The sequence below is a fragment of the Hemitrygon akajei genome, chromosome 12, assembly GCF_048418815.1.
Source record: "Hemitrygon akajei chromosome 12, sHemAka1.3, whole genome shotgun sequence".
In the NCBI taxonomy this organism is placed as follows: Eukaryota; Metazoa; Chordata; class Chondrichthyes; order Myliobatiformes; family Dasyatidae; genus Hemitrygon; species Hemitrygon akajei.
In genome coordinates this window covers 78,615,789-78,759,967 of record NC_133135.1, presented here as the reverse complement: position 1 = coordinate 78,759,967, position 144,179 = coordinate 78,615,789, and the positions used below count along the sequence as shown (strand labels likewise).

The 144,179-nt window shown below is 43.8% G+C and overlaps 1 protein-coding gene across 2 annotated transcripts; it reads right to left on the bottom strand.

The window, feature by feature from the left end:
• Positions 1–89,879: 89,879 nt before the first annotated feature.
• Positions 89,880–122,649, bottom strand: LOC140736601 (flavin-containing monooxygenase 5-like). Of its 2 annotated transcripts, XM_073062421.1 has the most exons (9): positions 122,509–122,640; positions 114,964–115,152; positions 107,596–107,761; positions 105,065–105,207; positions 98,193–98,384; positions 97,162–97,166; positions 96,229–96,572; positions 93,999–94,071; positions 89,880–90,264 (listed from the first exon to the last, which is right to left on the bottom strand). In XM_073062421.1, exons 1-9 carry the CDS (start codon positions 122,638–122,640, stop codon positions 89,916–89,918), a joined length of 1,593 nt encoding a protein of 530 aa, XP_072918522.1. In that variant the 3' UTR covers positions 89,880–89,915. The 2 variants fall into 2 exon arrangements, with proteins under 2 accessions (XP_072918522.1, XP_072918523.1); XM_073062422.1 differs by lacking the exon at positions 97,162–97,166 and having other exon boundaries at positions 96,229–96,581; positions 98,197–98,384; positions 122,509–122,649.
• Positions 122,650–144,179: the final 21,530 nt, after the last annotated feature.

Below are 144,179 nucleotides of genomic sequence, written 5' to 3'. Positions count from 1 at the left end.
GAAACTCTTCGTTCTCTCGCTCTCGGGTTATACCACTGACTCATTTTGTCCTGGGAGTCTTTAAGGTTTTCTTTTGTCAAGGAATTTCAGAACATAGTCGATCACATTGACTTGAGCGGTCGGGCTAGAGCACTTTTCTTTCAGTAGGGTTAGAGGTCCCCTGGGCCTGTGACCGAAAACGAGCTCAAACGGACTGAACCCCAGTGAGCACTGGACTGTATCCCTTACAGCAAATAACAGAAGGGGTAAAGCCTCATCCCAGTCTCGAACGTTCTCCTGACAATAAGCTTTAAGCATGGTCTTTAGTGTCGCGTGGAACCTTTCCAACGCTCCTTGGGATTCCGGGTGGTACGCAGAGGCTAGAATTTGTTTGACCCCTAGCTGGGTCATCATCTGCCGAAATGCGCTAGACGTGAATGTACTCCCCTGATCCGATTGTATCTCCTTAGGCAGCCCCACTGTGGTAAAGAATTTAATGAGGGCCTTCACCACCACAGAGGTCCTAATATTACCCAGAGGCACAGCCTCTGGAAATCGTGTAGCGGCACACATCAGGGTGATGATATACTGCCGCCCACTCGCAGTTTTAGGTAAGGGTCCCACAAAATCTACAATGATTCGGGAGAACGGCTCCTCGCATGCGGGGATGGGTCGGAGGGGTGCCTTAGGGATAACTTGGTTCGGCTTACCCACCACTTGGCATGTATGACACCTTTTACAATACTCAGTAATATCTTTTCTCAGGTTTGGCCAATAGAACTCTCTGTGAACCCGATCCACTGTCTTGGTTATTCCCAAATGCCCACCTAAAGGTCCCTTATGAGCTAAGTTCAAAATTTCGTCCAGATACACTTTCGGAACTACTATCTGATGTACCACCGCACAGTCCTCATCGACCGGCACCGCGGGGGGCCACCATTTCCTCATCAACACACCCTCCTTCAGGTAGGAACCCTCGGGCTCTGCCTCAACCTCGGTCTCAGAAAGAACCGACTCTCTCAAGGCTATCAGCTCCTCGTCACCTTCCTGTTCCCGTACAAACTCTCTTCTTGCTAAGGGCAGGTCTACCTCCCCCCCTTTACTCTCTCCTCCCTCCCTACTTTCCGGTTTTCCTTCCTCTGACCCTCGCTGGTACAGAGTCGGTAGAAACGTCTCGGCCAAATCAAAACTGCTCAGATTTAAACTGCTCTCGGTCTCAGCTGCCTTTTTCGACATGCTGCGAGTGACCGCGTATGCGGGATAGATCTTAGGGTCTGAGGGAGGGGCCTCAACCCTCGCAGGCTGGGTGGTCAGCTTCACGGCTGCACCCATCTTCCCACCCGCTAGGTCGTTACCCAGAAGGACGTCCACGCCTTCCCCCGGCAACTCCGGCAGGACCCCCAGTTCACTGGTCCCGACACCAACTCGCAATCTAGAAGGAGCCGATGCAAAGGCACACTTCGGTCCATTTTCCTATGCCTCTCAGGGCTACCTCTCCCGTCTGAGGTCCGAACTCTAACACTTTACTGCTAATCAATGATAGCTCAGCCCCACTGTCTCTCCAGATCCGTACTGGAATTTGTGGGCCTCACTCCTCCACAGACACGGTTCCTTCGGAACTAAAGGTCTCACGCCCCCTCCTGTACTCCATCTACCGGGGGACCTCTCGTCGATTTTCTGATCGACGCAATACAGCGTATAGTGATAGCTGCTTTCCCTTTTTCTGGCTCTTTCCTCGGAGCGGTGCATTTAGATGCAATATGTCCCACCTTTCCACAATTAAAACGGGTCAAACCAGGAAATCTCCAGGTTTCCTGCCTGTTATCCTCACTTTTTCTGCTAGCTCCCTGCTGAGTTTCTCCCTTAGCCGGCGGGCTTTCCCTACCGTTCCCACGGTCTCTCGGGTAACTGCTTGTCGAGGAAAACTTTGTCTTGTGGGTTAGGGCATATTCATCTGCGAACCTAGCAAATTCTGAGATGGACTTATTCGGCCTCTCATTCAAATACATCCGAATCTCTTCCGGAACACAACCTTTAAATTCCTCAATCAAAAATAACTCCCTGAGACGCTCATAATCCTCGTCCACCTGTTCCGCGGTGCACCAACGGTCCAAGAGCACACCCTTCTCATGGGCTAGATCGGTATACATTTGATTCCACCCTTTCCTTAAATTTCTGAACTTTTGTCTATACGCCTCAGGTACCAATTCGTAAATCCGGAGAATGGCCTCCTTTACTTCGGCATAATTCTCCGCTTCTCCCTCCTCCATGGACAACGCCGCATATGCTCGTTGTGCCTTCTCTTTTAACACACTTTGTAACAACGCCACCCACTGCTCTTTGGGCCACTTCTGATTCACTGCCACCTTTTCAAAAAGCAAGAAATAACTATCAACATCCGACTCCTCGAACGGAGGTACTAACCTCAACGCCCGACTAACATCAAGCCACTCGGCTCGGTCTAGCCCTTGATCTCTTCGCTCTTGCCTTAACTTCTCCATCTCCAAGTCATGTTTCCTCTGTTTCTCTGCCCTCTCATACTCTCTCTCCCTCTCGGCTCTTTTCTTTTCTTTCTCGGCTCTCTCCCTCTCTTTTTCAGCTGCTTCCAGCTGCTTTAACTGAATGTCATGCTCTCTTTGCTTCACAGCTCGGTCCTGCTCCCTTTTCACCTCTAACCCCTTTAGCTGGAGCTAATAATCCCTTTTCACCTCTAACCCCTTTAGCTGGAGCTCATAATCCCGTTTCACCTCTAACCCCTTTAGCTGGAACGCCTGCTCCCTTTCTTTCTCTTTTTCAGCTGCTTCCAGCTGCTTTACTTTGATTTCATGTTCCAACCTTAATTTCCCCAACTCTAACTGATCCGTCCCACTCGCTAGTACCCTTTCAGGGATATTTTCCAAATCCTCAGCTGTAAACACCTTCTTCTCAATGTAATACTGAGTTATGGTCCTTCGCACTTCCCGCTTTTTCATTGACGACCTCAGCTCTGTGAGGCTTAACCCGTTCGCCAGATTTACCAAGTCTAATTTGGTGGCCGCCTCTAGCGCCCCCAGAGTCGGGTTTCGCATGAATTCCTCCACGTCCATCTTTGCTGGTTTCCCGTCTGGCAACCCGCGTACCAGATCCAAGTTTGACTTACAATCCCGATTCACTGGCCTCCCCATTTGGTGTCAAATCCTGAGACGAGAACCCCAATGTTGTTACGAACCCCGTAACTGGGTCACTTACCAGCAAAGATAGAGAGGTCCGCTGAAGTCTGATGGTACTATTTTTAAACGTTTTTATTTGTAAAGGGGCACAAAAGTAAGGTTAATACAAACATTCAGATAATATACATCGTCAATACTCAATCTAAAGCGCGGGTATAGTAATAATCATCAATAAGAAGTAGCTCTATCGTTTTGTCTGGGGGTAAAAATATTGTCGGATGGAAATATAAGTCTTTCAAGTTCATGCAGGCTTTTAGCCTTTTGGGGACCGCTGGGTTTCACTTGTTGGAGAGAGAGAGATTTTTGGTGAGAAAAGAAACTTGCCCAGTCTTTTGGACGCAAACCGTTGAATCGGGAACGTGGGTTCCCCGTTGTCAGTTCGAAGTCCTTTTCGGTGTTATCGGTCACCTGTTCCCCAGGCAAGGGGAAACTAACCACACGTGGCTTCCGAATAGCTTCCCGTTATCACGGGAGCGATTAGCGATAGTGTCTCCTTCTGGTGCGTCGCTAGGGGACTGCCTCCTGCAGCCCCTTTTTATCTTGACTTGCAGAGTTGTAGATGTCAATCAAGGTGGGGTGATACAATCCCCACCCCACATTGCCCGAGGGTGTACACGTAGCCCTGCTAGCTGGCACGTAGCATAGGGTCGCAATCCACAAAGGTGTCTCCAAGAAACAAAGGTCAAATCCGTTGCGTTGTCTTTCTGAGGATTCTGTCTCATTTCCTGGGTCCAAGACCCGAATTAATAGCGATGTTGCGATTCGCAGGAAGGAGGGGGCTGAGGTCATAACACCTCCCCTCTTAAAAGAACGTTTTTACCAGCGGTTAAAACGGAGTGGTGCAGAGTCTTACAGGATTTTAGAATCTAACACATTACAAAAGCTTTTCATTTAACTACAGAGCCATACAGTTATACATTTAATTCAGCATCTAAATAAACAATCCGCTAGCACATTATCAATCCCCTTAATGTGCTGTATCTTAATATCGAATTCTTGCAGCATCAGACTCCAGCTCAATAACCTCCTGTTTTTATTTATCATATTGGCCAGGAATACCAACGGGTTGTGATCGGTATAGACCACTAGGGGATTTTGTGCTGGACAAATGTACACTTCGAAATGTATCGCCAACACAAGTGCCAGCAATTCCTTTTCCACGGTAGAGTAATTCCTCTGGTGTACATTGAACTTCCGAGTGAAATATGCTACCGGGTGCTCCACTCCATTCCCTGCTTGCTGTAAGCGGACTGCTCCTGCAGCCTCATCACTGGCGTCCGTGGCCAAGGAGAAAGGAGCCAACAAATCGGGTGCTTTTAACACAGGGTGATGGCACAATATGGCTTTTAACTTTTCAAAGGTATTCTGACAAGAATGACTCCACTCAAATTTTTCCTCCTTCCGTAGGAGTTTTGTAAGGGGGAGCGCAATGTCCGCGAAATTTTTACAGAATTTCCGATAGTATCCCACCATGCCCAAAAACCTCCTCAGGGCCCTTTTCTTGTAGGGTACAGGGACCTCAGAAATAGCCCGGACCTTCGCCTGCACAGGAGCCAACTGCCCTTCTCCCACCACATACCCCAAATAGGTGATCGTGGCATGACCAAATTCACTCTTTGCGAGGTTTACTGTAAGGTGGGCTGCCGATATTTGGGTAAACAGATTTTCTACAGCCTCCAGGTGCTCCCCCCAGGTGTCATTGCAAACTACCACGTCGTCAAGATAAGCCTTGGTGTGCCTTAACCCCTTTATCACAGCGTCTATCATCCGCTGAAATGTCCCTGGTGCATTTTTCATCTCAAACGGCATAACGTTGCACTCATACAACCCGGACGGGTTGACAAAGGTGAGAAATCTCTCGAGCCCTGTCCGTTAAAGGAACGCACCAGTACCCCTTTAACAAGTCAATTTTTGTGATGTACCTCGCCTTCCCCTCTTGATCAATGCAATCATCCACCCGGGGGATAGGGTAAGCATCTGTCTGGGTGACCGCGTTGACCTTCCGGTAATAGGTACAGAATCTTATGGTACCGTCCGCTATTGGGACAACCACGCAAGGGGAAGCCCACGCGGAAGAGGATTCGCGGATTATCCCAGCAGCAAGCATATGTTCAATCTCGTTTTCTACTAGCTGGCTCTTTTCAGAATTCATCCGATAAGGGGCCTGTTTTATAGGTTGGGTTGAGGTAACTATCACATCGTTTCGGCCCACTACACCTTCGGGGAAAATCTGGACATAAGTCTGCATGCCGGTTAATGAGCTGTATTACCTGCTCCCGCTGTTCAGGCTTTAAGTGGCTAACTTTATCCGCAAGGCTTGCCAATACGATAGAGTTCTCCAATCTGGTGGGGACTATACCTATCTTTTCAAAGCGCTCTAGTCCCTCCTTACCATCCCCCTCTACCTCATCGGTTTTCATGGCCGCACCGACCACCGCGGGGGTGGTTTCATGGTATCTTTTCATCATGTTCACGTGAACTAACTGGGTCGGCTTTCGCCGGTCGGGGGTTTCAATCACGTAATTCAGCGAGTCTATTTTCTTCCGCACTGTATATGGTCCTTGAAACCTCGCCTGAAGTGGGTGGGTAACTACCGGGAATAGGACCAAAACCTGGTCGCCTACGTGAAACTCTCATTCTCTCGCTCTCGGGTTATACCACTGACTCATTTTGTCCTGGGAGTCTTTAAGGTTTTCTTTTGCCAAGGAATTTCAGAACATAGTCGATCACACTGACTTGAACGTTCGGGCTAGACCACTTTTCTTTCAGTAGCGTTAGAGTTTCCCTGGGCCTGTGACCGAAAACGAGCTCAAACGGACTGAACCCCAGTGAGCATTGGACCGTATCCCTTACGGCAAATAACAGAAGGGGTAAAGCCTCATCCCAGTCTCGAACGTTCTCCTGACAATACGTTTTAAGCACGGTCTTTAGTGTAGCGTGGAACCTTTCCAACGCTCCTTGGGATTCCGGGTGGTACGCAGAGGCTAGAATTTGTTTGAACCCTAGCTGGGTCATCATCTGCCGAAATGCGCTAGACGTGAATGTACTCCCCTGATCCGATTGTATCTCCTTAGGCAGCCCCACTGTGGTAAAGAATTTAATGAGGGCCTTCACCACCACAGAGGTCCTAATATTACCCAGAGGCACAGCCTCTGGAAATCGTGTAGCGGCACACATCAGGGTGATGATATACTGCCGCCCACTCGCAGTTTTAGGTAAGGGTCCCACAAAATCTACAATGATTCGGGAGAACGGCTCCTCGCATGCGGAGATGGGTCGGAGGGGTGCCTTAGGGATAACTTGGTTCGGCTTACCCACCACTTGGCATGTATGACACCTTTTACAATACTCAGTAATATCTTTTCTCAGGTTTGGCCAATAGAACTCTCTGTGAACCCGATCCACTGTCTTGGTTATTCCCAAATGCCCACCTAAAGGTCCCTTATGAGCTAAGTTCAAAATTTCGTCCAGATACACTTTCGGAACTACTATCTGATGTACCACCGCCCAGTCCTCATCGACCGGCACCGCGGGGGGCCTCCATTTCCTCATCAACACACCCTCCTTCAGGTAGGAACCCTCGGGCTCTGCCTCAACCTCGGTCTCAGAAAGAACCGACTCTCTCAAGACTATCAGCTCCTCGTCACCTTCCTGTTCCCGTACAAACTCTCTTCTTGCTAAGTGCAGGTCTACCTCCCCCCCTTTACTCTCTCCTCCCTCCCTACTCTCCGGTTTTCCTTCCTCTGACCCTCGCTGGTACAGAGTCGGTAGAAACGTCTCGGCCAAATCAAAACTGGCCAGATTTAAACTGCTCTCGGTCTCAGCTGCCTTTTTCGACATGCTGCGAGTGACCGCGTATGCGGGATAGATCTTAGGGTCTGAGGGAGGGGCCTCAACCCTCGCAGGCTGGGTGGTCAGCTTCACGGCTGCACCCATCTTCCCACCCGCTAGGTCGTTACCCAGAAGGACGTCCACGCCTTCCCCCGGCAACTCCGGCAGGACCCCCAGTTCACTGGTCCCGACACCAACTCGCAATCTAGAAGGAGCCGATGCAAAGGCACACTTCGGTCCATTTTCCTATGCCTCTCAGGGCTACCTCTCCCGTCTGAGGTCCGAACTCACTTTACTGCTAATCAATGATAGCTCAGCCCCACTGTCTCTCCAGATCCGTACTGGAATTTGTGGGCCTCCCTCCTCCACAGACACGGTTCCTTCGGAACTAAAGGTCTCACGCCCCCTCCTGTACTCCATCTACCGGGGGACCTCTCGTCGATTTTCTGATCGACGCAATACAGCCTATAGTGATAGCTGCTTTCCCTTTTTCTGGCTCTTTCCTCGGAGCGGTGCATTTAGATGCAATATGTCCCACCTTTCCACAATTAAAACGGGTCAAACCAGGAAATCTCCAGGTTTCCTGCCTGTTATCCTCACTTTTTCTGCTAGCTCCCTGCTGAGTTTCTCCCTTAGCCGGCGGGCTTTCCCTACCGTTCCCACGGTCTCTCGGGTAACTGTTTGTCGAGGAAAACTTTGACTTGTGGGTTAGGGCATATTCATCTGCGAACCTAGCAAATTCTGAGATGGACTTATTCGGCCTCTCATTCAAATACATCCGAATCTCTTCCGGAACACAACCTTTAAATTCCTCAATCAAAAATAACTCCCTGAGACGCTCATAATCCTCGTCCACCTGTTCCGCGGTGCACCAACGGTCCAAGAGCACACCCTTCTCATGGGCTAGTTCGGTATACATTTGATTCCACCCTTTCCTTAAATTTCTGAACTTTTGTCTATACGCCTCAGGTACCAATTCGTAAATCCGGAGAATGGCCTCCTTTACTTCGGCATAATTCTCCGCTTCTCCCTCCTCCATGGACAACGCCGCATATGCTCGTTGTGCCTTCTCTTTTAACACACTTTGTAACAACGCCACCCACTGCTCTTTGGGCCACTTCTGATTCACTGCCACCTTTTCAAAAAGCAAGAAATAACTATCAACATCCGACTCCTCGAACGGAGGTACTAACCTCAACGCCCGACTAACATCAAGCCACTCGGCTCGGTCTAGCCCTTGATCTCTTCGCTCTTGCCTTAACTTCTCCATCTCCAAGTCATGTTTCCTCTGTTTCTCTGCCCTCTCATACTCTCTCTCCCTCTCGGCTCTTTTCTTTTCTTTCTCGGCTCTCTCCCTCTCTTTTTCAGCTGCTTCCAGCTGCTTTAACTGAATGTCATGCTCTCTTTGCTTCACAGCTCGGTCCTGCTCCCTTTTCACCTCTAACCCCTTTAGCTGGAGCTAATAATCCCTTTTCACCTCTAACCCCTTTAGCTGGAGCTCATAATCCCGTTTCACCTCTAACCCCTTTAGCTGGAACGCCTGCTCCCTTTCTTTCTCTTTTTCAGCTGCTTCCAGCTGCTTTACTTTGATTTCATGTTCCATCCTTAATTTCTCCAACTCTAACTGATCCGTCCCACTCGCTAGTACCCTTTCAGGGATATTTTCCAAATCCTCAGCTGTAAACACCTTCTTCTCAATGTAATACTGAGTTATGGTCCTTCGCACTTCCCGCTTTTTCATTGACGACCTCAGCTCTGTGAGGCTTAACCCGTTCGCCAGATTTACCAAGTCTAATTTGGTGGCCGCCTCTAGCGCCCCCAGAGTCGGGTTTCGCATGAATTCCTCCACGTCCATCTTTGCTGGTTTCCCGTCTGGCAACCCGCGTACCAGATCCAAGTTTTGACTTACAATCCCGATTCACTGGCCTCCCCATTTGGTGTCAAATCCTGAGACGAGAACCCCAATGTTGTTACGAACCCCGTAACTGGGTCACTTACCAGCAAAGATAGAGAGGTCCGCTGAAGTCTGATGGTACTATTTTTAAACGTTTTTATTTGTAAAGGGGCACAAAAGTAAGGTTAATACAAACATTCAGATAATATACATCGTCAATACTCAATCTAAAGCGCGGGTATAGTAATAATCATCAATAAGAAGTAGCTCTATCGTTTTGTCTGGGGGTAAAAATATTGTCGGATGGAAATATAAGTCTTTCAAGTTCATGCAGGCTTTTAGCCTTTTGGGGACCGCTGGGTTTCACTTGTTGGAGAGAGAGAGATTTTTGGTGAGAAAAGAAACTTGCCCAGTCTTTTGGACGCAAACCGTTGAATCGGGAACGTGGGTTCCCCGTTGTCAGTTCGAAGTCCTTTTCGGTGTTATCGGTCACCTGTTCCCCAGGCAAGGGGAAACTAACCACACGTGGCTTCCGAATAGCTTCCCGTTATCACGGGAGCGATTAGCGATAGTGTCTCCTTCTGGTGCGTCGCTAGGGGACTGCCTCCTGCAGCCCCTTTTTATCTTGACTTGCAGAGTTGTAGATGTCAATCAAGGTGGGGTGATACAATCCCCACCCCACATTGCCCGAGGGTGTACACGTAGCCCTGCTAGCTGGCACGTAGCATAGGGTCGCAATCCACAAAGGTGTCTCCAAGAAACAAAGGTCAAATCCGTTGCGTTGTCTTTCTGAGGATTCTGTCTCATTTCCTGGGTCCAAGACCCGAATTAATAGCGATGTTGCGATTCGCAGGAAGGAGGGGGCTGAGGTCATAACACCTCCCCTCTTAAAAGAACGTTTTTACCAGCGGTTAAAACGGAGTGGTGCAGAGTCTTACAGGATTTTAGAATCTAACACATTACAAAAGCTTTTCATTTAACTACAGAGCCATACAGTTATACATTTAATTCAGCATCTAAATAAACAATCCGCTAGCACATTATCAATCCCCTTAATGTGCTGTATCTTAATATCGAATTCTTGCAGCATCAGACTCCAGCTCAATAACCTCCTGTTTTTATTTATCATATTGGCCAGGAATACCAACGGGTTGTGATCGGTATAGACCACTAGGGGATTTTGTGCTGGACAAATGTACACTTCGAAATGTATCGCCAACTCAAGTGCCAACAATTCCTTTTCCACGGTAGAGTAATTCCTCTGGTGTACATTGAACTTCCGAGTGAAATATGCTACCGGGTGCTCCACTCCATTCCCTGCTTGCTGTAAGCGGACTGCTCCTGCAGCCTCATCACTGGCGTCCGTGGCCAAGGAGAAAGGAGCCAACAAATCGGGTGCTTTTAACACAGGGTGATGGCACAATATGGCTTTTAACTTTTCAAAGGTATTCTGACAAGAATGACTCCACTCAAATTTTTCCTCCTTCCGTAGGAGTTTTGTAAGGGGGAGCGCAATGTCCGCGAAATTTTTACAGAATTTCCGATAGTATCCCACCATGCCCAAAAACCTCCTCAGGGCCCTTTTCTTGTAGGGTACAGGGACCTCAGAAATAGCCCGGACCTTCGCCTGCACAGGAGCCAACTGCCCTTCTCCCACCACATACCCCAAATAGGTGATCGTGGCATGACCAAATTCACTCTTTGCGAGGTTTACTGTAAGGTGGGCTGCCGATATTTGGGTAAACAGATTTTCTACAGCCTCCAGGTGCTCCCCCCAGGTGTCATTGCAAACTACCACGTCGTCAAGATAAGCCTTGGTGTGTCTTAACCCCTTTATCACAGCGTCTATCATCCGCTGAAATGTCCCTGGTGCATTTTTCATCTCAAACGGCATAACGTTGCACTCATACAACCCGGACGGGTTGACAAAGGTGAGAAATCTCTCGAGCCCTGTCCGTTAAAGGAACGCACCAGTACCCCTTTAACAAGTCAATTTTTGTGATGTACCTCGCCTTCCCCTCTTGATCAATGCAATCATCCACCCGGGGGATAGGGTAAGCATCTGTCTGGGTGACCGCGTTGACCTTCCGGTAATAGGTACAGAATCTTATGGTACCGTCCGCTATTGGGACAACCACGCAAGGGGAAGCCCACGCGGAAGAGGATTCGCGGATTATCCCAGCAGCAAGCATATGTTCAATCTCGTTTTCTACTAGCTGGCTCTTTTCAGAATTCATCCGATAAGGGGCCTGTTTTATAGGTTGGGTTGAGGTAACTATCACATCAAGTTTCGGCCCACTACACCTTCGGGGAACATCTGGACATAAGTCTGCATGCCGGTTAATGAGCTGTATTACCTGCACCCGCTGTTCAGGCTTTAAGTGGCTAACTTTATCCGCAAGGCTTGCCAATACGATAGAGTTCTCCAATCTGGTGGGGACTATACCTATCTTTTCAAAGCGCTCTGGTCCCTCCTTACCATCCCCCTCTACCTCATCGGTTTTCATGGCCGCACCGACCACCGCGGGGGTGGTTTCATGGTATCTTTTCATCATGTTCACGTGAACTAACTGGGTCGGCTTTCGCCGGTCGGGGGTTTCAATCACGTAATTCAGCGAGTCTATTTTCTTCCGCACTGTATATGGTCCTTGAAACCTCGCCTGAAGTGGGTAGGTAACTACCGGGAATAGGACCAAAACCTGGTCGCCTACGTGAAACTCTCATTCTCTCGCTCTCGGGTTATACCACTGACTCATTTTGTCCTGGGAGTCTTTAAGGTTTTCTTTTGCCAAGGAATTTCAGAACATAGTCGATCACACTGACTTGAACGTTCGGGCTAGACCACTTTTCTTTCAGTAGCGTTAGAGGTTCCCCGGGCCTGTGACCGAAAACGAGCTCAAACGGACTGAACCCCAGTGAGCATTGGACCGTATCCCTTACGGCAAATAACAGAAGGGGTAAAGCCTCATCCCAGTCTCGAACGTTCTCCTGACAATAAGTTTTAAGCATGGTCTTTAGTGTAGCGTGGAACCTTTCCAACGCTCCTTGGGATTCCGGGTGGTACGCAGAGGCTAGAATTTGTTTGACCCCTAGCTGGGTCATCATCTGCCGAAATGCGCTAGACGTGAATGTACTCCCCTGATCCGATTGTATCTCCTTAGGCAGCCCCACTGTGGTAAAGAATTTAATGAGGGCCTTTTTCTTTCTTTCTGAGGATTCTCTTTTATTTCTTGGGTCCACGACCCAAATTAATAGCGATCTTGCGATTCTCAGGAAGGAGGGGGCTGGGGTCATAACAATACTACAGTGAAAATTAAAAGTTCAAATAATGAAATGTACTGTAAGTTGAACTTTGTATGTTTATCTCTCAATGCATAATCTTGTGTATTTCAGAATATAAATTGTTTTGGAGTAGGCCCTCTAAAACTTGATTGTCAGTGTAAATTTTATTTCTGTATCTGCCTTAATGACTTCCTCTGTCAGCTCATTCTATACACTAACCACTCTCTAAGTGAAAATTACTTTACTCTTCAGGTCCCTTTTAAAATTTTCCTCTCTCACTTAAACCAATGCCCTCTCGGGTTTGATTTCCCAACCCTGGGAATGAGAATCTCTGCATAAATTACTATTTCCTTACCTAGTAATTTCTCATCCTTTACCTCCCATTGTTCTATTTTCTGGAGCACGCCTGACCACATGCTTCCCCTGTCCGTTTCTCTGCTGCCTGTTCTGATCTATGTAAACTCAGCACTGTACTACATTTGCTGTGTTTTTCCCGGCTGATAACACACAAATTGTCCCCAGCGTAGACATCAGTAATAGAATCAGCAGAGGCTGAGGGGAGATCTGATAGATGTTTATAAGGTTATGAGAGGCATAGATTTAGCAGACAAACAATGTCTTTTTCCATGGGTTGAAATATCTAATACAAAGGGGGCAATTTTAAAGGAGGTGTTGGGGATAAATTTTTTTACACAGAGGTGGGTGCCTGGAGTGTGCTTCCTGGGGTGGGGCGGGGTGGTGGTAGAGGTAGAAACAGAGTCTTTTAAGAGACACTTAGATAGGCACAAGGATGTGAGGAACATGAAAGGATACGGACATTGTGTAGGCAGAGGGGATTTGTTAGGTTGCCTATTTGATTACTAATTTACTTGGATTACAACACTGTGGGCTGCAGGGCCTGTTCCTGAGCTGTACTCTTCACTATTCTATGTAGAATCTGAGGGGAGTTGGTGGGAATGTGAAGAGAATAATCTCAGATTGTAGTTTGAGCTTTGGAGAGCTGAGCAGTCTGTATCCATGCTGTGTGACCCAATGGCAGCATGGTGTCTCATTGTGCACACAAGCTTGTGTCAGCTGCTAATTCTTATATTAAATTCCAAAGTCCAAATTCCTCCAACAGCTATCACCAGGCAACATTTATCAAGTCAGGTCACTTTTTATTGTCATTTCAACCATAACTGCTGGTACAGTACACAGTAAAAACGAGATATGGTTTTTCAGGACCATGGTGCTACATGAAACAGTAGAAAAACTACACTGAACTACCTAAAACAACACAAAAAAAACTATACTAGACTACAGACCTACTCAGGACTGCATAAAGTGCACAAAACAGTGTAGGCATTACAATAAATAATAAACAAGACATTAGGCACAGTAGAGGGCAGAAAGCTGGTGTCAGTCCAGGCTCTGGGTGTTGAAGAGTCTGATGGTTTGGGGGAGGAAACTGTTACATAGTCTGGTCGTGAGAGCCCGAATGCTTTGGTGCCTTTTCCCAGACAGCAGGAGGGAGAAGAGTTTGTATGAGGGGTGCGTGGGGTCCTTCGTAATGCTGTTTGCTTTGCGGATGCGGCATGTGGTGTAAATGTCTGTAATGGTGGGAAGAGAGACCCCGATGATCTTCTCAGCTGACCTCACTTCGTATCAACCCTCAGATCCTCAATCAAATGAAAATGGAGAAAGCTGATCACTGGTTGTTTTCTCATCTTGTAACTGCACAAGTGATACAGTAAACATTGGGGGAAAAAATGTGTGGGAGGCAACAGCACCTATAATTTATATTAGCAGAGCCAGTAGACTTCTGGTTTGCTTTGCCATGTTTGTATAGTTCTTATGCACAGACCTTGAGTTTTAATTTTATTTATTTATTTATCTAGAAATACTGTGCATAACAGGCATCTCCAGCCGCATCTCCCAACAACCCTCAGTTTACCCCAAGCCTAATCACAGAGCAATTCACAATGACCAATTAACCTGGTCTTTGGACTGTGGGAAGAAACTGCAGCACCTGGAGAAAATCCATGCATTTCATTGGGAGGACATATAAGCACCTTACAGAGGACAGGAACCGATCTGACCTTTGGCCTCAGCTCCCATTTTACTCTTTGAATCTCAGTATCCTTGATTTTCCTGTTAATCAATAAAATTAAATGCAGCTTTGAAAACACAGTTTGAGCCAACCTCTACAGTACTCTGAGTGGAAAATTCTGAAGATTCATTATTTGAGGAGAATAAATTTCCCTTCATCTTAGTCTTGAGTGGTGAACAATCTTTTTCCTGAGACTCTACCCTATTGTTCTAGACTTTGGACTAGGAGAAACATTCTTACAGCACCTATCCTGTCAAGAACTTTTAAAATTTTCCATGTTTCAACAAGACTCTCAATCTCTAAAACTTCAGAATGTTTTGGTCCATATCACTCACTGTTTCTTCATATCGTAACCTCACGGCAGGAGTCTTCATTAACCTTCACTACAGAGCCTGGCTATACAAATGAAGGAATTAAACTATATGTTTCTGACTCAAATTGGGTTGTGGGTATAACCTTACGAACCAGTTGGGTTCAGTTGGATCTGGCTAAGTTGTGATTTGAGAAATGAAAAAGAGAGAAAATGAGATGGGTACATGGAGAGAGGCAAACAATGTACATGAAAGAGGTGGAGAGATGGGCTGGGGGACAGGCAAGCAGAGAGAAGGCATTGGGTCAGACTGATCTTACACCTATACAAAACTTTATTTAACTGCACTGCCTCTAAGTTAGTACATGTAGTACTCCAGTTGTGGCCACATTTAAGTTCATAATGGTTAGGCAAAACAGCCTACTCTTATTTTCTATTTACCCCATGTGGTAAACTATGTATATCTGTCTGGACATGCCCCTCTGCTGACTGCTTCTGTGACTCCTCCCACAGACCCCTGTATAAAGGCGATTGGGGCACTGCTCCTCCCTTAGTCTTCGACATGTCATGCTCCCTTTTCACTGTTAATAAAAGCCTATCGTTCACTTTCAGTCTCCTAGAGTTATTGATGGTGCATCACCCCACAATAAGGACCAACATTTAATCTGCCAATTGAGTACAGCACTTGCAAAGACTAATCTGACCTTTGGCCTCAGCTCCCATTTTACTGTTTGAATCTCATTATCCTTCATTTCCCATTGATCAATAAAATTAATTGCAGCCTTGAAGACACTAAATGATGCAACCACTAGAGTTCCTCCATGCTAACTTTCTGCAATCCTAGCTGCACTGCACATTCTTTGTAACTGCAACACCATTATATATTATGCATTCACTTTTTTAAAAAATCACCTTGATGTAATTGCGTATGGCATAGTCCACCTGGGTGGTATGCACAACAAAAGCAACTCATTGTATCTTCACACATGTGACAGATCGTTTGTTATGTGCCATGTCTATGATGTGCGAGATCATGATCTTTCCATGACCGTGGTTGTTCTTGGAAAACTTTTCTACAGAAGTGGTGTGCTATTGTATTCTGGGCAGTGTTTATACAAGACAGGTGACCCCTACCATTATTAACATTCTTCAGCGATTGCCTGGCATCAGCACTTGTGATATGCACCAGCTTCTCATATAACCATCCATCACCTGCTCCCATAGCTTCACATGGCCCTGATCGGGGGGCTAAGCAGGTGCTACACCTTGCCCAAGGGTGACCTGCAGAGTAGTGGAAGGAAGGAGTGCCTGACACCTCCTTTGGTAGAGACGTATCTCGACCCAACACGCAACTTGTGGCAGTAATAAACCAATATTAATGATCTTGTAAAAGGATTTATCTGAACAATAACCTTTATCAAAATTAGAAATGGGATTTCTAGAAATCTAGAATAATGACAAAAAAGTGTCAGAAAGTCTCAGCAGCTCAGGCAACATCTGTGGAATGAGAAACAGTTAATTTGTCAGCTCTGGGATTCTTTGTCAGAACTGGGTATTTCACGAGTACACTTCTGACAAACAGCATAAAAGGACAGAGATAAATTTTCCATCAGTCATGTTTGATTCCTATTTGGTATGTACTAAGATGTGATTGTAAAACAAAATCAGAATCAGGCTTATTATCACTGTCTTACATAATGTAAAATCTATTCCATCAGTATGTGGACTTTGCAACGAGGGGGGAGAACATGTTGATCCTGGTTTACAGAGGCAGAGTCCCACCCCTACTTCGGATACTCAGACCACATCTCTGTTATGCTAATCCCAGCATACAGATCGCTCGTCAGGCTCTCCAGACCAGTTCAGAAGCAGGTGAAAACCTGGCCAGCAGGAGCCATCTCTGCTCTTCAAGACTGCTTTGAGCACACTGACTGGCACATGTTCAGGGAGGCTGCAACCGATGGCGACTCTAACAACTTAGAGGAGTACACGGCATCCGTGACCAGCTACATCAGCAAGTGCGTGGATGATGTTACTCTGTCCAAGGCCATCACTATACGCGCTAACCAGAAGCCATGGATGACCGCAGAGGTGCGTGCGCTGCTGGGGTCCCGCGACTCCGCCTTCAGAGCAGGCGACAAGGCAGCTCTAACAACAGCTTTTTTAATAGTTATCAGACCACTGGAAAATGATGCTGTAAATGTAGTAGTAGAGGACAAGGTGCAAAATACTTACTGCATCAGTCTTCACTGTCGAAGACACTAGCAATATGTCGGAAGTTCGAGAGTGTTGGCAGTTGCTATTACTGGGGAAAAGGTGCTTGGGAAGCTGAAAGGTGTGAAGGTGGTTGAGTTACCTGGACCAGATGGACTACAGTCAGGGTTCTGAAAGAGGTAGCTGAAGAGATCATGGAAGCATTAGTAATGATCTTTCAAGAATCAATAGATTCTGGCGGCATGGTTCAAGAGGACATGAAAATTGCAAATCTCACTCCGAGAAGGGAGAAAGGAAATTATAGGCCAATTAGCCTGACCTCAGTGTTTGGGAAGATGTTGGATTCAATTGTTAAAGATGAGATCTCAGGATACTTGAAATAGGCTAAAGTCAGCATTATTTCCTTAAGGGAAAATTTTGCCTCACAAATCTGTTGGAATTTGAGGAAATAACAAGCAGGATAGACAAAGGAGAATTGGTGTACTTCGATTTTCAGATGGCCTTTGACACATGAAGCTACTTAACAAGACATGAGCCCGTGGTATGAGAGGAAGGATACTAGCTTGGATAGAGCAGTGGCTGATTGGCAGGAGGCATAGCGTTGGAATAAAGGGAACTTTTTCTATTTAGCTTGTGGTGTACTGCAGGGGTAGGGGTTTGGATCACTCCTTTTTACATTATATGTTAATAACTTGGATTATGGAACTGATGACTTTGTGGCCATTTGTGGATGATATGAAGATTGGTGGAGAGGCAGGTAGTGATTAAGAAGCAGGGAGACTTAGATCAGGAGAATGGGCAAAGAAGTAGCAGATGGAATACAGTGTCAGGAGTGGATGATTATGCACTTTGGTAGAATGAATAAAAGTGTAGACTGTTTTCCAAACATGGAGAAAATTCAAAAACCTGAGGTGCAAAATGACTTGGGAGTCTTCGTGCAGGATTTCCTAGAGGTTAACTTGCAGACTGAGTTAGTGGTGAGGAAGGCAAATACAATGTTAGCGTTCATTTCAAGAGGACTAGAATAAAAAAAAAACAAGGATGTAATGCTAAGACTTTATAAGGCACCGGTGAGGCCTCACTTGGAGTGACACGAGTAGTTTTGGGCCCCTTATCTAAGAAAAGGTGTGCTAACATTGGTGAGGGTTCAGAGGAGGATCACTAGATCGATTCCAGGAATGAAAGGGTTATTGTATGAGAGTATTTGATGGCTCTTGTCATGTACTCATTGGAGTTTAGAAGGGTGGTTGGGGGGGGGGGGGGTTGAGGGGAGTAATCTCATTGAAGCATATCAAATGTTGAAAGGTCTAGATAGAGTGGATATGAAGAGGACATTTTCTATCGGCTGTATAGGATCAGAGAGAAGGTACAACCTCAGAATAGAGGGAGATTCCATTTAGAATGGAGATGAGGAGGAATTTCTTTAGCCAGAGAGTGGTGAATCTGTGGAATTCGTTGCCACAGGTGGCTGTGGAGGCCAAATCATTGGGTGTATTTAAGGCAGAGATAGACAGGTTCTTCATTAGCCAGTGTGTGAGAGGTGATGGGGAGAAGGCAGGAAAATGGATTAGAGAGAGAAAATGGATCAGCCATGATGAAAATGGCAGAGCAGAGCAGACTTTGCTCGGCTGAATGTCCTAATTCTGCACATACATCTTTTGTTCTTATTATTGAATTCTAAAAAAATTCCTACATACCATAGTTTGGAAGGTGGCCCATGTTAAGCCAAAGGACCTGGATATTCCTTTCTCAATAATGACTCAACACAGAAGTGTACTTCAAGATGTTACATCAAGCCACATTCTCTTGGTTCATTGCCCTGGTTTCTACATTTGGCTTCAGAAACTGGAAGTTGTTGTTACAAGAGCAGTGGCAGATGGAATACAGTGTAGGAAAGTGTATGGTCATCAATGCAAGAAGATCACTGCTGTGAGCTTAACACCCCAAGATACACAGCAGACCAAAAGGACAGGCAAGCGGGAAGAGTGGCTGTGGTGGCTTTATTGCTAACAATGAAATCAAATCCTTAGAAAGAGGTGACATCGGATCAGAGGATGTAGAATCCCTGTGGGTAGAGTTAAAGAAACTGCAAGGGTAAGAAGACCCTGTTGGGAGTTATATTCCCAACAGTAGCCAGGTTGTGGGGTACAAATTAATAAGGAAGACAGAAAAGACATTTAAAAAAGGACAATGTTATGATAGTCATAGTGGATTTCAATATGCAAGTAGATGTGGAAAAACAGGCTGGAACTGGATCGCAAGAAGGAATTTGTATAATGCCTATGAGATGGCTTTTTAGAGCAGCTTGTGGTTGAGCCCACTAAGGGAATGGCAATTCTTGACTGGATGCTGTGTAGTGAACCAGATTTGAATAGAGAATCCTTCAGAGGTAGTGATCATATTATGATAGAATTCACCCTGCAGAATTTATCTTAAACTTCCGGTTTAAGATGGCCCGGCTGAAGATGGGCGACAGCTTACTGGCAGTTCATAAAGCAAGAAATGCAATTAAATGCTTTATTAATAACACTTTTCTGTGGAAAAGTGTAATATGCAATCACCACACCGCAAATAACGAAAAGCTGAACAAAGGTGAAGCTGACTCCAGGGTCGAGGTGTAATGCAAAGTCAAAGCGAGGTAGAGGAGAAGTGATTGGAGTGAGGTGGAGACATGTTCAAGCCAGAGTTGGAGCAAGTGGAGCGGAGAAAAATTGAAGCAGAGGAGTTTCGGAGCACTTCCACCTAAATCGAGAGCGAGGTCTGATTGATTTAAGCGCTGGGCCGATTTGGAAAGGTCGGGGATGGGCCAGAATGTGGAGACAATAGACAATAGACAATAGGTGCAGAAGTAGGCCATTCGGTCCTTCGAGCCTGCACCACCATTTTGAGATCATGGCTGATCAATTACTACCAATACCCGGTTCCTGCCTTGTCCCCATATCCCTTGATTCCCCTATCCATAAGATACCTATCTAGCTCCTTCTTGAAAGCATCCAGAGAATTGGCCTCCACTACGTTCCGAGGCAGTGCATTCCAGACCCCCACAACTCTCTGGGAGAAGAAGTTTTTCCTTAACTCTGTCCTAAATGACCTACCCCTTATTCTCAAACCATGCCCTCTGGTACTGGACTCTCCCAGCATCTGGAACATATTTCCTGCCTCTATCTTGTCCAATCCCTTAATAATCTTATATGTTTCAATCAGATCCCCTCTCAATCTCCTTAATTCCAACGTGTACAAGCCCAGTCTCTCTAACCTCTCTGCGTAAGACAGTCCAGACATCCCAGGAATTAACCTTGTGAATCTACGCTGCACTTCCTCTACAGCCAGGATGTCCTTCCTTAACCCTGGAGACCAAAACTGTACACAATACTCCAGGTGTGGTCTCACCAGGGCTCTGTACAAATGCCAGAGGATTTCCTTGCTCTTGTACTCAATTCCCTTTGTAATAAAGGCAAACATTCCATTAGCCTTCTTCACTGCCTGCTGCACTTGCTCATTCACCTTCAGTGACTGATGAACAAGGACTCTGAGATCTCTTTGTATTTCTCCCTTACCCAACTCTACACCATTCATATAATAATCTGCCTTCCTGTTCTTACTCCCAAAGTGGATAACCTCACACTTATTCACATTAAACGCCATCTGCCAAGTATCTGCCCACTGACCCAGCCTATCCAAGTCACCCTGAATTCTCCTAACATCCTCATCACATGTCACACTGCCACCCAGCTTAGAATCATCAGCAAATTTGCTGAAGTTATTTTCTATGCCTTCATCCAAATCGTTAACGTAAATGGTAAACAGCTGTGGTCCCAATACCGAGCCCTGTGGCACCCCACTAGTCACCACCTGCCATTCCGAGAAACACCCATTCACCGCTACCCTTTGCTTTCTATCTGCCAAACAGTTTTCTATCCATGTCAATGCCTTCCCCCCGATGCCCTGAACTTTGATTTTACCCACCAATCTTCTATGTGGGACCTTATCAAATGCCTTCTGGAAATCGAGGTACACTATATCCACTGGATCTCCCCTGTCTAACTTCCTGGTTACATCCTCGAAACACTCCAAAAGATTAGTCAAGCATGATTTACCCTTGGTAAATCCATGCTGGCTCAGCCCAATCCTATCACTGCTATCTAGATATGCCACTATTTCATCCTTAATAATGGACTCTAGCATCTTTCCCACCACCGATGTCAGGCTGACAGGTCGATAGTTCTCTGTTTTCTCCCTCCCTCCTTTCGTAAAAAGTGGGATAACATTAGCCATTCTCCAATCCTCAGGAACTGATCCTGAATCTAGGGAACATTGGAAAATGATTACCAATGCATCCGCAATTTCCAGGGCCACCTCCTTTAGTACCCTAGGGTGCAGACCATCTGCACCTGGGGATTTGTCAGCCTTCAGTCCCATCAGTCTTCTCATCACCGTTTCCTTCCGAATGTCAATCTGTTTCATTTCCTCTGTTACCCTATGTCCTTGGCCCATCCATACATCTGGGAGATTGCTTGTGTCTTCCATAGTGAAAACAGATCTAAAGTACTCATCAAATTCTTCTGCCATTTCTCTGTTTCCCATAACAATTTCACCTAATTCATTCTTCAAGGGCCCAACATTGTACTTAACTATCTTCTTTCTCTTCACATACCTAACAAAGCTTTTGCTATCTTCCTTTATATTCCTGGCTAGCTTGCGTTCGTACCTCATTTTTTCTCCCCGTATTGTCTTTTTAGTTAAGTTCTGTTGTTCCTTAAAAACTTCCCAATCATCTGTCCTCCCACTCACCTTAGCTCTGTCATATTTCCTTTTTTTAATGCTATGCAGTCTCTGACTTCCTTTGTCAACCACTGTGGCCTCTTTCCCCCCTTTGAATCCTTCCTTCTCTGGGGGATGAACTGATTTTGCACCTTGTGCATTATTCCCAAGAATACCTGCCATTGCTGTTCCACTGTCTTTTCTGCTAGGCTATCCTTCCAGTCAACTTTGGCCAGCTCCTCCCTTACGGCTCCATAGTTTCCCCTGTTCATCTGCAACACTGACACCTCTGAGCTGCCCTTATCCTTCTCAAATTGCAGATAAAAACTTATCATGTTGTGATCACTACCTCCTAATGGCTCCTTTACTGTGAGATCGCTTATCAAATCCTGTTCATTACATAACACTAAATCCAGAATAGTCTTGTCCCTGGTCGGCTCTCGTACAAGCTGTTCCAAGAATGCATCCCGTAGGCACTCTACAAACTCCCTATCCTGTGGTCCAGCACCAACCTGATTCTCCCAGTTCACCTGCATGTTGAAATCCCCCATAACTACTGCAACATTACCTTTGCCACATGCCAATGTTAACTCCCTATTCAACTTGCACCCAATATCCATGCTACTGTTTGGAGGCCTGTAGACAACACCCATTTGGGTCCTTTTGCCCTTACTGTTCCTCAGTTCTATCCACACAGACTCTACTTCTCCTGACCCTATGTCCCCCCTTGCAAAGGACTGAATCTCATTCCTCACCAACAGGGCCACCCCACCCCCTCTGCCCACATTTCTGTCCCTATGATAGCATGTATACCCTTGTACATTCATTTCCCAGGTCTGATCTCCCTGCAGCCATGTCTCCGTTATCCCAACAACATCATAGTTACCCATTCGCACCTGGGCTTCAAGCTCATCCACCTTATTTCTGACACTTCGTGCATTCAGATATAGAATTTTTAGCCCATTTCTCCTCTCTCTGTTTGAATCTCTGCCTATCGTGCTTAACCCAGCTCCCCGAACTCTCATCGGGCTATACGCCCCTAGAATTTTGTTGTCCTTCCTAAATTTACTCATTCTTTCAACACAGTTAACTCCATGTTCCATCAGACCATCCCTCTGTACATGAGTCCTCCTTATCACTTGTTCCGCCCCACCTTCCTCTACTACACACTTAATATTCCGGAACCGTGTAGTCCACACCTGTCCTTTATTCTTCCTCTCACTATCCTCTCTCACATTCTGGATCCCCGCCCCCTGCAAATTTAGTTTAACCCCCCCCAAGAAGCACTAGCAAACTTCCCTGCAAGAATGTTAGTACCACTCCAGTTCAGGTGTAAACCGTCCCTTCGGAATGGATCCCACCTTCCCTGGAACAAAGCCCAATTATCTAAAAACCTGAAGCCCTCCCTCCTGCACCATCCTCTCAGCCACGTATCATACACAATCAATACCCGTTCCGGCCCTCTCCCCATATCCCTCGACCCCGCTATCTATAAGAGCTCTAACTAACTCTCTCTTGAAGGCATCCAGAGACTTGGCCTCCACTGCCTTCTGGGGCAGAGCATTCCACATATCCACCACTCTCCGGAGTCAACGGGGCCTGAGTCCTAGCGTGGGGAACAACCTGATGTTTGGATGATCTAAGTGCCAGACCAGATGGTTTAAAAAGGCAGAGTGTTGGGACTGGAGGCTAGGGTCAGGCTGGTTCTGCTTGCTGCTGCATGAAATTTACTCCACTCTCTACTGAGGCTGAGGCTGTGGGCCTGCTCTGGGTTTCATGTCCGCTGGCTTCGTGTCTACGGATTCATTTTCGTTCTCAAAGGCGTTGCTTGCTTTTATTGGTTGCACAATTTGTGTCTTTCTGCATTTTGGGTGCTTGTTGGTCTTTTTAAACTTGGGTTCTTTCAGATTTCTTGTTTTGTGGCTGCTTGTAAGGAGACAAATCTCAAGGTTGTATAACTTACACATACTTCAATAATGAATATATTTTGAACTTTGAAAGGGAGATCTAAATTAGATCACAGTTCAGCGAAGGAGACTACAGAGGCATGAGAGAGTAGCCAGCCAGTTTTTTGGAGGGGGATGCTAGCAGGGATGACCGTGGAACTGCAATGGCTCTGGTTTCTGTGAGTAATTTGGAATCAGGATTGGTTCATTGCAAAGAAGAAGTATTCTAATGGAAGGATGAGGCAACCATTGCTGACAAAGGAAGTCAAAGTGGGGCGTGAGACAATTGGGATGCTTTTAAAAACCAATAGAAAGCAACAAAATAGCCATAAGGGGAGAAAAGACCATAAGACATTGTGGTAAACTATGTGAATACCTGTCTGGACACGCCCCTCTGCTGACTGCTCCTGTGGCTCCTCCCACAGACCCCTGGATAAAGGCGATTGGAGGCACTGCTCCTCCCTCAGTCTTCGAAATGTCGTGGTCACGTTTGCAGCTAATAAAAGCCTATCTTTTGCCTCCCGTCTCCGAGATTTATTGATGGTGCATCAATTTTATTAGCTGCAATTTTAAACCATGGAGAGCATTTTACGACCGGACTGGTTTGACATTGATCCACAATCTCCCGAAGCAGCTATTGCCTTTAAAGTCTGGCTTGCATGCTTCCAATCATACTGCGAATAGATTCCCGTGACTGAGCCTGCCATCATGCACAAAGTTCTGCTTTCCAGGGTCAGTCCGCGGATATACTCCCTTATCAGAGACCTGCCGACCTTCCAAGGGGCACTGGACGCCCTCAAAAGACAGTACCTGCGGCCGGTGAACACAGTCTACGCAAGACATCGCTTAGCGACACGGTGGCAGTGGGTCAGAGAGTCGAGCGCTGAGTTTGTCTGGGCCCTACAGACACTTGTGCGGGCCTGTGACTGCAGGGGACTGACAGCGGAACAGCATGTGGAGCTCCTGGTACGAGACGCCTTCGTTACGGGGATCAGGTCAGTGTACGTACGCCAGCGGATGCTGGAAAGCGCCAATCTTACTTTACAGTCGGCGATCGTGCTGGCCGACACACTGGAGGCTGCTCTGCACAACGCTGACACTGTCCAGCCGCGCAATCTCCCGCCGGCCCCGTGGACGTTGCAGATCCCGCCACCTACCGGCGAATCGACCACAGCTGCTGCCACTCGCGAGTCCGTGAACTCCCCGCAATCCTCCATGAACTCCCCGCAACCCTCCGGCGAATCGACCACAGCTGCTGCCACTCGCGAGTCCGTGAACTCCCCGCAACCCTCCATGAACTCCCCCCAACCCTCCGGCGAATCGACCACAGCTGCTGCCACTCGCGAGTCCGTGAACTCCCCGCAACCCTCCATGAACTCCCCCCAACCCTCCGGCGAATCGACCACAGCTGCTGCCACTCGTGAGTCCGTGAACTCCCCGCAACCCTCCGGTGAATCGACCACAGCTGCTGCCACTCGCGAGTCCGTGAACTCCCCGCAACCCTCCATGAACTCCCCGCAACCCTCCGGCGAATTGACCACAGCTGCTGCCAGTCGCAGGTCCGCGCAGTGTTACTTCTGCGGACTCAAAAAGCACCCCCGAAATCGCTGCCCGGCCTGAAAAGCTACCTGCTCCAGCTGCGGAAAGAAGGGCCACTTCGCCAAGGCCTGTAAGTCCAAACCATGAGCAGGGTCGAGCAGCGCCGCGTGTGAGGCATGGGGGTCACCATCATGGTTGCCGCCATCTTGCCTGCCCGCCTTGTGCGAGGCATGGGGGCGGCCATCTTTGTCGGCGTCACCTCGCCCCGCCTCCGACCAACGGGTGCTTACCGGGCACCAAGACGGCGATTCAACTCTGGCCTCCGTAACCCTCGACCAAAGTGCCCCACACTGGCTTACAAGGTCAATGACGGACATCCTGGTGGAGGGGCACAGGACTAGCTGCCTGTTTGACACGGGCAGCACTGAGAGTTTTATTGACCCGGACACGGTGCAATGCTGCGGACTCGTGACACAGCCGGTAAGCCAGAGGGTCACCATGGCTTCTGGATCGCATTCCACAGACATCCGGGTGGGTTGTGTAGCAACATTGATGGTGCAGGGCACAGAATATCGGGACTTTGCGTTACTGGTCATGCCTCAACTGTGTGTGCCTGTGCTATTGGGGCTCGACTTCCAGAGCCACCTTGAAAGTGTGACAATGCAGCATGACGGGCCCCTCCCACCACTCACTGTCAGGAATCCTCAGTTTTGTGGAGCTTCGTCATATACCCCACTACTGACCACACACACACACCGAACCACACATCTAGGAGATCTAGGAGATCTAGGCCTCATATGGAGCCAGTGATCATTAATGGAGAATGTGTGGAGCAGGTTAAGACCTACAAGTATCTGGGAGTACAGTTAGACGAGAAGCTAGACTGGACTGCCAACACAGATGCCTTGTGCAGGAAGGCACAGAGTCGACTGTACTTCCTAAGAAGGTTGGCGTCATTCAATGTCTGTAGTGAGATGCTGAAGATGTTCTATAGGTCAGTTGTGGAGAGCGCCCTCTTCTTTGTGGTGGCGTGTTGGGGAGGAAGCATTAAGAAGAGGGACGCCTCACGTCTTAATAAGCTGGTAAGGAAGGCGGGCTCTGTCGTGGGCAAAGTACTGGAGAGTTTAACATCGGTAGCTGAGCGAAGGGCGCTGAGTAGGCTACGGTCAATTATGGATAACTCTGAACATCCTCTACATAGCACCATCCAGAGACAGAGAAGCAGTTTCAGCGACAGGTTACTATCGATGCAATGCTCCTCAGACAGGATGAAGAGGTCAATACTCCCCAATGCCATTAGGCTTTACAATTCTACCGCCAGGACTTAAGAACTTTTTAAAAGCTATTATTAATGCTTTTTGAGATAGTGATTTAGATGCATATCATATTTTTTACTGAGTTAAGTATTGTATGTAATTAGTTTTGCTACAAGTGTATGGGACATTGGAAAAAAGTTGAATTTCCCCATGGGGATGAATAAAGTATCTATCTATCTATCCCACCCAGCACCATGCTGACAGCTGCGCTACTGACACCACTTGCAGCCTCTCCACCCTCAAGATCCCTCCCCCACCGCTGTTAGCCAACCTGACCCCCGACTGTAAACCTGTGGCAACTAAAAGCAGGAGGTACAGCGCGGGGGACAGGGCCTTCATTCAGTCGGAGGTGCAGCGGCTGCTCAGGGAGAGGATCAGTGAGCTAAGCACAAGTCCTTGGAGGGCCCAGGTGGTCGTTGTTCGGACCGGGCAGAAAAATAGGATGGTCGTGGACTATAGCCAGACCATCAATAGGTTCACGCAGCTTGACGCATACCCCCTACCCCGCATCGCGGATATGGTCAATCAGATAGCTCACTACAAGGTGTACTCCACCATAGACCTGAAATCCGCTTACCATCGGCTCCCCATCCGCCCGGAGGACCGCCCCTACACCGCCTTCGAGGCGGGCGGCAGGCTCTATCACTTCCTGTGCATCCCCTTCGGTGTCACGAATGATGTCTCTGTTTTCCAGAGGGAAATGGACCGGATGGTGGACCAGTGCTAACTGAAGGCCACATTCCCATATTTGGATAACATCACCATCTGCGTCACAATTGGCAGGATCACGACACCAACCTCCAATGAATTTTCCAAGCGACCAAAGCTCTTAACCTCACCTGTAATAGAGACAAGTGTGTGTTTGGAACCACCTGACTTGCTATCCTTGGATATGTCGTGGAGAACGGGGTCATTGGCCCTGACCCCGACCGTATGTGCCCCCTATTGGAATTCCCTCTCCCCACCACCCGCAGAGCCCTCAAACAGTGCCTGGGCTTCTTTTCCTATTACGCCCAATGGGTCCCTCACTACGCAGACAAGGCCCACCCCCCGGTCAAGTTCACCGCATTTCCACTCTCAGCCGAGGCCTGCGCGGCCTTCAGCCGCATTAAAGGGACATTGCCAAAGCAACGATGCATGCGGTGGATGAGACCATTCCCTTCCAAGTAGAGAGTGATGCCTCTGATTTCGCATTGGCTGCTACCCTCAATCAGGCAGGAAGGCCAGTAGCATTCTTCTCTCATACCCCTCAGGGCCCTGAAATTCGGCACTCCGCGGTGGAGAAAGAAGCCCAGGCCATAGTGGGAGCTATTAGGCACTGGAGGCTCTATCTCACCGGCAAAAGGTTCACCTTGCTGACCGACCAGCGCTCAGTTGCGTTCATGTTCAGCAACCAACAGCGGGGCAAAATTAAAAATGATAAAATTTTGAGGTGGAGAATAGAACTCCCCACCTACAACTATGACATCCTGTACCGGCCTGGAAGGCTCAATGAGCCCCCTGATGCCCTATCACGGGGAGCATGTGCCAGCGCGCAGCTCGACCGGCTATACGCCCTCTAAGCAGATCTTTGCCACCTGGGGGTCACCCGACTCTACCATTTCGTGAAAGCCCAGAACCTGCCGTACTCCCTTGAGGAAATCAGGACGATGACCAGGGACTGTCAAGTCTGCGCTGAGTGCAAACCGCACTTCTACCGTCCTGAAAAGGCGCAACTTATCAAGGCCACCCGCCCCTTTGAGCAACTGAGTGTCGACTTTAAGGGCCTCCTTCCCTCCACCGACCGCAATGTCTACTTTCTCAACGTCATCGACGAGTACTCGTGGTTCCCCTTTGCCATCCCCTGCCCCGATACCACTGCCACGTACATCATAAAAGCCCTGCGCCAGCTCTTCACTCTGTTCGGATATCCCTGCTATATCCACAGTGATAGAGGGTCCTCCTTTATGAGTGACGAGCTGTGCCAGTACCTGCTGGCTAGGGGCATTGCTACTAGTAGGACCACGAGATATAATTCCCGGGGGGAATGGACAGGTGGAGAGGGAGAATGCCACAGTGTGGAAGGCCACACTCTTAGCCCTTAGGTCAAAGGGACTGCCGGTCTCTCGCTGGCAGGAGGTCCTCCCCGAGGCACTCCACTCCATCCGCTCCCTGTTATGCATGTCCACCAATGCCACCCCTCATGAGCGACTCTTTTCTTTTCCCAGTAAGTCTGCCACTGGGACCACCCTACCAGCCTGGCTGATGTCCCCAGGGCCAGTGCTGCTCCGGAAACATGTGAGGAGCAATAAATACTCCCCGATGGTCGAGAGGGTTCACCTACTACATGCGAACCCCCAGTACGCCTACGTGGTCTTACCTGATGGGTGGGAGGACACGGTCTCCGTCCGCGACCTGGCGCCTGCAGGAGCACCAGACCCCTACCCCGAACACTCCACGGTGACTATGAACCCCATACCCACCGATGTATATATATATATACCCACGAGACCCCGTGCACACTCCCCTCTCAGCCGAGGCCCACGCGCACACCAAGCCCTACGCAGACTCCTCACGACACTCCCATACCGGGCGCCAGGCACACGCATGAGGGATTACTGACGCCTAACGGGCTGGCGCCTCAAGTCAGGCCGGAGTCAGCACAACCACTGTCTCCGGTGCAATCGCCACCGGTGCTACGTAGATCACAGCAACAGACTCGGCCACCTGATAGACTTAACCTGTAAATATACTTGTGAGAAACTTCGCCCGTGGGGACTCTCTTTTAAAACAAAGGGAGGGGAGGTGAATGTGGTAAACTATGTGTATACCTGTCTGGACAGGCCCCTCTGCTGACTGCTCCTGTGGCTCCTCCCACAGACCCCTGTATAAAGGCAATTGGAGGCACTGCTCCTCCCTCAGTCTCCAAGATGTCCTGGTCATGTTTGCAGCTAATAAAAGCCTATCTTATGCCTCCAGTCTCCGAGAGTTATTGATGGTGCATCAGACATAGGAGCAGAATTAGGCCATTCAGCCCATCGAGTCTGCTCTGCCATTTCATCATGGCTGATCAATTTCCCTCAACTCCTTTGTTCTGCCTTCTCCCCGTAATCTTTCATGGCCTCACCAATCAAGAACCTATAAGCCTTCACCTTGAGTACATGCAATGATTTAGCCTGCACAGCTGCTTGTGGCACTGAATTCCACAGATTCACCTCTCTCTGGCTAAAGAAATCCCTCATCTCCATTCTAAATGGAAGTCCCTCTATTCTCAGGCTGTGCCATTTGGTTCTAGAGACCCCACAAAAAGAAACATCCTCTCCACTTCCACTCTATTAAGGCCTTTCAACATTTAAAAAGCAAACATGAGGAAATCTGCAGATGCTGGAAATTCAAGCAACACACACAAAATGCTGGTGGAACGCAGCAGGCCAGGCAGCATCTATAGGGAGAAGCAGTGTCGACGTTTCGGGCCGAGACCCTTCGTCAGGACTAACTGAAATCAAAGATAGTAAGAGGTTTGAAAGTAGGAGGGGGAGGGGGAAATCCGAAATGATAGGAGAAGACCGGAGGGGGTGGGATGAAGCTAAGAGCTGGAACGGTGATTGGCAAAAGTGATACAGAGCTGGAGAAGGGAAAGGATCATGGGACGGGAGGCCTTGGGAGAAAGAAAGGGGGAGGGGAGCACCAGAGGGAGATGGAGAACAGGCAGAGTGATGGGCATGCAAGTGAGAATAGGTTAAAGATAAGTGGGGAGATTGGAATCAGAACCTAGAGACAGCACTGGCTCAAAGGACTGAATGGCCTACTTTGTGAAATAAATAGACATGAAGTCAAGTCCTTCCAGATTTGTAAATCAAATTTTATTGGATAAAATCTAAATCCCAATTGTTCCCTATGTTTTATTTCTACTTTTACTCTTCAGAATAAATTTTGCCAATAATAACTTACATTAAACCTTAAAATCAAAGACAATCAAGAACCTCCCCAGCACCTTTACTTAATAACATTTTCCAATACTAGGACATTATTTGAATTTTGTATTTCAATTTAACTGATTGACATGGTCATCAAATAAATAAAAATGTCACAATTATTTTATATAGTTCAAAAGCAAACCTGTCCAACTATTCATAAAGTTGTTTTATACTCTATTTATAAGGCCTTTTAACATAAAATGTATAATTCAGAAACAGTTCAAAAATGCCAACATTTCTGCTGTACACTAGCCCCCTTCGACATTGTTTCAACCAGTCTCAATGTATTCCTTCCCACCTCTTCTATTCATATAGCTCCTCTTTTTTCACCCGTGCAGCCTCGAAGTGGAGATCAACAGTAATTGATTAGTAGAGTAGGAAATGCACCTTAACCATTTCTTTTACACAAACACCTTAACCATTCCATATTTGTGAAATGTTAGTCATAATAGCATACACACCTCAGAAGGTTGTGCATCTGCCCTGTTTCAGAGACAAAAACCTCAGCACCACTTAAATCTATCAGAATTAAAGAACAGGTGCAATGTCAAAGGCTAGCTTCTTCAACTGAGATTAAACATGAGTGGCAACATGAAATATGAAGGTAAGCTAGCCAATCATATAAAAGAGGATTCCAAAAGGATTTTCATATATGTAAAGAGTAAGAGAGGCACGACTGGACATTGAACTGTTGACAAATGAAATTGGAAAGGTAGTAATAGGGTACAAGGAAAGGATGGATGAACTGTATAGGCATTTAGCATTAGTCTTCACTGTGGCAGACACCACCAGCACGTTAGAACTTCGAGAGTATTCGGGAGCAGAAGTGAGTGTAGTTGCTCTTACTAAGGAGAAAGTGCTTGGAATGCTGAAAGGTCTGAAGATAGATAACTCACTTGGACCAGATGGACTAAACCCCAGGGATCTGAAAGAGGTAGCTGAAGTGATTGTGCAGGCATTATTAGTGAGCTTTCACGAATCACTAGATTCTGGAATGGTTCCATAGGACTGAAAATTTGCAAATGTCTTTCCACTCTTTAAGAAAGGATGGAAGCAAAAGACAGGAATTTATAGGCCAGATGTTAGAGTCCAATACTAATGATGAGGTTTCGGGGTACTTCAAGGCTTCTGATAAAATAGGCCCAAGTCAACGTGGTTTCCTTAAGGGGAATGCCTGACAAATTTGTTGCAGTTCTTTGAGGAAATAACAGACGGGATAGAAAAAGGAGAATTAGTGGAAGTTATTTGCTTAGATTTTCAGAAGGCCTTTAACAAAGTGCCACACACGAAGCTGCTATATGAGAGCCCGGGAAAGATACTAGCATTGCCTGACTGGTAGGAGGCAAAGAGTGAGAATAAATTGGGCCTTTTCTGATTGGTTGTTGGTGTCTAGAGCTGTTCCACAATGGTTGGTGTTGGGTCCGTTACATTTCACTTTATATGTTAATGATCTGGATGACAGAATCGATGCTTTCTGGTCAAGTTTGTAAATGATACAAATATAGGCAGAGGGGCAAGCAATGTTGAGGTAGCAGGTACTTTGAAAAAGACTTGAACATATTAGGAGAATGGACAAAGAGGTGGCAGATGGAATACAGTGTCAGGAAGTGTATGGTCATCCACATCGGTAGAAGGAGTAAAGGTATGGATGATGTTCCAAACGGGGAACAAATTCGGAAATCAGAAGTGCAAAGGACTTGGGAGTCCTTGTGCATATTCTTGCAAGTTAACTTGCAGGTTGAGTTGGTGGTAAGGAAGGCAAATGCAATGCTAGCATTTATTTCAAGAGAACTTGAATATAAAAGCAAGGATGCACTACTGAGCCTTTATGATGTCAGGCCTGCACAGGCAGGCACCTCCCAGTCTCCACCCAACTAATGAGTCAACAGCCATTCGTTTCCATCTCATCACCTGCAGCCTATTTAAACCCAACTCTCATCCACAGTCCTTGTTCACCCATTGAACCAGCCAGCCTCAATTAATTGCACCTGACCTTCAGGTACCTTGTTGTCCAGTCATGTTCAGTATCTGCTCTCTCTCGTTTTGTGGCCCCACATTATTGATACTTTGGAGTTTATTATTAAAGTTATCACTTACTGCTAAATCATCTCTGCTGCTCTGCTTTTGGGTCAAGCCTTCTCTACATTCCCTGAGAGGCTGAATGAGCCAATGATTGGCCCAGCAGAATTTGCTTGCCCGTAGGAAGTTGTTCATCAATGTGAGAACATGATCTAGAAGGTGCAGGAAACCATTGACCAATGAGGAATTCACTGCTGAGATGCACCATGTTTTCAACCAGTTGGGAAGTGGATCAGATACTTTGCCTGCATTGAGGGTCATACTCTGCATTGGATTACACTGTGGAATTCAGGATCTTCATGGCAGAGTGTATTGGAGTATAAAAGTTGAAATTGTTTGCTGTGTAACCAAAACTATGTAGTCAGCTTTGAAACTTGCTATTTGCTATGCATGTACCCAATTTAGTAGGAGAATGAAATCTTAAGAATGTAGAAGACAATGGTGTGTTAATGAGAGGTAGCTAAGAGATGTAGATTAGAACATGATTAAGTCAATGGGTAGAAACAATAGTGGCGGATGTACTTGTGATAGGCAACTATAGACCGATTGGATATGCTAATGCAACTAAACCAGGAGATTGCTATAAAAAATGCTGTGTCCAAGGATCGGTGGGCAATCAGCGACTAGCTCAATGACTGTCTCAGCTTCGATTTGCAAATTAAAGTTTAACCCTTCTTGAAGAATCTTCTGCATTTCCTGGTCGTTTGTGGAGCAAGAGAAACCATGACAAAATTGGCGATCGCGGCAGGACCGGAAAGAGACCGGTGAAAAGGAAACTGCAGATTGGGGACGCTTCCCAGTCCTCTAGGGACCCCCACAAGGCTAACAGAATTAAGGGTGCACCCAAACAAAAGGTAAACGCTTTTTGCGACAATTTGGACTAAGAATTCTGTTGGCTTTGGGGAGGTCTTGGAGTCTCAGAAGTGTGGAACTACTGCCGAAGTGTCTCTCCGGTCCAAAGAATCTGGCAGAATTGGGGGTTAACAGGAGGCTCGGAGGATTGATCAAGAACACTGCAGTGAGGGTAAGTACAAATAAGCTAATAAGAAGTTAAGAAAAATTCCACGTGGTGTTGATAAGTCCCTGTGGATACCGCTTCGTATGAAACGAAGGTCTGAATGGGCAGGGAAAGGGAAAATAGAGAAAATCCTCGTGGATACCGCCTTAAGAGATAAGGGTCTGAATAGACGAGGTGCAAAGAGAAAGATTCTGTGGATACCGCTCTGAATAGAGGTCTGTACGGGCAGAACAGAATAGGAAACAAGGACAGTCCAATATATGGTTTAAAGCACTGGTAGATAGACGATAGACTAGGCATAGAATTAGAGTGAATAATATTATCCAGTAAACGAACTGTGAATCTCTGAAATACCTTAAAAAGAGAGAACAACATGACAGGTAAAGGAATGGCAGTAGAGATTCTGAGCAAAAAAATCCCGGTAAATAAATATGAGATCACAAAAACTTCAGAAAAATGGGAAAAGAGAACCAAAAACCTGGTCACAAAATGGCCAAGAGAAGGAACGTTTGATGTAAGCTTGTGCAAAGAAATGGAGGCACTAATTAAAAATTACAAAGCAAAAGATAAATCTAAGAAAAGAGGGCAAAAAAGAGAACGAGAAATGGAAGTGCTAAAACTCTTCAGAACGGAGGGAGAAAGGCTGAGGAGGACAGGTAGAATATTGATTACAAGCGAGGATGACACTAAGGTGCTGGAGAAACAGCCTGTTAGAGAGAGAGGAGGGTACGGTGAGAAGCTGGCATCGTCTCCATACCCGGATGCGAAAGAAACAGAAAACCCCCTCCCTATAATGTGGAAGGAACACCTAAGCAGTGCCCCCTGCTGACGGGAACAGTGAACATGCAGGGAGAAGTACAAGTTTGGGATAATGAGGAGGAAAAAAAAACAATACGAGAAGGAAAAAGCGGCGATATGGAAGGAGATACAGGCAGAAAGGATAAAGATGGAACAGGTAAAGAGAGATATGGAAGAAGGGATTGAACGGATGAAATACTTGAGAGAGGATAAGGATTATGAGGAGTATCGGTTATACTATAGAAATAAACAGACTAGAAAAGAAAGTGGCTCATCAGGGCAGGAAGAGATGAGGCATTCAAGAAGAAGTGGAAAAAAGATAGGAGACGAGAGTCTTGGAGAAACACAAGAGAGAAGGGAATCAAGCACGAGTAAGGATCATGAGGAGTCCCTGCCACAGGTGTACAGACACGGACAGGAAGAAAGAGAAGGTGACTCATTGGAGGAGCAAGAGTTAAGTGGAGAGAGAGAGGATGTGAGAATTTGTGGGGAAGAGGTAGGAGGCAGAAGCCTAGAAGAGCAGAAGGAGGCGGTAGGGAAGCGACTTGCGGAAGTAGAGAGAGAGCTAGATAAGTTACTGAGAGGGGATTGCCAGAGGAGATGTGAAAAATACTCCAGGGGCCAACCAAGTATTGAATCAGGACAGAAAGGAAGGACTCCACAGGGAGACTGAGGGAAGAAGAGGACCCCGGAGACATTTGTGTGGGAGGCAGTAAAGACATACCCTGAGACAGATGGGGAGTCAGGCGAGGAGGAGAGCCAGGGTAGGTGGGAAGAAGGAGGAAGAATGATGCCGTTGTTAGTTAAAGGATCAGGACAAGTGCAGTATATCCCTTGGGGATCCCAGGACCTAGAAGGGCTGAAAAACACTCTGCCCAATCTACATGAAGGAGCAGGGAAATGGATTAGAGCCTTTGAAGAAGAAATGGCAGGACGATTATTGGCTATGGGAGATTTGAAGGCACTATTGATAAGGTTGATGGGAACCTCCAAATTTAACGAACTAATGGAAATGGCTGGCATAGTAAACTCGAACGACCCAAGAACTGATGGAGACGGGTTTGACAGAGTGAGGCAGAGGGTATGGTAGGCCCTCAGAAAGCTTTATCCACCCAAAGTGGACCCCAAAGCCTTAAAAGGGGATCCCCTGGGAGACACTGAAAACCCAGCAGCCTACGTAGAAAACCAGTTGAAAAGGTGGAGACTGGAGACTGAGCAAGAGGTGGAGAATAGCTTATTTATGACCTCACTGTTCCGACATAGCATTTTGGATGCAATGCCTCCACAAGTAAAATCCAAACTGGAGGAAGTGGTTGGGCTGACGTCAATGACCCCACAAGAATTTAGAGACCACATAGTCCATGCGGTTGAGAAATACCGGAAAGACAAACGAAGGTTGGCTGAGCAGCAGGAAGTGGTGCAAAGAAAGTTAATACAAATGCAGCTCGAAGAACTCAAAAAGAAGGAAAAAGAGAAAAGCAAAAAGATGCTGCCAGCAACCACTGGTTCGAGTACAGCCATCGAACTGGCTGAAGCACTGCTATATGGAGGAACCGATCATACTGTAAGACAAGGGCTGGAAAACCCCAAGCCAATAATCAACGTCTTTGGAGGAGCATTCCCACAAATGCCCTATCAGGAACAGACTAAATTCAAACAGCCCAGACAGGACTGGAAGTCCCAAGGAGGGGTACAGAGGAGCTATGGGCAGAGGGGACCAGTGAGGAAACAGGGCGAAAGAGAGTTAGAGGGATTGTGCTGAGGATGTAATCAGCCAGGTCACATGAGAAGAGACTGTCTGTTTACACCATGGCCTGTCACACACCAGCAGGAACCGATAAGAAGGGAACTAAAGTTTAGCCAAGGACCAGCCCCCACAGGCCCAAGCGGACCTGTGAACCCCTATGCGAGGTATTAGGGGTGCCCCGAGAACCTGAGTGGGAAGGGACGTTACCCAATGATAACAAGGGAGGCAGATGAGGAACCCATTGTTCAGGTTATGTTAGAAGGGCACCTGACACCAATGATGATAGATACTGGAGCCACGTACACTTGTATGCCACAGTATGCCCTTCACCTTCCCATGTCAGGAAAGTTTATTAAGACGGTAGGGTTCTCGGGGAAAACACAGTTGACACAGTGCACTGCTCCAGTGCAGTTGAGAATGGGAAATAAAGGAATTGTTTTGCCGGTGCTAGTATTTAAAGGAACTCCGATTAATTTGTTAGGCAGAGATGCCTTATTGAAACTGGAATTAAAATTAGAATGCACCAGAAATGTGCTGAGTGTGGAAAGAGCAGGGGCTCAATTGATAGTGCGAGAAGACAAGAAGGCTAATGTCTTTTGGATAGGAGACATTGCAGATCAGATTCAGGAAACCTGGGAAAAATGGAAAAAGGGCGTGCAGGCTATATTACCCAGGGCTGTAATGCCCAAATCTGAGCTACATTGTACAGTGATTTTTGACGAGACTCAGAACAGGGAGTTAGAGGAGAGATGGCACCTGGAGGCATGTACCCAACAGCACCTGGAAGGGGAGGCTGTGACAATTGGAAAGCAAGGGGCAGCTTTACAAGTTAAGTGGAACACCTTTTTAGAAAAACGGTACAGGATACCGGAGGCTGCGCCCCACGTAACACTGTTGGTAAACAAGGGATATCAGTCTAAAGACTTAGGACCTTTAGTTAAGAGTGCTGAAACTGTAACGGTGTGGAGGAAAATCACGCCAGAGGTGTGGATATCAGAAGACAACAATTGCATTAAAATAATAGTAAGTGTAGATATGGTAGGGACAGTGAGAGAGGTCGAAATAACCCCCCCAACCACACCTGCCTTTGCTGGGAAAGGAAAGAGGCCAGCAGAAAGATAAAAGGTTAGATGAGTTGCCGTCTATTCTGTGGTCACAGCATGACACGGACGTAGGGAAATTAAAAACAGCTAGTCCGGTGGAAATAAGGCTGAAAAGGGGAGCAATTCCACCCAGGAGACCACAATACCCTCTAAGACCAGAAGCAGAAGAGGGAATAGCATCCACAGTGCAGGGGTTGCTTGAAATAGGAGTGCTTAAAAGAACAAACAGTCCATGCAATACCCCGTTGCTGCCGGTCTTAAAAGCAGATAAAGCTAAGTGGAGATTGGTGCATGATTTGCGAGCGGTAAATGATGTGGTAGAGGACTGGCCAGCGGTAGTCCCCAACCCACACACGCTTTTGACTAATGTTCCACCAGAAGCAAGTTACTTTTTAGTGATTGATTTGTGTTCGGCTTTCTTCAGCATTCCTTTAGCCGACCAGTGTCAGTATCTGTTTGCATTTACTTACAGAGGTGCTCAGTATACCTATACCAGAATGGCGCAAGGATTTAAACATTCACCACACGTTTTTAATCAGGTGTTGAAGGCAGACCTAGAGGGCATGCCATTGGAAAGTACGTTGTTACGGTATGTGGATGACCTGTTGATTTGCTCCCACAGCGAGGAACAGTGTGAGCAGGACACTATAACTCTGTTAGAGAAACTGGCGCGCGGAGGACATAAAGTATCCAAAAAGAAACTGCAATTTTGCACGCAGCAAGTGGAATACTTTGGCAGGGTAATATCCAAGGGACTGAAGGCGATAGCACCAGATCAGATTGAGGCAATAACTAAGGCCCCCAAACCCCAGACTGTAGGGCAGATGATGACGTTTTTGGGAATGGCAGGGTACAGCTCAGATTGGATAGGAGAATATGCTGAGATTGTGGCACCTTTGAGAAAGATAATGAAAGGAGCAGGACATACCAATTTGAAGAACGGCTTACAGTGGAATGGAGAGGCAGAGATAGCTTTCAATACTATTAAGCAGGAATTGCAGTCAGCACCAGCATTAGCTTTGCCTGACTACGAGAAGGTTTTTCATTTGTATGTATCCAACCGACAGGAGGGTTATGTCACAGCGGTTCTAACACAAGAGACAGGCACAGGAAAAGCAAAGCAGCCGATAATATACTACAGTAGGAGACCAGGTGAGGTGGCTCAGGGGTATCCACCCTGTTATCAGGGATTGGCGGGGCTGTACTATGCATATGAAAAGGCATCATCTGTAACCCTGGGCTATCCTGTGACTCTGTACACACACCACAAAGTAGCAGAATTGCTGGAAAGAGGGAAATTTGTGCTGACGCCAGCCAGGATAGCAGCGTATCAGGTACTATTGACATTTCCAGACATAACTATACAGAGATGCACTACCAGTAATATAGCCGATTTTGTCCCTTTTTGTTATGAAGGAGAACCCCATGATTGTGTAGGGAAGACGATGGTATTTGCCAAATTGAGAGCAGATTTACGGTCAGAACCACTAGAGGATGCAGATAAAAAGGTTCTGTTCGTAGATGGCTCTTGTTATAGGATTATGATGGAAATCATGCAGGGTTCTCAGTAGTGCAGCAGGATCAGTCGAGCTATAAGATTATTAGGATGGAGTCCTGTCCCCTACCGTGTTCCGCCCAACTAGCGGAAATCAAAGCCCTGACAGCTGCGTGTGAAATGATGGAAAGTGAGAAAGTAGATATCTATACTGATTCGGTATATGCTCATGGAGTATGCCATTTGTTCGGGGCAGTGTGGAAACAGAGAGGTTTTAAAAAAGGCAGTGGAGATCCCATACAACATTGTCAGCAAATTCTAGACTTAATAAAAGCCATAATGAAACCTAAAGCATTGGCTATAGTAAAATGCCAGGCACACAAAAAGGGAAATGATGTAATAACAAAGGGAAATCAAGCTGCGGACGAGGCAGCCAGAAAAGAGTCTGGATGTACATCAGCTGTCATTGCCCCCCAGGTAAGCCTAACTCCAGAACCTGAGGTAGAGGACCTAATTGAAATACAAGGTAAGGCAACTTTGGCAGAACAGCCAATGTGATGAAGGGGGGCCAAGCAGAACCCGGGAGGCTTGTGGAGCATGGAAGACGGTTTGTTGGTAGCGCCCACCCCTCTACTGACGATTCTGATTTCAGAATCGCATGGGATTGACCATTGTGCAAGGGGGGAAGTGATAAAGAAAATAAAGAAGGATGGTTTTTGGTCACCTTATTTACAGGCTTCAGTGGACTTTGTCTTGTCACAGTGCGAGGTATGCGCACAGAATAATGTTCGGAAGGGAATTACAACCCCAATAGGTCACATTCCTGTACCTGAAGGACCATTTAAACATCTAGTGATCGATTACGTAGACATGATAAAGACAGTGAGAGGGAAAAGATACATGCTGGTAGTAATTGATCGATTTAGCAGATGGGTGGAGGCGGTACCTTCAAGAGATCAAGGGGCAAAGACAGTGGTAAAATTTCTGACAAATGAAGTGATCCCAAGGTTTGGAATACCTACAGAAGTTAGCTCAGACAATGGTTCAGCTTTTATCCAGAAAGTGGTCAAATTGGTACTACAAGCGCTGAGGATAAAGCAAAGATTTGGATGTGTATACCACCCTCAGTCGCAGGGCATGGTAGAGAGAATTAATGGAACCCTGAAAGCCAAACTGAACAAAATTTGTGCAGACACTAAACTTAATTGGGTCGATGCTTTACCGTTAGCATTGATGAGTTACCGCATGCAAACTAATCGAATGACATGCCTGACACCGCATGAGATGCTCACTGGGAGGCCCATGCCAGTGCCCCAGTGGAGAGGGCCGTATAAAGGACCTAGTTTGGAACAATTGGAAATAGAATTGAAACAATACATGCAGCAGCTAACTATGATACATAGGTCTATTTATGCACAGGAAAAACAGAAAGAGCCGGAGACCGTACAGGGGGAAGGACCGATCAATCCAGGAGACCAGGTTTACGTGCGAGTTTTTCGGAGAAAGTGGAACGAGCCGAGAAGGGAAGGACTCTTTACGGTGACCAAAGCATCACCCACCGCAGTTCAGGTAGAAGGACGCTCCACCTGGTACCATCTGAACCACTGCACGAGGGCAGTCCCGCAAGGGCAATCAGGTGAAGTGTTCGAGGTAAGTGATGCGGAAGAGCAGTTAGCGGGAGACAGACGGGGGAACAAGAAGCTGACATTGCACAGCAGGAGTTTGATCAATTAGTAAGGGAAATTTTTGATTTTGAGGACGGGCCTGAAGACCCTTAGGATGTGGTGGTGGATAGTAGGGCTTCTTCAGATAATGGGGATGAGCTGGGAATGACCAGTCGTGCCCCTGGGGACAAAGCACCCACAAACTCCAATGCAGACTTGGAAGCCATTAGTGTGGCAGATATGGAATGGGACTGTTAAGTCCCCACAGAACCTACAGAAAAGAAGTAAGAGGAGCACAACACTTACCTCCTCACCATGGTTACAGACACGTACTAATCAGTGGTATCAATGGGCAACTTACACGGCAGGAATGATGAAGAGACAGAATTGTTACCTGTGCTCAAGGGAAAGCCCCACTCAGCATGTAGTTCCCATGCCTTATAACTCCTCCACTTGCACGCGGTGGCGAAGAGAGTATAGGGAGCAATGTGAATGACAGTGTTCAGGTTCGATTAAGGCTTGCTTCCTGAAGCTTTGTGTTATAACAGATCTCTGCTATCAAAGCTGTATGAGAAACGCACCAATGTGCCCATATTGGTGTATGTTATATCAGGCTTCCTCGCAGTTTGATCAACGCAAGCTTGCCTCTGACTGCAACTACAGCAGACCATGGGCTGTAAACAAAAGGAGCAAGACACCTACACTGGAACAGTTTATAATGCAGTATAAGTTGAGCTATGGATGTTTTACGAGGAAAGGTGCTCATCCAGTGGGTCATTTCAGAGGTAGCTGCACTCAGATGTGGGATGTACCCCAGGCGAAAGACACATAGTAGGTTCCCCTCCACCCAAAGGTGCATTGGACGCACAGACCATCCCCTTAGCAGACACCTGGTGGCTGTGTGGTAAGGAAGGCGGTCTAAGATCCACGCTTCCCATCAATTGGGCAGGTACGTGTACACGTGTTATGCTACTTCAAGAAGTTATAGTATCCCCTGAAGTACACTTCAACACTGATATCTCTGAACAGCAGACACTATTGCGGAAAAGGAGAAAATATGAACCCGACTCAACGATCTGGATAGATAGTATAGGACAGCTGAGAGGTATACCTAACAAATTTAAGGCGAGAAATGAGATTGCTGCAGGCTTCGAAACATTTCTACCCTTGATAGGAACTATTAAGAATGTTGAATGGATAAATTATATATATTACAATCAGCAAAGATTCATCAACTACACCAATGATGTACTGGAGGCCTTGGGAGAACAGTTAGATGCAACTAGCAAAATGGCGTGGCAGAATAGACAAGCATTGGACTGGCTGTTGGCAGAAAAAGGAGGAGTTTGTGTGATGTTTGGAGAGAAGTGCTGTACTTTTATACCAAATAACACTAGTCCAGAAGGATCGTTTACTAAGGCAATGTATAAGTTGAAAAGTCTAAGAAAGGAAGTTAAACAGAATGCAGGGTCCGGACATCAGTTATTTGACTGGTTAGAAAGTAGACTCGGAGGATGGGGAGCATGGCTGACTAAAATAGCAATAACTGTCAGTATTGTATTGTTGAGCTGTGCGCTTGTGCCGTGCTGTTTTCTTCCTTGTCTCAAGTCTCTTGTAGTGCGTGCTGCAACCAAACAATTTCCGATGCTCGTGGCAATTACTGAAGCAAGCTTAGCGGAGAAAGAAACACCGAAAATGTATCGTTACAGCCTACAACACCTGCAGGATGAACAAGAGCAAAACGACAGTGTGGGAGTAGATTGTAAGGGCTTCTGAGTTTTTTTCCCTGTCTTAGGTACAAAGGGACAGGTTTTTGGCTCAGCGGCCCAGGGTAACAGGGAGTGAATACTTTGAGGTCTTGGCGCAGAAAATTATAGTTTAACCCAAGATTTGGGAATAAGTGCTTGAGTTTATTGGGGTTTTTGTGCGCGGACTCTTAGTCTTCTTTCTCTGTGTGAGACCCTACAAAGGGGGGATATGTTGGAGTATAAAAGTTGCATTGTTTGCTGTGTAACCAAGATTATGTAGTCAGCTTTGAGTTTGCTATTTGCTATGCATGTATAATGAGAATGAAATCTTAAGAATGTAGAAGATAATGGGGTGTTAATGAGAGGTAGCTAAGAGATGTAGATTAGAACATGATTAAGTCAATGGGTAGAAACAATAGTGGCGGATGTACTGTTGATACGCAACTGTAGACCGATTGGATATGCTAACGCAACTAAACCAGGAGATTGCTATAAAATATGCTATGTACAAAGATCGGTCGGTGGGCAATCAGCGACTAGCTCAATGACTGTCTCAGCTTTGATTTGCAAATTAAAGTTTAATACTTCTTGAAGAATCTTCTGCGTCTCCTGGTCGTTTGTGGGGCACGAGAAACCACGACAGCATTAGTCTTCATTGAAGTGTTGCGCCTACTGTGGCTCCTACTACATAAAATTTATGGCTGCCTTGATGTCTCTGATACCTATGATGCATCTCCATGCCACCGAGAGAATGGTGAATGTGGGCAAATGCCCATTAAAAATCAGTTCTTGAATGGAGCAAAACTATTGATGATACAAAGAACACTAAAATGTGAGCAGTGCCCAGAGTAAGTGGATAGACTGCAGAGTGCTGTGGAGAATGTTAACGAATGGTACTGTGGTGAACTACATATACCTGTCTGGACACGCCCCCCCCCCCCCCCCCCGCTGACTGTTCCTGTGGCTCCTCCCACAGACCCCTGTATAAAGGCAATTGGAGGCACTGCTCCTCCCTCAGACTCCAGGATGCTGTGTGGTGGGCTCTTGCTGCTGATGGTGCTTTCTTCGAGCTAATAAAAGCCTATCTCGACTCACGTCTCCGAGAGTTATTGATGGTGCATCAGGTACACTCTGAGTACTGGTGGCTTTATGAAGAGTCATTTCAAGAGGAAAATCATGAGCAGAAGTTAATTGCCCTGTATGTGAGTAGGAGGTCTTGTTCTACAGATCAATGAGGTTGAAAATCAGGCTGAAGATAAAAACTGGGCCTTGCATTTTTCATTAATGTCATTTGGGACACTTTAATCAAATTTTATTTCCCAGTTCTAACAAAGATCCTACAGCATATTTCGTAATGGAATTTCCCACTGACTCTAGGTATGCAGAAATATGAAATATTTTATTCCTCCCTGGGCTAAACTTTCTTTCAACTGTATATCACTGTTCTATTGAGCATTATGAGAAACATTTTACATCTCAATGCTTCGTTTGCTCGAATTTTAGTCTTATTCACTCTTAGTGTCTTGTAACCAATCTTCAAATTCTCAGACTCTTCACCATCTCTTTGATTTCCCTCACTTTTTTTAAAAGAAGCATATAGTATGCTTCATCAGGGACCTTACTTCCATCATAGGCTCAAAACTGGGTATGTTCACTGATATTTGCTCAATGTTGAGTTCTATTTGCAAATCTTCAGCAAACGAAACAGTCCTTGCCCACATGCAGCACAATCTCAATATTGCAGGTATGTGCATATAAGTGACAGATAAAACTTATATCAAGGAAATTCTAGTCAATGAGAGAGTCTAATCATTGGCCCATTCAATGGCATTATATCACTATTTCTCCTTTTTCATTATCCTGAGAGCCATGATTAACCAGGACTTCAACTGGACCAGCTACCAAATATTGTGGATACAAGAGCAAGTCAGAGACTATGCTATTTGCTATGCATGTATAATGAGAATGAAATCTCATTCTAAGAGATGTAGATTAGAACATGATTAAGTCAATGGGTAGAAACAATAGTGGCGGATGTACTGTTGATACGCAACTGTAGACCGATTGGATATGCTAATGCAACTAAACCAGGAGATTGCTATAAAAAATGCAATCTTTATTGGACTATGGCGAGTGACCCACTTCCTGATACCTCAAATTTATTCCACAAGCTTTTTCTGCAAGGTACATGTTAGGACTGTGATGGAAGATTTCCACAAGCCACGTTGATGCAGATCCAACTATTTTCATGCACTTCAACACAATCCATGATGAAGCAGCCTGTTTGATTGTCACACTATCGGAGACCGCCTCTGTCTGTAGATGGAGTAGCAGTAATTTTGTGCTGCTCTTAGTTTTCTCTCTCCCCCCCAGTTTAAAATTTGTATTTAAAATTTTTATTTGCTGATTCTTGAAGGGGAGAATCTTCGTTTATGTCTACGAGGAGTGGGAAGAATCTGCCTGAACCTAGTGACAAAGGTAATGGAAAAGGAAAGATGCCGAAGGAAAGATCTGATGAAATGCCATCATGGGCTGAAGATATCGTTCGGATACTGAATTTAATTCAAGATCAGAATAGATCAATTAAAGACCAACTGGAAAAGAATAATAATGAAATGAAGTCATTTCTGGGAAAACTTAAAGATGTAGAAACTCAAGTTATTGCACATGAAGAGGAACTGAAGTTAACTAAGCAAAGATTGTCTGAAACTACAACCTGTTTAGAAAGATATCAAAATAAAATTATAGACCTGGAAACTAGGTCTTGCTGAAAGAACATACAAATTGTTGGATTGCAAGAAGGAGCTGAAGATGGAGATTTAACGATTTACTTTGGTAAGCTTTTCCATACTCTATTTCCTACTATTTTATCACAGCTGCCTGCTATAGAAAGAGCACATGGAGCATTTACTTTGAAATTTAAGGATTCAAGTAGACCAAGATCCATTCTGGTTCATTTTCATCACTTTAAAATTAAAGATCAATTAATGCGACAGGCAAGAAAACAGAGAGTTTTTAGATTCAAGGAGTCTGAGCTCCGTTTTTATGAAGATTATCCGAAAGAAGTAATGGAACAAAGATCAAGATTTGCTTTGGTAATGAAACAAGCATATGATAAGAAACTGTTTCCCTCTTTGCATTACCCGACAAGAATTAAAGTTTTTCCTCCTAATTCCCCTCCTCACACATTCTTTGATCCAAAAGTTGCACTGGACTTTGTTCAGACTATACCTGCTGCCGCTAGTGATGCCGCTACTGAATGAACTATCTGAAGAGTTGTTTGATTATTTGTATATTATTCACATTTCGAAAAGAAGATATATGAAGGTTATTTGGATATTTCATTGAGAAATTAATAAAAGAAGACAAGAAGACTTGTTCATTATTGCATATTAATGGATTTTTTTGGAAAGAAGATTTATGGTTCAAGTTTGACTGTTTAAATGGCTATTCAGATATTTGACTGAGAAAAGAGGATAAAGGGATTTGTTCCTTTTATCTAATATTTGGTTTTTTTGTTGTTTCTTGTTTTTCTTTTTTTCTTTCTTTTCTTGCTTTTCTTCTTTTTTTTTTGTTTTAGGCAGTGACTACTGGGGTACCACAAGGCTCAGTGCTGAGACCCCAGTTGTTTACAATATATATTAATGATTTAGACGAGGGAATTAAATGCAGCATTTCCAAGTTTGCGGATGACACAAAGCTGGGCGGTAGTGTTGGCTGTGAGGAGGATGCTAAGAGGATGCAGGGTGACTTGGATAGGTTAGGTGAGTGGGCAAATTCATGGTAGATGCAATTTAATGTGGATAAATGTGAGGTTATCCACTTTGGTGGCATGAAAAGGAAAACAGATTATTATCTGAATGGTGGCTGATTAGAAAAAGGGGAGGTGCAACGAGACCTGGGTGTCATTGTACACCAGTCATTGAAAGTGGGCATGCAGGTTCAACAGACGGTGAAAAAGGCAAATGGTATGTTGGCATTCATAGCAAAAGGATTTGAGTACAGGAGCAGGGAGGTTCTACTGCAGTTGTACAAGGCCTTGGTGAGACCACACCTGGAGTATTGTGTGCAGTTTTGGTCCTGTAATCTGTGGAAAGACATTCTTGCCATAGAGGGAGGACAAAGAAGATTCACCAGATTGATTCCTGGGATGGCAGGGCTTTCATATGAAGAAAGATTGGATCGACTAGGCTTATACTCGCTGGAATTTAGAAGATTGAGGGGGGATCTTATTGAAAAGTATAAAATACTAAAGGGATTAGACAGGCTAGATGCAGGAAGATTGTTTCCAATGTTGGGGAAGTCCAGAACGAGGGGTCACAGTTTAAGGATAAAAGGGAAGCCTTTTAGGACCGAGATGAGGAGAAACTTCTTCACACAGAGAGTGGTGAGTCTGTGGAATTCTCTGCCACAGGAAACAGTTGAGGCCAGTTCATTGGCTATATTTAAGAGGGAGTTAGATATGGCCCTTATGGCTAAAGGGATCAGTGGGGTGTGGAGAGAAAGCAGGTACAGGGTTCTGAGTTGGATGACCAGCCATGATCATACTGAATGGCGGTGCAGGCTCGAAGGGCCGAACGGCCTACTCCTGCACCTATTTTCTATGTTTCTTAATTAACTAATTGGTAGTTTTCTCCTATTAATAGGGTTTCTTTTTATATATATTTGAATTTGGGAGGGTTTAATTACTTATGATATTATTAATTAATACTTTTGCAAATTTAGTTCGGTTAAATATGCTATTACCCTTTTTTCCTCTGTTTTATTATAGCGTCTTATAACCAAATTTAAAGTTTTTTTAGAGATTTAAGGTTAAACTTAAGATGGCGTTGGTTTTTCTCTCTAAGCGATTACCGTAGATTCCGGACTACAGAGCGCACCTGATTAAAAGCCGCTGGCTCTAATTTTAGAAATAAAATCAATTTTTTAATTGTAAAGGCCGCACCGGATTTTAGGCCGCACCGGATTTTCGGCCGCAGGTGTCCCACGTTGTAATATGAGATATTTACACAGAAAGATATTACACGTGAGGATTTTTTTAACTTTTAATTAAATCCATATGGTAACAAAAACAAATACATATTGCAAATGCTTTTTTTCGAACCGGGCCCGTAACGCGGCTACTTTTAAATATACGTTGCGTATACTTCTTTACTGAACAACATTCCAATATCTCCTAACGACTGGTAAAAAATATATATACTGCAGCCTACCAGGAAAAGTTATTGATCAGCTTTAACTTAAAAGCAGCGTTCGCTCAGATCCAAAGCCGCTCGCGTAATGCGCTCCCTCCCTCCGTCCCGTTTCATCGCAAACCGGCATTTTCCCACAAGACACCGCGAAACCGGGTGTGACGTCATAGCATCCCGCGATGTAGTACAGAAAACAAATATAGTTAAAACTCTTCTAACTTTAACTAGAAAATGAATTACTAAGCGAAAATATTATAAACTAAGTAACTGCCATAAGGCAGCACAATGCTTCGAGTGTTTTCCATGTTGATGAGGGTGAGTACAAATGACTGATTTACAATAATTTAATTGTGAAAGTGCGCTTGATTTATCGTACAATTTCATTGGACCTCTGTGAACTACTCATCAATTTTATTGGTCTACTGTTATGAGGCAAAATGTTTACGAGGCGGCATGAAAAAAAACCATGTATTAGCCGCTCTGGATTATAGGCCGCAAAGTTCAAAGCTGTTCAAAATGTGGGAAAAAAGTAGCGGCTTAAAATCCGGAATCTACGGTATATTATTTTGGGTCTTTTTTGTTTAATAGATGATGGAATGTAAATACTTTTCTTTGCTGAGACTTTACCATTTTTCTTGCAAGGTCATTTTATTTTTTTTTTGTGCTGGCTGGGGGGTGGGAGAGAGGAGACCAATAGAGCGGTCCTTGGCTTTGTATTCTATCTTAGTTTGCTTGCCTTTTTTTCGGGCTTTTGGGAGGGTGGGTGGGTTTAGAGTTAGGAGTTTTTTCCCATTGGGTGGTTCCAGAGCATGCATGTTTTCTACGTGGTTGTATTCTTCATCACCGCCATTTTTGATCATCCCATATTGGTATGTGTTCTGCACATGTATAAAGTAAATTAGAATAAAATTATAGTATGGCAGTTAAACGGATTAATGTGATAAGTTGGAATGTACATGGTCGGCATCATCCTATCAAACAAAAAAAGACTTTTAAAATTATTAATTGATTCCAACCTGATATAATTTTTGCTCAGGAGACACATATCAAAATAGGTTTTTTGGATGGTGGAATGACTTGCAGTTCCACTCTACTTCTCAGAGTAAAACTAAAGGTGTGTCTATCTTTATTAAATCCAATATATTTATTCAAGAGGATATTGAATTAGATTCTAATGGTAGATTTCTAATTGTTAAAGGAGTGATTTGTAATAGAAAAGTTGTTTTGGTCAATTTGTATGGTCCTAATTTAGATGATCCTTTTTTTAAAAAGGTATTTGCTTTATTGCCTGATTTAAATGAATATATGTTGATAATGGGCGGGGATTTTAACTGTTGTTTAAATCCTATGATTGACAAGAGCTCAGCTAATCAGCGACTTCCAAATCATTCCGCGTCACTCATTAATTCCTTCTTGATTGATTTTGGGCTGATTGAATTATGGAGGCATTTGCACCCCGATAATAGAGAATATTCCTTTTTTTTTTGCATGTCTATAAAAATATTCGAGGATTGATTATATTATAATTGATCCCCGCTTTTTGCCTAGTGTTAAAAACTGTGAATATGATGCTACTGCTATATCTGATCATGCGCCTCTGAGTCTGTCCTTTGAATTTGATGATGTCATTCTTACCTGTCCACTATGGCGCATGTCTCAGACTTTATTGCAAAACTCTGATTTTATCAGTTTTATTGAAAATCAGATAAAAGATTTTTTTCTTTTTAATGATATAGGGGGTACGTCCAAATTAATTACATGGAATACATTTAAAGCATTTTTACGTGGTCAGATTATTTCTTATTCAACTAAACTTAAAAAACAGACTAAAGTAGAATTAGATAAAATTTCAAAACAAATTAAAGATTTAGATAATATCTCTGCGACTTCCCCTAATATTGATTTATTTAAACAAAGGGTGGAACTTCAATCACAATATAACCTATTATTAACTCATCCAATTGAAGGCTATTTGCTTAAGTTAAAGAGCCAATTTTATATGTTTGGAGATAAAAATAACAACCTGCTTGCATCTCAATTAAAAATGGCTGGAGCCAAAAGGGAAATTTTGAAAATCCGTAGAAAGGATGGTACCCTGGCTTGGGAATATGAAGAAATTAATAAGATTTTTCATGATTTTTATACTGAACTTTATAAATCTCAATGTCCAGTAGATTCATCTGGAATGAATGCTTTTTTTAATGAAAGATTGCTTTTCTTAAAATTTCTGCTGAGGATCAAAAAACTCTTGATGCCCAAATTACTGAATCCTAAATTCATAAAGCCATTTTTTCAATGCAGTCTGGTAAAGCCTCTGGACTTAATGGTTATCCTGTAGAATTTTATAAAACATTTGGAAAACTACTTTCTCCATATATGTTGGAGATGTTCAAAGATTCTTTTGTGAAAGGTGATTTACCCTCTACTTTTTATGAGGATTCTATTTCTTTAATTCTTAAAAAGGATAAAGATCCTACTGATTGTGCCTCATACAGACCTATTTCATTATTGAATACTGATGCTAAGATTCTGTCAAAGATAATGGCCAATTGGTTGGAGAGTATTTTGGGTAAAATTATTTTTAAAGATCAAACAGGCTTTATAAAGGGTCGCTATTCTTTTTCAAATGTTCAGAGACTATTTAACATTATATATTCATCCTCTTTGAAAACTCCACAATGCGTTGTATCTTTGGAATCTGAAAAAGCGTTTGACCGAGTCAAATGGAAATATTTATTTAATGTTTTAGAAAAATTTGGTTTTGGTGCTAATTTTAATAATTGGATTAAAATGATATATGAAGCTCCTTTTGCTACTGTTGTCACCAACAACTGTAGGTCTCCTTTTTTTCAGCTATCACAGGGGACAAGACAAAGTTGTCCATTAAGTCCTTTGTTATTTAATTTAATATTAGAACCCCTTGCTATTGCTCTTCGTGAAGCAAAAAATATTCATGGGATTTTTGTGAATGAGACCATGCACAAGATCTCTTTTTATGCTGACGATTTATTGGTTTATATATCTAAGCCTGATAAATCTATTCCTGCTTTGCTAAAATTATTTAACGAATTTGGAGATTTTTCGGGATATAAAATAAATTTTAGTAAAAGTGAATTGCTTCCTTTAAATGAATCTGTCTCTATATTTGATAATATTCCCTTTAAAGTTACAGATTCTTTTAGATATTTAGGTGTTATAATTGCTAAAAAATATAAGGATCTTTATAAAGCCAATTTTGTTCCCTTAGTGGACTTTATGAAGTATTTATTTAGTAGATGGAGTCCACTTACATTTTCACTTGTTGGTCGTACTCATATAGTTAAAATGATGATTTTACCAAAATTTTTATACTTATTTCAGAATATCCCTGTTTTTTTGACTAAGAAGTTTTTTGGTAGGATTGATTCTATTATTCTATCTTTTACTTGGAATAATAAAAGACTAAGAATTAGTAAATGTCATTTACAAAAGTTGAAAAAGGATGGAGGTCTTGCTTTGCCTAATCTAAGAACGTATTACTGGGCTGTTAATTTGCGATACATGTCCTTTTGGTTATATTGGGTTGATAGGAATGATCGGCCAATTTGGGTAGACCTGGAACTGAGAGTTGTGAAACAGTTTTATTTAACCTCATTATTGGGAGTTGCTTTACCTGTACAATTAGTTAAAGTTGTTAATTTAAACCTATATCCTGTGATTAAGCACTCTTTACAAATTTGGCTCCAGTTCCGCAATTTTTTTAATCTTAAAAAATTTAAACTTTGTAGTTTAATTTATTGTAATTACTTTTTTAAATCTTCTTTGAGTGATCCAATTTTTTAACTTTGGAAAAATAAAGGTTTTAATTCTTTTTTGGATTTATTTAAAGAAGGCAGAGTGATGTCTTTTGAACAATTAGTAGATAGATAGATAGATAGATACTTTATTCATCCCCATGGGGAAATTCAACTTTTTTCCAATGTCCCATACACTTGTTGTAGCAAAACTAATTACATACAATACTTAACTCAGTAAAAAAAATGTGATATGCATCTAAATCACCATCTCAAAAAGCATTAATAATAGCTTTAAAAAGTTCTTAAGTCCTGGCGGTAGAATTGTAAAGCCTAATGGCATTGGGGAGTATTGACCTCTTCATCCTGTCTGAGGAGCATTGCATCGATAGTAACCTGTCGCTGAAACTGCTTCTCTGTCTCAGGATGGTGCTATGTAGAGGATGTTCAGAGTTATCCATAATTGACCGTAGCCTACTCAGCGCCCTTCGCTCAGCTACCGATGTTAAACTCTCCAGTACTTTGCCCACGACAGAGCCCGCCTTCCTTACCAGCTTATTAAGACGTGAGGCGTCCCTCTTCTTAATGCTTCCTCCCCAACACGCCACCACAAAGAAGAGGGCGCTCTCCACAACTGACCTATAGAACATCTTCAGCATCTCACTACAGACATTGAATGACGCCAACCTTCTTAGGAAGTACATTCGACTCTGTGCCTTCCTGCACAAAGCATCTGTGTTGGCAGTCCAGTCTAGCTTCACACTTTTTACAATACCTTCAAGTTAGGCACCTTTTACAAAAATATTTAAGTAATTTTCCTTACATATTGGAGGCTGACCTGTTAGATACTATTATGAGTATGAACCCTTCGATGAAGGGTTCTATTGGAAGAATTTATAATTTATTATTACAGTCCTTTATTTAAGATTAAACAGGATTGGGAAAAGGAACTCAATTTGACTTTTATATGGGAGGATTGGGTGTGGATTCTGAAGCTGGTTAACTCTTCTTCGATCTGTGCTACTCATTCACTGATTCAATTTAAAATTGTACATCATTACCATTTGATGAAGGAGAGGCTCTCTAAAACATTTCCCAATGTTGATAGTTATTGTGATAGATGTAAAACTGAGATAGCTACATTGACACGTATGTTCTGGTCATGCTCTATACTGGAACAGTTCCGGAGGTCAGTCTTTTTGACAGTTTCTAAAGCACTCAGAATTAACCTACAACCTAATAAATTGACTGTGCTTTTTGGAATAATTCCTCAAAATATCCATGGTATTTCTGTGTCTGACCAACATGTTATTGCATTTGTTAAATTGATAGCTAGGAGGGCCATTTTGTTGAAGTGGAAGGATGTATGAGCTCCTACTTTGTCACAATGATTCTCTCATGAAGCTATGTCTTAATTTGGAGAAAATTAGAAGTCGAACCTTTGAACCTTTATTTGATTTTGAGAAAAGATGGGGCTCATTTGCTCGCTATTATCATTTGAGCTCATTGATAGATCTTCTCCATGATCTAATTGTAAATTTTTTTGATATATTTTTCTTTCTTGCTGGCAGTTTGATGTTTATTTTTAGAAACTTTTTGTATGACGCATGGCTCCGGGGTTGTACCCCTAATGGTTTTTTTCCCCCACTTTTTTGCTTAGTAGGGTTTTGTTATTCACAAAATTTTCAATTTTCCTTGAGGCATTGTAAGTGTTGTTACTTTGATGTACTTGTGTTATTTTTGAATAATATAATAAAAAGATTTGAAAAGAAAAAGATTGTCACACTATCAACAATCCTAAACAGTAACTTTCTCCTCGGGTGTGCCCAGTGGCCATAGTGTACAACTGCACTGCAATTGCTATTGGTCCCACAGTAACTCCTAAACCCATGATGTCTCTCACCAAGAAGGATAAGGCCAACAGGACATTACCACCTTCAATTTCCCCTCCATACCCACCATCATGATTTTGAAATATGTCACCTCTCCGTCATTGTTGGATCCAAATCCTAGAACTCACTACCAAGTAGACTGAAATGTTTCAAGAAGGAAACTCATTACCAGGCTCTTAAGGGCAATTAGTAATAGGCACCCAGTTTCAGATAAATAAATAATATTGCTAATGACCGCTCCCTCCATTTTAATCAGATAAACCAAGGATTCTCCAAGCAGAAAATTTTAAAAAAAGTTTTGGAAACATGACTGACTTGAAAATGCAAATAAGAAGAATTCATAGTTATTAAACTTCACCCTTCCTCACACAAAAAAACTGATATACATAATTAAAGACAACTAAGACGTTCCTACATACCATCTTTTGGAAGTTGGCTAATGTTAATTCAAAAGACGGGTTGATACCTCTTTCTCAATAATGGCTCAACACAGAACTGTTCTTTAAGATGTTACATGGAGCCACATTCTCCAGGTTCACTGCCCTGGTTTGTGCTAAAGCATCTACATTTGGCTTCATAAATGGAAAATGTTAAGAGAATGTATAACTACAAGAGCAAGGCAGAGTAAGAAAATAACTAATAATACCATTAATACTTAATGGTCTTATTATAATACTAATACCATTAATATTATATTCTGTCTTCAAATTTGTAATACCGAAATGACCCACTTCACACTTATATGGGTTGAACTCCATCTGCCACTTCTCAGCCCAGTTTTGCATCCTACTGATGTCCTGCTGTAACCTCTGACAACCCACTAGATTACCCACAACAACCTCAACTTCTGTGACATCAGCAAATTATCAACCCACCCTTCTACTTCCTCATCTTCCTTAATATAGTTATTTAATTACCCTGTAGTTCAAATAGTTAAAATAACTAAATTACAATAAGATTGTTACATATTTGTGTGCAAACAAACATATTTAGATTACTTCATTCAATTATATTTTGTAAAAAGTAGAAAATCTATTGTAATTGATTATGTACTATTTATGGAGTTGACAATTTTGATGTCATGTCAACACAGAACATAGAAATCTACAGCACATTACAGGCTTTTTGGCCCACAATGTTGTGTCGACTATGTAACCTACTCTAGAAACTGCCTAGCATTTCCCTACCGCATAGTCCTCTATCTTTCTAAGCTCCATGTACCTATCTAAGAGAGTCTCTTAAGAGACCCTATTGTATCCACCTCGAACACCTCTTCTGGTAGTGCATTCCATGCACCCACCACTCCTTGTGTGAAAAACTTATCTCTGACATCCCTCTTGTACCTACTTCCAAACACCTTAAAACTATGCCCCCCTGTGTTAGCCATTCCAGCCCTGGGAAAAAGCCTCTGCCTATCCATCCACACAGTCAATGCCTCTCATCATCTTATACACCTCTATCAGGTCACTTCTCATCCTCTGTTGCTCCAAGGAGAAAAGGCCAAGTTCACTCAACCTATTCTTGTAAGGCATGCTCCCCAATCCAGCAACATCCTTGTAAATCTCCTCTGCACTCTCTCTCTATTACCCATATCCTTCCTGTAGTAAGGTGACCAAAACTGAACACAGTACTCCAAGTGGGGTTAACTAATGCCTTATATAGCTGTAACATTTCCTCATGACTCTTGAACTCAATCCCATGGTTGACAAAGGCCATCACACCATACACCTTCTTAACAACACTGTCAACCTGTGCAGCAGCTTTGAGTGTCCTATGGACCCCAAGATTTCACTAATCCTCCACACTGCCAAGAGTCTTACCATTAATGTTATATTCTGTCTTCAAATTTGACCTACCAAAATGAACCACTTCAAACTTACCTGAGTTGAACTCCATCTGCCACTTCTCAGCCCAGTTCCGCATCCTATTGATGTCCCACTGTAACCTCTGACAGCCCTCCACACTATCCACAACACCTCCAGCTTTTGTGTCATCAGCAAAATTACTAACCCACCCTTCTTCTTCCTCATCTTCCTTAATATTGACTAAGAAAATGCAGAATATATTAATGATGAATTGTCTTCATGAAAAGCCATTTGATTTGTGCATTGTCCTCTACAAGGATACCACAAGCAACAATTAAGGGCCATTATGTCTGGAATCTTGTCAAGCAGTAAGTAGTTTCAGTTTGTGGCCAAACTTAGTACTTTAAACCTGGAATCTTCTTGGCATCCACGAGATGGCACCAGCGACCAATGGCGACATCCTGCGGATGAGATGCAAATTAATGAGATGCAAACTTATTCTTCATCAATATGCATCTTCTCCTGAACTGCAATCTATTGCAGGCTGCAATTTTCATTTTGATTGTGTATTTTTGGGCTGATTGATCAATCTGGCGCCTTTGCTATCTCCTTGGGTACTCTACGAGATTGAGAGTGGGGTGTACGGCTATCATTTTCTAGTGGCGGAACATGAACCCACGGGCGGCTTCATTACTCCTCTCTGATGAAAGCATTGAGCAAGATTGAAATGAATGAGGGCGAGAGCGGAAGACAAATGGGTGTTCAGCACCTTCTGCCTATGTTTGACCTCTTGCTACTGCTGGAGGAAGGTGCAGGTTCAATCACCTCACCTCATGGTTGTGGTCCCCTTTTTCGGAGGACTCTGTGGTTTGTTGTTTAACATCCTCAGTACTGAATGCACTCCGCGGCTGTGGATTTGTCTCTGGAGGGCTCTGTGGTTTATGTTCCATGTGTTTCTTGTTACTCTTGTTTGCTATTTGCGTGAATTGATTGAGGCATTTTGGCTTTGCGCTGAGTCCTGCAGTCATTGACACAGCGCTAAACTGAACTGATTCGGTGCTGTCACATCTGGACCATTTTGGGAACTCTTGTGGTTTGATGTTTAATATTCTGTGTGGGATTTGCTCACTTTTTGCTGTTTGCGTGATTTGTTCTTTTTTCACATGCTGGGTGTTTGATCTCTTTGTTCCATGGTGTTTCTTTGTTTCATGGCAGTCTGCAGGAGGGTGAATCTCAGGATGTACTAATCTGTATACATACTTTGATAATAAATGTACTTTGAAACCTTGAAGCATAGGAGCAACTTGTTCCTCCAGCATTGTTGGAGATAAATAGAAAAGTAAGGCCAGCTATGCCATTGTCAAATCTTCTTTATTTAAAATAAACACAACGTGCATAAAACTAAATGTGCTTGAAAGGATTATAGTACCATACTTGTCAGACTACACCACAAGGATTATGTTACTTCCTGCAACATTCTTATTTTAATAATACAGGCAAACAGAAAGACCAGATTCTGAATTTTCAACCTCATACTTGAAAGACCAAATTGAAGTTGTCTTCAGCTTACTGATTTCAATCAATGAAAATGGTAAATCATGCCGTCCTGGAACTTTCTTGCTGTGTATCCTCATGAGCAAAAAAAACAGCAATTTCCTGCTCTTTAATTAAGAATCACCCAATAAATTAGAACAAAGGATGTGAAGCAATCATTAGGAACTGCTTCCTTCTCTGCTGCTTTTGAACATAGCTTCCTGCAAAGGTTGGAAATCCTCCAGGAATGCCTTGGAATCTTAGGAAATTAGGGATTCAACTCATTGGCAAGCAACCTCGGGAGAAAATAGTTGTTATTAAACTTGATTTGTATTTTTTCCATCTTTTGACCCAGCAGTTATTAAATATTAGAAATATAACAAAATGCTGTTAGACTGGATGTACTAGCTAGAAATGGGAACTCACATGAAGAAATTGGTAGGGCCACATCAAACCAGTTTTGTTAAGTAGAAATCCTGATTTCATGTGATAAATAAATAATTTCATTAAAATGCGAAGTTAATCAACTGGAGTTCTGTTTCACACAAGTTACAACTTGAATGTCACTTCCTCTATGTACAGTTTTTAACAGCCTCAGGTTATTGATCCCTATACAATCATGTTATGACGAGTTTGTCAGTTACTAGTTTTGTATGATGCTTAAGCCCAAGGCAAAGCTATGACTAAGCAGTTATGTATACTGATGAGATCTTTCCTACATTAGTAATATTTTGCAAAGAGGAATGGATTGAGAGTCACAGTTGCTTTCTGTCAAAACAAGTTTCTGTTGATAACTGATGTTTATATTCCATGTGAATTTCCACCCACGCCAATTGCTCCTTCCACCTTCTTGCTCCCTGAGCTCACACAACCATTAAAATCACTCTCCGGACTGCTAAAAGACAGCAGGTAAGCAAATTATCAAAATGCGTTATTAAACAAAATAACTTGTCTGGAGAGAGCATTTCATTTCTCTCTGTCAGCTTCCATACGGGCAAATTAAATCAAGCATGCTAATGTTGGATAGTTTAAGTGCACTTGCTCATGTGATCTAATTCTTATGGGGGGGAGGGGAAGTAAGCCTCATACCTTACAACTTGCATTTGAAAACAGTTTCTCTATAACTATCAAAGTCGGTGCTGGCAATATATGGGAGCATTTGTGGGCTGATTAAAAACTAATAGATACTCTACTAGATATACTGAACTATAATCACTGCAAACTGCATCCTGTAACTTCCCATTAAGGAATATACTTTTGAACTGTATAAAGGAATTAGCGATTATATGATCTCCTAAAGGATTTGGTAAACTTGAATCTTGAGAAATCAGGTACGGCCAGGGTGGCCATTCCTGGGGTGGATGCTGTGTCGAGGGTAGAGAATGAAAAATTAACCCATGCTTAGCTCTATTACTCTGTGTTGATTAAAGCGCTGAGCCAGATTAAAATGTTGAGGCCTGAGAGTGGAAAACAAACCGATATTTGATGCATCTCCCTCTCTTCTCACTATACCATCAGGATTTACACTGTCCATGTTTGGTGAGGTAGAGAGAGCAGTGGTAATTGGGGTGAAGGTAGAAACTGGTAGAGAGTGGCATCACGTCCAGCAGCCCAGCTCACACACAATCTTCACTTTCTCTTCAGCATCACTTCATCAAATTCCCAAAACTTTACTCAACACCACTATGAGAGTACTTTCACAGACTGTCACAGTTCAAGTCAGAGGCTGATACTAAATCTGGGCCTAGCCAGGGATTCTCTCATCTTAACATTGACTTTTAAAGCTGATCTGGTGTAGTGAAAAGATATACCAGTAATAGTTTAGAGAAGGAGTATTGTGAGCAGTTTTGGGCCCCTTATTTAAGAAAGGATGTGACATTGGAGAGAATCCAGAGGATGTTCACGAATGATTTTGGGAATAAAAAGCTTATCTGAAGAGCAACTGATGGCTCTGGGTCTATACTCACTTAGAAGGGGGGGGGGGAATCTCATTGAAACCTATTGAATGTTGAAAGGCCTGGATAGAGTGGATGTTTCCTTTAGTGGGGGAGTGTAGGACTAGAGGGAACAGCCTCAGAATAGAGGGAGCTCCATTTAGAATGGAGATGAAGAGGAATTTCTTTAGCCAGAGAGTGGTAAATCTGTGGAATTCATCACCACAGGCGGCTATGGAGGCCAGATCATTGGGTATACTTAGGGTGGAGGCTAAGAGCTTCTTGATTAGTCTGTGCTGAAAGGTTACAGGGAGTAGGCAGAAGAATGTGGTTGAGAGGAAAATGGATCGGCCATGATCAAATGGCAGACTCGATGGGCCAAATGGCTTAATTCTCCTCCTATGTCTTATGGTCTTATGATCGATGAATGAAAAAAGAACTGACTTTTAAAAGACGATTTAATTACAATTAAAACCAAGAAATTTATCCTGAACACATAGTTCTGATAGAGAGATGTAAATTATTAACAGACTTTATTAATGACTGGACTACATTCAATATGTTATAGAGATTTCCAAAATGAATAATAGATTAGATCTGGTAGTTGTTCAGATATTACGATTGAACAATGAATGCTGGCCTTGGCAGCATTACTCTCATCCTGACAATGGTTTTAAATTGCAGCACCATTACAGACAACACACACAAAGTACTGAAGGAACTTAGCAAGCCAGACAGCATTTATGGAAAGTAATACAGATGACGTTTTGGTGGGACTGGGAGAAAAAAAAAAGAAGCGGGGTAGAGATAAAAGGTGGGGGACAGACAAGGTGATAGGTGAAACAGGACAGGGAGGGGTGAAATAAAGAGCTGGGAAGTCGATTGTGAAAAAGATCCAGGGCTGGAGAAGGGAGAGTCTGATAGGAGAGGACAGAAGGTCATGGAAGAAAGAAAAGGGCGGAGGTGCACCAGAGGGAGACAATGGACAGGCAAAGAGATGAGGTGAGAGAGGGAAAAGGGAATGGGGAATGAGAAGAGGGGGGCATTACCAGAAGTTTGAGAAATAGATGTTCATGCCATCAGGTTGGAGGCTACCCAGATGGAATATAAGGTGTTGTTCCTCCAACTTGAGTGTGGCCTCATTGCGACAGTGGAGGAGGCCATGGATTGACATAGCAGAATGGGAATGGGAAGTGGAATTACAATGGGTGGCCACTGGGAGATCCCACCTTTTCTGGCAAACGGAGTGTAGGTGCTAGGCGAAGCAACCTCCCAATCTACATCAGGTCTCACCAATATACAGGAGGCCACACTGGGAGTACCAAACACAGTATATGACTCCAACAGACTCACAGGTGAAGTGTTGCCTCACCTGGCAGGACCGTTGGGGCCCTGAATGGTAGTGAGGGAGGAGGTGTAAGGGCAGGGTTAGCACTTACTCCTCGAACAGGACCCCACTAAGGAGCACCAGGCTTATTAACTTTGGGCATCTCCTATCCACTGCCACCAACCTCATAGTTCCCACACCCTACACCTCCTGTTTTTACCTCCTACCCAAGATACACAAACTTGCTTGTCCAGGTAGATGCATTGTTCAGCATTTTGCTGCTCCACTGAACTCAAATATCATACCTCAACTCTGTTTTATCCCCCCTAGTTCAGTCCCTCCCTACCTACATCCATAACACTTCACACACTCTGGATCTTTTCAATGATTTCCAATACCCTGACCTCCATCATCTTATTTTCACTATGGATGTCCAGTCCCTATAATCTCCATGCCCCATCAGGAAGGCCTCAAAGCTTTCCATTTCTGTCTGGACACCAGACCCAACCAGTCCCCTCCGCCCACCACTCTCCTCCGCCTAGCAGAACTTATTCTCACTCTTAATAATTTCTCCTTTGGCTCCTCCCACTTCCTTCAAACAAAAGGTGTAGCCAAGGGCACTCGCATGGGTCCCAGCTATTCCTGCCTGTTTGTCAGCTACGTGGAACAGTCTACGTTCTAAGCCTACACTGGTGATTGTCCTGCACTCTTCTTATGCTACATTAATGGTTGCATTGGTGCTACTTCCTGTACCTGTGCTGAACTCGTCAACTTCAACCACTTTGCATCCAACTTCCACCATGCCCTCAGATTTACCAGGTCCATTTCCGACACCTCCCTCCCCTTTCTCAATCTCTTTGTCTCAATCTCTGGAGACAGCTTATCTATTGGTATAAAATTAAAAACCCATAGACTCTCACAGTTATCTGGACTATACCTCCTGCCACACTGTTACTTGAAAAAATACCAATCCCTTCTCTCAATTCCTCGTCTCTGCCGCATCTGCTCCCAGAATGAGGCTTCATTCCAGAATGAAGATGTCCTCCTTCTTCAAAGAAAGGGGCTTCCCTTCCTCCACCAGCAACGCTGCCCTCAACCGCATCTCTTCCATTTCACACATGTCTGCTCTCACCCCCATCCTCCCACCACCCTACCAGGGATAGTGTTCCTCATCCTCACCTATCATCCCACCACCAAGCACATCAGGATTTCCCCCCAACTTTCTGCTTTCCGCAGGGGTCGGTCCCTACTCAACTCCCTTGTCCTTTTGCCCCTCCCCACTGATCTTTCTCCTGGCACTTATCCTTGCAAGCGGAACAAGTGCCATAGCTACCCCTACACTTCCTCCCTCACTACCATTCAGGACCCCAAACAGTCCTTCCAGGTGAGGCAGCTCTTCACCTGTGAGTCTGTTGGGGTCAAATATTGGTGAGACCTGACGTAGATTGGGAGACTGCTTCGCTGATCTCCTCCATCCGCCAGAGAAAGCGGGATCTCCCAGTGGCCGCCCATTTTAATTCCACTTCCCATTCCCATTCCGATATGTCCATCCATGGCCTCCTCTACTGTCGTGATGAGGCCACACTCAGGTTGGAGGAGCAACACCTTATACTCCATCTGGATAGCCTCCAACCTGATGGCATGAACATCAATTTCTCAAACTTTCGGTAATGCCCCCCCCCTTCACCATTCCCTATCACCCTTTTCCCTCTCTCACCTTATCACCTGACCTGCCCATCGCCTCCCTCTGGTGCTCCTCCCCCTTTTCTTTCTTCCATGGCCCTCTGTCCTTTTTTATTAGACTTCCCCCCCCCCCCACACTTCTCCAGCCCTGTATCTCTTTGACCAATCAATCTCCCAGTTCCTTACTTCACCTGTCCCCCTCCCGGTTTCACCTATCATCTCGTGTTTCTCTTTCCCCTCCTCTCCCCACCTTTTAGCTCTACCCCTCATCTTTTTTTCTCCAGCCCTGCTAATGGGTCTCGGCCCAAAACATTGACTGCACTCTTTTTCCATCGATGCTGCCTGGCCTGCTGATTTCCTCCAGCACTTTGTGTGCGTGTCTTGGATTGTCTTGGACACACAAAATGCTGGAGGAACTCTGTGGAAAAGAGTAAACAGTCGACGTTTCGGGCCGAGACTCTTCATCAAGACTGGAAAAAAAGATGAGAAGTTAGAGCAAGGAGGGGAGGGGTAGAAAGAGGCACAAGGCAGTTGGTGATAGGTGAAACTGGGAGAGGGGAGGGGTGAAGTAAAGAGCTGGGAAACCGATAGGTGAAAGGGAGAAAGGGCTGGAGAAGGGGGAATCTGATGGGAGAGGGCAGAAGGCCATGGAAGAAAGGGAAGGGGGAGGTGATGGGCAGGTAAGGAGATGAGGTGCAAGAGGGAAACAGAAATGGGAATGGTGAAGGGGGGGCAATTATCGGAATTTCAAGAAATTCATGTTCATGCCATTAGGTTGGAGGCTGACCAGATGGAATATAAGTTGTTGCTCATGCAACTTGAGTGTGGCCTCATCATGGCAGTAGAGGAGGCCACGGACTGGCATGTCGGAATGGGAACTAGAATCGAAGTGGGTAGCTACCGGGAGATTCCACTTTTCCTGTCGGACGGAGTGTAGCTGCTCAGCAAAGCGGTCTCCCAATCTACGTTGAGTCTCACCAATATACAGAAGGCCACAATGGGAGTACCAGATAAAATGATTGGGATGGTCCAAAGACTGGGGGCCCAGCAGATAGACTTGGAAACCCATACAAATTAATTTGTTCATTGTTACACTAAATTAGGAGACAGTCTCTTAGAAATTTTCAAATAATATTCAAGCATCATACAGGTCACTAAAACTCTTTATTCTTTCTCCACATCCTCCCATCACTCTCAAATCCTGATCTATATACACCAGAGCATTCCTATGTCAAAGAAGGAATGGATCAAGAACAAAATGAAAGACCACAGAAGTTAGTCCTAGTTTACCCAATGTTCAGGCATGCAGATTTTCCAGCTGGATTTAGTGAATCTGGTGCTGAACTGTTGACAAAGCTCCATAATAGGCTGTAGTGAGTCCAGGGGCTTCTTATTTGGTTCACAAATTCAGGATTTTCATCACTAGGACCCCATAAATATTGAGCATGCATGGGATTTCTTATTTTGTTGGCGATAATTCCCAACACTGGGTTTTTCCCAAAGTTTTTAGTGGATTTCATTTTTAACATAAGATCCTAGGAAATAAAAACAATAGGAGGCTGGCCTCCTACTTTGTTCAATAAGATCATTGTTGATACACTGCCCTAAGTGCATCTTCCCACCCTAATTTCCATTATGATGACCAAATATACATGGTGCATTTTAACCACCAATATAAGTGTATTTGTAGTCCTCTTTGCAGAGTTATCCAAAGGTTCATTATGTTATGGTTACAATGTTTTACCTAAGTTCTATGTGACCAATATTTTATCTTGAAATAATACTCTGTAATTTAGACTCTCCTAAGAGAGGTGTGGGCATCACATTATCTGTATAGTAATCCTTACAAAGTCTTACTGATTTCAATGTAGAACCTCTAACTCTTCTGTCTTTCTGTGGGAATATGTGCACTGGCTCTTCTCATAGGCAAACCCATTGTTACTTGTTGAATCCATGCTGGGTCACTTCTAACATCAAGTATATCTTTCCCAAGGAGCAGAGAGAGCAGAACCACATAGATTTCTCATGGAAAATCACATAAGATAATTTGGTTTCAGCAAAGTCCTGTCTAATTGCAGCAAAACTTACCCTTCTCATTCTTTCTAGCTGCACCTATACCTTACAGTCTCAAAACCCTGCCAATACTAACATTTACACAATTCTACTACATAAATTCTTGTTTTCCCATTCTTCTTCACATAGGTATCTTCCCTTACTACACAAAAATACAATTGCAGATGCTGTGGATCAAAGAATACGTACACAATGCTGGAAGAACTCAGCAAGTCAGGCAGCATCTGTGAGAAAAGAGTAGCCAATGTTTTGGGCCGAGACCCTTCATCAGGAATGGGGGGGGGGGGAAGAGAGGGCCAAAACCCAGTAATAGAGATAGGGGAGGGGGTAGGGCCTAGAGGCACCAGGTGGAAAACCAATCAGAGAAAAGATAAAGGGGGGAGGGGATAAGCATGAAAGAAGTGTAGAGATAAAGAAGCAGAAAGTTGAAAGGGGAGAGAGGCAGAGAGGGACCTGGGATAGGGGGGAGGGGGAAGGGATTACTGGAAATTGGAGAATTCAATGTTCATACCACCAGGCTGGAGGCTACCCAGACGGTAGATGAGGTGTTGTTTCTCCAACCTGAGTTTGGCCTCATCATGGCAGTAGAGGAGGCCATGTATGGACATATCTAGATGGGAATGAGAGGCAGAGTTGAAGTGGGTGGCAACCGGGTGGTCCTGTCTATTGTCACTGACATCTTCTGCAAACCCACTGACTCCCATAGCTACCTTGACTATACATCTTCCCACCCTGCCCAATGCAAAAATGCCATTCCCTATTCCCAGTTCCCCCGTCTCTGCCACATCTGCTCCCAGGATAAGTATTTCTGTTCCAGGACTTCTCAAATGTCCTCTTTCTTTCAGGATCGTGATTTCCCTTATGGTGTCATCAAAGATGCCCTCACCCACATCTCCTCCACTTCCCACACTTCAGCCCTTAACCCATCCACCTGTCACCACAACAGGGACAGGGTTCCCCTTGTCCTCACCTACCACCCCACCAGCCTCCGGATCCAACACATTATCCTCCGCAACTTCCGCCACCTTCAACAGGACCCCACCACCAAGCACATCTTTCCCTCCCTACCCCCCTCAGCTTTTCGCAGGGATCGTTCCCTCCGCGACTACCTGGTCCACACGTCCCTCCCCACAGAACTCCCACCTGGCACTTATCCCTGAAAGCGCAAATGTTACACCTGTCCCCACACCTCCCCCCTTACCACCATTCCGGGCCCCAGACAGTCCTTCCAGGTGAGGCAACACTTCACCTGCGAGTCTGCTGGAGTCGTCTATTGCATCCAGTGCTCCCGGTTTGGCGAGACCCAACGCAGATTGGGGGACCGCTTCGTTGAGCACCTCCGCTCCGTCCGTCACAATAGACAGGACCTCCCGTTTGCCACCCACTTCAACTCTGCCTCTCATTCCCATCTAGATATGTCCATACATGGCCTCCTCTACTGCCACAATGAGGCCAAACTCAGGTTGGAGGAGCAACACCTCATCTACCGTCTGGGTAGCCTCCAGCCTGGTGGTATGAACATTGAATTCTCCAATTTCTGGTAATTCCCTCCCCCTCCCCCTCCCCCTATCCCAGGTCCCTCTCTGCCTCTCTCATCTTTCAACTTCCTGCTTCTTTATCGCTACAGTTCTTTCATGCTTATCTCCTCCCCCCTTTTATCTTTCCTCTGATTGGTTTTCCACCTGGCGCCTCTAGGCCCTACCCCCTCCCCTATCTCTATTACTGGGCTTCAGTCCTCTCTTCCCCCCATTCCTGATGAAGGGTCTCGGCCCGAAACACTGGCTACTCTTTTCTCACAGATGCTGCCTGACCTGCTGAGTTCTTCCAGCATTGTGTACATATTCTTCCCTTACTACATCTGCCTATCACAAGCCATTTCACTGTATCTCAATAAATAAAACTAAAACATTTGATTCCTGTTTCTATCCTATATCATCATTCTCATCTCCAAAGGGATCCTATCACCAAACATACCTTTACGTCCCTCCCCTCTGCTTTCTGCAGGGATCGCTCCCTCCACGATTCCCTTGTCTATTTGTGTCCCCCCCCGCCCCCACTAATCTGCCTCCCAGCACTTATCCCTGCGAGCAGCCAAAAGTGCCACCCCTGGCAACTCATCTCCTCTGTCAACTCCATTCAGGGCCCCAATCAGTCCTCCCAGGTGAAGCAGCTCATCACCTGTGAATCTGCTGGGCTCGTCTATTCTATCTAATGCTCTCGATGCGGCTTCCCCTACATTGGCGAGATCTGTCGTAAATTGGAGGGGCCCTTTGTTCAGCACCTCCGTTTCATTGCTGGTCATTGAATACCCCACTGGGAAAAAAAATTCTTTTCCTGCTACTCTGTTTTATGTCCTTTAACCAATCCTCTATCAATGCCAATATATTACACCTGATCCTGTGAGCCCTTAGTTTGTGGAAACTTTTGTATGATGTCTTTTGAAAATCAAGTACAGATCTAAATTCTACAACTTTTTACATTATACATTTGAAGGCAATTTGAATTTGACTTTTATGGGATGATTAACAAGTCTGTCCCAAAACGCCTTTGTTGTTTTTTCTCTAACACCTACAGTGCTGCAGCGGTTAGCACAACATCGTTACAGCTTGCGGCTCCAGAATTCAGAGTTCAATTTTGACGTCACCTGTAAGACGTCTGTATTTCCTCCCCATGGAATGTGTAGGTTTTCTTTGGGTGCTCTGGTTTCCTCCCATGTAAAGACGTACTGATCAGTACATTAATTGATCATTGTAAATTGGCCCATATTGTTCTGGAAAGAAAAGCTTCATTTTGAGGGCAGATGCTGCAGAGATGAAGGAACTGAGAAAAGGGATTGGCATTTTTGCAAGTGATGGGTTGTGAAGTGGTATAGTCCAGATAGCAGTGAGAGTCAGTGGGTTAATTAAAAATATCGGTAGATAGACTGTCTCCAGAGATGGAGACAGGGAGGTCGCGAAAGGGAAGAGCAGTGTCAGAGCTTGTTAGGAATGTGATAACAAGAGTTGATAAGTTAGCCCCAGGGACTTGCTCCCATTGAATTCATGGCTGTTTTGAACCCTAGCTGATCTAGCCCTCATTTGCTGCATGTTCCTTGACAGCCCTACCCAAAAAAGGTCTTACATGACCAGTGGAAAAGCAAACCACTGCAGATGCTGGAAATCAGAGATATAAGTGGGAAATGCTGGCAATTACTGGTGGGCCAGACATAATTGTGAAGGGAGAGTGACAACTTAAATGTTTCAACTGGAGCTAGTGTCAGCTACGTCCGAGTGCTGGTCTGACACTTGCATGCTCTCTAGGTCTGACCAGTAATATATGACAATTTCTACATCCCTGGAGACTTCATGGAGCCACCTGCGTGTAGCCAAGAGCAAGATTTACATCAAAGAGATCACGATCCGATTCTACAAATGATTTTAGGCAAGTGCTCATAGGCACCCAACATCAAGGGCTGTCCGTGTGCCAGTTGAGAACGACAATGTTCAGGTCTCAGAGTGGGTGCTCTCGGAAAGATCCAAAGCATGGTTGATAGGAGGTTCAAGTCCTGTTGGGTTGAGCACTTCAGGTCAGCACTGAGGGAGTGCTGTGTGCTGCCATATTATGAGAGTGTTGCAGCCAGCGGAGTCACCTCCTAGACAAGATATATTGGAGTATAAAAGTATAAATTTACCAAAACTATGAACTTGCTATTTGCTATGCATGTATCCTAAGAATGTAGAAGACAATGGTGTGTTAATGAGCGGTAGCTACAGAAAGAGCTTGCTATTTGCTATGCATGTATCCTAAGACTGTAGAAGACAATGGTGTGTTAATGAGAGGTAGCTACAGAAAGAGCTTGCTATTTGCTATGCATGTATCCTAAAAATGTAGAAGACAATAATGAGAAGCAGCTAAGTGATGTAGGTTAGAACATGATTAAGTCAATTGATAGAAACAATAGGGACATGATATACGTGAGGTACGTGTAATACGCAACTATAGATCGATTACATATGCTAATGCAACTGAACCAGGAGATTGCTATAAAAAATGCTGTGTCCGGGGATCGGTGGGCAATCAGCGACTAGCTCAATGACTGTCTCAGTTTTGATTTGCAAATTAAAGTTTAACCCTTCTTGAAGAATCTTCTGCGTCTCTTGGTCATTTGTGAGGCACGAAAAACCACGACAAAATTGGCGACCGCGGCAGGACCGGATAGAGACCCACAGAAAGGAAACGGCAGATTGGGGACGCTTCCCAGTCCTCTAGGGACCCCCACAAGGCTAACAGAATTAAGGGTGCACCCAAACAAAAGGTAAGCGCTTTTTGCGACAATTTGGACTAAGAATTCTGTTGGCTTTGGGGAGGTCTTGGAGTCTCAGAAGTGTGGAACCACTGCCGAAGGGTCTCTCCGGTCCAAAGAATCTGGCAGAATTGGGGGTTAACAGAGGAGGCTCAGAGGATTGATCAAGAACACTGCAGTGAGGGTAAGTACAAATAAGTTAATAAGACGTTAAGAAAAAGTCCATGTGGTGTTGGTAAATCCCTGTGGGTACCGCTTCGTATGAAACGAAGGGCTGAACGGGCAGGGAAAGGAAAATAGACTAGGCGTAGAATTAGAGTAAGTTTAGTTAAGAAAAAGTCCACGTGGTGTTAGACTAGGACTAGGTGTTAGACTAGAGTAAATAATATTATCCAGTAAACAAACTGTGAATCTCTGAAATACCTTAAAAAGAGAGAATAACATGACAGGTAAAGGAACAGCAGTAGAGATTCTGAGCAAAAAATTCCCGTTAATTCAAAATAAGATCACAAAAACTTCAGAAAAATGGGAAAAAAGAACCAAAAACCTGGTCACAAAGTGGCCAAGAGAAGGAACGTTTGATGTAAGTTTGTGCGAAGAAATAGAGGGACTAATTAAAAATTACAAACCAAAAGATAAATCTAAGAAAAGAGGGCAAAAAAGAGAACGAGAAATGGAAGTGCTAAAGCTCTTCAGAATGGAGGGGGAAAGGCTGAGGAGGACAGGTAGAATATTGATTACAAGCGAGGAAGACACTAAGGTGCTGGAGAAACAGCCTGTTAGAGAGAGAGAAGGGTACGGTGAGAAGCTGGCTTCGGCTCCGTACCCGGATGCGAAAGAAACAGAAAAGCCCCCTCCCTATAATGAGGAAGGAACCCCTAAGCAGTGCCCCCTGCTGATGGGAACAGTAAACATGCAGGGAGAAGTCCAAGTTTGGGATAATGAGGAGGAGAAAAAACAATACCAGAAGGAAAAAGCGGCGATATGGAAGGAGATACAGGCAGAAAGGATAAAGATAGAACAGGTACAGAGAGATATGGGAGAAGAGATTGAACGGATGAAATACTCGAGAGAGGTAAAGGAGTATGAGGAGTATCGGTTATACTATAGAAATAAACAGACTAGAAAAGAAAGTAGCTCATCAGGACAGGAAGAAAGAGAAGGTGACTCATTGGAGGAGCAAGAGTTAAGTGGAAAGAGAGAGGATACGAGAATTTGTGGGGAAGAGGTAGGAGACATAACCCTAGAAGGACAGAAGGAGGCAGTAGGGGAATGACTTGCGGAAGTAGAGAGAGAGCTAGATAAGTTACTGAGAGGATTGCCAGGAGAGATGCGAAAAATACTCCAGGGGCCAACCAAGTATAGAATTAAGACAAAAAGAAAGGACTCCACAGGGAGACCAAGGGAAGAAGAGGACCCCGGAGACATTTCTGTGGGAGGCAGTAAAGACATACCCTGAGACAGATGGGGAGTCAGGTGAGGAGGAGAGCCAGGGCAGGTGGGAAGAAGGAGGAAGAATGATGCCGTTGTTAGTTAAAGGATCAGGACAAGTGCAGTATATCCCTTGGGGATCCCAGGACCTAGAAGGGCTGAAAAACACTCTGCCAAATTTACATGAAGGAGCAGGGAAATGGATTAGAGCCTTTGAAGAAGAAACAATGGGACGATTATTGGCTATGGGAGATTTGAAGGCACTGTTGATAAGGTTGATGGGAACCTCCAAATTTAACAAACTAATGGAAATGGCTGGCATAGTAAACTCGAACGACTCAAGAACTGATGGAGATGGGTTTGACAGAGTGAGGCAGAGGGTATGGCAGGCCCTCAGAAAGCTTTATCCACCCAAAGTGGACCCCAAAGCCTTAAAAGGGGATCCCCTGGGAGACACTGAAAACCCAGCAGCCTACGTAGAAAACCAGTTGAAAAGGTGGAGACTGGAGACTGAGCAAGAGGTGGAGAATAGCTTATTTATGACCTCACTGTTCCGACATAGCATTTTGGATGCAATGCCTCCACAAGTAAAATCCAAACTGGAGGAAGTGGTTGGGCTGACGTCAAAGACCCCACAAGAATTTAGAGACCACATAGTCCATGCGGTTGAAAAATACCGGAAAGGCAAACAAAGGTTGGCTGAGCAGCAGGAAGAGGTGCAAAGAAAGTTAATACAAATGCAGCTCGAAGAACTCAAAAAGAAGGAAAAAGAGAAAAACAAAAAGATGCTGCCAACAACCACCGGTTCGAGTACAGCCATCGAACTGGACAAAGCACTGCTATATGGAGGGAGCGATCATACTGTAAGACAAGGGTTGGAAAACCCCATGCCAATAATTGTCTTTGAGGGAGCATTCCCACAAATGCCCTATCAGGAACAGACTAAATTCAAACAGCCCAGACAGGACTGGAAGTCCCAAGGAGGGGGACAGAGGAGCTATGGACAAAGGGGACCAGTGAGAAAACAGTGGGAAAGAGGTAGAGAGATTGTACTGGGAATGTAATCAGCCAGGTCACATGAGAAGAGATTGTCCGTTTATACTATGGCCTGTCACACACCAGCAGGAACCGATAAGAAGGGAACTAAAGTTTAGCCAAGGACCAGCCCCCACAGGCCCAAGCGGACCTGTGAACCCCTATGCGAGGTATTAGGGGTGCCCCGAGAACTCGAGTGGGAAGGGACATTACCCAATGATAACAAGGGAGGCATATGAGGAACCCATTGTTCAGGTTATGTTAGAAGGGCAACTGATACCAATGTTGATAGATACTGGAGCCACGTACACTTGTGTACAGCCACAGTATGCCCTTCACCTTCCCATTTCAGGAAAGTTTATTAAGACGGTAGGGTTCTCGGGGAAAACACAGTTGGCACAGTGCATGGCTCCAGTGCGGTTGAGAATGGGAAACAAAGAAATTGTTTTGCCGGTGCTAGTATTTAAAGGAACTCCGATTAATTTGTTAGGCAGAGATGCCTTGTTGAAACTGGAATTAAAATTAGAATGCACCAGAAATGTGCTGAGTGTGGAAAGAGCAGGGGCTCAATTGATAGTGCGAGAAGACAAGAAGGCTAATGTCTTTTGGATAGGAGACATCGCAGATCAGATTCAGGAAACCTGGGAAAAATGGAAAAAGGGCATGCAGGCTATTTTACCCAGGGCTGTAATGCCCAAATCTGAGCTACATTATACAGTGATTTTTGACGATACTCAGAACAGGGAGTTAGAGGAGAAATGGCACCTGGAGGCATGTACCCAACAGCACCTGGAAGGGGAGGCTGTGATAATTGGAAAGCAAGGGGCAGCTTTACAAGTTAAGTGGAACACCTTTTTAGAAAAATGGTACAGGATACCGGAGGTTGCGCCCCATGTAAAGTTATTGGTAAATAAGGGATATCAGTCTAAAGACTTAGGACCTTTAGTTAAGAGTGCTGAAACCGTAACAGTGTGGAGGAAAATCACGCCAGAGGTGTGGATATCAGAAGACAACAATTGTATTAAGATAATGGTAAGTGTAGATATGGTAGGGACAGTGAGAGAGGTTGAAATAACTCCCCAACCACATGTGCCCTTGCTGGGAAAGGAAAGAGGCCAGCGGAAAGATAAAAGGTTAGATGAGTTGCCGTCTATTCTGTGGTCACAGCATGACACAGACGTAGGGAAAATAAAAACAGCTAGTCCGGTGGAAATAAGGCTGAAAAGGGGAGCAATTCCACCCAGGAGACCACAATACTCACTAAGACAAGAAACAGAAGAGGGAATAGCGTCGACAGTTCAGGGGTTGCTTGAAATAGGAGTGCTTGAAAGAACAAACAGTCCATGCAATACCCCGTTGTTGCCGGTCTTAAAAGCAGATAAAGCTAAGTGGAGATTGGTGCATGATTTGCGAGCGGTAAATGATGTGGTAGAGGACTGGCCAGCGGTAGTCCCCAACCCACACACGCTTTTGACTAATGTTCCACCAGAAGCAAGTTACTTTTTAGTGATTGATTTGTGTTCGGCTTTCTTCAGCATTCCTCTAGCCGACCAGTGTCAGTATCTGTTTGCATTTACTTACAGAGGTGCTCAGTATACCTATACCAGAATGGCGCAAGGATTTAAACATTCACCACACATTTTTAATCAGGTGTTGAAGGCAGACCTAGAGGGCATGCCATTGGAAAGTACATTGTTACAGTATGTGGATGACCTGTTGATTTGCTCCCACAGCGAGGAACAGTGTGAGCAGGACACTATAACTCTGTTAGAGAAGCTAGCGCGCGGAGGACATAAAGTATCCAAAAAGAAACTGCAATTTTGCACGCAGCAAGTGGAATACTTAGGCAGGGTAATATCCAAGGGAGTGAAGGCGATAGCACCAGATCAGATTGAGGCAATAACTAAGGCTCCCAAACCCCAGACTGTAGGGCAGATGATGACGTTTTTGGGAATGGCAGGGTACAGCTCAGATTGGATAGGAGAATATGCTGAGATTGTGGCACCTTTGAGAAAGATAATGAAAGAAGCAGGACATACAAATTTGAAGAACGGCTTACAGTGGAATGGAGAGGCGGAGATAGCTTTCAATACTATTAAGCAGGAATTGCAGTCAGCACCAGCATTAGCTTTGCCTGACTACGAGAAGGTTTTTTATTTGTATGTATCCAACCAACAGGAGGGTTATGTCACAGCAGTTCTAATACAAGATACAGGCACAGGAAAAGCAAAGCAGCCGATAGCATACTACAGTACGAGACTAGATGAGGTGGCTCAGGGATACCCACCCTGTTATCAGGGATTGGCGGCGCTGTACTATGCATATGAAAAGGCATCATCGGTAACCCTGGGCTATCCTGTGATTCTGTACACACACCACAAAGTAGCAGAATTACTAGAAAGAGGGAAATTTGTGCTGACGCCAGCCAGGATAGCAGCGTATCAGATGCTATTGACATTTCCTGACATAACTATACAGTGATGCACTACCAGTAATATAGCCGATTTTGTCCCTTTAGACTATGAAGGAGAACCCCATGATTGTGTAGGGAAGATGATGGCATTTGCCAAATTGAGAGCAGATTTACGGTCAGAACCACTAGAGGATATAGATAAAAAGGTTCTGTTCGTAGATGGATCTTGTTATAGGGATTATGATGGAAATCACGCAGGATTCTCAGTGGTGCAGCAGGATCAGTCGAGCTATAAGATTATTAGGATGGAGTCCTGCCCCCAACCGTGTTCCACCCAACTAGCAGAAATCAAAGCCCTGACAGCTGCGTGTGAAATGATGGAAGGTGAGAAAGTAGATATCTATACTGATTCAGCATATGCTCATGGAGTATGCCATTTGTTCGGGGCACTGTGGAAGCAGAGAGGTTTTAAAAAAGGTAATGGAGATCCCATACAACATTGTCAGCAAATTCTAGACTTAATAAAAGCCATAATGAAACCTAAAGCATTGGCTATAGTAAAATGCCAGGCACACAAAAAGGGAAATGATGTAATAACAAAGGGAAATCAAGCTGCGAACGAGGCAGCCAGAAAAGCGTCTGGGTGTACGTCAGCTGTCATTGCCCCCCAGGTAAGCCTAACTCCAGAACCTGAGGTAGAGGACCAAATTGAAATACAAGGTAAGGCAACTTTGGCAGAACAGACAATGTGGAGACGAAGGGGGGCCAAGCAGAACCCGGAAGGCTTGTGGAGCACGGAAGACAGTTTGTTGGTAGCGCCCACCCCTCTACTGACTATTGTGATTTCAGAAGCGCATGGGATGGACCATTGTGCAAGGGGGGAAGTGATAAGGAAAATAAAGAAGGATGGCTTTTGGTCACCTTATTTACAGGCTTCAGTGGACTTTGTCTTGTCACAGTGCGAGGTATGCGCACAGAATAATGTTCGGAAGGGAATTACAACCCCAATAGGTCACATTCCTGTACCTGAAGGACCATTTAAACATTTAGTGATCGATTATGTAGACATGATAAAGACAGTGAGAAGGAAAAGATACATGCTGGTAGTAATTGATTGATTTAGCAGATGGGTGGAGGCAGTACCTTCAAGAGATCAAGGGGCAAAGACAATGGTAAAATTCCTGACAAATGAAGTGATCCCAAGGTTTGGAATACCTACAGAAGTTAGCTCAGACAATGGTTCAGCTTTTATCCAGAAAGTGGTCAAACTGGTACTACAGGCGCTGAGGATAAAGCAAAGATTTGGATGTGTATACCACCCTCAGTCGCAGGGCATGGTAGGGAGAATTAATGGAACCCTGAAAGCCAAACTGAACAAAATTTGTGCAGACACTAAACTTAATTGGGTCGATGCTTTACCATTAGCATTGATGAGTTACCACATGCAAACTAATCGAGTGACATGCCTGACACAGCATGAGATGCAGGCTGGAAAGCTATCATACCTGTGATAGGGGTAAGCGAAAATGTTGAATGGATAAACTATATATACTATAATCAACAGAGATTCATCAACTACACCGATGATGCACTGGAGGCCTTAGGGCAACAGGTAGATGCAACTAGCAGGATGGCGTGGCAAAACAGATAGGTACTGGATTGGCTTTTGGCAGAAAAAGGGTGTGTGTGTGTAATGTTTGGAGAACAATGCTGCACTTTCATACCGAACAATACTAGCCTAGAAGGGTCTTTCACCAGAGCAATGAATAAGTTAAAGAATCTGCGGACGGAGGTCAAACAGAACGCAGGGTTTGGACATCAGTTCTTTGATTGGTTAGAAAGTAGACTCGGAGGATGGGGAGCATGGCTAACTAAAATGGCAATAACTGTCAGTATTATATTATTGAGCTGTGCGTTTGTGCTGTGCTGTTTTCTTCCTTGTCTCAAATCTCTTGTAGCGCGTCCTGCAACCAAACAATTTCCAATGCTCGTGGCAATTACTGAAGCAAGCTTAGTGGAGAAAGAAACACCGAAAATGTATCGTTACAGCCTACAACACCTGCAGGACGAGCAGGAGCAAAACGACGGTGTGGGAGTAGATTGTAAGGGCTGCTGAGTCTTTTTCCCTGTCTCAGATACATAGGGACAGGTTTTTGGCTCAGCGGCCCAGGGTAACAGGGAGAGAATACTTTGAGGTCTTGGCACAGAAAATTTTAGTTTAACCCGAGATTTGGGAATAAGTGCTTGAGTTTATTGGGGATTTTGTGTGCAAACTCTTGGTCTTTCTCTGTGTGAGACCCTCTGGGTCTCAAAGGGAGGATATATTGGAGTATAAAAGTATAAATTTACCAAAACTATGAACTTGCTATTTGCTATGCATGTATCTTAATAATGTAGAAGACAATGGTGTGTTAATGAGAGGTAGCTACAGAAAGAGCTTGCTATTTGCTATGCATGTATCCTAAAAATGTAGAAGACAATGGTGTGTTAATGAGAAGTAGCTAAGTGATGTAGATTAGAACATGATTAAGTCAATTGATAGAAACAATAGGGACATGATATACGTGAGGTACGTGTAATACGCAACTATAGATCGATTACATATGCTAATGCAACTGGACCAGGAGATTGTTATATAAAAAAATGCTGTGTCCGGGGATCGGTGGGCAATCAGCGACTAGCTCAATGACTGTCTCAGCTTTGATTTGCAAATTAAAGTTTAACCCTCCTTGAAGAATCTTCTGCGTCTCTTGGTCATTTGTGAGGCATGAAAAACCACGACAGATACAAAGCTGAAGCCTTTCGAGATAGTCCTTTGTGTACTAATGATCCCATGGCACGATTCAAAGGTGAGTAGGAGAGTTTTCTGTTCAGTACTCCAGCCAGTATCTAGTTCCAATATCTAACCCCCAGCACATAAACTGGTCATTTTTTTTCACTATCACTTGAGGGAAGTAGCTCTACTTAAATTGGTAGCCACATAGTTTACAATAGTACTACAAAATTAACTGCATATTAACAATATTTCTGCCACTGCCTGTAAAGAGTTTGTACTGTATGTTCTCCGCATGACTTCATAGGATTCCTCTGGGTACTCTGGTTTCCTCCCACAGTCTAAAGACGTACCTGTTGGTAGGTTAATTGGTTATTGTAAATTATCCTGTGATTAGGCTAGTGTTAAATCAGGGGTTGCTGGGCAGCATAGCTCGAAGTTACAGAAGGGCCTATTATGCTCTAGATCTCATTAAGTAAATTGAAAAAAAACATAGAACACTTTGTAAAGTCCTGGGGGCCAAGAATGGAATCATACAAATGCAAAAAACCCCCAAAAGGTAGGAAATAACCAACAGTTCAAGCAGCGTCTGTCGAGAAAGAAAAACTCAGTTAACATGAGAGCTTTCCGATATGAAGTAACATTGCTCATCAAAATCTTATTCTTATTTTTATGACATTTTGTTGCAGAAGAAAGTTATCTTTAGGTTTGTTTCAGTTCTTCTGCCCATTATCTTAAACTGGCAGCAACTTATTAAAGTTGTTCCTTGATGAAATGTTCTTTCAGAGCAACAGGTAAAGTAATAAGAAGATCAGATCAAATTGCTAGAATTTCCAAAATAATTCATAGAAATCAAAATGCTTTAAGCAAAAATATTACTAGTATTATTTATTATTAAAGTTATTTATAATCTGCATTGCTTTCATTATTTGGGCAACACAGTAGTACAGATAGTGGCATTGTTGCCTCACAGTTCATGGGCCCAGGCACAATCTTGACCTCCAGTGCTGTTTGTCTCCCTATGACTATGTGGGTTTTCTCTAAGTTCTCCAGTTTCCTCCCACTTCCCAAGTTGGGAGGTTATTTGGCCAATTACATTGCTCCAAATGAGTGGTAGAATCTGTGTGAGGGGATGGGAAGGTGCGATTAATGTCGGATTACAGTAAATAGGTGATTAAAACATAGAACAGCACAGCAATAGGTCCTCTGGCCCAGAACATTGTGCCGAACCAGCTAAAATCAAATCAGAAACACCCAAAATCAAATTCCTCCCATCTACACAGTGTACATACCCCTCCACCTTCCTCATACTCATGTGCCTATCTCAACATCTCCTAAAAGTCTCTAATGTATTTGCTTCTACCACCACAGTGCATTCCAGGCATCCACCACTCTCTGAGTAAAAAAAACTTACCCCTCACATCCCCTGTGAACCTACCCCCTCTCACCTTCAAAGCATGCCCTCTGGAACTAGACAATTCCACTCTGGGAAACAGATACTCCCTGTCCACTCTATCTGATGATAACATTGTTGGGTTACAAGAAAAGGTCGACTGAATGAATTGAAAAAAAAATCAAGATAATTGCAATTAATGTTTAATTTGCTACTATGTTCATATTACCATTCTTTGCCGAAAATGACAATAGAAATGTTTAAGCGTACTTAGTTTTGTATACTTAATGCTGCTGTTTCCAAATCTGAATTAAAATTCTACGGTGACTTCAAAATTTCAATTCAGCTCAGTAAATTCTGGCATTAAAATGATGAACTCAGTAAACAGCTGGATTATTGTAAAAGCACAACTGTGTCAATAATGTCCATAAGTAAAGAATCTGTTTCATTGTGATGTTATTAAGTGGTAGTGATTTGATTGTTCTTTGAAATGGCATAGGAAAGTGTTCAATTGTTTCAGCCAAGTAAGGCAGCATTTTCTGAGGGGATAGACAATAAGTTCCAGCCTGGACAATGGTGCTCATGTCACGTGACCAAGCAAATTTAATGAAGTTATTTTGTGTCAGTCTCTTGAATTTGGCCTACCATTCAAAAAAAATCATGACTGATCTTTTTCCTCAGCACCACTTTTCTGCATCAACTTTGTATTCTGTGATTCTTGAATGTTGTAAAGTATTTTCCTCCACCATCTCCTCAAGCAGTGCACTCTAGGTCAGGAAATTCTTCCTCAGATCCACTCTAAACCTCACCTTAAACCTACACTCTCTACCTTTAGACACCTCAGCATGTGGAAAAGTTTCTTATGATCTACCCTATCTTTGTATATCTCCATTTAGATCTGGGGTTCCCAGAGCTCTTTATGCCATGGACCAATACATTAAGCAAGGGGTCTGGAGACCCAGGTTGGGAACCCCTGATTTAGATACCCCCTTCCCTCCAATGTTACTCTGTGCTAAAGAAAATATTCCAGCCTTTCCAGTTTCTCCTAGTGGATGCCCTCTGCAGCCTTTTCAGTACAATTACATCTTTCTGTAGTGTGGCAACTGGAATCGTATATAATATTCCAGTGGTGGCCCTATCAATATGTTTTGAAATTGTATCATGACCATCTGCACTTCTATTCTATACCTTGGCTAATGGAGGCAACCATCCTATATCAATTCTTCACCTACTATCTACCTTCAGGGATCTTTGGACTTGTACACCAGGGTCTCTTCATTCCTCTATACTCGCTATGGTCATTCATGGTTTCTGTCCTATCCCTGTGTGATCCCCTCTCCCAAATGATCTCCCCCTTGAATATTACTCAACAACTGTACCTCTACAGCTTGGGCAGAGTGTTCCAGAAATTCAGCGCACTCAGGGTTAAGAAATTTCTTCTTATCTCTGTCCTAGCTAGTAACCCCTTATTTTTGAGGCCAGGACAAAATCAACTCCACATTTATCCTGTAAAAAAATTATGCTGCAGTGAGATTACCTCTCATTCTATTGTACTCAAGAAAGCAAAATTAAATATAAAATATAGATTTATATATTGTGAAAAGAAAAATAAAAAATAATGCACTGTGCTCTGAAAGGGATGCATAACTCTTAAATGCATTGGTAAAGATTTATAAGAATGTGACTTTCTAAGCTGTATAAACAGGAGCACTGGTTATGAAAGAAGAGCAGTAATTACATGCGACTGATGAGGCTGAAGATGGAAGACCGTGGCCAATGTTGTGAACTTCGAAAACAATATTGAAGTACCATGTTAAATGGCCTAACGTTCTTCATTTGTGAGACAAATAAAGATGGTGGAGCTCATTATATTGGAAATTAAAGATCTTCAAACTTACATGTATGTTGTATATAGAAAAGGCTGGAAACAATATTCAATTTCTTTGTCTTTGTGATTTTGATAAACCATGTCGCCTGTACAACATAATACCTTATTTGACTTTCATTCCACTTGTTCTGGATTTCATCAAATGATCCCGCACTGCTGTTCTCTAAATTGGACCATGTGTGACCCATTGATTCATACTGTTGCAGTATGAAAATTATCATTTAGCAAGACCATACCCAACATACAATTTAGAAGCAGTGTACATCTGAACGGTAGACACTGTCTGTTTATAAAACTTCAGCAGAATAGCTATATCAGGGAAAGAGAACTATTTATTTCAATAGATTGTATGCACACTCTTGTAATCACTCACTATTGCAGAGATATATAGCAATGCCGAAGCTGTGTACAAAAGGGTTATCAACTCATATGCTTTTTGTGAATTTATTCATTCATGGCTGGGGACCACTTAGCACCTATTGTCTATCCCTAATTCCCCCATCATGCTATTTCAGAGAGTAGTTAACAGCCAAATGTCTTGCAGACACAAACAGGCCAGAGTAAAATTAGCAATTTTCCTTTGCCAAAGGGCATTAATATCCAGTCATTTCATAATCGGTACCATTGATAAATGTTTTTTAATTTCAGATTTATTCAATTACCTTGACTATTGCAAACTACAACTTCCTTTAGTGGGATTCAACCTTTTGATCTTCAGGGCTATTGTCCAGATTTCTAAATGTTGTCAAGTAACTATCAACTATGGTAACATACCAGGAGTGCTATTTCTGAGTTAATTGAAAGCTTAGTTTGCAGTTTAATCAAGGGAATAAGATTATTGTATAAAATTGAATGCTCAAATAAAGAAGGCCAATACTTGTTCACATTTTTATAATAGTGTTATTAACTTTTTAAAACTTTGGAATGTTTTTGAATGAAACATTCTCCTTTGATGGCATTGGTACATTTGTACAGGGCCCTGGTGAGACCATACCTGGAGTATTGTGTACAGTTTTGGTCTCCAGGGTTAAGGAAGGACATCCTGGCTGTAGAGGAAGTGCAGCGTAGATTCACAAGGTTAATTCCTGGGATGTCCGGACTGTCTTACGCAGAGAGGTTAGAGAGACTGGGCTTGTACACACTGGAATTAAGGAGATTGAGAGGGGATCTGATTGCAACATATAAGATTATTAAGGGATTGGACAAGATAGAGGCAGGAAATACGTTCCAGATGCTGGGAGAGTCCAGTATCAGAGGGCATGGTTTGAGAATAAGGGGTAGGTCATTTAGGACAGAGTTAAGGAAAAACTTCTTCTCCCAGAGAGTTGTGGGGGTGTGGAATGCACTGCCTCGGAAGGTAGTGGAGGCCAATTCTCTGGATGCTTTCAAGAAGGAGCTAGATAGGTATCTTATGGATAGGGGAATCAAGGGATATGGGGACAAGGCAGGAACCAGGTATTGATAGTAGATGATCAGCCATGATCTCAGAATGGTGGTGCAGGCTTGAAGGGCCGAATGGTCTACTTCTGCACCTATTGTCTATTGTCTATTGTCAAAAGGGAAAAGGGATGGGTTGCATCTTAATAAGCGGGGGACCAGCATTCTGGCAGACAGGTTTGCCACTGCAACACGGATGTGTTTAAACTAAGTAGTGGGGGGTGGGGGGGGAGGGGATGAACTGGAAATATAAGAATGGAGTTAAAGGGAAAGTGAAAATAAGAAAAGTTAAAAAGGACAACAGAATCAATGGAGTAGAAAGCTCAAGAAGAGATCATACAGTATGGCCAAATGAAATAGGAATTGATATGAAAGGAGAGGGGAGTACCGAATGAAAAGTATTATATATGAATGTACGAAGTATAAGGAATAAAGTAGATGAGCTTGAGGCTTAGTTGGAAATTGGCAAGTACGATGTTGTGGGAATAACTGAGACATGGCTTCAAGCGGACAGGGCCTGGGAAATGAATATTCAAGGATATACATCTTATTGAAAGGACAGACTGACTGGCAGAGGGGGTGGGGTGGCTCTGTTGGTGATGAATGATATTCAGTCCCTTGTGAGGGGGTCATAGAATCTGGGGATGTAGAGTCAGTATGGATAGAACTGAGAAATTCTAAGGGTAGAAAGACCCTAATGGGAGTTATCTACAGGCCCCCAAACAGCAGTCTGGATGTAGGGTGTAAGTTGAATGAAGAGTTAAAATTGGCATGTCGCAAAGGTAATGATACTGTTGTCATGGAGGATTTCAACATGCAGGTAGACTGGGAGAATCAGAATGGTGCTGGACCCCAAGAAAGGGAGTTTGTGGAGTGCAAACAGCTTGTACTGGAGCCTACCAGGGAGAAGACAATTCTAGATTTAGTGTTGTGCAATGAACCGGATTTGATCAGGGACCTCGAGGTAAAGGAACCATTAGGAGGTAGTGACCATAATATGATATGTTTTAACCTACAATTTGAGAAGGAGAAGGGAAAATCAGATGTGTCAGTATTACAGTTGAACAAAGGGAACTGTGGAACTACGAGGGAGGAGCTGGCCGAAGTTCAATGGAACAATACCCTAGCAGGGAAGACAGTGGAACAAAAATGGCAGGTATTTCTGGGAATAATGCAGAAGGTGCAGGATCGGTTCATTCCAAAGAGGAAGAAAAATCCTAAGGGGAGTAAGGGGTGGCCATGGCTGACGAGGGAAGTAAAGGGCAGTATAAAAATAAAAGAGAAGTATAACATAGCAACGATGAGCGGGAAACCGGAGGACTGGGAAGCTTTTAAAGAGCAACAGAAGATAACAAAAAAGGCAATACGCCAAGAAAAAATGAGGTACGAAGGTAAACTAGCCAAGAATATAAAGGAGGATAGGAAAAGCTTCTTTAGGTATGTGAATAGCAAAAAAATAGTTAAGACCAAAATTGGGCCATTGAAGACAGAAACGGGTGAATTTATTATGGGGTACAAGGAAATGGCAGATGAGTTGAACAGGTACTTTGGATCTGTCTTCACTAGGGAAGACACAAACAATCTCCCAGATGTAATAGTGGCCAAAGGAACTAGGGTAAAGGATGAACTAAAGGAAATTTATATTAGGCAAGAAATGGTGTTGAACAGACTGTTGAATCTGAAGGCTGATAAGTCCCCGGGACCTGATGGTCTGCATCCCAGGGTACTTAAAGAGGTGGTTCTAGAAATTGTGGATGCATTGGTAATCATTTTCCAATGTTCTATAGATTCAGGAACAGTTCCTGCTGATTGGAGGGTGGCTAATGTTGTCCCACTTTTCAAGAAAGGAGGGAGAGAGAAAACAGGGAATTATAGACCGGTTAGCCTGACGTCAGTGGTGGGAAAGATGCTGGAGTCAATTATAAAAGAGGAAATTACGACACATTTGGATAGCAGTAGAAGGATCAGTCCGAGTCAGCATGGATTTATGAAGGGAAAATCATGCTTGACTAATCTTCTGGAGTTTTTTGAGGATGTAACTATGAAAATGGACAAGGGAGAGCCAGTGGATGTATTGTACCTGGACTTCCAGAAAGCTTTTGATAAAGTCCCACATAGGAGATTAGTGGGCAAAATTAGGGCACATGGTATTGGGGGCAGAGTACTGACATAGATTGAAAATTGGCTGGCTGACAGGAAACAAAGAGTAGTGATTAACGGGTCCCTTTCGGAATGGCAGGCTGTGACCAGTGGGGTACCACAACATTAGCAAATTTGCTGATGACACAAAGCTGGGTGGCAGTGTGAAATGTCAGGAGGATGTTATGAGAATGCAGGGTGACTTGGAGAGGTTGGGTGAGTGGGCAAATGTATGGCAGATGCAGTTTAATGTGGATAACTGTGAGGTTATCCACATTGGTGGTAAGAACAGGAAGGCAGATTACTATCTAAATGGAGTCAATTTAGGAAAAGGGGAAGTATAACGAGATCTAGGTGTTCTTGTACATCAGTTAATGAAAGCAAGCATGCAGGTACAGCAGGCAGTGAAGAAAGCTAATGGCATGCTAGCTTTTATAACAAGAGGAATTGAGTATAGGAGTAAAGAGGTCCTTCTGCAGCAGTACAGGGCCCTGGTGAGACCCTACCTGGAGTATTGTGTGCAGTTTTGGTCTCCAAATTTGAGGAAGGACATTCTTGCTATTGAGGGAGTGCAGCGTAGGTTCACAAGGTTAATTCCCAGAATGGCGGGACTGTCATATGTTGAAAGATTGGAGCGACTGGGCTTGTATAAACTGGAATTTAGAAGGATGAGAAGGGATCTGATTGAAACATATAAGATTATTAAGGGATTGGACACACTGGAGGCAGGAAGCACATTCCCGCTGAAGGGTGAGTCCAGAACTAGAGGCCACAGTTTAAGAATAAGGGGTAGACCATTTAGAACAGAGATGCGGAAAAACTTTTTCACCCAGAGAGTGGTGGATATGTGGAATGCTCTGCCCCAGAAGGCAGTGGAGGCCAAGTCTCTGGATGCATTCAAGAGAGAGTTAGATAGAGCTCTTATAGATAGCGGGGTCAAGGGATATGGGGAGAGGGCAGGAACGGGGTACTGATTGTGTATGATCAGCCATGATCACAATGAATGGCAGTGCTGGCTAGAAGGGCTGAATGGCCTACTCCTGCACCTACTGTCTATTGTCTATTGTCTATAAAAGGAATAATGTAGGTGAAAACAGTGTGTGATAAACTTGGGCAGCTCTTTCAGCATGGAAAATATGTAAATGTCTGGGCTGCACATGAGGGGTTTTGTTTTAGATAATGTCATTATCTAAGTTAAAACTTCCCTAAACAATGAGATGAACCTTAACCTTCATTTTCCTCATCACAGGCATTCTCCACACTTGTGGAATTGTGACTCCTGCACAGGAAAAATAGGGGGTAGTTTTGTAAATCTTCTGCCTTCATTTAGATAGCACCTTTAATGTTGCAAAACATCTCTAGGTACCACACAAGGTCTGAGATCAGACTATTTTGGTCTACTTTAGCAAAAAGGAACCACATTTAAATCCTTATAATCCTGACCACATAAGTGTAAAAAATAAATTCCTGCCACCACAAACAATTTGAGCAGGAAGCTATTGCCAGGAAGAATCAAATATTAAATAAGAACCAGGTCAGAAAAGTAGGTGCAAAAGATTTAATCTCACTATTTCAATTGTCTTAAAAAAAACTTATCTCAGTACTTAGAACATTAGCAATGTTTGCCATTCTTGAATCATAATACTGTGGCAACCCACTTCCCAGCGCACTCGAACCGGCTCACAAAGTGGCGCGCGACGGCATAGAGGCCGGTCCCAAAAAGGGCGCCAAGTCTGCTTCACCAGCCAGGGGAAAAGCCCGCGCGCGGGACGGAACTGTGTATACGTGCCCCCTACAGCATTCCCGCCCGGGGAGGGCGGGATCAGGAAGGCTTTAAAGCGAGGCCGCGAAGTTTGAATAAATCTCTTTTGCAACTGCAGCTCACCGACTGCGTGTCGTTATTTCAGCGCTGTGTGTAACACACTGCTACAATTGGTGACCCCGACAGCCCAAACGATATTTGGGCCGAAGATGAACGACGCCGCATCTGTTCATGCAGTTTCGTTAAAACTGCCAAGCTTCTGGACGTTGCGACCTCACCTGTGGTTCCAGCAAGCAGAAGCCCAATTCCACATTCGGCAGATAACCTCTGATGACACAGGTTACTACTACGTGGTGAGCTCCCTCGACCAGGAGACAGCCGCCCAGGTTGAGGAGTTCATACAGTCGCCCCCAGTGGACGGCAAATACACAGAATTTAAAGCCTTGCTCATAAGGACCTTCGGACTCTCACGGCGCGAGCGAGCTGCCCGCTTACTGCACCTGGATGGTTTGGGGGACAGGCCACCATCAGCTTTGATGAACGAATGCTGTCCCTGGCCAGAGGTCACAAGCCCTGCCTCATGTTTGAGCAGGCATTCCTGGAGCAGCTGCCCGAGGACATACGCCTGCTGCTGTCCGACGCGGATTTCAGCGACCCCCGGAAGGTGGCGGCCCAGGTGGACGTGCTGTGGAAAGCCAAGAAGGAGAGTGGGGCGTCCATCGCACAGATCACCAGGCCACGCTCCCAGCAGCAGACCAGACCAGGCCCAGCTGCAGAGCCCACTAACCCCAGAGGGAGGGGTGAGGAGCCCGACGAACAATGGTGCTTCTACCACCAGCGGTGGGGCGCAGAAGCCCAACCTGCAAGTTCTCGGGAAACGCCAGGGCCAGCTGCCGCTGATGGCTATGGCGGCTGGCCATCGGGATAGCCTCCTGTATGGCTGGGACAAGCAGTCAGGACGCCGCTTTTCGGTCGACACCAGAGCTGAGATCAGCGTCTTACCTCCGACGAGTTACGACACCCGCAACAGGGCACTGGGTCCCACCCTGAGGGCCGTGAACGGCAGCACAATAAGGACTTATGGCACCCGTCCGGTGCAGCTACGGTTCGGCTCCAGCCGGTTCACGTGGGACTTCACACTGGCCGCCGTAGTCCAGCCGCTCCTGGGTGCGGATTTTTTGCGGGCTCACAGCCTACTGGTTGACCTGCCCAGGAAGAGACTGGTCCACGCCGAGACTTTTCAAACGTTCTCCCTGGGTGAAGCCCAGTTGCCGGACCCCCACCTATACTCCATCATGCTGTCCGACAATGACTTCACCAGAGTCCTGACGGATTTCCCATCGGTTCTGGCACCACAGTTCACGGCAGCCATGCCCGGACACGGCGTACAGCACCACATTCCGACCCAGGGACCACCCCTCCACGCCCGTGCTCGAAGGCTTCCCCCAGACAAGCTCCGACTGGCGAAGGAGGAGTTCAAGAGGATGGAGGAATTGGGGATCATACGGCGGTCCAACAGCCCATGGGCCTCCCCCCTGCACATGGTGCCCAAAGCAACCGGGGGCTGGAGACCATGCGGCGACTACCTCAAGCTGAATGAGGCTACAACACCGGACCGCTACCCTGTGCTGCACATTCAGGACTTTGCAGCAAACCTGCACGGCGCACGGATCTTCTCCAAGGTAGACCTCGTCCAGGGATACCATCAAATCCCGATGCATCCGGACGACGTCCCCAAAACGGCACTCATCACCCCGTTCGGCCTTTTTGAGTTCCTCCGCATGCCGTTCAGCCTAAAGAATGCCGCACAGACGTTTCAGTGGTTAATGGATGCGGTGAGACGCGACCTGGACTTCGCTTTCATCTATTTGGACGACATCCTCATAGCCAGCAGCAGTCGTCAGGAGCATCTGTCCCACCTCCGTCAACTCTACGCCCGACTGAGTGAATACGGCCTGACAATCAACCCAGCCAAATGCCAGTTCGGGCTCTACACCATCGACTTCCTAGGCCACAGGATTACTAAAGACAGGGCAACCCCTCTGCCCGCTAAGGTAGACGCGGTCCGCCATTTCCCCCGACCCAACACAATCAAAGGCCTTCAGGAATTCGTGGGTATGGTAAATTTCTACCACCGCTTCCTCCCTTCAGCTGCCCGAATCATGTGCCCCCTGTTCGCCCTGATGTTGGGTAAGGGCAAGGACATTACCTGGGACGAGGAGTCCGCCGCCGCTTTCGTTAAAACCAAAGAAGCCTTGGCAAACGCCGCGATGCTAGTGCACCCCAGAATGGACGTCCCTACTGCCCTCACAGTGGACGCATCTAACACGGCAGTCCGTGGAGTGCTGGAACAACTCATCGAGGGTCGCTGGCAACCACTGGCGTTTTTCAGCAAACACCTACGACCACCGAGCTCAAATGCAGTGCTTTCGACCAGGAACTGTTGGCGCTATACCTGGCAATCCGGCATTTCAGGTACTTCTTGGAAGGTAGGCCCTTCACCGTGTTCACGGACCACAAACCGCTTACCTTTGCATTCACGAAGGTGTCCGATCCCTGGTCGTCCCGCCAGCAGCGACATCTGTCCAACATCTCCGAATACACGACGGATGTCTGACATGTCGCGGGAACGGACAATGTCGTGGCCTCTCCCGCCCTAACATCCAAGCCCTGTCCCAGGGGGTAGACTATGAAGCACTGGCGGAGGCGCAGCAGGCAGACGAGGAGATCCCTAGTTACAGGACTGCAGTCTCCGGTTTGCAGCTCCAGGACCTTCCCATAGGCCCAAGTGAGAGGACCCTACTCTGTGACATCACCACAGGCCAACCCCGCCCCGTCGTCCCGGCAACCTGGCGGCGGCGCGTTTTTGACTCCATTCACAACTTAGCGCACCCCTCCATCAGGACAACTGTCCAGATGGTAGCCAACAGGTTCGTTTGGCACGGACTCCGCAAGCAGGTCAGTGAATGGGCCAGAACATGCATGCACTGCAAAACAGCCAAGGTGCAGCGGTACACCAAAGCTCTGCCGTAGCAGTTCCACCCCACCCGCCGGCATTTTGACCATATTCATGTGGATATCGTGGGCCCCCTGCCAGTGTCGTGCAGAGCGCGGCACCTCCTCACTATCGTGGACCGGTTCACAAGATGGCCAGAGGCGGTCCCGCTCACCGACACCACCTCCGAATCTTGTGCCTGGGCACTGATTGCCACCTGGGTATCTCGCTTTGGTGTACCGGCCCACATTACCTCCAACAGAGTCGCCCAGTTCACCTCCAGCCTGTGGTCAGCTATGGCCAGCCTTTTGGGTACACAGCTGCACCACACAACTGCCTACCACCCACAGTTGAACGGACTGGTGGAGCGTTTCCACCGTTACCTGAAGTCGGCTCTCATGGCCCGCCTCAAAGGGCTTAACTGGGTGGACGAGCTTCCCTGGGTCCTGCTCGGAATCTGCACGGCGCCCAAAGAGGATCTGCACACCTCGTCGGCCGAGTTGGTGTACGGCGCACCCCTGGTCGTCCCAGGAGAGTTCATACCAGCCCCAAGGGGGCAAGAGGAAGAACCCGCAGCAGTCCTGGGCAGACTACGCGAGAGGCTCGGTAACCTGGCCCCCATACCCACTTCGCGGCATGGGCAGAACCCGACCTGTGTACCCAAAGACCTACAAAACCGTACGTTCGTTTTTGTACGACAGGGCGGACATCAGACACCGCTACAGCGGCCCTACGAGGGGCCGTTTACAGTGATCAGAAACAATGGGTCCATATTCATGCTAGGCATTGGGGGGAGAGAGGAGGTTTTCACAGTGGACCGACTCAAACCGGCCCATGTGGACGTGGCGCAGCCGGTTGAGATTCCGGCACCGCGGCGCAGAGGCAGACCTCCCAAACAGAGTCCGACCCAGACTGTGGACATTGGGGGGTGTATCGCCGGTTCTGGGGGGGGGGTTATGTGGCGACCCACTTCCCAGCGCACTCGAACCGGCTCACAAAATGGCGCGCGCCGGCATAGAGGCCGGTCCCAAAAAGGGCGCCAAGACTGCTTCACCAGCAAGGGGAAAAGCCCGCGCGCGGGACGGGACTGTGAATCCCGGGGAGGGTGGGATCAGGAAGGCTTTAAAGCGAGGCCGCGAAGTTTGAATAAATCTCTTTTGCAACTGCAGCTCACCGACTCCGTGTTGTTATTGCAGTGCTGCGTGTAGCCACACTGCCACAATACATCCATTTCACAATCCTTGTTGTTTGCCTAATCAGCTGCATCTGTGTACTTCTCTGGGTCAACATTTACAGATTGAATCACCCCCTAAATGTATGTAAACATGAGAACCGAAGCCAAATATGTTTATTCTGCAAGCATACAAACAGAATAGGTAGCCTGCATAAACTTCAGCTATCAATTTACCCCAATTATAAAAAATATTCTTAAGAATTTTCTGATAATTGAAAGTCTGAATATTATTAGGTAAATATCTCAGAATGTTCTCCACAACACACAAATAAATAGTAATATACTTGTACCCCCCTGGGTCGCCTCAGGCTCGCTCAGCTCATTCTCGTCTAGGGGGAGCAGCCTTCGGCCCCGCCAAACTGGGTAATCAGCTGGTGTGGATGCTGTGTGATGTCCCCGCCTCGCCCAAAACAACAGACAGTACACCATATGTGATTAAATGAGTACAATTTATAAAGGTTACTATAACTGTGATTAATAACGATACAGTATATATGAAGGAAAAAAAAATAAAGAAAAGGCGCCAAACTTATCAAAGTCCAAACCACTTTGTGCACAACCGTTGCAGCTCAATTACTGAAGTCTTCTGGCCACCATTCGATCCCCTCCGAACTCCTCGACTCGCAGCTCAGGACCACCCGAAGTGATCAACCAAGCACATCTATCTTCGTCTCCTCTCCTCGGGGTACCTCCTGACCTTAGACCCCCACTTGGGGTCCGTTCCTTGCCCAGTTTACAGCATCGCGTCCTCTCTCTTTCACCCCCTTGCGCCGATCTCCCCAAAAGCCCACCAACAATAGCTTACAGACTCAGAAGAAACAACAACATTAATCTCAATTGGTTTACAAAGGAATACAATTCTCATTATCAGTAAATTTTAACCCAAACAAGCTTCCAGCACTCTCTCGCAACAAAGAAGCATTCCTACTTTTAATAAAATCACAGGTAGATCCCTCCAAATACAACAGAAATTTCTAGGATAAAACTGAATTATTTGCCATTAGTTGAGTGAAGAATATTGGTCAGGGTGTGAGAAGAACTGATCGATCATGCCTCAGCCTTAAATTTGATAATTAAGCGTAGCCAACAATACCAAGCTGAGGATTTTGATACAAGATTACTAACTTCCACTTCTGGGGTAACGCACAACTTTTGTGAAGAAGTATTTTCCCATAGTCAGATGAGATCACACTTTTTCACCTCTTTCATTTCCAAATTGCAAACTCAAAATGGAGTGCAGATCCCTCAGTCATCCAAGTTAGCATTGTCTGAGCATTTTAAAATAACATTTGATTCATAGTGTTGGCGCGTGGCATCGGATAAGGCATCGGACCAATAACCTGAACGTCACTGGTTCGAGCCTCAGCTGAGGCAACTTGTTGTGAGCACTTAACAACATACTTAACAAAGCACTTCACAACACATTGCTCTGCGACATCACCGGTGCCAAGCTGCATGGGTCCTAATGCCCTTCCCTTGGACAACATCGGTGGCGTGGAGAGGGGAGGGCTTGCAGCTTAGGCAACTGCCGGTCTCCCATACAACCCTGCCCAGGCCTCCGCCCTGGAAACCTTACAAGGCGCAAGTTCATGGTCTTACGAGACTAACGGATGCCTATATGATTCACATTTACTTAAATGCCCAGCTATATACATACAGTTCCTGAATGATAAAAGGACATTTTTTAAATTAGTGATTATGAAAAAAAGGCACATTTTGCTCATAGAATGAGCAAAGACTGTTTCTTGGCAAGATGTTCCATTCAATATAAACAATAGAACCAAACCTCAGGTTTGTTTCATTCAAGGCACTTGAGTTCATTCAAAGTGTAATCAATAACATAATTAGTTACAATTAATTTGAAACGATTGGATGCGAAACAATCTCCATTGATATTTGGCTTGGCAACAGAAGCCGAGCTGAACTCCTCGTTGGACTTCTGACTAATAGAGAATTAGATAAACAGCACAGAGCGCCACCAGTACAGGCAAGAATTTCAGCAGGATTGGCCAAGAGGCATTTTGCTGACTACTACGAACCACGCGCGTTTTAGTGGGCTTGATGGTGCGGTGCCACTGTGTCAAGATGGTTTCTCGGGCTTTTGGCCATTTTCCAGGTCCCGTCAATCGAAACTGGAAAGATGTGCAGGGGCCAAGGAAAACTTGAAATGCCAGCTGTGGATCAGTGAGGAGGAGGTGCCTGATGTTGGGTTTTACACCGATCAGCTCAGCTATCTCATCCATGTAGGGTATGAAATCAACTTGAATGGTGTGCCTTTGGGAGCTGACGTATCTTTTGCATGGAAAGAGAAACAGAAGGGAATTAAAGTCAAAAACAATACAATGCAAATGGCTATAGTTAGAAAACAGAAAACTGCTGAAAATCATCAATGGATTAACAGCAACTGCGGAGAGAAACTGCATTACTGTTAGCAACCTTTCAGCCGAACCTCTCTGCTTCGTATGAAACTTCGTATGAAAATGTAACCCCACTTTTTAAAAAAGGAGGGAGAGAGAAACCGGGGAATTATAGACCGGTTAGTCTGACATCGGTGGTGGGGAAAATGCTAGAGTCGGTTATCAAAGATGTGATAACAGCACATTTGGAAAGAGGTGATATCATCGGACAAAGTCAGCATGGATTTGTGAAAGGAAAATCATGTCTGACGAATCTTATAGAATTTTTTGAAGATGTAACTGGTAGAGTGGATAGGGGAGAGCCAGTGGATGTGGTATATTTAGATTTTCAAAAGGCTTTTGACAAGGTCCCACACAGGAGATTATTGTGCAAACTTAAAGCACACGGTATTGGGGGTATGGTATTGATGTGGATAGAGAATTGGTTGGCAGACAGGAAGCAAAGAGTCGGAGTAAACGGGACCTTTTCAGAATGGCAGGCAGTGACTAGTGGGGTACCGCAAGGCTCAGTGCTGGGACCCCAGTTGTTTACAATATATATTAATGATTTAGACAAGGGAATTAAATGCAGCATCTCCAAGTTTGCGGATGACACGAAGCTGGGCGGGGGTGTTAGCTGTGAGGAGGATGCTAAGAGGATGCAGGGTGACTTGGATAGGTTAGGTGAGTGGGCAAATTCATGGCAGATGCAATTTAATGTGGATAAATGTGAGGTTATCCACTTTGGTTGCAAGAACAGGAAAACAGATTATTATCTGAATGGTGGCCGATTAGGAAAAGGGGAGATGCAACGAGACCTGGGTGTCATTGTACACCAGTCATTGAAAGTGGACATGCAGGTACAGCAGGTGGTGAAAAAGGCAAATGGTATGTTGGCATTCATAGCAAAACGATTTGAGTACAGGAGCAGGGAGGTTCTACTGCAGTTGTACAAGGCCTTGGTGAGACCGCACCTAGAATATTGTGTGCAGTTTTGGTCCCCTAATCTGAGGAAAGACATTCTTGCCATAGAGGGAGTACAGAGAAGGTTCACCAGATTGATTCCTGGGATGGCAGGACTTTCATATGAAGAAAGACTGGATCGAATAGGCTTATACTCACTGGAATTTAGAAGATTGAGGGGGGATCTTATTGAAATGTATAAAATTCTAAAGGGATTGGACAGGCTAGATGCAGGAAGATTGTTTCCAATGTTGGGGAAGTCCAGAACGAGGGGTCACAGTTTAAGGATAAAGGGGAAGCCTTTTAGGACCGAGATGAGGAAAAACTTCTTCACACAGAGAGTGGTGAATCTGTGGAATTCTCTGCCACAGGAAACAGTTGAGGCCGGTTCATTGGCTATATTTAAGAGGAAGTTAGATATGGCCCTTGTGGCTAAAGGGATCAGGGGGTATGGTGAGAAAGCAGGTACAGGGTTCTGAGTTGGATGATCAGCCATGATCATACTGAATGGCGGTGCAGGCTCGAAGGGCCGAATGGCTTACTCCTGCACCTATTTTCTATGTTTCTATGTTTCTAGCTCTTCAGTTTGGTGAAGAGCTAGAAGTTTCACCTACCAGAAGAGGTAGAAGTTTCCTTCTATAACGGGTTCAACTGCAATACTTAAGAGGCATTTGGATATGTACATGGAGGGTTATGGGGTGAATGTGAGAACTGGGACTTGCAGGGAGGACACTGTGATCACTATGGACTACTGGGCTAAAGTGTATATTTGTGAGCTGTATTACTCGAGGAATCTCTAGGTTCTGTTTAACCTTCTCTGTATTTTAAGTACTTTCTGCTTTACAAATCTGGTTTTGCCTTGAATTTACCAAAACCAACTCCCTGATAGGCAAAATTCTCACAATGGGGTGCTGTAACAGAGATAGCATCAGTTTCCACTGCAAAAGGCACCCTTGCTGCATGAGCTTTGACAGAGATTGAGAAGCAAGTGATGTTGCCATCATGTCTGAGACTATCCCCTGTTCTTATTCAATGTTCTCAGTGCAACTTCAGAATCAAATAAGAGAACCATATTTGTCTACTGGCTTAGGATTACACTCAATAATGCAGTTACCCAGCTGGAAGCTCGCATAGTAATCAATACAGTTGTTGACAGTGAGAACGAATTGACTCACTCACAACAAGTAGTCAGCCCCAGCATTATATGAACTTCATTGCGAGAACATTTTGGGGATATATAAACAGTGAAATAATGGTCAAAGTCTTATAGGTCACAGAAAGAGGGATAAAACAGTCTAGTAACAATTTACATTGAGGTCTCACCTGTAATAAAATAAAACACACTAAAAGAATTGGAAAGACAAGCTAGCTCGTTTTTACTCTCATATAAATCCTGCCTGTGATAGATGCCATTCGGAAGTAGCCTCTTTGACTCATATGTTCTGGTTTTGCCCTCTTTTGAAGAAATATTGGAAAGACATTTTTGAGATTATTTCAACAGCTTTGAATATTGATTTACATCCCCATCCTATTACTGCAATTTTTGGCTTACCAATGGTGGAACATAGTTGTCTATCCACTTCAGTTCGTCAGATGATTGCATTTGTCACATTAATGGCCAGAAGATCCATTTTATTGAATTGGAAAGAGATTAATCCTCTTACTACATTTCAATGGTTCTCCCAAACTATATCTTGTTCAAATTCAGAAAAAATCAGAAATGTCACTTTTGACGCTTCGGTTAAATTCGAAGAAACTTGGAGACCATTTATTCAACACTTTCATATGATGTAACTTGACCTTTTCCGAATCCTTTTTATTATCCTTAAATATTTGGATAGAGGAGCGGAGTTATTGACTGTATCCGATGCAATATAATAGCCCAGCTTTGTTTAGCTTAGTTTTGTTTAAATTAGTTTAAATTTTTTTTGATTTCTAATTTGGGGGTTTTTCTCGATATGTTTTTTTCTATCATGTTTAATACATCTAGAGTTTGGGAGGCTTAGTACACCTGGGTTATTTATAGCTTATACTCATATATATTGTTTACCAACTATGTATTCCCAATCTCTCTGTATTAATATTGTAACTATGCCTATGTATTTGAAAATTAATGAAAAGATTTAAAAAGAAAGAAAGAAAGAATTGGAAAATGGCTTTGCAGACAGGGAGCTAATAGGCCAGGCCCTGAGGTACAACTTAATCCTGATTTTAGAGGCTTATATTTACATTTGATTTTATATTAACAATTTATCTTGAAGTAGTGAAATTTTTGCTACATTATTTTAACCTTTCTTTGAAAAATGAAGAATATTGTGACAGGGTAGATTGAAGAGAGTTGGCAAAAGGTCATTTAGGGTCTCAGAGCAAGGAAACAGTGACCAACATGGTTAACTGAGCATTTACCCCATCTCTTTCTAAGCACTGCCTTTCACATACCTGTCCAAGGGGTTTTTGAATGCTGTCAATTTACCTACTTCAATTACTTTTTCTGGCAGTTCATTCCACTATACTGGCTACTCTCTGGGTGAAAATTATATGCCACAGTATTCCAGCTGAATAAAATAACCAATCTCTGTGCTGTCAATTTTGTACAATACTATGTAATACCATATATGGTGACATATATGTAACATTGATAATAAATTTATTTTGAACTTTTAATACCTTTTGGCCATTTGTTCTTTTTTCTCCAATATTTCTGCCATCATGCTGTTAGCACAGGGTAGTGTAGCTGAGCCTACAACACAAAATACAACATTAGAGAATGGGGTTTACCTCAGTGAATAACTTAAACGTAGTACAGCGCTAAATGTGGAAGGAATCTGTTGCCCTAAGTTCACTGATAATACAGAGCAGTCCTATGTACCACAAGTGACTGGCTGCTGACAGGATGGCTTTAGCAGCCAGCAAGGTCCTACAACACCCAGTTCACCCCCATTCCTGTGCAGCCACTAAGCTTGCAGGATGTCCAAACCACCACTGAATTACCTTGTCCTACTTCAATGCACTGTGTAATGATTTGGTTTGTGTCAATGATATGCCAAACAAGCTTTTCATTGTACCTCAGTACATATGACAATAATAAACCAATTCCAATTTCAACGTCACTGCTTGTGGTTGTGTTTCACCGTCCATAAAGTACAGAAAAATTAACATATTACAAAGTATTCAATAATTTTTACTAAATAACTCACAATTCTCTAAATAATTAAACACATAAATTACGTGAAATAAATCAGAAAAGAAAATTGATAGGCAATGTCCTGGCTGCCCAGATCAGAATCCTTCGTTCAATCCCTTTGTCTACTAAATTTTGCCTTGCCTTCTCAAATGTGTAACAGTTCATAATTGGACTCAAACAAGGGGAGAAATAATTTCCCCAACACAGAGAGCTGTACGTTCAGAGAGAAAAAAAATTAAAGATGATGGTTTCCTTATTATCATAGCAACCACAACCACATCTATTAATCTGAGAGGTCATCTGAGGAACTGCTCATTAATCAAATCAGGGCTACGATCATTGACAAAGTCATGAACTGTGTCATTTTATGGCAGCTGTACAGCACAAGGCATAAAGAATTACTGTAAATTACAATAAAATAAATAAGCCAGCTGTGCAAAAGAGGATTAGTGAGGTGGTGTTCAGGGTCTGATTAGAAATCTGATATCGGAGAGAAAGAAACAGTTTCTAAAATGTTGAGCGTGGGTCTTCAAGCTCCTGTATCTCTTCCCTGATGATAGAAATGAGAAGAGGGCCTGTCCCAGATGTTCAGGATCCATAATGTTGGAGGTTGCTTTCTAGAGGCACCACCTTTTGAAGATGTCCTTGATGGTAGGGTGATTTGGAGCTGCTGGAGTCTACAACCTCTTTTGATTCTGTGTATCGAAGCCTCCATACAAGGGTGTGATGCAATCATTCACAATATGCTCCACTGTACATTTGTAGAAATTTGTTAGGAGTCTTTGGTGGTATAACAAATCTCCTCATACTCGTAATGAAGTATAAACGCTGACGTGCCATCTTTGTGACTGCATCAGTATGGTGGGCCCAGGACAGATCCTCTGTAATGTCGATGCTCACCTTTTCCACCACTGATCCCACAGTAAGAATCGTGTGCTCCCGTGACTTCTTCCTCCTGAAGAGACAACCAATTCCTTGGTAATGCTGATGTTGAGGGCAAGATTGTTGTTGCGACTCTAACCAGACCATCTGTCTTGCTCCTGCGTGCCTCCTCATCACTATCTGAGATTCTGGAACAAGTGGTGCTCTTGATGAATTTATAGGTGCATTTAAGTCGCACCTAGCCATACAGCCCCGAGGGTAGAGCAAGTAGAACTGTCAGAAAGGAGGAGATATTATTACTGATCTGCACTGCCTGTGGTCACCTGGTGAAGAAGTTGCAGTACATAAGCCCAAGGTTTTGAAGCCAGTTGAATTGTATTGATGGAATGATGGTATCAAATGCCAAGCTGTAGTTAATAAACATCAGCCTTAATGCAGGTATTGTTGTTGTCCAGGTGGTCCGAGGCTGAGTGGACAAACAGTGAGATTGCATTTACAGCAGACCTTTCGTAGTGATAGGCAAATTGCATTGCGTTCAGATCCTTGCTCGGTCAGCAGTTAATTTTAGCCATGACCAACCTCTTAAAGCGTATTATCACGGTGGATGTGAGCGCTACTGGTTCATAGTCATTGAGGCAGCTTACCCTGCTCTTCTTGGGCACTGTATGACTGATGCCCTTTTGAAGTAGATGGAAACTTTTGAGTGCAGCAATAAAATATCCCCATAACTATATCATCTCAACAACCAATGGAAAATATGTATATTGCATATTATCAATGAAAAATGCATACAATGCTTGTTACTGATATTTTCAAAAAATGCCTGCATACCTTTAAGCACCCTTGTGGCCCAACGAGCCTGTATTTCAGATACTGGTATAATGGATCCAAATGTCTGGATAAGACCAATGATGGCTAGAGTCGGCTGCTCCAGCTGAGGTGGAAAGACATTCTTATAAAGAAGGGCATGGTTTCTGTTAACTTTGATGACAGACTCATTCAGAAATGGGAAAGCAAAACTGTATCCTGTTGCAAAAATAACAGCATCAATATCTTCCACTGTACCATCTTCAAAGATGGCTGCTGATTCAGTGAACTGCTTCACATTAGGTTTCACAAGAACACGTCCGGATAAAATGCGATTTGGCAAATCATCATTAACTGCTGGATGTTGGCTGTATAAACTGAAAAAAAAAGAGAGAACATCCCATCTGCACTGATTTTAGGGCATTAATGTTAATCTTTCAGAATTGACACAGATGGTTGATACAATAAAATCAGCATGAGATAATCAAAAGCAAAAGGACTTTATTATTGGACTATATTGGGAAGGCGAGTCCTTTCATAGGATTCTCCCAATTGGTGAAAACTAGTAGCGGATAGAGCATAGGGATAATGCAACAGTGACAGAAGTGTGGAAGTTGATATACGATAGACTGGAGATGCTGTTAGACTATACACTCTAATAGATGATCAGAAGTGGAGAATAACCATTTTGGGCAATGAATGCAAAATTCAAGTGCTGCATTGATCTGGTAAAAGAGAAAACCCTTACAAAATAAAAGCATATAAATAAGTAACTACGTCCACAACTACCTGTATGGAAAGTAAGTTGAGCCTGATCAGAATCAAGGGAAAGGTGATGCTAAGATGTGCAGTAGTGAAGTAGATAGGAAAAAAAGGAAAAGTAGCTTGGGTGCCATGGCATAGAAATTGAACACATGTGTGAGTACTGGCTTGGTCTTTGCTCCATGTTCCAATGACCCTTGCTTCTGGACGACATTCGGGATCTGGGTTAGTCTGCTCCGGTATAGAACAAATATACACCAGAAAATTGGGAAATTAGGTAGGGAAGAATAAGTAAGATGAAAGCAATTGTCACAATGAGCCGGTCACTGAAAAATAGCAAACTTCTGCCCACTCACAGTTAAAAATAAAAGCTTATCATTACAACCTACAGCAATTTTATGAACCAAACTCAAATGGTGCAGATGCCAAAAACTCTGAAATAAAATAGAAAATGCCTAGCAGCTTCGGCAGCAAATGTGGAGAAAGAAACAAGAGTTAAACTCAAACACAAGAAAATCTGCAGACGCTGGAAATCAAAGTGACACACACAAAGTGCCAACGGTACTCAGCAGGCCAGGCAGCATCTATGGAAAAGAGCAAACTATTAACATTTTGGGCCAAAACGTCAGGTCTCATCTTTCAGGTCAATGATTGGTTATCAGTTCATGGGAATTCCTTCTGCTGGAGACAACCAGTTCAAGGGAGCACAACTTAAAAGCAATATTAGACTATTAAAGAGAAAACCCAGAGGTTTGTTCAAGGGTTGAACCATCTGCTATAAAATGGAGCAGAAGACAGATTAATTTGAGATTGACTGACATTTGGCCAGAAAAAGATATAAAAGTACACAGAGCTGATTTGAAGTATCTACTCCTCAGCTTTTTTTCTTCAGTCCTGCCAAAGGGTTTTAGTCTGAAACGTCGACTGTACATTTCCTCCAGCGTTTTGTGTGTGTTACTTGAAATATTATCTCTTGTTTCTCGCTCTTCACAGATGCTGGCTGATACTGTGATTATGTCCAACATTTTCTGTTTTATTTGCAATTCTATAGCCTTTGAAGCATTCCCAAATGTTTCACATGAGAATGAACAAATAAAGTGTGACATTAAAGCACATTTAAATAGGACGAGGACAAAGTGAGGTTTCTAAGAGCAGTTTAAAGCAAAATGAAGATGAATCTGCATCACAAAGTTTAGCCCCATGAGCAGAAAGCTGCCCGGTATTACAGACCTGTGGGTAGATTGCAAACCATAGTTTGCATGATCGAATCGATTGTTTAGCTTTCTCTGCATTAGTGAGGCAGTTAAAGGTGAAAAAAGCAGGCTATAAATGCGACGGTTATACATCATGTCCATAGGGTATCCTCTTTCAGCCACACGATTAATTACCCAGGTACCCCTTCTTGTACTCAGAAACACCTGCAAGACATTTGAGAAAGTAAAAGATAGCAAATTGTAAAATTTTGCAACTTGGACAAACGTCAAGATATACTATCAAAAATGCATTTATTTTTCCCTCCAGAGAAAGCTATGTGCTTTTGATTCTGGAGGATGATGGGGAAGAATATGGCAAAGGTAATGTCGCAGTAGTTATGGGGGATTTCAACATGCAGGTGAACTGGGAGAATCAGGTTGGTGCTGGACCCCAGGATAGGGAGTTTGTAGAGTGCCTATGGGATGCATTCTTGGAACAGCTTGTACGAGAGCCGACCAGGGACAAGGCTATTCTGGATTTAGTGTTATGTAATGAACAGGATTTGATAAGCGATCTTGAAGTAAAGGAGCCATTAGGAGGTAGTGATCATAATATGATGTTTTTATCTGCAATTTGAGAAGGATAAGGGCAGCTCGGAGGTGTCAGTGTTGCAGTTGAACAAAGGAGACTATGGAGCCATGAGGGAGGAGCTGGCCAAAGTTAACTGGACGGATATCCTAGCAGAAAAGACAGTGGAACAGCAATGGCAGGTATTCTTGGGAATAATGCACAAGGTGCAAAATCAGTTCATCCCCCGGAGAAGGAAGGATTCAAAGGGGGGAAAGGGGCCACAGTGGTTGACAAAGGAAGTCAGAGATTGCATAGCATTAAAAAAAAAAGGAAGTATGACAGAGCTAAGGTGAGTGGGAGGACAGATGATTGGGAAATTTTTAAGGAACAACAGAACTTAACTAAAAAGGCAATACGGGGAGAAAAAATGAGATACGAACGCAAGCTAGCCAGGAATATAAAGGAGAATAGCAAAAGCTTTTTTAGGTATGTGAAGAGAAAGAAGATAGTTAAGAACAATGTTGGGTCCTTGAAGAATGAATTGGGTGAAATTGTTATGGGAAACAGAGAAATGTCAGAAGAATTTAATAAGTACTTTAAATCTGTCTTCACTAAGGAAGACACAAGCAATCTCCCAGATGTATGGATGGGCCAAGGACATAGGGTAACAGAGGAAATGAAACAGATTGAGATTAGGAAGGAAACGGTGATGAGTAGACTGATGGGACTGAAGGCTGACAAATCCCCAGGTCCAGATGGTCTGCATCCTAGGGTACTAATGGAGGTGGCCCTGGAAATTGCGGATGCATTGGTAATCATTTTCCAATGTTCCTTCGATTCAGGATCAGTTCCTGAGGATTGGAGAATGGCTAATGTTATCCAACTTTTTAAGAAAGGAGGGAGGGAGAAAACAGAGAACTATCAACCTGTCAGCCTAACATCAGTAGTGGGGAAGATGCTAGAGTCCATTATTAAAGATGAAATAGTGGCATATCTAGATAGCAGTGATAGGATTGGGCCAAGCCAGCATGGATTTACCAAGGGTAAATCATGCTTGACTAATCTATTGGAGTTTTTCGAGGATGTAACCAGGAAGTTAGACGGGGGAGATCCAGTGGATGTAGTGTACCTCGATTTTCAGAAGGCATTTGATAAGGTCCCACATAGGAGATTGGTGGGTAAAATCAAAGCTCATGGTATTGGGGGGAAGACATTGACATGGATAGAAAACTGGTTGGCAGATAGAAAGCAAAGGGTAGCGGTGAACGGGTGTTTCTCGGAATGGCAGGTGGTGACTAGTTGGATGCCACAGGGTTCGGTATTGGGACCACAGCTGTTTACAATTTACGTCAACGATTTAGATGAAGGCATTGAGAATAACATCAGCAAGTTTGCTGATGATACTAAGCTGGGTGGCAGTGTGACATGTGATGAGGATGTTAGGAGAATTCAGGGTGACTTGGATAGGCTGGGTGAGTGGGCAGATACTTGGCAGATGACATTTAATGTGAATAAGTGTGAGGTTATCCACTTTGGGAGTAAGAACAGGAAGGCAGATTATTATCTGAACAGTGTAGAGTTAGGTAAGGGAGAAATACAAAGAGATCTAGGAGTCCTTGTTCATCAGTCACTGAAGGTGAATGAGCAAGTGCAGCAGGCAGTGAAGAAGGCTAATGGAATGTTGGCCTTTATTACAAAGGGAATTGAGTACAAGAGCAAGGAAATCCTCTTGCATTTGTACAGGGCCCTGATGAGACCACACCTGGAGTATTGTGTACAGTTTTGGTCTCCAAGGTTAAGGATGGACATCCTGGCTGTAGAGGAAGTGCAGCGTAGATTCACAAGGTTAATTCCTGGGATGTCCGGACTGTCTTACGCAGAGAGGTTAGAGAGACTGGGCTTGTACACGCTGGAATTATGGAGATTGAGAGGGGATCTGATTGCAACATATAAGATTATTAAGGGATTGGACAAGATAGAGGCAGGAAATATGTTCCAGATGCTGGGAGAGTCCAGTACCAGAGGGCATGGTTTGAGAATAAGGGGTAGGTCATTTAGGACAGAGTTAAGGAAAAACTTCTTCTCCCAGAGAGTTGTGGGGGTCTGGAATGCTCTGCCTCAGAAGGAAGTGGAGGCCAATTCTCTGGATGCTTTCAAGAAGGAGCTAGATAGGTATCTTATGGATAGGGGAATCAAGGGATATGGGGACATGGCAGGAACCGGGTATTGATAGTAGATGATCAGCCATGATCTCAAAATGGCGGTGCAGGCTCGAAGGGCTGAATGGTCTACTTCTGCACCTATTGTCTATTGTCTCTATTGTCTATTGATTGCATTAGGGGTTTCCACTTCTAGTCAATAGTCAAAGACAAGAAAATCTGCAGATGCTGCAAATCCAAGCAACACACACAAAATGCTGAAGGAACTCAGCAGGTCAGGCAGCATCTATGGAAAAGAGTAAACAGGTTGGAGGCTACCCAGCTAGAATATAAAGTGTTGCTCCTCCCTGATGGAATATAGGTGTTGAACATTGATTTCTCTAACTTCCATTAATGCACCCCTCCCCTTCTTGCCCCATCCCTTATTTATTTGTTTGTTTGTTTATTTATTATTTTTCCCTTTTTTTCTCTCTCTGCCCCTCTCACTATCACTCCTTGCCTGCTCTCCATCTCCCTCTGGTGCTCCCCTCCCCCTTTCTTTCTCCCTAGGCCTCCCGTCCCATGATCCTCTCCCTTCTCCAGTTGTGTATCCCTTTTTCCAATTAACTTCTCAGCTCTTAGCTTTATCGCTCCCCCTCCTGTCTTCTCCTATCATTTCAGATCTCCCCCTCCCACTTTCAAATCTCTTACTATTTCTCCTTTCAGTTAGTTCTGACGAAGGGTCTTGGCCCGAAACGTCGACTGAACTTCTTCCTATAGATGCTGCCTGGCCTGCTGCGTTCCACCAGCATTTTGTGTGTGTTGCTGGAATATAGGTGTTGTTTATATTCTCTCTGGGTAGCCTCCAACCAGGTGGCATGAACATTGGTTTCTCAAACTTCTGGTATTTGCGTCCCTCTCTTTACCATTCCTATTCCCGTTTCCTTCTCTCACCTCATCTCCTTACCTGCTCATCACCTCCCTCTTCCTTTTCTTCAATGGTCTTGTATCTTCTCCTATCAGACTCCCCCTTCTCCAGTCCTTTATCTCTTTCACCTATCAGCTTCCCAGCTCTTTACTTCACCCCTCCCCTCTCCCAGTTTCACCTGTCACCTACACCCCTGTACTTCTTTCTCCCCTCCCCCTACCCCTTCGTTCTAACTTCTCATCTTTCTTTCCAGTCCTGACGAAGGGTCTCGGCCCAAAATGTTGGTTGTTTACTCTTTTTCACAGATGCTGCCTGGACTGCTAATTAATAGTCAGTTCCTTTAGCCTAAGAAAATGTGTAAACATCACATAGAGAAAATAATTAGTCCTTGAAATGCAGAAGGAAGAATTTCTAGGTAAGGTATTTAAATTGGCTTTATTAAAGGTGTTATAAGTGTAAAGGGGGTTTCTTCTTTTTCTTTGTTACTGCGTATGTTAATCAAAATGGCATCTTTGTTTTGTTAAAAGTAGGAATGCTTTGTTGCGAGAGAGTGCTGGAAGATTGTTTGGGTTAAAATTTACTGATAACGAGAATTGTATTCCTTTGTAAACCAATTGGGATTAATGTTGTTCTTTCTTCTGAGTCTGTAAGCTATTGTTGGCGGGCTTTTGGGGAGATTGGCGCGAGGGGGTGAGAGAGAGAGGACGCAATGCTGTAAACTGGGCGAGGAACGGACCCCAAGCGGGGGTCTGAGGCCAGGAGGTACCCCGAGGAGAGGCGACAAAGATAGATGTGCTTGGTTGACTACTTCAGGTGGTCCTGAGCTGCGAGTCGAGGAGTTCGGAGGGGATCGAATGGTGGCCAGAAGACTTCAGTAATTGAGCTCCAACGGTTGTGCACGAAGTGGTTTGGACTTTGATAAGTTTGGCGCCTTTTCTTTATTGTTTTTCCTTCATATATACTGTATCGTTATTAATCACTTAGTTATAGTAACCTTTATAAATTGTACTCATTTAATCACATATGGGGTACTGTCTATTTTTGGGCGAGGCGGGGACATCACACAGCATCCACACCAGCTGATTACCCAGTTTGGCGGGGCCGAAGGCTGCTCCCCCTAGACGAGAACGAGCTGAGCGAGCCTGAGGCGACCCGGGGGGGGGGGGGGTGCATAAACATAAATTGAGCAAAGAATTCAGAAGAAATTCTTTTATCCAGCTGGTGGCTAGAATGTGTAATTTGCTACTGTTGGAATAGTTGAGACAAACAGCATGAAGCACATTGGGAGAAAGAAAGGAATAGAAGGACATGTTGATAGGGTTAAATGAGGAGTTTGAAGGAGGATTGTGCTGTGGGTAATATAGGAGTATAGCAACAAAAGGACTAACTCCCCCTTTATTTCTGGCATTACAAGGTCGACAACATCCCCTGTTCTCCCTGTGCTCCAAATCTAACAACATTTCTGATTAATGCAGATCTAGCCACCTTAGATTTTAAGTTTTAAATTGCTTTATTATTGTCACATGTACTAAGACAGTGATAAGATTTGTTTTGCAAGCCATCAATGCAAATTATGCCAACATATCAGTACACTGTGTTTAAACAAGGCAAAACCAATAACAGGTTGCAGAGTAATCTGGTTGCAAAGAAAATGCTGTGTAGTAAATGATAAGGTGCAAGGCCATAATGAGTTCAAGAGTCCATCTTATCATGCACGGTTCTATTCTGGTCACACAAATAACCAACGAGAGGAGCATTAGCTGTCATTATGGAGTCACAGAGTTATAGACTATGAAAACAGGCTCTTCAGCACAGCTCTGCCAAGCTGAGTTCATCCCACTTCCCCACATTTGGCCCACATCCCTCAAGTATTTCTTATCCATATACCCATGTAAGCATCTGTTCAATGTTGTAATTGTACCCACCTCTACTACTTTGTCTGGCAGCTCTTTCCATTTACTCACCATTCTCTGTGTGAAAGTGCTACCTCTCATACCTCCTTTTAAAACTCCCCCCTCACCGTAAACCTATACCTTCTAGTTTTAGACTCCCCTACCTTGGAAAAAGACTGAGCATTCGCCTATCTATACCCCTGATAATACTGTGTACAGTGGATTCCAGTTAATTTGGAAACATCAGGACCAGTACATTGTAGCCCAATTAAACGGCTGCTCCAATTAGCTGAAGCTACATGGAAATAGTTAAAAAGGTATAAATAAAGGCAAATTGAGCAATAAATTATGTATTTAAGTGAGTACAGAATGAATCAGAACACTACCAATACTACCACCATACTATAAAACTGTATTAGTTCCTAATACTAATTGACAGAGGAACTCATCTGTCTTGCTTTCTTTTTATCCATGGAAAAAAATCAGCAGATGTAATGGACTGCCTTAATACGATGTTGTTGATGATAGCATCCACCAAGTCTTCATTTTAATTGTCACATTCAAGGTAATTCTTCATAGTGCCTTACTTGTTGAAGTAGAGAGATTGTTTCATGTTCTATCCTGGCCATTTGTGGCACTGCCAAACCTGAATGCTTGAAACCGCAGTGAGCAAAGCAGTTCTGAATGGTTTTATTGCTTACTTCGTACCAACTATCAGTGACAAAAACCAGTACATCTTGAAAACAAACAGACACAACTGACGCTATTTCAAAACTGTTCGCTCTAAGCATGGTGTAGTGTCTAACAGCAATGCAAGTGCATGTGACTGACACTAGTTAGAAACTGTTCGGTAACAGCATCCTGCCACAATTAAATGGCTTAGTGTCCCAAATAAATGAGGGGATTATTTTTCTAGTAGTGTTTGTTCTTTAAGAGTTGTCCCAAATAAGAGACTGCCCCAATTAGCTGGTGGCCCAATTAACCAGAATCCATTGTACCTCTCGAAAAGCTCACCCCTCAGTACCCGATACGTAAGAGAGATAATTCTTTATAATTCAATATAAAAGGATGAGTTAATTTAAGTTTATAATGACTTTTAAAGAAATTAGTAGCAAAGAGGGGAACTTTTTCTGCTGGTGGGGAATGTTTAGTTAGGTCATTATGAAGAGAAGCTAAAATACTTCACCCAGAGAATGATAAAAAAAAACTTCTCTTGAAAAGGGCACTAAACGCTTGTTCAATTAATAAATCTTAAATTTGAGACTAGACTGGATTTTAATGTACAGTGACATAAAGGGATACATATGGATGGAACAATGATATATCTCACAGAACACAGACCAGGTTTAGATATTTTTGTCTGTGCTGCTCCTCACCTGTTTCGCACGTTGACTGATTTCCACTGCAAGGTCGCCCCCAGTGCTCCCAGTTCCAATTATTACCACTCTTTTCCCTTCAAATTTTAAGGGTTCTTTATAATCTTTACTATGCATGTATTGACCCTTGAACTTTTCTATGCCTGGGGAAAATCAGGAGAGACAATGTTAGAGCATTTGCTTGGTGAGTATACTCGGTAATTATAGTAAATATACATTACACAGTAAGCTAAGTAAATTTCATATTTACGCTTGTGCAGTAAATTGTCATCAAAATTTCAGTACAGGAGGTGGTTATTTACTCATTGACTCTGGCTGTTTTCTCAAGTCTATTTTCCTACAGCTTTACATTTTCTCAAATCCCTGGTCAAGTTCCACCAATTGGGCTCAACAAGCACAAACTCCATAAATATATTTTGTAAAGAACATGCTAAATATGTCCACGCTGTCCAATCCCACTTGAAAAGTACTGTTCTTTTTCTCACACTTTTCTGTCTGAATTGGGTGGGATTACAACTAGAGGTCATGGGTCAAGGGTGAAAGGTGAAAATTTTAAGGGAAACAAAAAGAGACACTTCTTCATTCAGAGGGTTATGAAAGTGTGGAATGAGCTGCCAGCGCAAGTGATGCATGCAAGCTCAATTTCAACATTTAAGAGAAGTTTGGACAGGTACCTGGATGGTAGGGGTACGGAGGGCTATGGGCCCGGTGCCAGTTGACAGGAGTAGGCTGCTTAAATGGTTTGGCACGGCCTAGATGGGCTGTAGGGCCTGTTTCTGTGCTGTACTTTTCTATGACTCCGTAACTCTAAACATGTCATACATGTTAAATATTTTCTTTCTCCCCTATCAAATTGTTTAAGATTTCCCAACACTTAAAATATTCTCTAATTTTCGAAACCTTTCCTGTTAACACTTAGACTGATAGTCATTTTTTCCCCTCATTTCTACTGATCTCCTCGATTTGCTTTTCTTTCTGCTTGCTGTACTTCCACTGTATTGTGAACTCTCATTTTATGATAAATCTTTCAATTGGATTTTATTTTTAGTCTCATGTCTTTATCCCTCACACCTGCAATGCCATTTATATTTGGCAAGCCAGATTAAAGCTGCATCCTAATGTTCCTTTAATGTTTCTTTACTAATGTCGCCACCTAGAAAAAAAGTGTCACTGTATCTCCAGTCACTGAATCCTTCTCCATTTTACTAATTTTTAAAAAAAACTTAGAAGTGTACCAAAAATAGCACACATTGAAAATTTGTTGCTTAATCCATACTTTGAGATAATTAAGTTGTAAATTCCTGCTAAAGTCAGGATTTGAATAATGAAAATCATTGTTTTAAATTGAATTCAGAAAATATTTGAGAGCTCCTGGGGCTTCCAGATCTCCATGCCAAATCAAGATAAATAGAGAAAATGTGCAGCAAAGATATAGGACCTCTGTTGAAGTTGCAGTTGGTGGATGGAGTGGTGAGATGGTTAGGAAAGAGGAAAGAACAGCACCCAGGTCTATTTTCACAAATACACACACACACACACACACACACACACACACACACACACACACACACACACACACACACACACACACACACACACACACACACACACAGTTTGCTCTTAATGAAAACATTTAGTGATTTATATATTTGCTCTCTCAGAACCCTTTGACCCACAACTTCATTTATATTCTTTTCTTCCCATGTAAAACATGGCCTCTTAATTTTTTCTTACCAAAAATAATATCTTGCAGTTGTCTATTTTAAAACTATTTTCTAATTACACATCCGTTGTACATGCAACAAATTACCCAAAGAAGAAATATTTAACCAGTCATCATCCAAGCTGACCATTCCTCCTCGTATGATCTCATCTAAAAATTTTGAAATTGTTATGGAGTCCGGTTTCACAATTTATATTAAAAATAGGTTTCAGCTGGTGGTGTCAGCTCTCATCTTCGAAGGAACTCGCTTCCCAGTTCCTGCCACTTTGGAAATTACACATTCCTCCTGCTCTGTGTTCTACCAAGGACCTAACAAGCTACTTCACAACTTGTCTCCCAACTCTGAATGTACTGACTTTATCAAAAGTTTTGGTTAGTATCACATTGCTCTTTGGGTGACATTGCTGACCATAGACTAGTAGCAGGGTGACATAAAAAAAACATTAATTATAATATTTGCAATGCAGAAGCTGCTTTATGAAACACTGTGCAAACGGAAATACTTTCACTAATTTCTTACACTGTATGTTCAGCTTAATTCCCTCAACCTGTGCTTTAACTGATGAATTGTGGTGAACTACATATACCTGTCTGGACACGCCCCCCCCCCGCTGACTGCTCCTGTGGCTCCTCCCACGGAACCCGGTAAAAAGGCGATTGGAGCCTGAGCCCTGCCTCTCAGTCTCCAGGATGCAGTGTGGTGGTCAATTGCTGCTTATTCTTTCTTCCAGTCAATAAAAGCCGATATCTCGCCTCACGTCTCAGAGAGTTATTGATGGTGCATCATGAATATACTCATTTTGCTCACCAGGAAATGTATCCAGAGGTAAATGATGGTCAGCATGATGACCGATACAGACCAAAATAGCATCAAAGGTAGTCGTTTCCAAATTTCCTTCAGTATCACTCGTCACTACATCCCACTGTCCAGTGGTAGAGAAATCTGTCCGCTGTGTAATACTGCAGACATTGGTCTAGAGGAAATGCAAAGGGAAGTGGTTAGACAGTGATTGTGAAGGGAGTTTTCAAAGACAGCATTAAGATGCAAGTAAGTAAGAATTGCCACGTCATTAAGTTAAATAATAAATATTCCTCTTCCAGTTTTCTGCATTTTCAATGACCCAAAGAAAGCATTGCTACTTTAATAATTCTCTTGTTTAGGCTGACCAGCTCTTTGTATTTGACTCTCACACTACATCTTTTTTGCTGGATACCTGTTTGAGTTAGAAAGTTAATCAGACAACGAAAGTAATTACATTTAAAATAGGTCTATTCACTTCCCCAATTTGACCTCACTGGAAGGAGACTATTAATATTATACATGAGTCTCATGCATCGGAAATACAAAAACAATGATTTGGGCTTCACCTAGTCCAAACTAGCTTCCTAGACAAGTTTGCATTTGTAAAGATGTAGCCATCGCAGGTTTCCTTTTGACGACAATCTCCAAAAGGCACCAATGTCTGACTAGTTTCAAAGGCTAGTAAGAGTAGAATGTGCCTAATAATCATTTTTCACAATTGTCTCCACTGCTCAGTAACACCCTTGTTTTCCAGCTGAGCCCAATAATGTGTTTGGGTACTCGCTGAATTACATTGCAGAATCTTGTGCAACTGTGGAGCGTAAAAGGGGAAAAACTCTTGGTGAGTAAGGGAATTAGGTTAATGGGAAAGGAAAGCTATGTTTGTACTTAGAAACAAAGCATTGTGTTTAGTCAAGAATGCACAGCAGTGCCTCCACTTCTTTTGGAGACTGAGGCAAGTGAGGCTTCCCACCCTCATTCTAACCACATTGTAATGGAGCATCATTGAGAACATCCTGGCTGGCTGTATTACTGAATGGGTTGGGAATTGTGAGGCTTCTGACTGCAAGTCACTGTAATGGATCGTGAGGACTTGAGAGAGTCAGAGAGTCATCAGGCTCTCTCTTCCATCCCCTCCCCCACCCCCAGGACGTGTAACAGAAGTGCTGTGTTCGCAGTGCCCTCAACATTGTCTACCATCCGTCTCTCAATCTCTTTGACCTCATACCCTCAGGCAGAAGGTACTGCAGTATAAGAACAAGGGCTGTTAGGCTTCTTACCCCAGACTGTGAAATTTCTGAACACCCTATTTATGACAGCACCCATAGCATTATACTATTATATATTTATCTATATGTCATACATGCACTTTCTTCAACTTAAACTTCTACAGAATATTTTTTAAACACTTAATACTATTGTGTAAATATCATTTTATGTGTGGTTGTGATATATGCACTGTCTTTTGCACCTTACTACCTGGGAATATTGTTTCGCTTACCTGTATACATGGGCATGGTTGAATGACAATGAACTTGAACTTCAACATTCAGATAGCTGATTAACTGACTCCCTGCTGAGCACCCTGGATTTCTCCCTAGCATCAAGAGTGCTACTGGAATCAGCACTAAAAGTGGTATCTCCCAATAACAGTAATAATGATAATAATCCAAAATAGTGGTCCGTTCTATTATTTCTATTTTTGCAGCATTCAATGCTTTATAGCATGCTGAAGAATTTAAGATTGCTATCCTCATCTTAGATCCTTCCAGGTCCTTTCCTTGCTTGGCTCCGTTATTTTTTTGAAGCTTAGTTCCTTCAACAAGATTCTTACTAGTTTTTTTCCCAGCATACAGAAGGAAAAGGGAGTGAGAAAGGCTATAATAAGCACAAAGTAGACGGCGGAGGTCAGTTAGAATAAAGAGTGTTGGGCAAGTAGAACAAAGTGCAGAATATAGACCCAGAAGTTATTTTAAGTTCATGAAGATCTGAAAAGGGGAGTTTACCTCATTCAGCCTGGTAGTGGCAGTGATGTGGAGGCATTGGTGATTATTTCTATATTAGATGTGTTGAGAAATGTCTAATATAAGCAATGTTATAAAGTAAACTTACTCTAATTTTGAGGAAATTATATTGCAAGCTCCCAACAGCATGAAGTTCAATAGTCAGATTCATCATGATAATGGCTGGAATGGTAAAAATGTATGGACCCAATTAATATTGAATAGCTTATAGGAAATGTTCAGAGGTGAGAGAACATACCAAATTCCATAAAATTATGTCATTATTTTCTGGATTTCAATTCTCCAGCATGTCTTGGAAGGCAACAAAGGGAGCCTGAATTGGTGAGGTGATACAACAAGCATGTCGTTTCCATCTGGTTATAGATAGCATCAAACAGAGTCACCAGGTCATAGGAGCACAACACAGAAACAGGAGCACACAAGGGGATCATGCTACTTGCATCTAGCTGAGAAGCACTACCTGTGGAGGATTCAGTTGTTGCTTTAAACTACAAGTGAAGATCTGACTGGAATTTACTCTGCTGGATCACCACTGCCTGTTGCTTCAGTGACAAAGGCTGATTCCAGACACCACTGGGGCAGCTGTACCAAAATACATTAATCACTCGACGTAGTGGTGGCTACATCAGAAATATCGCCAAGTTTGATTATACAATATGTAATTCACTGGCGTATACTGAGCTATTGGGACAGTATTTTGAACCAAATGAAACAGTGAGTGCCAATTTTGCTGAGCTCATCAGGTCTAAAGGAATCCAGTTTGCTTTGGAGTTTGACTGTTCCAGCTGACCATCAGAAGTGAGCTTTCCTGAGATTGTCAAAGTGATGCAGGAACATTTAGAAACAATACAACACAAAACACTGGGGGAACTCAGCAGGCCAGGCAGCATCATGGAAAAGAGTAAACAGTCGATGTTTTGGGCTAAGACCCTTCATCAGGACTGGATGAAGAGTCTCGGCCTGAAACATCAACTGTTTACTCTTTTCCATAGGCGCTGTCTGGCCTGCTGAGTTCCCCTGGAATTTTGTATCTGTTGCCTAGATTTCCAGCGTCTGTTGATTTTCTTAGTTTTGACATTTAGAACCAAAGCCGTTGTTGATTGTAGAAGATTTTAGGTTTCATAAGTGGAATCAAAAAGAAAGGGAGTCCACTTCAGCATATGTGGCTGAATTGCAAAGATCGTCTGAGCATTGTCAGTTCAGTAATGGGCTTAATGATAGTTTGTGGAATCTTAAAAGAAAGCATTCAAAAACAGCTTCTAACTGAAACACAGCTTACGTCGAAATGAGCAGTGGAAATCGCTGTTTCAATGGACACTGCAGACAGAGACACAGTCAGGAACAAAAGTGAGCATAGGACAAGCGACTATAAACAGAAACCAGCCTGGCCAATCAAATTGTGCCACCGTTGTGGCAGGGGCACCCATGAACCAAAGAAATGCAGATTTAAAGACAGAACATAGAAAATATAACAAAGTAGGACAAATACAAAGAGTTTATTGGGCAGACAACAGAAGGAATGTCCAGGGAAGAGAAAAAGCTAAAAAGTCAAGTTGCAGTTTCAAAAAGAGCACTAATCTGTATGCTGTTGACAAAAAAAAATCTGATAATGATGAAAGTGACACAGGATTGTGCAGTCTTGAGATTTACAATGTGAAAATTAATAATAGAAAGCATGGAAACAGGCCATTTTGGCCCTTCTAGTCCGTGCCAAATGCTTACTCTCACCTAGTCCCACCGACCTGCACTCAGCCCATAACCTTCCATTCCTTTCCTGTCCATATGCCTACCCAATTTTACTTTAAATGACAATACCGAACCTGCCTCTACCACTTCTACTGGAAGCTCGTTCCACACAGCTACCACTCTCTGAGTAAAGAAGTTCCCCCTCGTGTTACCCTTAAACTTTTGCCCCCTAACTCTCAACTCATGTCCTCTTGTTTGAATCTCCCCTACTCTCAATGGAAAAAGCCTATCCACGTCAACTCTATCTATCCCCCTCATAATTTTAAATACCTCTATCAAGTCCCCCCTTAACCTTCTACGCTCCAAAGAATAAAGACCTAACTTGGTCAACCTTTCCCTGTAACTTAGGTGCTGAAACTGAGGTAACATTCTAGTAAATTTTCTCTGTACTCTCTCTGCCAACTGAAAGCAAATTAAGGAAGGTACTGGATGATGCCACAGCTCTCTCCATGCTGTATGCTATGAGCCATTGTCCAAAGGAGGACAAACAGGCATTGGTGCCAACCTCTGTGTGCCTCCAGTTGGAAAGCATATTGGATCAAAGAAGGACAATGCTGCTCAGAGGAACTGTGGAAGTGATGAAGGCACAGGTCCAACAACACAGTTTTTCTATGCAACATAACTGAGAAAGCTTCTGATATGTTAATCAGGCAGATACTTGTGAAATGTGGCTTGGTGTTACGTATTGGAGTATAAAGTTGCATTGTTTGCTGTGTAACCAAAACTATGTAGTCAGCTTTGTATTTGCTATTTGCTATGTATGTATCCAATTTAGTAGGAGAATGAAATCTCTGTTTTGTCTCTGTACTATTGAACACATCAGTGACTTAAGAATGTAGCCAAATAAGAAGATAATGGTGTGTTAATGAGAGGCTAGCTAAGAGATAACTGTGGCCAGGGATGAGGTAACACGTGGCCCAAAAAGTAGATTAGAACATGATTAAGTTAATGGGTAGAAAGAATAGTGGAAAGTCGGGAGCTGATGTACTGGTGATACGCAACTGTTGACCGATTGGATATGCTAATGCAACTAGACCAGGAGATTGCTATAAAAAATGCTATGTACAAAGATCGGTCGGTGGGCAATCAGCGACTAGCTCAATGACTGTCTCAGCTTTAGATAGATAGATAGATAGATAGATACTTTATTCATCCCCATGGATTAATTTGCAAATTAAAGTTTAACACTTCTTGAAGAATCTTCTGTGTCTCCTGGTCGTTTGTGGGGCACAAGAAACCACGACATACGCTGGGAGTTCAAAGAGCTTCAGAAAAGTTGCAAGCACTCAGCTTTTGTGAGTATAAAGATCCAGAATCTACTCTGTGTGCATTAAAGTTATTGCATGAACTTCAAATGGGAGACAAAAAGCTGCTTGTAAAAGTAGATGCATAGACCAAAAGTCCAGCTGGATGAATGGAAGGCCGAAAAGAAAGGAGTCAATAGAAATATGATAACAGAGGTTTTGTCAGAGGATGTTGTGGATGAGGAAATGGACAGGAGAGATCAGGTCATAAAGGGAGCAATAGAACAGTTAATAAGAAAATACCCCAGTGAAACTAAATGGACCTTCCTAAGATCAAGGTGCACAATCTAGAATGAGAAAAACAAGGTGACGAGAAAGGGAAAGGCGTGAGAGGGAGTGGCGTGAAAGAGAATAGGAACATGAGAAAGAAAAAGAAAGGGATTAAAATAATTCCAGAGAGGGAAAAGGAGAAGAAAGTTGTGCAGAGTTGTCAGAAATATTTCCTAAAATATCAGAATCTTGCAACCACCAGAATCTGAGGCTACGTCCACACTACACCGGATAAATCCATAACTGAAACTTTTTCTCTTCATTTTGATCCGCCGTCCACACTAAAACAGTGTTTTCATCCCCCGAAAACGGAGATTTTCTGAAACGCTCTCCAGAGTGTGTAATTTTGAAAACGCCGGATTGGCAGGAGCAGTGTGGACGGGGTAACCGGAGAAATCTAAAAATGCTGTCATGATGTGCCGGAGCAGATGCTAGTGGCAGTGCGCCATTTCATTGTTTTCTTGAATGCAACCTAACAATTTCAGAACAGACGGCAACGAGACTGAAGCCAGAAGAGTTAGAAATGTACTCACCAAATACTTTGACCCATAACTTACTGAATAAATAAGTATACTCAGTTTGCCCTGTTTTCTGTCCTTGCTTGTATGAAGATGGTTTACCTATTTATGCAAGTACTTCTCTGACAATAGATGTGTAACAGCCTAATGTAACATTGTATGGAAATACAAGATAACACTGATGCAGACATGTTTTATACATTTAACAAGGGGCTTTATTAATGCGACAGAGTTAGTGAGTTTTTCAATGTTCGTCGTCAGCCGGGTCATACTGTCCGTGAACTCCCTGTCGGTTGCCTCCATACGCTCCAGTATTTGTTTTCTTTAACTTTTAAGTCCTCCTGCGCGAGAGCCAACAGCTGTCCGTCGTGTAAGTTTTTCTAGTCTGTAACTGAACAAATGCGCACCAAGACTTTCACAGCGAGATTCGACACCAAACATGTTGCTTCTTTTTGGTAGATGTGTCCTGTGCATGCGCAATAGGAGGAGATTCGCTGAAATATCCGTTTTAATGTGGACAGAGATATTTTCAAAAACACTTAGTGTGGACGCCTATTGTTCTTACGCGAAACCAGCGTTTTCAAAATTATCCGGTTTAGTGTGGACGTAGCCTAAGATTGCTTTCACAGCCACAAGTCTCATCTACCAAGCAGAGTGATCCCTGTTTCAGGAAAGACATTATTCTGCAAGAGTAAGAAATCCTCCACAGTGATAAAATATTTAGGCCTGAATGGGACAATTTAAAATTTACTATGCTGTGGATGTCTCTGTATAGTAGTTGTATTACATAGTACACAGTGTATACATAAGAACATAAGAGATAGGAGCAGGAGTAGGCCAATCGGCCCCTCAAGCCTGCTCCGCCATTCAACAAGATCATGGCTGATCCAATCTTAACTCTAGTTTTCACCGAATCCCACAAGGCAACAGTGCCAACTAACAGGGCACCATGCCGCCCATTTTATTTTATTATTCATCCCGCCCAAACCCATGTGATCACCCGGGGAAAAAAAACCGAGTTGCCAATTGAGGAGAAAAAATCTGGAAAATTCCTCTCCGACCCATCCAGGCTATCGAAAACTGGTCCAGGAGATCACATGGCTGATCTAAACCTAGCCTCATGTCCACTTACCTGCTCGCTCACCGTATCCCCTAATGCCATTTTTATCCAGCAAAATGTATATGTATATAATTAAGATGCGTTCTTTATTGAGTTGGAGTTTATACCTAAACAGGAAGGAGCGTTGTATAGTATTGTTGTATTTCAATACACACACACACACACACACACACACACACACACACACACACACACACACACACACACACACACACACACACACACACACACATGTTAATTGCATATGTCAACATGCTACCACGTGACACCTTGCTAAAAGTAAAGATGAAGCTAGACCTGCTTTCCCGGTCTCCCAGGTTTCCTTTGAATTAATTTAAGATTTTGATAATAGACAACAGATAACTTTCCTCAAAAATAGATGTAAATCTTACCGCAAATTGTATATACTTCCTCAGATTGAAATGTGTAGCATAAAGGACCAAATACTCCTTAACTTTGGAGTGATGCATATAGTTTGAACAATCGTCAGGAAATGGAAAGTCACTGTAGCACATCATCTCTTTAGAGGTATTGCTGATCAGCGACTTATAGATGCTAGCTCTCCCATCCGTCACTTTTTCCTGAATAAAGTTAAAAAGAATACATTTATTAGCAAGTTAATACAAAATTACTAGTGTGATTCACCCCACCCTCAAATCAGTTCTCCAGAAAATCGGTTGCTTTGTTTTGAGAATGAAAGTTTTATGCACATTTTCCTTGTACCTCTGTCTCAAAGGTACGGCAACCAAGACTGCAATTTCCCCAAGTCACAATAATCAGACTGTTCATGGTGTGACCTATAATCACAGTGTGGCTTGGATTTTGCTTGGCTTTAGTTCACTTGCAGACTGTTGGCAAATCCAAACACAAAAGGTGTCAAAATTGCTGACAGATTCCTGTGGACAAAACCAATCGTCACACTCAGTTGTTGGTCTTAAGTACAGAATCCTGCTGTGTACCACAAACAGACTGCAATTGCCCAGTATTTAAAATCTGCTCATTGATCGTACAACATGCACAGGATCCATAAGCCCAGTGCATTAATGGAAATTTCACAGCAGAAATCATGAAAGCTAAATAAATAAAAGGAATCCAGCTATTTTCTCAATTCGTTTTTGTTCTTTAAGAGTTGTCTCAAATAACTGGCTGCCTCAATTAACCAATAGCCCAATTAACCGGAATTCACTGTATTTTCAAAGGCATCTATCCAATGTCAATTATTCTTTCTCTTGGAGGAAAGAAAATCATTTGTTATTTTTCTCCTTATCGTTTGGTAGCCACAGCTTAAGTTTTGCTAGTTGTTCGTGTTACATAAATACAACAATTCGGAATTCTAATTTCAAGGAATGTGGAGGGAAGAAGATCTTAATAACGTTCATGTTTCCCACTTTAACTTCTGACTCTGGATCCACAACAAGAAGAGAATGCGACTTGACGTAAACATTTCAGTTTTGCTTCTGGATACATTGAGCATCTTCCTGTACTTACTGTAGCCAATAAGTGGCCGCGAGGTACATGCTCATGGTCTTCTAGTGCTGTAGACCATCCACATCAAGGTTCGACATGTTGTGAGTTCAGAGATGCTCTTCGGAACACCACTGTTGAAAACCATGGTTATTTGAGTTGCAGTCACCTTTGTGTCAGCTTGAACCAGTCTGGCCATTTTCCTCTGACTTCTTTGCAGATCAGCTATTTGCATTAATGAGCAGGTATACAGGTGTACCTAATACAGTGGCCACTGAGTGTATATTTCCAATACTTTTAAATGCAGAACAGGTGTGCATAATTTGTGAAATATTTAGCAAACTGTGCTTCAGTGTGCAGGACACCACCAAAGTACAGTTAACAGAGATCATCCTCCACTGCCTACATACTATGTCCTCTTTGTGCTCCCATTGCAAAACCAAGATTCTCAGTCCCATTCTGAATGGAATGCTATTGGATCCCTCAATGTAAATATTCATCCTAAATTGTCAAACCCGAACAATGAGAATTCCATAGTTTTGGATCATTGTCACAATTGTACCTCTGACACGTGACAGTGTTACACAGTCCTGGTGTTGTATTCCCTCTTCACAATGAAGCTTCATTGTGAGAGCTGGATAGAGAAGTGGGGAGTCAAGTTCGAGAATTACTCAGATATAAAGTTAAAAAATCAAACCCATGGCCAATCCAAACCAATTTGAAAACTGTAGGAATTTGCAGAAAAGCAGTAAATGTGTTGTTGTGCTAAACGAACTTTGTTCTGGGGCACAGAACAGAAGCTAACCATCTTCATTCAAGATGGCACCAGCGAACGATGATCCCTTGGGCAACATCTTTCAGATAGGTAATCCCTTCAATTATCTCACTTTCTCTGCGATTGTTCTTTTGGTCTTGATTGTGTTACAGAAGCTATTGGAGCCTGCGACATGCAGTTTGGAATTCGATCGAATGTTCTAACGCTCTTGCTGTCCAGAGAGGACCGAGGGCACAAGCTGCATCGTGGAAAAGATGAGAAATGGGGCGCGGGGGGGGGGGGGGGAAGAGGCCATGATTAACTCCATTTCAAAGTGCTGAGGAAGATTGAAGCACCGAAGCGAAGGAGGTCGGCTGTCACTCTTCACAGAGGCCATGGGGTCGACAGCGGCTGGCAGCCTGATCGGCAGCTTTCAAACCCGGCGCGGCAGTCGCTCCTCACAGAAGGACTGAGTTCGTGCAGCTGCTCTCCTCAATGCTGACAGGAAGGTGTTTCCAAAAATCTGAGATCTCTGTGATTATTAGACTGTACTTTATATTGCTGTCCTTCAGTTTTTGGTGTGTTCTTTCTTGTTGCTGGCTGGCAGATGGGGGATATGTTACTTTCTGTGCAAGGGAGGGGTTGGGCTTTTGATGCTAGTGTCACTATTCTCTCCTGTGAGGGAGGAGGTTGGGTTTTTTTAAAAAAAAATTTTAATTAGTTTTTTAAAACATTTTACAAAATTAAAAACCCCAAATCCCAATGAGGAGCATTAATACAGTGCAAGATTAAGCATACAATAACAATATACTACAAAGGAAGAGAATTTAACAAAAAAGCACCTAAATTAAAGACAAGTGAGCTTAGTGTCCTCCCCAAGCCCCACACCACAAGAAAAAAACAACAACAACTCCAGACCAACCACCACACAGTATAAAGAGTATAAGTCCGGACAATCAAACTCCCAGACTGTGAATACACTTAGCAACAGAGGATAATAATGCCTACTACCAGAAAAAAAAAAGGGAGCTGAAAGCAAAAAACCCTAGTCAAGAGGAAGGTTATGAAAGTACTCGATAAAAGGCCCCCAGATCTTATGGAACTTTAGATCCGAATTAAGAACTGAATAATGAATTTTTTCGAGGTCCAAGCAGGCCATAATGTCGTTAAGCCATTGCGCATGAGTGGGCGGGGCAACATCTCTCCATCTAAGGAGGATCAAGCGTCTTGTCAGGAGAGAGGCAAAGGATAATATTCGGCATTTGGTCGGACCCAGACATAAATCTGTCTCGCCCCAAAAACCGAACAGAGCAATTAAGGGGTTAGGTTCTAGGTGCTGATTCAGAATACCCGATAATGTAGTGAAGACATCTTTCCAGAATTTCTCCAAGCTAGGACAGAACCAGTACATATGGATGAGAGAGGCCACGCCCCTCTTGCATTTATCACAGAGCGGACTAATGCCAGGGTAGAATCGAGATAGTTTAGATTTAGACATATGGGCTCTATGAACAATCTTAAACTGTAAAAGGCAATGGCGAGCACAAAGAGAGGTTGAGTTAACTGATTTGAGAACTGAGTCCCAGCTCTCCTCGGATAAGGAGATATTTGAATCCTGCTCCCAGGCCATTTTAATTTTATCCACAGGGGCCCGTCGTAAGGCTGCTAGTTAATCTCGGATAATTGATATTAAACCTTTACCTAGTGGATTAATGGAAAGAAATAGGTCCATAGCATTTTTCGCAGGCATTTCAGGAAAGTTAGGAATTAAAGGAGCAGTAAAGTGTCGGATTTGGAGAGATCTGAAAAAGTGAGCGTTAGGCAGGTTGAACTTAACAGAGAGCTGCTGAAAAGAAACGAAGCGATTATCAATGAAGAGATCTTCAAAATGTCTAATGCCCTTCCTGTACCAAACATGGAATGCTGAATCGTACGTAGTAGGTTAAAAAAAGGTGATTATGTGCGACAGGGCTAGAAACGGAAAACCCCTGGAAACCATAGCATTTCCTGAACTGAGCCCATATACGCAAAGTGTGTCTAACCAGAGGATTAGCTATTGATCTGGGCAGACTGCTAGGGAGTGCAGAGCCAAGAAGTGCAGATATAGATAATTCTTTAGTGGAGCTCAACTCCATTGCCACCCAGTTAGGGCACTCGGGTTGACCGTGGAAGAAAGACCAGAAGGCAGCACAATGTATATTAGCTGCCCAGTAATATAAGCGAAAGTTAGGTAAAGCCATGCTACCCTCTGTTTTAGATTTTTGGAGGTGGATTTTATTAATTCTAGAGCGCTTATTCTGCCACAGATATGACAAAATAATAGAGTCTAAGGAATCAAAAAAAGATTTAGGAATAAAAATTGGGATAGATTGAAATAAGTATAAAAATTTGGGGAGAACATCCATTTTAACAACATTAATACGACCTACCAAGGACATAGATAGAGGTGACCATTGTACCAGACTCTGTTTTATAGCATATGAAACACAAAGTTTTCACAAAAGAGATCTTTAAACTTCCTTGTGACTGTAATTCCAAGATAAGTAAATTGATTATGGACTACTTTAAAAGAGGGATCACAAAATATTAGTTCTTGTGCTTCTTTATTAATTGGGAAAAGTTCACACTTATGTAAGTTGAGTTTATAGCCAGAGATCTGGCTAAACTGGTCAAGAAGTGAAAACATTAGAGGTAAGGATGTAGACGGATTTGAGAGAAAGAGTAATAAGTCATCAGCATAGAGAGAAACTTTATGCTCAACACCCCCTCTCCAAATCCCGGTCAATTCAGGACAATTTCGAAATGCTATCGCCAGAGGTTCTATAGCCAAATCAAAGAGAAAGGGACTTAAGGGGCATCCCTGACGGGTGCCATGTTTGAGATTAAATACTTGGGATTTCTGAAAATTAGTTAGAACAGAAGCAGTAGGACACAGGTACAGCAATTGGATCCAAGAGATGAAACTTTGGCCGAGGTCAAATTTTTCTAAGACTGCAAAAAGATAGTTCCACTCTATACGATCAAATGCTTTCTCCGCATCAAGGGAGATAACACATTCAGGAGTCCCAGTTGGAACTGAGTATAAAATATTAAATAGACGCCGAATGTTAAAAAAAGGGAGACGGTTTTTAATAAAGCCTGTTTGGTCATCAGAGATAATGGAGGGAATAACGGTTTCTAATCTATGAGCCAAAACTTTAGCTAAGATCTTTACATCAACATTGAGCAAAGGAATTGGCCTATACGAGGAACACTCTGTTGGGTCTTTGCCCTTTTTTAATAGAAGAATAATAGATGCCTCATTGAAAGAGGGTGGCAATTTGCCGTAATTAAACGAGTCAGATAATACTGAAAGTAACTGAGGAGAAAGAAGTGAAGAGAATGATTTATAAAATTCCACAGGGAACCCATCAGGTCCAGGAGATTTCCCTGAGGACAGTGCAGAAATTGCAAAAGATATTTCTTCTGGTGATATAGGTGCATTGAGTTTGGCTTTGAAATCAGATGAAAGTGAGGGGATATTCAGATTCTGTAAAAAATGATCCACAGAGATATTGTCATTCAGAGATTCAGAGGAATAAAGCCGAGAATAAAAAATTTTAAATGCGTCATTAATTTCTAAATGATCCGATGTAAAGTCTCTGTTCTCCTTCCGGATCTTTGTAATATGTTGTTTGGCTTTGGAACGCCTCAGCTGATTGGCTAGGAATTTACCAGACTTATCCCCATGAATGTAAAAGCGACTCTTGCTTTCGAGAAGTTGGCGTTCGACAGGTTGAGTGGACAGAAGGTTAAATTTAGTTTGGAGTTCAACGCGCTTCTTGTATAATTCAGGGTTCTTAGTTTGGGCATATATTTGATCCAAATCTTTAATCTGGTTAATGAGGTCTGCTCGATCTGCATGGGATCTTCTATTGAGATTTGCTGTGTAAGAGATTATTTGACCCCTCAGATATGCTTTGGTTGGGGGTTTGATGTTACTGTCACTTTCGTTTTGTGAGGGAGGGGTTTGATGTTACAGCTGCCGTTTTCCATGTGGGTGATCTGTTAGTTTATGTGCAAGGAAGGGGGTGGGGGGTTTTGGGGTCTGCGAGTTTTGTTTTTTTCGTTTTCATGTTGGAGGAGGGAGATTGAGGTTTTTTGTCCTTCAACAACCCCCATGGTTTTTCTGTACTTTGTGGCGATCTGGAGAAGATAAATATCAGAGTTATGTTGTACATGCATACTTTGACAATAAAATGAGCCTTCAAATGAATGATTCGAAGTTGAGAAAGTACCGAGTTAGTTTGGTAAAACATGACTTAAACTGAACTCACAATTTCAACCTCAGCGCAAGTCATCAAGGTCCCTTGGGACTGGATAGCTGAGCACCAAGTTAATATACATAAAAATAATATTTTTGTGGAGTTACACCCATTTTAAATTGATCTCAGTGAAAGCAGGAGATTTTTTTTAAGTGCAAATGTTGGATAGTGGAATAAAAACAGGTGTGCAAAAACTCAGGCCAGGCAGCATCTGTGGAAAGAGCAATACAGTTAACATTTCAGGTCTGGGATCCTTCAACAGAACAAACTTTGTGGAAACTCACTTTCTTCCACAGGATTACTCAATAACAAGTAGGTTTCATTGGTGTCTAGGGCAGTGGTCCCCAACCACCGGGCCGCAAAGCATGTACTACCGGGCCGCGAGGAAACGATGTGATTAGGCGATATGAAACGATATGAGTCAGCTGCACCTTTTCTCATTGCCTGTCACGCCCACTGTTGAACTTGAACGCATGCGAGGTCATTACCCATGCGAAGTCATCAGTCGCCTAAACGCAGTGACACCCTCGCGCCAGGGATCACTGGTTAGCCTCAGGTAACCAGCTGGCGAGAAGTGCCGTTGATACTGGCCTGGAGCCTGGACTGATGGGCGCTGCCTCTAAACCTGTTTGGTACACCAAACACTCGTGGGGAACCCGGTGCTAAAATATTCGCTGACGACCTAATTCGGGCTCGGGGTTTCGTAAGAGGCAGAGCAGCTACCTCGCTGTGATCTACTGAAAATCATCCCTCGAGCCAAACTTTCATTAGCCAATAGATTCTACCTACCTACAAGGGGGCTGGGCCGCGCCCTGTCACACCCCTCGCTCGGTCGGTTGCTCTCTCTGGACTGCGTCTGCCACGGCCCCAGTACGGGGACCTCCGGCCCTTACCTTGTCCTCTCACTGGTGTGTTGCAATGATTTTATATGTTCATACGAGGAAAATATGTGCTGTGTGTTTAATATCCAAACGTTACTTAAAATGTTACGATGCTATTGACTTAAAAGTGAGTTATAATTAGCTTATCACTATGTTCATGCGATGAAAACATGCACTGTGTGTTTAGTATTAAATTCGTTAGATAAACCCTTTTAGAAACGAAATTGAGTGTATTAGCCACTTATAACTGACATAGTAGTTGACTTATCACCTATATTCTGGTCGTTATTAACACCCCCCATCGGCCGGTCCGCAAGAATATTGTCAATATTAACTGGTCCGCGGTGCAATAAAGGTTGGTGACCCCAGGTCTAGGGGTTCATGCTGTTACCATGTCTGATTAGGTCTCCCAGGCCTGAAACATTATCTGTTTTTCTTTTCACATATGCTGTCTGATCTGTTGAGTATTTTCTCTTTTTATTGGCAAGGGACGGCATGGAAACACCAAAAAACTAATAAAACACCCAAACATACCTGAAAGTTCCAGAGCCCTCCAATGTCGTTGCTTTTTTCAAAGCATACAGGCTCCAAGCCTTCATCCAAACAGCATTTTATACACGCTAGCCCACTGGCTCCAGCCCCAATGATAGCGACTCGCTTGGCCATCTTCACCTAACAAAGGAAACAGCCAGTAGCTTGACTTCATTTTACAAAGTAAGAATAGATCTGGAAACCATATTTATCATGTTCCCCAAATATTTACAGCTATACTTTAGAGCACAGCCACACTATATTTGGGGCAGCATGGCAGTGTAGTGGTTAGCACAATGCTTCACAGTGCCAGCTACCTGGGTTCAATTCCCACCGCTGCCCGTAAGGAGTTTGTATGTCCTCCTCGTGACCGTGTGGCTTTCCTCCAGCTGCTCCGGTTTCCAAAGACGTACTGGCTGGCAGGTAAATTGTCCTGTGATTCGGTTAGGATTAAATGGGGGATTGCTGGGTGATGCTGGTTGAAGCCTAATCTGTGCTGCATCTCAATAAATAAATATTACACAGCACAGCATGAACTCTTTTTAGGGTCGTTACACCAAGCTAATGGAAATGTTGGGCTCTTTTAGGTTTAAATTTTTGTTGAGTATTGTCTATGGTTGTTAAGTAATAATAATGGATAAAATGTGGGGGGTTCCTGTTACAACATGGTACACATTCTGCGTAACAACACTAACCACCCCCCACCTCACCATATGGAGCAAAATCTCGGTTAAGTCCGCACAATGGCATTAGCTGTTCCCAATCAGAATGTCTGTCAGAAATGTGTCTAATTATCACCTTTTTTTAAAATCATCGGACAAGAAAGCATATCCTTCAGAAACACAAAGCCATCCAGGATAACAACACACACAAAATGCTGGTGGAACACAGCAGGCCAGGCAGCATCTATAGGGAGAAGCGCTGTCGACGTTTCGGGCCGAGACCCTTCATCATGACAGGATGACAGCTCTGGAAGTTGTGACCCAACCTTTGCTCTGACTGCGAGATCCAGCAGATCATGTTTACTAAGCCTCTAACCCTGGTCTTTCCCCATACCAGAAAAAAAAAGCATTTAAATTTGTTTTTCTGTTCTTATTCTAAATGCCTGTTTAACATGCTGTTTTAAACAATGCACTGCAATAGCCCTTCATATGACAATAAAATCCAGTCATCTTTATTTTTCTTTGTTCTATTCATTGACAATACATGCGCAATCTTAACTGTGAGATTCTATTTCCATAATGTTAAATCAGACTTTAGATCCAAGTTCCCTTGAAGATTGAGATTAACATAGGATTAGTGACAGTGGATGACTGATGATCAGTAAAGAATCGATGGGCCAAAGGGCTCGTCTCTATGCCAACCTGGAGCAATCCCATTCCTCCAGTTATTTACTGGAACACTAACTGTCCACACCCCCCCCCCCACCCCATAGATGCTGTTTGACGAGCTGAGTTCTTCCAGTGTTTCATATATTGGTGCTCGAGTATCATTGGGGTCATAAACTGGAAACACAATAATATTCTAAGCAACAGCTGTTCATTCAGTGAAACAAAACATATTCCAAAGTGAAGGCATCAAAGCTATAATGTTAAACTTCTTCAGTAAAAGCAAACCTCTGCATGGGTGGCATCATTTTCCTCTGATGAAGATGGACATTTAGAATTCAGCTGAGCATAGCAATCTGGTTTACTGGCAGAAAGTCTCCATTGTGGTCTGGGCAAATAAATTTAGGATTCAACCTCCACTTAATCAAGAAAATTGACTTTACTTGCTTTACTAGACACTTTAGAATAGTTTTAGTGTTAGGCAACACTAGGTATGAAATTTAATAGGTGTGTGAGAGTAGGCTCCCAGTTCTGTCAATCACTGTGTTTTTAAATTTAAAATAAGAATCTAAGCCGTTATTTAAAAAAATCTCCCAATTGCTCTTCTTACTGGGTGAAATTTCAGCAATATTTTAGTTCTTTCGTATAATCAAACTTATTTATTTATAATTATAGGGAAAAAATGGCTCTCTGGTGGGAATTGAAGTTGATGTAACAAAGTTTAGCTTTGTGTATTCATTCTTAATAATGGCAAGTAAATAAAACATGGTTAACGCAACTGATGCAGACTTTTCTTTTGGAATTTGCATAAATAGTACGGTAGAATCTTCAGATTAGTTTATACTTCAGATTGCAATGAAAATTCTTGCTTGTGTGAAGCTTCTTAATTCCTTGCAGTTTTCCCTGGAAGTGAAAATTATGCCGAATCTATTGCAATTATTTCATCTTATTTATCTCTGAGAGATTGTAACTGACAAAAAAAATCTTCTGTGTCCACTGTTAATAATTGCTGGAATCCCACAATATTAAATAGTTCAACACGTTCAGTGTAAAACATTGAAGTACACTTAGCTTGATGGTCTATCAATATGTAATTTTCTCCCATTTATTTTATATATAGTTGGAGGGAGCACAAATTCTTAAACGTGTTACCATCAGAGGCACTTCCTGACAGATAGGCAGAGTGAGCTTATAATTACCCTGCTCTGCTGCCAAGTATTAACTTACATTGAGTCACTGTGCCACCAGCCGTGATGTCCACAGAGTAGGAAGGTCATGATGTTAATCATCACAGCCTGTAACTAATGCACTCTCTCAATCACATGTGGCTGAAGATACATTTGGCACAGGAGGAATGCCATCTAACTGACCCATCTCCATGCTGGCTGGTAAACTGTTGGAGGGAATCAATGAATCTGACAGATATTTGGATGAATGTCAAGTGCAGTGAGGATTTTAGAACTGGCAAATATTTTGGTGACAAGAAGGACGGGGTGTCCAGTGTTTGAAGGGTGCAATAAAGACAGGACTGGCAGCACATATTGGAGTCGGTTTGTGAAGAGCTGAGGAAGTGAAACAAGAGGGAACTGGCCCAGAGGAGTTCAGCTGAGATCAGCCGTGATCATATTGATTGATGGGGCTGACAGGCTTGAGGGGCCAGGTAGCTTAACCTATCTCCTAGTGTTTTTGTGCAGTCCGGCAGTGGGTAGGAAAGGGTGAAGCAGTCAGGCTTGAAATCAGAGTAAAGTCGAGATTGCAGGTTAGTGTGAACCATGGTGAAGGAGCCAGGTTGAAGATGCTATTACCTTACAGACCTCCCAGCTGTTGTATTCCAATGATCAAGCTATCCTGGAATGTTCAACAACAGACAACCCCAAGCCAACCCGATCCAAGCTCCAAACTATGTTCCGGAGGGAAAGGTGTAAGGAGAGTGAAGTTATCCCATGTGCTTCATAGCTGGAAATTTCATTGGATGCACAAGTGTGCCTCACATTGGGAAATGTCTGTTCATATTTTTTTCAAGTGACACACTATAATCCTGGAAATGGACATCACTGTGTGTTGGTCAGAAGCAAAAAACAGCAATGACACTGATATACAACTGGATGTACCTGAATCATAATCAGAATCAGGTTTAATATTGTTGGCATATGTTGTGAAATTTGTTGTTTTCCAGCAGCAGTACAGAGCAATACATAATAAAAACCCTATACATTACAATAAGATATATATATATATAAATTAAATAAGTTAGGCAGAAAAGAGAGCAAAAATAGTGAGAAAGTGTTCAAAGGTTGGTTCAGAAATCTGATGGTGGAGGGGAAGAAACTGTTCCTAAAGCATTGAGTATGTGTCTTCAGGCTCTTGTACCTTCTCCCTGATGGTAGCAATGAGAAGAGGGCATGTCCTGGGTGATGTGAATCCATAACGATGGATGCTGCCTTTTTGAGGCATCGCCTTTTGAAGATTTTATTTATTTAGCGATACAGTGTGGAGTTGGCCCTTCTGGTCCTTTGAGCAACGCTGCCCCGATTTAACCCTAACCCAATCACAGGACAATTTGCAAATGACCAATTAACTGACCCGGTATGTCTTTGGATGGTGGGAGGCCACTGGAGCACTGGGGGGAAACACATGCATTGCATGCAGAGGACATACAGTCTCCTTACAGAGGATGCTGGGATTGAACTCCAAGCTCCCACACCCCAAGCTGTAAATGCATCATGCTAACCACTATGCCCACATGGTGGCCTCTATGTCCTCACTGTTGTGGAGGCTAGGGCCCGTGATGGAGCTGCCTGTGTTTGCAACCTTCTGCAGTTTTTTTTTGATTATGTGCAGTGGTCCCTGGATACCAGATGGTGATACAACCATTTATCTCCATTGTACACATGTAGAAACTTTTCTGGAGTCTTTGGTGACACAGCAAATCTCCTCAAACTCCTAATTTTCATGCCTTCTTTGTATTTGCATCAATAGATTAGGCTCAAGATAGACCTTCAGAAATGTTGGCACCCAGGAACTTGAAACTGCTCACCCTTTCCATTGCTGATCCCTCAATGAGGACCGGTGTGTGTTCCCTTGACGGCTCCTTCCTATAGTCCACAAACATTTCCTTGGTCTTACCGATGTTGAGTGTGAGGCTGTTGTTGCAACATCATTCAACCAGCTGATCTATGTCGAGCTGTGGGTTAAGCTGCCATCTTTTGAGGTGTGCTGGTGTTGATGGCCAGCAAGGAGGGGACGCTTCTTCTGATCTGCACTAACTGTGGTCTCCTGGTGAAGAAGTCAAGGATCCAGTTCCAGAGGGAGGTACAGAGGTCCAGGTTTTGAAGCGTGTTGACTAGTACTGAGGGCATAATGGTGTTGAATGCTGAGCTGTAATCAATAAATAGCAGCCTGACATAGGTATTGCTACGGTCCAGATGATGCAAGGCTGAGTGAAGCGCCAGTGAGAATACATCCACTGTAGATCTACCGCAGTGATGGGCAAATTGCAGTGGGTCCAGGTCCTTGCTTAGGCAGGAGTTGATTCTAGCCATGACCAACATTTCAAAGCACCTGATCACCATAGATGTGAGTGCTGCTGGGCAATTGTCATTGGGGCAGCTCACCCTGCTCTCCTTGGGCACTGGTATGATTGTTGCCCTTTTGAAACAGGTGGTGGGAACCTCCAACTGCAGCAGTGAGAGGCAGAAGATGCCCTTCAACTTTTCTGCCAGTAGGCTGGCACAGATTTTGAGTGCCTACAAGTTTTCACCTGCTTGAAAGATGTCCTGACGTTAGCCTCTGAGACAGAGGTCTCAGCGTGGCCAGATGCTGCAGGGATTTGCACAGTTTAGTTTTATTCTCTCCTTCAAAGCATGCACAAAAGGCATTGAGCTCATCTGGAAGTGAAGCATCACAGAATTTCATGCTGTTGGGTTTTGCCTTGTCGTAAGTAATGGTCTGCAAATGCTGCCAGAGCTGGCATGCATCCAATTCAGTCTCTAACTTCAATGGGAATTGTTTTACCTCTCTTAAAATAGCCTTCATATGGTGTACCTGGACCTCTTGTAGAGTTCTAGATCACTGGTCTTGATCACCACAGGTCTAGACCTCAGCAACTGCAAATCTGCTGTTTTTTTTTACTGAATTGAATTTAATTGACTTTATTACTTACGCCTTTCATATACATGTAGTAAAAATCTTTACATTGCGTCTCTGTCTAAATGAGCAATGTGCGATTTATAGTAATTTATGATAAATATTATGTACAACAGGATAGTCAATATAACAGAAATACAGTTGCTGTGGTACCATTTTCTGGATGGTAGTAGCTGGTTGGGTGACTCAGGTCCCCAATGATCCTTAAGGCTCTTTCTACACGCCTGTCTTTGTGCGTGTCCTGAATCCATGGCTTTTGGTTTGGGTATGTCCGGTATGTTCTCGGAGGCACGCACACATCCCCACAGGTTCTGATGAAGTTGCTGATAACTGTGGCGTAATCACTCAGAATCCAAGATGAATCACTGAATATTGTCTGGTCCTCTGAGTCGAAGCAGCCCTGCAATCGCTACTTTGCTTCCCTTCATCACTAGTGCTGTGGTCTTTAGCATCAGCCTGGAAGCCAAGAGTAGAAGTACAGCCAGATAATCGGACTTGCCAATGTACAGGCATGTGATAGCACGGTAACTGCTCCTGATTGTGATAAAACAGTATTCAAGTGTGTTGGCTCCTCTGGTTCTACAGGTGATAAGTTGGTGGTAGTTATTCAGAGACTTCTTCAAGTCGACCTGGTTGAAGTCCTCTGCAGCGACAGGGAAGGCATCAGGGTACACTGTTTCATGGCTGCTGATCACGGTGCTCAGCTCATCCACTGCAGGCCTGATGTTGGCCAGGGTGGAATATACACTGCTACCAGGATGACAGCAGAAAACTCACTCGGCAGATAAAATGAATGACACTTGGCAGCTAGAGGTTCCAGGTCTGGTAAGCAGGACTGAGATAGCACTGGGTCTGTACACCACAATGAGTTAAACATGAAGCACACTCCACCCTCTCTACCTTTAAGAGTCTCTCCAATCTGTGAGTGCAGTGAATGGTGAAGCCCTCGGGCTGCAGCACTGCGTCTGAAACAGTAGGAGTAAGCCATGTTTCCATGAGGCAAAGTACACAGCGGTCCCTGATGCCACTCAGTTCCTGCAATCGTGCTCTGAAGTCTTCAGTTTTAATTTCCAGAGCACGTACATTCATCAGCAAAATGCAAGGGGATGTGGGTCTTAATCCTCTGTGTGTCAATCTTACTTGCAGCCCAGTACGTTTCCTGCATTTCCTTTCTCTTAAAGGGAAACAGCACTCGTGACCTGAGTCGACAGTCCAGGATCCATCAATTTTGAGGATTAACAGATTTTTTAAACAGTTGCTAACTGATGTACCCAAGGCTGTGAGTGTGAATTTTGTAACACCAACGGTTCTAAACAAAAGCCCTTATCTGCACTCATTGTCATATAGATATCACATTGTATATCATCTTTCATTTGTTTTACTGATGATAGGATACCAAGGATAATTAAAGTCACTAACGGTTATTTTTAAGTTGAAGATATGATCAATACATGTATTCACCATCCAACAAAGTGATTAAATCAGTAAAAGAGAGATACTTATGTGGAAGTTGAATCCAAAAGAATAATGGGTAACAAATTCAAATAAGAGAAAATTTGCAGATGCTGGAAATCCATGCAACATACACAAAATGCTGGAGGAACTCAGCAGGCCAGGCAGCAGCGACAGTCTGGAGAAAAAAAGATGAGGGGTAGAGTTAAAAGGTGGGGGAGAGGAGGGAGAAACACGAGGTGATAGGTGACACTGGGAAGGGGTGGGGTGAAGTAAAGAGCTGGGAAGTTGATTGATGAAAGAGATACAGGGCGGGAGAAGTGGGAGTCTGATAGGACAGGACTGAAGGCCATGGAAAGAAAGGGGGGAGGAGAGATGGACAGGCAGGGAGATAAGGTGAGAGAGGGAAAAGGGGATGAGGAATAGTGGGGGGGGGGGGAGATGGTGCCATTACTGGAAATTGAAGAAATTGATGTTCATGCCATCAGGTTCGATTGCTTATAAAATACATAATCCTGAAGCTTCAAACGTTGAAACTACAGGTATTCACAAATGAAATCTTAACATAATACACTTGCTGCAGGGAAGATTTAGCTCCATTCTTCACAAGTAGTAGAATGACCTAAAAGATGCGGATTTTTTCCTGTGGTGTTAGATAATTATCCACAAGAAATCAGAGTGTGTGAATGCGGTCCAGTCTATCACACATACCAGCCGCCCCTCCACTGACTCAGACTACACCACCCACTCCCTCAGGAAAGCGGCTGACATGACTGAGGATCCCGGCCATTCTCTCTTGTCCCCTCTCCCGTCAGGCAGAAGGTACACAACCTTGAGATCGCCTGCCATCAAACTCAAGGGCAGCTTCTATTTCATTCTTATTAGATTCTTAAAAAATACTAAAAGAACTTGATCGCCTAATCTGCCTCGTGGCGGCACTTCCTTTGTACTTTATTTGTCGACCTGCAGTCTCTCTGTAACTATCACGATATTGTTCTCCTATTACTAACTGGATGTCGTGGTCTGTCGGCGTCGCTCACAGCGGTTTATCGCTGTCTTGGTACACGTGACAGTAATAAAACTATCCAATGGTTTTTTGATTTACTACTTTCAGGAGTTTTGTGGCAGATATCACTTTCTCCTTCTTGTTTTCACTGTCCAGTTTCACTTCCTCATTCTCTTGCAAAGCTTTAATCTCAGGCCAGTTTCTGCAGTTGGATCGCTTGCTGCGAAGAGTGCAAGTCCAATCCCAACACTGACCGAATGACCAGAGTTTGTCCGGTCCCAGTAGGTGGACACGGTCTGGACTGGTTCAGCCCCATTCGGTAGCCAGTCTGATCTGTGTCTGATCCTAGAATCAAATAACGTCCTAACAGTCCCTTCTGCCGAAGTTGCTCGGGCCAACCGTGATGCCTTCTTGACATCCTGAGCTAGTTTCCTTGATCTGTATTTAGCCCACATCTCTCCGAGTCTTTCCTGTCCACATGGCTGATCCTATCTGATGGCCAAGATTTGGATGGGTCAGCCCCGGGCGGGTGTGGGGGTCTTGGTCCAATGTGGTCTCCTCTGGACATCGGGAGTCTGACCAGCCTCGGACCTTGACTTGAATCACTTGTCAATCGGAGACGGTAGCAGGTTGCCGAGTCTCCGCTCCTGGTGGGACAACAGCTCACGACCTGAACTCTCCGAACGGCTGATCTGAACTAGTCCCACTTAACCTGCATCTGACCCCACATCCCGCTGATCCTTTCCTACCCATGACCTATCCAAATGTCTTTTAAATGTCTGATTCCCTCTAATAGCCAGATTTTGGCCATTAGGACATTGACTGCTCATTTCAACGGATGCTGCCCGACCTGCTGAGTTCATCCAGCTTGTTTGTACGTGTTGATTTGACCACAGCATCTGCAGTGTACTTTGTGTTTAGGCCATTAGGTCAACCTCGGCAGGTGTGGAGATCATCGTCTGGGGAATCGGGAATCTGACCAGGTTAAGACTGGACTGCCTCGGACCCCAACTTAATCATCGGTTAGTCAGAGGTACGGAGTCACCAGCTCTTGAGCAGGACAACAGCCCACGGCCTGGACTTCTCCGGCAGAATGAATGAAATTCAAATAGACCAGAGCAGCAGGAAACACTTCTTACACTTCTTCCAAGACCGGGGGGGCGGGGGGGGGGGTGCGAGGCACACCTTCAGTTATGGGTAATAAGAAACAAAAACTCTGTAATTCTGTAATATGCTGTATTAGTTAAATTTCACCTTGGTGAAAATTCCCAGAAGGATGGGGGTGTTATGAGTGATGAATAGATCTGATGGACAATGGGGTGCAGAGTTACCCATTCTCCCCCCCCAGAACTACGAACCATTACTGTTGCTATGCTGCTCATGAGAGAGAGAGAGATGGAAAACATGCAAGAACATCTGCTACAGATAAGAGAGGGGAGAGAGACTGTTGATTTACTGTATTATGACTTCTGCAAGGGTTATTTATATTCTAATATTTTTGCTCATTAACATTCCTCAGTGGACTGCAGGAGTGGGCTGGTTTGATGGACCCAGTCATTCAAAATTGATTGATAGCTGACACCCCGTTAGTGGAGATAAAAAGACAGGTCTGGAGAGACACCCTTCAGACACACCAGTGGACCCTGACTGAGGGTTGTGAACCCACAAGGGAGGTGGGGGCATCGGAGACCGAACCAGGAGATCAGTCAGTTAAACTCACAGTGTTACAGCAGGGCCGGTGGGGGCTTGTGTGTGTGTCCACTCATGCCAGAGTGACGAGTCCACCACAGAAGAACGGTCTAGCTGAATGACAGAGGGGTCATAATTGAATGGCCACAACGACATGACAGATCAAGAAAGGAGTAAAAGGTTTGCCTGCCGCAACAGTTGCTGTTACATCTCGCTCACTCTCTCTCTCTCTCCAACGATTACAACACAACAACCATAACTACCTCAGCACGAATGAACTGAACTGAACTTTATACTTTTCTATGACAATTCATTTACCCCTAGACATCGATAGAGCTTGTTTATTATTGCTTATTATTATTCCTACACTTTTAGGTTTATTATTGCTAACTTGTGTTATATATATATTTTCATTATCGGTATTGTTTTGCCTATTTTACTAATAAACACCTTTGAATACAGTACCATCAGACTCCAATGGATTCTTCTTTCTCTGCTGGTCAGACACCCAGTTACGGGGTATATAACAAATTGGGGGCTCGTCTGGGATTTGTGTAAGAAATTGTGGTGGGGGGCGCAGTGAATCGGGATAAAAGTCCCTTATCTGATCTGGTTGTGTGGATAACCAGATGGCACACCAGCAGAGATGGAAATAGACAAATTTTTAAAAGATCCGACTTCGGGGGCATTGGAGGATGCCAGGAAGGTGGAATTGGTGAGTGTTGCGAAACGATTAAATCTTTCGGCGGTGAAATCGTTGATGAGAAAGTTGGATATACAGAGAGCAATAGCTATGCATTATGTTACCGAGGGTGTGTTCACGCCGGATGTATTGGACCTGTTCCCTGAGAGGAAACCAGCCGAGGGAGAGGTTCAGCTACAGATAGAAAAATTAAGATTGGCTGAGGAGAAGGAGAAAAGGGAGCATGAGCTCCGGATAAAGGAGATGGAGGCTGAAAGGAAGAGAGAGGAGGCTGAAAGGGAGAAGGAAGAGGCTGCAAGGCAGAAGGAAGAAGCTGATAAGCAGAGGGAGGAAAGGGAGAAAGAGAGGCAGCATGAGCTGGAAATAGAGAAATTAAGGGTACAGCAGGGAAGAGACCGGGCAGCAGACCCAAATGAGGGGTTCAAGATTGGTTGGGAGATCCAGTTGGTACCTCCATTCGAGGAGATGGATGTCGATAAGTTCTTCCTTCATTTTGAGAAAGTGGCTGTGAATCAGAACTGGCCTAAGGGGAAATGGGCTGTTCTGTTGCAGAGCGTACTTAGGGGGAAGGCTCAGCAAGCGTATTCGGCATTGTCCATGGATGAGTCTAGGGATTATAAGGAAGTAAAAAGGGCTGTATTGAGGAGTTACGAGTTCATGCCAGAGGCATACCGGCTGAAGTTCCAGAACTGGAGAAAGCTATGGAACCACACATATTTAGAGTTTGCCCGTGAGATGCAAATGTATTGTGAGCATTGGTGAGCCTCAAAAGGGGTTGTTGGAGATTATGATAAACTGTTACAGTTAATACTGATAGAGCAGTTCAAAGGTTGTATCCCTGAGAGTATGAAGACGTACTTGGATAAGAAGGAGACGGAGACTCTGTCTGCGACTGCCAAGTTAGCAGACGAGTACGCCTTAACCCACAAGTCAAAGTTTTCCTCAAATAAGAGCTACCAGAAAGGCAGTAGGGACGATAGAGAAAGTCCACCATCTAAGGCAGAGAATAAGCTGGGAGCTAGTGGAGAAGGTAAGGAGGAGGAAAAACAGGCTGGCAGGAAGGTTCCTAGCTTTACGTGTTATAATTGTGGGAAAGCTGGTCATATAGCTGGCCATATATGCTTTGCTCCAAAGAAGGAGACTGGAAAAGGGAAAACAGAAATCCCTACTGGTTGCATTGAGTCGGTCAGCAGATCGATGAGGAAGGCAAAGGTAGATAGAGCACAAGAGGGGCGTGAGAAGTTTATCTTGGAAGGGACAGTGTCTGTGAAGGAGGGTGAAACCCCAGTTCCAGTGCGGATCTGGAGGGATACTGGGGCTGATCAGTCATTGATTCTAAAGAAGGTGCTGGATTTTGGTCCGGAGACTGAGACTGGGGAGGTTGTGTTAAGAGGTATCGGGAAAGGGACCGAGGCCGTACCTTTGCACAGGATGTTTCTGAAATGTGATCTGGTATCTGGACCAGTCGAAATAGGGGTGCAGTCGAAACTACCGATGGACGGCGTGGACATACTACTTGGTAACGATCTGGCAGGTGGTGACGTGTATTCAGCAGTGAAGCTAACAAGTAAGCCTGTAAGTGCTGAGGACCCGCCTATAGATTCCAAGATTTATCCCGCATGCGCAATCACTCGCAGCATGTTTAGAAAGGCGGCTGAGAAAGGAGACAGTTTAAATGAGTCCAGTGTTGATTTAGCAGAGACATTTTTGCTGACATTGTATAAAAAGGGGTTACCGGATGCGAAGGAAAAGGATAATGGATCTAAGGAGAGTAAAAGAGAGGAGGTAGATCTATCATTAGCAAGGAGGGACTTTATAAAAGAACAGAGTCGGGATGAGGAGTTTGTGGTGTTGAAAGAATCAGCTCTTTCTGAAGTAGAGATTGATAAAGAACCAGAGGGATACTATCTGAAGGAGGGAGTGTTACTGAAGAAGTGGAGGCCGACCATGGTGCCAGTCAATGAGGACTGGGCAGTGGTACACCAGATGGTGGTTCCGAAGGTCTATCGGGACGAAATTTTGGACTTGGCTCACAAGGGACCTCTAGGTGGACATTTGGGAGTAAGGAAGACAGTAGATAGGGTTATGAAAGATTTTTACTGGCCAAGTATGAGGAAGGATATTGTTGACTATTGTAAAAGGTGCCATGCTTGTCAGGTGGTAGGAAAGCCAAATCAGGTTATCCCGAAGGCACCTCTCAGATTGATACCCGCGTTTGGGGAGCCTTTTTCCCGCATCATCGTGGATTTTGTGGGTCCTTTGCTCAGAACTGCGAGTGGGCGGCAGTACGTCATGACCCTGATGTGTGCTGCTACTCGATTCCCGGAGGCTGTGCCCCTGGGGAACATTAGGGCTCCTGCGGTGGTAAAGGCACTCATTAAATTTTTCACTTTGGTAGGGTTACCTAGAGAAATACAGTCAGATCAGGGGAGTACCTTTACGTCCCGTGCATTTCAGCAAATGTTGACACAGATGGGAGTTAAACAAATTCTAGCCTCTGTATACCACCCGGAATCTCAAAGAGCATTGGAAAGATTCCACGCAACTTTAAAGACCATGATTAAAACTTACTGTCAGGAAAACACTCGAGACTGGGATGATGCATTACCACTTCCGTTATTTGCAATGAGGGACACGGTTCAGGAATCTCTGGGGTTCAGTCCATTTGAACTCATTTTTGGTCACAGGCCCAGAGGACCTTTAACCTTACTCAAAGAAAAATGGTCTAGTCCGAATGTGCAAGTCAATGTGATTGACTATGTTTTGAGGTTCCGTGAAAGTCTCCATAAGGTTTGCGAGTTGGCAAAGCAAAATCTTAAAGACTCCCAGACTAAAATGAAACAATGGTATGATAAACGAGCCCGAGAACAAGAATTTCAAGTGGGCAAGAAGGTTTTGGTCCTGTTCTCTGTAGTTACCAACCCCCTACAGGCAAGATTTCAGGGGCCGTACAAAGTGATTAAGAAAATAGATTCACTGAATTATGTGATTGAAACACCTGATAGACGAAAGCCGAGCCAGTTGGTTCATGTTAACATGCTCAAAGGTTATCATGACGCGACCCCCACGGTGGTCGGTGTTGTCGCGAAGACCGATGAGGCAGAAAGGATTGATAAGGAGGGGCCTGAGCGTTTTGAAAAGATAAGCATAGTACCCACCCGACTAGAGAACTCTGTTATTTTAGCCAATTTTGCCGATAAAGTCAGTCATTTAGACCCTGAACAAAGAGAGCAGCTGACACAGCTAATTAACCGGCATGCAGGTTTATGCCCAGATGTTCCCAGGAGATGCAAAGTAACAGAGCATGATGTTATTGTTACCTCGGTCCAGCCGATTAAACAATCCCCTTATCGGATGAATTTGGAAAAGAGCAAGCTAGTGGAAAAAGAAATTGAGCATATGCTAGCTGCTGGTATTATTCGTGAATCTTCCTCTGCATGGTCATCTCCATGTGTGGTTGTAATGAAGCCGGACGGTAGTATAAGATTCTGTACAGATTACAGAAAGGTGAATGCCATCACACAAACAGATGCTTATCCTATCCCTAGGGTGGAGGATTGTATTGATAAAATGGGTATAGCGAGATACATCACTAAGATTGACCTGCTAAAGGGATACTGGTGTGTTCCTTTAACTGACAGGGCTCGAGAAATTTCAGCCTTTGTCACCCCATCCAGGTTCTACGAATACAATGTCTTGCCGTTTGGAATGAAAAATGCTCCAGGGACATTTCAGAGGATGATTGACGCCATGATTAAAGGGTTAACAAACACAAAGGCTTATATTGACGATGTAGTAGTTTGGAGTGACACTTGGGATGAGCACATTGAGGCTGTAGAAAAACTGTTTAAAAGAATGTCTGCAACCCATCTCACAGTGAACCTCGCAAAGAGTGAATTTGGTCATGCCACGATCACATACCTGGGGTATGTGGTAGGACAGGGGCAGTTGGCTTCTGTGCAGGTTAAAGTACAGGCTATTTCCGAGGTTCCTGCCCCAACAAATAAGAGGGCACTGAGAAGGTTTTTGGGCAAGGTGGGGTACTATCGAAAATTTTGTAAGAACTTTGCAGATATTGCCCTCCCACTTACAAAACTCCTACGGAAGGAGGAAAAATTTGAGTGAGCAGTCCTTGTCAGAAAGCTTTTGAGAGGTTGAAAACCATACTGTGCCATCACCCTGTGCTAAAAGCACCTGACCTTTTGAAACCCTTCTCCCTGGCAACTGATGCAAGTGATGAGGCTGCAGGGGCAGTCCTATTGCAGAAAGTATTGGAGTATAAAGTTGCATTGTTTGCTGTGTAACCAAAACTATGTAGTCAGCTTTGTGTTTGCTATTTGCTATGTATGTATCCAATTTAGTAGGAGAATGAAATCTCTGTTTTGTCTCTGTACTATTGAACACATCAGTAACTTAAGAATGTAGCCAAATAAGAAGATAATGGTGTGTTAATGAGAGGCTAGCTAAGAGATAACTGTGGCCAGGGATGAGGTAACACGTGGCCCAAAAAGTAGATTAGAACATGATTAAGTTAATGGGTAGAAACAATAGTGGGAAGTCGGGAGCTGATGTACTGGTGATACGCAACTGTTGACCGATTGGATATGCTAATGCAACTAAACCAGGAGATTGCTATAAAAAATGCTATGTACAAGGATCGAGGGGGGGGGGGGCAATCAGCGACTAGCTCACTGACTGTCTCAGCTTTGATTTGCAAATTAAAGTTTAACACTTCTTGAAGAATCTTCTGCGTCTCCTGGTTGTTTGTGGGGCACAAGAAACCACGACAGAAATTGGCGTAGTCGGCAGGATCGGAAAGAGACCCGCGGAAAAGAAACGGCAGATTGGGGACGCTTCCCAGTCCTCTAGGGAACCCCACAAGGCTAACAGAATTAAGGGTGCACCCAAACAAAAGGTAAGCACTTTTTGCCACAATTTGGACTAAGAATTCTGTTGGTTTTGGGGAGGTCTTGGAGTCTCAGAAGTGTGGAACCACTGCCGAAGGGTTTCTCCAGTCCAAAGAATCTGGCAGAATTGGGGGTTAACAGGAGGCTCAGAGGATTGATCAAGAACACTGCAGTGAGGGTAAGTACAAATAAGCTAATAAGAAGTTAAGTGAAGAAAAATTCCACGTGGTGTTGGTAAGTCCCTGTGGATACCGCTTTGTATGAAACGAAGGTCTGAACGGGCAGGGAAAGGAAAAGTAGAGAAAATCCCTGTGGATACTGCTTCGTATGAAACGAAGGTCTGAACGGGCAGGGAAAGGAAAAATAGAGAAAATTCTCGTGGATACCGCCTTAAGAGATAAGGGTCTGAATAGACAAGGTGCAAAGAGAAAGTTCTGTGGATCCCGCTCTAAGTAGAGGTCTGTACAGGCAGAACAGAATAGGAAACAAGGACAGTCCAATATATAGTTTAAAGCACTGGTAGATAGACGATAGACTAGGCATAGAATTAGAGTAAATAATATTATCCAGTAAATGAAGTGTGAATCTCTGAAATACCTTAAAAAGAGAGAACAACATGACAGGTAAAGGAACGGCAGTAGAGATTCTGAGCAAAAAAATCCCGGTAAATAAATATGAGATCACAAAAACTTCAGAAAATGGGAAAAAAGGACCAAAAACCTGGTCACAAAATGACCAAGAGAAGGAACGTTTGATGTAAGCTTGTGCGAAGAAATGGAGGCACTAATTAAAAATTACAAACCAAAAGATAAATCTAAGAACAGAGGGCAAAAAAGAGAATGAGAAATGGAAGTGCTAAAACTCTTCAGAACGGAGGGAGAAAGGCTGAGGAGGACAGGTAGAATATTGATTACAAGCGAGGAAGACACTAAGGTGCTGGAGAAACAGCCTGTTAGAGAGAGAGGAAGGTATAGTGAGAAGCTGGCTTCAGCTCCGTACCTGGATATGAAAGAAACAGAAAAACCCCCTCCCTATAATGTGGAAGGAACCCCAAAGCAGTGCCCCCTGCTGACGGGAACAGTGAACATGCAGGGAGAAGTACAAGTTTGGGATAATGAGGAGGAAAAAAAAAACAATACGAGAAGGAAAAAGCGGCGATATGGAAGGAGATACAGGCAGAAAGGATAAAGATGGAACAGGTAAAGAGAGAAATGGAAGAAGGGATTGAACGGATGAAATACTTGAGAGAGGAAAAGGAGTATGAGGAGTATCGGTTATACCATAGAAATCAACAGACTAGAAAAGAAAGTGGCTCATCAGGGCAGGAAGAGATGAGGCATTCAAGAGGAAGTGGAAAAAAGATAGCAGACGAGAGTCTTGGAGAAACACAAGAGAGAAGGGAATCAAGCACGAGTAAGGATCATGAGGAGTCCCTGCCACAGGTGTACAGACACGGACAGGAAGAAAGAGATGGTGACTCATTGGAGGAGCAAGAGTTAAGTGGAGAGAGAGAGGATGCGAGAATTTGTGGGGAAGAGGTAGGAGGCAGAAGCCTAGAAGAGCAGAAGGAGGCGGTAGGGAAGTGACTTGCGGAAGTAGAGAGAGAGCTAGATAAGTTACTGAGAGGGGATTGCCAGAGGAGATGTGAAAAATACTCCAGGGGCCAACCAAGTATTGAATCAGGACAGAAAGGAAGGACTCCACAGGGAGACTGAGGGAAGAAGAGGACCCCAGAGACATTTGTGTGGGAGGCAGTAAAGACATACCCTGAGACAGATGGGGAGTCAGGCGAGGAGGAGAGCCAGGGCAGGTGGGAAGAAGGAGGAAGAATGATGCCGTTGTTAGTTAAAGGATCAGGACAAGTGCAGTATATCCCTTGGGGATCCCAGGACCTAGAAGGGCTGAAAAACACTCTGCCCAATCTACATGAAGGAGCAGGGAAATGGATTAGAGCCTTTGAAGAAGAAATGGCAGGACGATTATTGGCTATGGGAGATTTGAAGGCACTATTGATAAGGTTGATGGGAACCTCCAAATTTAATGAACTAATGGAAATGGCTGGCATAGTAAACTCGAACGACCCAAGAACTGATGGAGACGGGTTTGGCAGAGTGAGGCAGAGGGTATGGCAGGCCCTCAGGAAGCTTTATCCACCCAAAGTGGACCCCAAAGCCTTAAAAGGGGATCCCCTGGGAGACACTGAAAACCCAGCAGCCTACGTAGAAAACCAGTTGAAAAGGTGGAGACTGGAGAATGAGCAAGAGGTGGAGAATAGCTTATTTATGACCTCACTGTTCCGACATAGCATTTTGGATGCAATGCCTCCACAAGTAAAATCCAAACTGGAAGAAGTGGTTGGGCTGACGTCAAAAACCCCACAAGAATTTAGAGACCACGTAGTCCATGCGGTTGAGAAATACCGGAAAGACAAATGAAGGTTGGCTGAGCAGCAGGAAGAGGTGCAAAGGAAGTTAATACAAATGCAGCTTGAAGAACTCAGAAAGAAGGAAAAAGAGAAAAGCAAAAAGATGCTGCCAGCAACCACCGGTCCGAGTACAGCCATCGAACTGGCTGAAGCACTGCTATATGGAGGAACCGATCATACTGTAAGACAAGGGCCGGAAAACCCCATGCCAATAATCAACGTCTTTGGAGGAGCATTCCCACAAATGCCCTATCAGGAACAGACTAAATTCAAACAGCCCAGACAGGACTGGAAGTCCCAAGGAGGGGGACAGAGGAGTTATGGGCAAAGGGGACCAGTGAGGAAACAGGGGGAAAGAGAGGTAGAGGGATTGTGCTGGGAATGTAATCAGCCAGGTCACATGAGAAGAGATTGTCAGTTTATACCATGGCCTGTCACATACCAGCAGGAACCGATAAGAAGGGAACTAAAGTTTAGCCAAGGACCAGCCCCCACAGGCCCAAGCGGACCTGTGAACCCCTATGCGAGGTATTAGGGGTGCCCCGAGAACTCGAGTGGGAAGGGACATTACCCAATGATAATAAGGGAGGCAGAAGAGGAACCCATTGTTCAGGTTATGTTAGAAGGGCAACTGATACCAATGTTGATAGATACTGGAGCCACGTAAACTTGTGTACAGCCACAGTATGCTCTTCACCTTCCCATTTCAGGAAAGTTTATTAAGACGGTAGGGTTCTCAGGGAAAACACAGTTGACACAGTGCACTGTTCCAGTGTAGTTGAGAATGGGAAATAAAGGAATTGTTTTGCCGGTGCTAGTATTTAAAGGAACTCCGATTAATTTGTTAGGCAGCCTTGCCTTATTGAAACTGGAATTAAAATTAGAATGCACCAGAAATGGACTGAGTGTGGAAAGAGCAGGGGCTCAATTGATAGTGCGAGAAGACAAGAAGGATAATGTCTTTTGGATAGGAGACATAGCAGATCAGATTCAGGAAACCTGGGAAAAATGGAAAAACGGCGTTCAGTCTATATTACCCAGGGCTGTAATGCCCAAATCTGAGCTACATTGTACAGTGATTTTTGACGAGACTCAGAACAGGGAGTTAGAGGAGAGATGGCACCTGGAGGCATGTACCCAACAGCACTTGGAAGGGGCAGCTTTACAAGTTAAGTGGAACACCTTTTTAGAAAAATGGTACAGGATACCGGAGGCTGCGCCCCACGTAACGTTGTTGGTAAACAAGGGATATCAGTCTAAAGACTTAGGACCCTTAGTTAAGAATGCTGAAACCGTAACAGTGTGGAGGAAAATCACGCCAGAGGTGTGGATATCAGAAAACAACAATTGCATTAAAATAATGGTAAGTGTAGATTCGTTTACTAAGGCAATGTATAAGTTGAAAAGTCTAAGAAAGGAAGTTAAACAGAATGCAGGGTCCGGACATCAGTTATTTGACTGGTTAGAAAGTAGACTCGGAGGATGGGGAGCATGGCTGACTAAAATGGCAATAACTGTCAGTATTATATTGTTGAGCTGTGCGTTTGTGCTGTGCTGTTCCTTGTCTCAAGTCTCTTGTAGTGCGTGTTGCAACCAAACAATTTCCGATGCTCGTGGCAATTACTGAAGCAAGCTTAGTGGAGAAAGAAACACCGAAAATGTATCGTTACAGCCTACAACACCTGCAGGATGAACAAGAGCAAAACGACAGTGTGGGAGTAGATTGTAAGGGCTTATGAGTTTTTTACCCTGTCTCAGGTACAAAGGGACAGGTTTTTGGCTCACAGTGTTACAGCAGGGCCGGTGGGGACTTGTATGTGTGTCCACTCATGCCAGAGTGACGAGTCCACCACAGAAGAACGGTCTAGCTGAATGACAGAGGGGTCATAATTGAATGGCCACAACGACACGACAGATCAAGAAAGGAGTAAAAGGTTTGCCTGCCGCAACAGTTGCTGTTACATCTCGCTCTCTCTCTCTCTCTCTCTCCAACGATTACAACACAACAACCATAACTACCTCAGCACGAATGAACTGAACTGAACTTTATACTTTTCTAAGACAATTCATTTACCCCTAGACATTGATACAGCTTGTTTATTATTGCTTATTATTATTCCTACACTTTTAGGTTTATTATTGCTAACTTGTGTTATATATATATTTTCATTATTGGTATTGTTTTGCCTATTTTACTAATAAACACCTTTGAATACAGTACCACCAGACTCCGATGGATTCTTCTTTCTCTGCTGGTCAGACACCCAGTTACGGGGTATGTAGCATCCAGGACTTTTGAAATTTCTGAGTTAGAGAAAGTAGAGCAGGGGTGTCTAAAACAAATGGCGGTCGCATTCCAAAACAGGTTGAAAACAACGTTCGGGTCAACTTCACCATTCCGTCTGACCAACTCACCCGTGGAATAACCTCGGCTGCCGGCGGAACTCATTCCAAGGACGACCCGACGTCGCTCTCTCTGCGCAATGTGTGAAGCTGCAGCGAATCCGATCTGATCCTTGCTTCGCCACTGTCTGTCTGTTCGGTTGTACGTTCACCCTCTAATGTGGGCTAGCTCCCAAGTGCGTACGGGTTGGTACATTCACTGGTGTGTATGTGAGGCAAAATCAGTGGGTGGAATTGATGAAATCGTTGTAAAGATAAAATTGTATTAGAGGCAACAACTCAGTCGTCCGTTTCAACTACTGATTTGCCTTATTATTGAATTAAACGTCTATTTTTAAATTATAAGGGAAAAAACTGCCTTTTCCAAATGCTACCCAACCTCCTTTCCGATCTACTGGTCACCAATTTGTGTTGAGCTACTAACACAGTATTTTTTGTTGTTTGACATTGGAGACACTTTCTTTTCTAACTGACTTACATTTAAAATTCTGTTCTCTGGTTAACAAATTCTGAAATGTACAAGATCATACTGTTACGAAGCCCGTAACTGGGTCACTTACCAGCAAAGATAGAGAGGTCCGCTGAAGTCTGATGGTACTATTTTTAAACGTTTTTATTTGTAAAGGGGCACAAAAGTAAGGTTAATACAAACATTCAGATAATATACATCGTCAATACTCAATCTAAAGCGCGGGTATAGTAATAATCATCAATAAGAAGTAGCTCTATCGTTTTGTCTGGGGGTAAAAATATTGTCCGATGGAAATATAAAAGTCTTTCATGTTCATGCAGGCTTTTAGCCTTTTGGGGACCGCTGGGTTTCACTTGTTGGAGAGAGAGAGATTTTTGGTGAGAAAAGATACTTGCCAGTCTTTTGGACGCAAACCGTTGAATCGGGAACGTGGGTTCCCCGTTGTCAGTTCGAAGTCCTTTTCGGTGTTATCAGCCACCCGTTCCCCAGGCAAGGAGAAACGAACCACACGTGGCTTCCGAATAGCTTCCCGTTATCACGGGAGCGATGAGCGATGGTGTCTCCTTCTGGTGCGTCGCTAGGGGACTGCCTCCTGCAGCCCCTTTTTATCTTGACTTGCAGAGTTGTAGATGTCAATCAAGGTGGGGTGATACAATCCCCACCCCACATTGCCCGAGAGTGTACACGTAGCCCTGCTAGCTGGCACGTAGCATAGGGTCGCAATCCACAAAGGTGTCTCCAAGAAACAAAGGTCAAATCCGTTGCGTTGTCTTTCTGAGGATTCTCTCTCATTTCCTGGGTCCAAGACCCGAATTAATAGCGATCTTGCGATTCTCAGGAAGGAGGGGGCTGGGGTCATAACACCTCCCCTCTTAAAAAAACGTTTTTACCAGCGGTTAAAACGGAGTGGTACAGAGTCTTACAGGATTTTAGAATCTAACACAATACAAAAGCTTTTCTTTTAACTACAGAGCCATACAGTTATACATTTAATTCAGCATCTAAATAAACAATCCGCTAGCACATTATCACTCCCCTTAATGTGCAGTATCTTAATATCGAATTCTTGCAGCATCAGACTCCAGCTCAATAACCTCCTGTTTTTATTTTTCATATTGGCCAGGAATACCAACGGGTTGTGAT

Coding starts and splice junctions, on each gene's coding strand:
- LOC140736601 (XM_073062422.1), bottom strand. CDS start 122,640: ATGGCCAAGCGAGTCGCTATCATTGGGGCTGGAGCCAGTGGGCTAGCG. Junction 107,762..114,963: donor GGAAGTATATACAATTTGCG/GTAAGATTTACA, acceptor CATTTCCTCTAG/ACCAATGTCTGCAGTATTAC. Junction 90,265..93,998: donor AAAGAACAAATGGCCAAAAG/GTATTAAAAGTT, acceptor TCCATGCAAAAG/ATACGTCAGCTCCCAAAGGC.